Raw genomic sequence first — 141766 nt, forward strand, 5'->3', positions numbered from 1 at the left:
GCCTTAGGTGCTCAGAGTCAGCAATACAGGATAATGGCCACAAGGGGGCGCAATTGCCTTAGGTGCTCAGAGACAGCAATACAGGATAATGGCCACAAGGGGGCGCAATTGTCTTAGGTGCTCAGAGACAGCAATACAGGATAATGGCCACAAGGGGGCGCAATTGCCTTAGGTGCTCAGAGACAGCAATACAGACTAATAGGCACTAGGGGGCGCGTTGGCGTTGCGGGCCGAGGGACAGCAATACAGGCTAATGGCCACAAGGGGGCGCAATTGTCTTAGGTGCTCAGAGACAGCAATACAGGATAATGGCCACAAGAGGGCGCAATTGCCTTAGGTGCTCAGAGACAGCAATACAGGATAATGGCCACAAGGGGGCGCAATTGCCTTAGGTGCTCAGAGACAGCAATACAGGATAATGGCCACAAGGGGGTGCAATTGCCTTAGGTGCTCAGAGACAGCAATACGGGATAATGGCCACAAGAGGGCGCAATTGCCTTAGGTGCTCAGAGACAGCAATACAGGATAATGGCCACAAGGGGGCGCAATTGCCTTAGGTGCTCAGAGACAGCAATACAGACTAATAGGCACGAGGGGGCGCGATGGAGTTCCGGACCGAGGGACAGCAATACAGGCTAACGGCCACAAGGGGACGCAATTGCCTTAGGTGCGCAGAGACAGCAATACAGGATAATGGCCACAAGGGGGCGCAATTGCCTTAGGTGCTCAGAGACAGCAATACAGGATAATGGGCACAAGGGGGCGCGTTGGCGTTGCGGGACTGAGGGACAGCAATACAGGCTAATGGCCACAAGGGGGCGCAATTGTCTTAGGTGCTCAGAGACAGCAATACAGGATAATGGCCACAAGAGGGCGCAATTGCCTTAGGTGCTCAGAGACAGCAATACAGGATAATGGCCACAAGGGGGCGCAATTGCCTTAGGTGCTCAGAGACAGCAATACGGACTAATAGGCACAAGGGGGCGCGTTGGCGTTGCGGGCCGAGGGACAGCAATACAGGCTAATGGCCACAAGGGGGCGCAATTGCCTTAGGTGCGCAGAGACAGCAATACAGGATACTGGCCACAAGGGGGCGCAATTGCCTTAGGTGCTCAGAGACAGCAATACAGACTAATGGGCACTAGGGGGCGCGTTGGCGTTGCGGGCCGAGGGACAGCAATACAGGCTAACGGCCACAAGGGGGCGCAATTGACTTAGGTGCGCAGAGACAGCAATACAGGATAATGGCCACAAGGGGGCGCAATTGCCTGAGGTGCTCAGAGACAGCAATACAGGATAATGGGCACAAGGGGGCGCGTTGGCGTTGCGGGCCGAGGGACAGCAATACAGGCTAATGGCCACAAGGGGGCGCAATTGCCTTAGGTGCTCAGAGACAGCAATACAGGATAATGGCCACAAGGGGGCGCAATTGCCTTAGGTGCTCAGAGACAGCAATACAGGATAATGGGCACAAGGGGGTGCGTTGGCGTTGCGGGCGGAGGGACAGCAATACAGGCTAACGGCCACAAGGGGGCGCAATTGCCTTAGGTGCGCAGAGACAGCAATACAGGATAATGGCCACAAGGGGGCGCAATTGCCTTAGGTGCTCAGAGACAGCAATACAGGATAATGGGCACAAGGGGGCGCAATTGTCTTAGGTGCTCAGAGACAGCAATACAGACTAATAGGCACTAGGGGGCGCGTTGGCGTTGCCGGCTGAGGGACAGCAATAGAGGCTAATGGCCACAAGGGGGCGCAATTGCCTTAGGTGCTCAGAGACAGCAATACAGACTAATAGGCACTAGGGGGCGCGTTGGCGTTGCGGGCCGAGGGACAGCAATACAGGCTAACGGCCACAAGGGGGCGCAATTGTCTAAGGTGCGCAGAGACAGCAATACAGACTAATAGGCACTAGGGGGCGCGATGGAGTTCCGGACCGAGGGACAGCAATACAGGCTAATGGCCACAAGGGGGCGCAATTGTCTTAGATGCTCAGAGACAGCAATACCGGATAATGGGCACAAGGGGGCGGACTTGCCTTAGGTGCTCCGAGACAGCAATACGGACTAATAGGCACTAGGGGGCGCGTTGGCTTTGCGGGCCGAGGGACAGCAATACAGGCTAATGGCCACAAGGGGGCGCAATTGCCTTAGGTGCTCAGAGTCAGCAATACAGGATAATGGCCACAAGGGGGCGCAATTGCCTTAGGTGCTCAGAGACAGCAATACAGGATAATGGCCACAAGGGGGCGCAATTGCCTTAGGTGCTCAGAGACAGCAATACAGGATAATGGGCACAAGGGGGCGCAATTGCCTTAGGTGCTCAGAGACAGCAATACAGGATAATGGCCACAAGGGGGCGCAATTGCCTTAGGTGCTCAGAGACAGCAATACAGACTAACGGGTAGGGGGGGGCGAAATGGTGCTGGGGGCTCAGTGATAGCAATCCAGACTAATAGGCACTAGGGGGCGGATTGGCGTTGCGGGCTGAGGGACAGCAATACAGTCTAAAGGGCACAAGGGGGCGGAATTGTCTTAGTGGCTCAGAGACAGCAATACAGACTAATAGGCACTAGGGGGCGCAATCGTGTTGCGCGCCGAGAAAGACCAATACAGCCTCATGGGCACAAGAGGGCGCAATGGTGTTGGGGGCTCAGAGACAGCAATCCAGGCTGCCCGACACTCACTAAGGGGTGTAGAATAGTGATAGAAATGTAGCCGTGTTAGTCTGGGGTAGCTGAAGCAAAACGCAGGACAATGTAGCACTTTAAAGACTAACAAGATGGTTTATTAGATGATGAGCTTTCGCGGGCCAGACCCACTTCCTCAGAGGTCTGGCCCAGGAAAGCTCATCACCTCATAAACCATCTTGATAGTCTTTAAAGTGCTACATTGTCCTGCATTTTGCTAAGGGGTGTAGAGAGGTGAAAATGGGTTAAGAGGTGTCTATATAGCTAGCACTAAGGGAACGAGCGGCAGGAGTGTGAAATGGAGGCGGAACGGTCCGTGGCTCTGAAACACTCTGACATTTGAGGGCCAAGGCTGTGGCCGTTGGCGAGGGAGTTTGTGGAAGAGAAGCCCGGTGGCATGCCATGCCATGTCCTGGCACTAGGGCTCAATGGCAGGCCTTGCACCGGTAGTTTTCTGCTGTATTTAATGCCGCCTGGCCGTGTGTGACCAAGGGCGGAATTTTGGGCGGGTAGGGGAGGCAGCAGCCGTGCGCTCCGGGAGGCGGCTTGCTCTTCATCCCGTACCCGCACGCTACGGGAGCGAGGGGAACGTAAGCAAGGAACGCAAGTGCTATCCCCTCGCTCCCTTAGCGTCTGGGCACGGGAGGAAAAGCAACCTGCGTCCGTCCCGCCGCCGCCCCCCCCGCCCGCCCGCCCGAAATCCCACCCTTGGCTAAATCCCTTAGCTAAATGACCATAAAAAAACCCAGGGACAAACGGCTTTCAGTGACACCGATGTAACTGCTCCAAATCAGAGGAGCTAGTTCAGATTCACACCAGTGTCTGAGGACAAAAAGTCAAGTTGAAAGGACTCCTGCGCTTTGATACGCGAGAACTGGCTCTTCCCTGCAGAGGAAGGCGTGGCTAGAGCACGAGACCTTCACGTGACCGAGAGAGGCGCGAGCAAAGGAGCCAATCAAAGAGAGGCGTCTGAAAGCAGCCAATCAGAGCCTCGCCGGGACATATAAAAGGAGCTGCAGCAGAGGTGAGCGCTATTTGCCGGTGGGGACTCCGAAGGTGAGGCTGCCGTCTGTGATGAGACTTGAGCGCTGCCGTTTTCGTTCCGCTGCTTCGTGAGTATTCCCCTCCCGTTGGGCCTGGAGTCTCCCCTTCGGCTGGGACCCTGCCCTGCATCCCTCACCCGCTCGGCCTAAAAACCCGTGCGCCTGGGGCCTGACTCTGCCTTGGGTGCCGTCCCACATGGGGGCGGCCGGGCCCGCGGCGTCCGGCCGCTTTTCCCCGGGGGCTGCGGGGCGGCCGGGCCCGCGGCGTCCGGCCGCTTTTCCCCGGGGGCTGCGGGGCGGCCGGGCCCGCGGCGTCCGGCCGCTTTTCCCCGGGGGCTGCGGGGCGGCCGGGCCCGCGGCGTCCGGCCGCTTTTCCCCGGGGGCTGCGGGGCGGCCGGGCCCGCGGCGTCCGGCCGCTTTTCCCCGGGGGCTGCGGGGCGGCCGGGCCCGCGGCGTCGGGCCGCTTTTCCCCGGGGGCTGCGGGGCGGCCGGGCCCGCGGCGTCGGGCCGCTTTTCCCCGGGGGCTGCGGGGCGGCCGGGCCCGCGGCGTCGGGCCGCTTTTCCCCGGGGGCTGCGGGGCGGCCGGGCCCGCGGCGTCGGGCCGCCTTTCCCCGGGGGCTGCGGGGCGGCCGGGCCCGCGGCGTCGGGCCGCCTTTCCCCGGGGGCTGCGGGGCGGCCGGGCCCGCGGCGTCGGGCCGCCTTTCCCCGGGGGCTGCGGGGCGGCCGGGCCCGCGGCGTCGGGCCGCCTTTCCCCGGGGGCTGCGGGGCGGCCGGGCCCGCGGCGTCGGGCCGCCTTTCCCCGGGGGCTGCGGGGCGGCCGGGCCCGCGGCGTCGGGCCGCCTTTCCCCGGGGGCTGCGGGGCGGCCGGGCCCGCGGCGTCGGGCCGCCTTTCCCCGGGGGCTGCGGGGCGGCCGGGCCCGCGGCGTCGGGCCGCCTTTCCCCGGGGGCTGCGGGGCGGCCGGGCCCGCGGCGTCGGGCCGCCTTTCCCCGGGGGCTGCGGGGCGGCCGGGCCCGCGGCGTCGGGCCGCCTTTCCCCGGGGGCTGCGGGGCGGCCGGGCCCGCGGCGTCGGGCCGCCTTTCCCCGGGGGCTGCGGGGCGGCCGGGCCCGCGGCGTCGGGCTGCTTTTCCCCGGGGGCTGCGGGGCCTCCTGAGCGCAAGGGTCGGAGGTGAGGGCGGATCCTATGTACGTTGCTCTTCACGGTACTGCTCTCTCTCTCTCTCTCCCCTCAGGGTGCTAGGTCCGGCGCTCATTGACTGGCGGGAGTGGAGCGGGGACTTTGCAACTGTACTACATTACAGCTAGGAAGCTCTGGACTTTAGTTTAAGGGGTGGTTGCTGTGCTTAGGGGGCACTAGGAGCAGCAACGTGCACTACGGGAGACTTCCCCTCTTTCGCTCTGTGCTGACTATTAACCAGGGTGGCCACCTCTTTTTTCCTCCTTCCTGCCCCACAATATCACTCTCTGCCTCTGTCTAGTGTGTGTTAGGCAACCTAACATTTTCTCCTTGACTCTCTGCTTGCTGACCTGTGCCTGGTATATTAGAAGTGTATGTCTCTCCTCATCCTCTCGCCTTTATCTCTATGCCTCATCTGTTGTATTCAGGAGACTTTGTTCAGTTTAGCTGCCGCTTCCTGCCTATGGAAGCTCTCCTGTCCCTTTGTGCAATCTACCTGCTCCTCCTTCTCCCTTCCGCTCTTGGCTCTCTTCCACCCTAGTGCCCTGTGAAAACTATAACAGCTCTTTTTCCCCCCTTTCACCTCTGCTGGCTTCGTTTCCCCATTAGCTTTATAAGTGCCCCTTTGTCTTCAGTCATTTGCCCCTACTGCCCATTGTGTAGCAAAGCCTTCCATTTCTCCATCTGGTGCCCCTAAAGCCTGTTCCTCGGGATAGCCACCCTTCCTCCCACTCCTGCCTCGGGGGGCGTCCATGAGGCGCATTACCGTCCTTTTCTCCACTTTCCTTTCAGCTGTACTTAGTCCTGGTGTTGAGGTAGTTTGAGCCCCTGTCTCCTCTCAGTTTTTAATGGCCCTTGTGGGCTATAGTTGCCTCTGCTCCCCTTTCACTGTCTGCTGTCCTTCCTGCCCTTTTTGCAAGAGAGCTGCCCCTTTCTTGCCCCCCCGTAGCGGCTATGAAATAAGGGCGTCCTTTTCCCGCTTGTTCTTCATTATTGAGCCTATCCTCCCTCGGTCCCCTTTCATCCTCTGCGTGCCCTGGTGGGCGTTAAAATGTGGGTTTTGCCTCCTTCTCGCCTCCTCAGTCCGCTGCCCCTACAGCCCGTTGACTCTGAGGAGGGGACAGGGCAGCTTTACTGCATAACGACGCCCCCTATGGCGTGGAGAGGGTAAACGGGGGTGAGGGGCGGGTCTCTGCACAGTGGACACTAGGAGCGGTAATGTAGTAGGAGGGCTCTTTGCCCTCTTGAACTCTCTGCTGCCCCTAGCGTCCATTAGCTTGTAAAGGGGGGGAAACGGGACAATGGGCCTCACCCCCTGTGCTGTCCCCTAGTGGCCGTTGGGAGGTATAACATGTCTTCCTTCCCTCTTTTGCTCTGAGTGAGGGTTGGTTATGGAGGCTAGGCCGCCCCTGTTTTCTGCCCTGAGTTGTGCCTCTTAGCCTTTCGATCTGCCTTTCCCGCCTTTTGACCCTCTTGCCCCTTTCCTCGACCTTTCCCTGTTGTCCTAGTGCCCGTTGTACTTGAACTGCCTTCTTTTTCCCCTTCTCCCTCTCTGCTCCCCATTGTGCGTGTTACGGCCACCCTCCTCAATTTGCTCCCTCTATTGCTGTTGTGTGGTATACAAGTGCTTTTGCTCGGAGCTGACTATTAACCGGGGTGGCCTACTCTTTTTTCCTCCTCCCCGCCCCGCTATTTCACACTCTGCCTCTGCCTAGTGCGTGTTAGGCAACCTAACCTTTTCTCCTTGACTGTCTGCTCTCCTGTGCCTCTTACGTTAGAAATGTGTCTCTCTCCTCCTCCCCCCCCTTTACCTCTATGCCTCATCTGTTGTATCCAGGAGACCTTGTTCAGTTTAGCTGCCGCTTCCTCCCTATAGAAGCTCTCCTTCCCCTTTGTGTGCTTTGTGCAATCTACCTGCTCCTCCTTCTCCCTTCCGCTCTTGGCTCTCTTCCACCCTAGTGCCCTGTGTAAACAATAACAGCTCTCTTCCCCCCTTTCACCTCTGCTGTGTTCGTTTCCCCATTAGCTTTATAAGTGCCCCTTTGTCTTCAGTCATTTGCCCCTACTGCCCATTGTGTAGTAAAGCCTTCCATTTTGCCATCTGGTGCCCCTAAAGCCTGTTCCTCAGGATAGCCACCCTTCCTTCCACTCCTGCCTCGGGGGCGTCCATGAGGCGCATAACCGTCCTTTTCTCCACTTTGCTTTCAGCTGTACTTAGTCGTGGTGTTGAGGTAGTTGGAGCCCCTGTCTCCTCTCAGTTTTTAATGGCCCTTGTGGGCTATAGTTGCCTCTGCTCCCCTTTCACTGTCTGCTGTCCTTCCTGCCCTTTTTGCAAGAGAGCTGCCCCTTTCTTGCCCCCGGTAGCGGCTATGAAATAAGGGCGTCCTTTTCCCGCTTGTTCTTCATTATTGAGCCTATCCTCCCTCGGTCCCCTTTCATCCTCTGCGTGCCCTGGTGGGCGTTAAAATGTGGGTTTTGCCTCCTTCTCGCCTCCTCAGTCCGCTGCCCCTACAGCCCGTTGACTCTGAGGAGGGGACAGGGCAGCTTTACTGCATAAGGACGCCCCCTATGGCGTGGAGAGGGTAAACGGGGGTGAGGGGCGGGTCCCTGCACAGTGACACTAGAAGGGGTAATGTAGTAAGGAGGGCTCTTTGCCCTCTTGAGCACTCTGCTGCCCCTAGCGTCCATTAGGTTGTAAAAGGAGGGCGTGGGGGGAAGGAACAATGGCCCTCAGCCCCTGTGCTGCCCCCTAGTGGCCGTTGGGAGGTAGAACATGTCTTCCCTCCCTCTTTTGCCATTTGTGAGGGTTGGTTATGGAGGCTAGGCGCCCCTGTTTTCTGCCCTGAGTTGTGCCTCTTAGCCTTTCGATCTGCCTTTCCCGCCTTTTGGCCCTCTTCTCCCTTTCCTCCTCCTCTCCCTGTTGTCCTAGTGCCCGTTGTACTTGGACTGCTTTCGTTCCCCTTCTCTCCTCCCCATTGTGCGTTACCTCCCCCTTCCTCAGTCTACCTGTAGTGTTGTTTTGTGGTATAGAAGTATCTACGCTCTGTGCTGGCTATTAACCGGGGTGGCCGCCTTTCCCTCTCTCCCACCATTTCACTCTCCATCTGCCTACTGCATGTTAGGTAATCTAGGCCTCCTCTCCTGTGCTTCAAAAGTTACGTGTGTCTTCTTCTCCTCCTCCCCCCCCCCCCCTTTCTATGCCTCCTCTGTTGTGTTCAGGAGACTTGGTTTAGTTCAGCCACCACTTTATTCCTGCTTTGAATTCTCTGCTGCCTCTCGTATTGCTTAGACTGTATAAGCGGTCCACCTCCGTCTCCTGCTGCTTCCCCCCAGTGGCCAATGTGAAGAATAGCCTTCTGGGGCTCTGCTCCCCATTGTGTCGGTTATGCAGGATAGGCACGCTTGTTCCTTCCCCTTCTTTTCTGCCCTCAGTGGTGCTCTTTAAGCTTTTTCTACCATCTTAGCCCAAGTGCTTATTGCGCAGTGTAGCTGACGCTTTTAATTTTACCGCTTGTGCCTAGTGTAATTGTGCTTAGTGTCCCCTTGCCCATATACCTTATAGCAGTGGTCTCCAACCTTTTTACACCCGAGATCGCTTTTTAAATCTCCAAACAGGCGAAGATCTACCAGCCTGCCCCTTCCTTGAAGCCCCGCCCTCTCTATTCCCCTCCTGTCCATCACTTGCTATCCCCAGCCCTTACTTACAGACTCTGATAAACAGTTTATTTTTAAATTATGCGATGTTTAAAATTAAAATCATGTGTTTATAGTTATGAAATAAATGTTTTTTATTCATGCTATTTAAATCTAAAATGAAGCATTTATAATTATACATTTTGTGGGGACAGAGTTCTGCGGCGGGGGGCAGGGAAGAGGACAGGGTTCTGCAGCAGGGGACAGAGTGCCAGTGGGGAAAGGTTTCTGCAGCTGGGGACAGGGTGTCAGTGGGGACAGGAATAGAGACAGATTTCTGTAGCTGGGAACAGGGGAGTGGGAACAGAATTCTGTGGCTGGGGAGCGGGGTGCCAGTGGAGGCAGAGAGTCCCCTGCTTCTGCCTCCTCTCAGGATTCCACCCCAGAGGGAAAGCAGCGTGTGCCTGCCCCGGGGCTGAACTCCTCTCTTCTCCCCCCCCCCGCCCGCCCGTGCAGGGAAACCCAGTGCGTGCCTGCCCCGGGGCTGACTCACCCCTCCTGTGTGGTGCAGGGAGCCAATGCTCCCTCCCGCAGTACACCCGGCAGAGCAGCTAGCGCTACTTCGGGAATCGCTGGAAGTGGTGCTAAGCTGCAGGACTTCTGTCCATCCCCGGGAAGCCTACACTACCTCCATTTTCACTTTAGGTAGGTAGTGGGGCTTCTCGGGGGTGGGAGGGAAATGGGGGCGGGGCGGACAGGATGCCTCGCTATCGACTGGTCGTGGCCTCACGATTGACCAGTCGATCACGATCGACCTGTTGGTGACCACAGCCTTATAGTGATTTTGTCTGTTTTAAGCTAGTTTTTTTCCTTCATCAGACTTCCTCTAATTGGTCAACATGATGCCTGATGATGGAATTGGCACACAAGCGCTGTGGATGAGAACAAAAGAATTACGGTAAGGCTTCCCTTTCCCTAGTGTTACCATTCCTTCCATGTGTGCTCTTTAGCAGGTATAAATGCCCCTTGAACATGAAAGCATCTGCTACCTATAGCTTCTGTGGCTGACAATATACGCACCCTTTCCTCTCCTTTGATTCTCTTACCCTATTTTCCATTGTGGAATATAACGGCTTCTTTCCCATTATGTGTTTTTGTTGGTCCTCACGCTCTTCCTCAGTGTAGCTGCCGCTTATTTGATTGACGGTCCTCTGCTGTTTGCTCCCCTTAGGAAGAATAAAGATCCCTTACCCACTTTTCTCTTGAAACCTCCTAGTCCCCATTACTTGTACTCAGATTTGCTACCCTTTCCCTCCTTTTCTCTCCCTGGTGTGTTCCGTATTCAATGTTAGGCAGATGATCCTTTCCCTCTCGGCTAATCCCTCATACCCCTCAATGGAGCCAATACCCCCTTCTCACCTTCTATACTTTGATCTGAGCTAGGGCGCATACCTTCCATTTAGATTCCCGCTATGACCTTTTAGGCCATTGAACTCACCCATAAATCCCTCCTGGGTCCTCGCCTGTCGGGCGCTTGCTTGCCTGTTTGGCTCGTCGCGGCTGTCTGTATTGCCCTTTCTTCAGCATGGCCTCCCCTAATTCCCCTGGGACCTTCTGCCTCCTGCAGTGGGTTTTACGCAGTAGAGCTGCCCTTTTTCCCCCCCTCAGTGTCAACGGGCAGTAGGGGCCGCGGACTGGGAGGGGGGGGGGAAAGGGCAGCTCTACTGCACGAGACCCAGTGTGGGATAGAGAAGGCGAAAGGGGAGTTTAGGGGCCAGGTGTGCTGCCTGACGGGGCAATAGAGGCGGCGGCAGTGTCCCATATTGCCTGACGGCCACTAGGCGCAGCAGTCTAGAGAGGGAGCCGCTTGGCGCCCCTTCGTCCCTGTTCTTGTCCCAGTCCCCTTTTGGGCTTCCCCACGCCCCTGTCCTCTGCTGCTCCGAGTGCCCGTTACGCCGTACAGGCTCCCCTTTGCCCGCTTCCCGTCTCGGCTCCAAGCTGGTGTTCCTTGGGCGGGGCCCGGGCCTCCTCTTGGCTGCCCTGCATCCATGCTCCTCCTAAGGGGTTGCTGTACGGTGTCGGTGCCCTTCCCTCTCCTGAGTCTCCTTAATGCTTCCTCCTTTCATACGGTAGAGCTGCCCCTTAGACGCTCTCTCCCTCTTCAGCACTGCTGCCTCGTTTTCCCCTGTGTGCATTATAGCTGCCCGAGTGGGCCTTGGTCTCTAGTGCCCCTTGTACAGGTGTGGGCCGTTTGGTCGCCGTCTGCTGCCCCTCTCCTGCTCTCCTCCCGCTATGGCCCTTTAGGCCGCTGACCTCACTCGTCCATCCCTCCTGGGTCCTCGCCTGTCCCCCCGCTGTTTGGGAGGCGATCCGCCGGGCCTCGCTGGCCCTTCCCCCCCCACTCGCTTCTGCCGCGCCCTAGTGGCCATTCTAAGGTATAGCGCTCCCCCTTCTCCTAGTCTCCTCCTAGTCAGGTGCCGCGTAGGTAAGAGACGGCCCTTTTCTCTTTGACACGCTTCTTCTGTCTGCAGTGCCCACGAGCTCCTAGAGCTGCACTGTCCCTGATTTTCAGCGTCTGTGGCCACCAGGGCAGCGTGTAGCACGCACTCCTTTTAGTCCTTTTCTGCCCCTTCCCTCTCTCCTTCCGCTCTGGCCCCAAGTGCCCAGCACATAGGTGGGCCTCCTTGCCCCCTTAGCCGCACAAACACCTCCTCTCCTCCCGCTATGTCCTTTTACGCCCTGGACCTCACCGGTGCCTCCTTGAGCCTCGGCTCTTCCTAGCATCTTGTGAGGCCGAGGAAGTGTCCTCTGCTGAGCCCTGGTGACCTTTCTGCAGTTTAACCTCCCCCGCTTTTTCCTATTGCGCGCCTCCCTCCCCCGGGCCGGTGCCCGTGATGCGGGTCGGACGCTTGCTTGCCCGTTTGGCTCGTCCCGGCTGTCTGTATTGCCCCTTCTTCAGCATGGCCGCCCCTAATTCCCCTGGGACCTTCTGCCTCCTGCAGTGGGTTTTACACGGTAGAGCTGCCCTTTTTCCCCTCCTCAGAGTCAACGGGCAGTAGGGGCCGCGGACTGGGAGGGGGGGGAAAAAGGGCAGATCTACTGCACGAGACCCAGTGTGGGATAGAGAAGGCGAAAGGGGAGTTTAAGGGCCAGGTGTGCTGCCTGACGGGGCAATAGAGGCGGCGGCAGTGTCCCATATTGCCTGACGGCCACTAGGCGCAGCAGTCTAGAGAGGGAGCCGCTTGGCGCCCCTTCGTCCCTGTTCTTGTCCCAGTCCCCTTTTGGGCTTCCCCACGCCCCTGTCCTCTGCTGCTCCGAGTGCCCGTTACGCCGTACAGGCTCCCCTTTGCCCGCTTCCCGTCTCGGCTCCAAGCTGGTGTTCCTTGGGCGGGGCCCGGGCCTCCTCTTGGCTGCCCTGCATCCATGCTCCTCCTAAGGGGTTGCTGTACGGTGTCGGTGCCCTTCCCTCTCCTGAGTCTCCTTAATGCTTCCTCCTTTCATACGGTAGAGCTGCCCCTTAGACGCTCTCTCCCTCTTCAGCACTGCTGCCTCGTTTTCCCCTGTGTGCATTATAGCTGCCCGAGTGGGCCTTGGTCTCTAGTGCCCCTTGTACAGGTGTGGGCCGTTTGGTCGCCGTCTGCTGCCCCTCTCCTGCTCTCCTCCCGCTATGGCCCTTTAGGCCGTTGACCTCACTCGTCCATCCCTCCTGGGTCCTCGCCTGTCCCCCCGCTGTTTGGGAGGCGATCCGCCGGGCCTCTCTGGCCCTTCCCCCCGCCCACTCCTGCCGCGCCCTAGTGGCCATTCTAAGGTATAGCGCTCCCCCTTCTCCTAGTCTCCTCCTAGTCAAGGTGCCTTTTGGTAACTGGGTTTGGTTCTTTAAAGGATTTGAAACTACAGACAGAGGAATACTCTTTTTAGGGTCAAACAAAGACTTTTTTATTTTTTCTATTTAAATCAATTTACTATTCTTGATTTTTTTTAAGACAATATAATATACAAAGAAAAAGTAAAAAAAAATAGTACAGTTAAAAAAAGCAAGAAATAAAAACTTCTCTTCCAGAGATGCCCTCCTGATTTACTTTTAAACAATTTATGGAGTTAACAAATATATAATATTTATGTTAAGAAAGATAGAAGCATTGCTTAGGTTCAGGAGATATTCTTTTGTTTATGTTTTTTCTGTCTTTGTGTTTTTCGTTGGAACTCACCACTGGTGTTCGTTCTTTTTTGGAGTTTATTTGTTCCCCTTTCGGAGCTTATGTACGGCAGCGAGATTCAGCGCCGGGGAGGGAGCTTTGGTTGATCAGACTTAGGATTTTGGATTCGCAACCCGTCCACTCTTGGTCTGTTTCAGCTAACTTTATATATCTTGTTTGGGTATTTTGGTACTCCTCCACTCGCTTGACAATTGCTGACATTAGATTTTTGTTGTCTTATTCTGGTTTTACAAAAACTTTCGTCTGCTCCTTTTGGGGTAATTAGCACTTTTGTTGCATACCTCTGTCTGAGTTATTTACTTCTTTAAAAGCGGCGGGGTTATTGTTGGTCATCTAATCAAATTTTGTTTTCATTTTTATCTCCTGTATCTCAGAATGCTGACTTGCTTTGACACTTACAATTAAACTAGTGCTCATTTGACATATTCTGGGTAGGCTTTAACACATCCTTTTGAGTCAAATGAGACACTTTAATTACAATAACTTTATTTCCCTCTGTGCTTGTGGATTTGCTATTTGCTCGTTTTCTATTTGTTTTATTTTCATAAATTTTATAGTTTGTTTTTGGGAAAAATTTTTACACATATAGAATATTCTTATTACAATTATTAATATTATTATTGTACAAATAATCTAAAACTCTTTTTTTGATATCAACATGGATAAAAAGTTTTAAACACTTGCTTTTTGTCGTCTTGTACTTTTTATACTTAATTGTTTTATCTAAATTATGTAATACGTTTACTATTGTTATGGGTGATTCGTTTACGTGTTTTACAGTTTGATTCTTGATTGCTAGCTTAATACATTTTCTAACTTTTAACAAAATGTTCTAATTTCGTTTCTTTACGTCTAGATTTATAACTTCTATTTTTTGTAAGTTTAGTTTTTGTATTGTGAAATGCTCTACTGGTAATATTACTTGGGTGTCTTGGAAAGTTTGTTTTGTTATGGCTTTCATTTCTTTTGTTAAAAATCGGATCTACGACACTATATTTTGTTCAGTAGTCTTATTGCTTTTTTTAGTGCAGTTGTAACTCATTTGTGTTAAGTTTTATAGTTTGTTTACATTACGAAAAGGTACGGTGACATTCATTTTAACTGGTATAACATAACATTTATTATGCATTATTTTTTTGCTTAACAATTGCTAAATTGAGTCACTACAGTGACAAACAATTAAATGGGTTTGGTTAGAGCTTATGTATTCTTTACATTTATTTGGTAACTAATTAATTTTACTCGTTAATGTGGACACAACTTTTTGTCTATTAAACAATGCTGGTTTACACATCTTGAACTTTTCTGAACTATTACATTAATGCTTAGGTGTAGAAACTATTCTTTTTCTTTATACTTCACTTGTTTCTTTATATCTTTCTTGTTGGTATAATTATTGCTTCTTATCTTATATTAATTCTATGGGATGTTATTTCATGACTGATTTGTGCTGTATCTGGTATTTTGACTAATGGTGCTTTTTTACTTATCCCTCTCTCATCTTTCTTAATTTTTTGCAATAATTTTTTTCTAAAACTACTACTACTACTACTACTGTACAAACTTATGCAATTTAGATTATTTAAATACATAGATATATTGTTACTTTATTCTTGTTTTATCGGCATTTGTATTAGATATGTTTACAGCTGTATTTACTTAATGTAATAATTTTGCCGTTTCAGCTTTTTCATGGTGACTATTATTTTTCTACTTAATGAATTAATTGCTAACAAATCTGGTTTTACATCCTCCTCCCATTGCTTTAATAATTTTTTTGGTTGCTTATATATCTTCTTTTCTTTTTTCGTGACTTTCATGTTGTGCAATTTATACTATGTTCTATTCTTTCTTTCTTTTTTATATGCTGGTTGCAATCTTATTATTACTCTTCCTGTTTTTGTTGGTTGTAAATTTGAGGGGGGTATTACAACTGTTAATGTTGGAAGGGTTGCATTACTATCTGATGTAGCTAAGGCTGTGGTTCCAGATAGTGGAATTGTTAACAAATGTGGTTTGGATCTATGGGTTGTGTGTTTCTGTTGGGTTGCTAATATTAAGCTATACGCCATATAATGGTGTTATGCTAAAGCTAAATAAACTTTGGTTTGGGGCTTGTATGCTTATCATTGTATGGGGGAGAGAGGGGGGAGTGTGCGCTTTCATATGATTTGTTTACTTAATTGTTCATGTTAGCTTTAATACTATACAAGCGGGACATATTCTAACTGGTATCATTTTGTTGAATTATAACTAGAGTTTGATTTACAGGCAGTCCCCGGGTTACGTACAAGATGGGGACTGTAGGTTTGTTCTTAAGTTGAATTTGTATGTAAGTCGGAACTGGTACATACTGTAGGGGGAAACTCTAGCCAAACATTTCTCCAGAGCTCAGTTTTATTCTCCCACACCTCACTTCCCTCAGTCCTTTATTCTCAAGCTGAGGTGTCTGCTGAGAAAAGCCGCTCCGCGTCTCCCTGGTCCGCTGGGGGGAAGCAGCGAGTGCGGGGTTGCCTCACCCCGTTTGTAAGTAGGGATCCGATGTAAGTCGGATCCATGTAACCCGGGGACTGCCTGTACTTCTTCTTTCCTAGTGGGGGTGGTATAGTTTATTTTACACACTTGCCACTGGGCTGGTTTGTTAGCTAATTTAGTTTGGGTGGTGGTGGTGTTTTTGACTTGGGTCTAGTTTTGTTGTAATGGATCATACTTACTATTTAAGCTGGTCTATCTTGCACTGTTAACGTGATTTTTAGTGATGATGAACAACTTGTAATATATAATCTTGTGGAACTGTTAATTTCATTCTTTACTACTTAGCTAATTATGGTGTGCTAATCTTTTTCTTGTTTTTGTTGTGATTACATAGGTGAATGGTAACTTTTTTGGTCTTTCTAATGCTACTCTTTTCTCTTTATTTTTCGTTGGCTATACAATCTATATTTTTTCTCTTTGCTTTATAGGAGGGCTTTTTTTAGTTTGGTTGCTGCTTGGGTTTTATATCTGGCTGTCGGCTTGTATGTTCATTTACATTTAATAAAACTGTATCTAATACTAGGTGTTAACCTTTAAAGGTGCTATTTTTAGTTGCTGTTTTAAGGTATCAGTTTTCTTTTCTGCTACTTTGTTGGATTGAGGATGGTATGGGAAATTTAAATGCTATGTTATGCCTTTTTCTATGGACTATTGTTCTAATTTTTTACTTCTAAATGGTGGGCTTCTATCTGATTGTATTATTTGTGGGCGTCTTTAAGCTGCTATTATTTTTTCTAAGGCTTTTAGTATGTGTTTTGCTTTTGGTTTTTTAAAAAGGAATTACTATAGTACTCTGATTTCTTAACTCTACCACAACTACTCGCTTTGGGTATTGTTTAGCACTCGGTAATGGTCTTATTATAAATCTGTTTGCTAATGGTTTCCTGGTTTATGATATTCTGGGTTATATGCTTTATTAGGCATATTTTAGCTGATTTATACGTTTAGTATTGTGACAAATTTTACAGGCTTTTATGTATTTTTTCATGTTCTTTTATTTTAATTCTTGATTCTCTTCCTGTATATATTGCTTTATCTATTCTCTTTCTTTTTGTGTCTTCAAAGTGGCTTGTGTATTCATGTAAGTATTTTATGAATGGATTTACTTCTTCTTTTTCTTTGTTTTTTTCTACTAACACTTTAAATTCTTGCAATTCTTTATCTAGTTGTTTGTGGTTAGTGTTGTATCTTTCTTTATGGCTAGGGATATGTTTTACTGATGTACCACTTACGTGATTTCTGATGATGGTCTATATTTCTCTCCACCCTGCATGTGTTTCAATGTCTGTGTTCTTTTTTAACAGTCTTTTTATACCATACATACTATCTATGCTTAATTTTTATGGTGACTTTCTTGTGTATGTTGTAATCTTATTCTAACTTTTTCTACTTCTGCTTCTTTTCTTTTAACACAATAAAGAACTTGTTTTCACATTTGGTACAGTAATATCTTGCTTTTGTTTTTCCCCCTTTCATGCTTTTATCTGTTAATATCTAGGGTGTTTCTGTTATTCTTGGTGTAGCTTTTGGGGCTTTAGGGCATTACATTTTTTCTTAGTTTAACATTTGACTAACTAGCTCGCTATAATACAGTTTTTCTTAAGTATTTGTCTGGCTTTCAAAGTTTGGTGGTATTATTTTTATGGTAAGCTATGCTAAAGCTGACACTTTTGGAGTGTGTAAAGTAAGACTTACACTTGTCATTAAAAAAGTACTTATCTTTTATTTTATTAAACTTATAATAGTTTTCTATATTCACTATAATGTTTTGGGGGTTTGTTAAATTGCAAAATCAATTTATCTACTTTTTCTTGTTTTTCTCTTTGTGTTACCCACTCTTCATTCTAGTTAATTTGTAATTCTCTTGGGGGTTTCTTAGGGTCTTACTTTTTTAATAGAGTGGGGTGTTACAAATTTTGGTTTAATTCTATTAAGGCTGCTTGGGCTTTTTCATTGTAGATAATTAAATCTTTCTTTCTTTCTTTTTAATAATTTCAATAAGGGTTTTATTTTATGTCTTAACTGTTGAATACTTGCTTCATTATAATTTACTATGCTTAAAACTTCTTGTAGCTGTTTGTGGGTTTTCGGAGGGTTATTTAACTACTTACTTACACCATTGGGGTAAGTTGTACTTATTGTTTTATTTTCTATCACTTGAATTCTTAGAAGGGAGTATTTACTTTGGGCTATAGTTACTTTTCTTTCGTTTATTTGCTATCTTTGAGTGGTTAAGTGTTCTATAGCTTCTTGTGTCTTGTCTCTTCTTAAAAGGTCATCTACATAGTATACTATTCGGGGATCTTGTTCTTAACTTTGTTGACTAAGGGTATACTTTATGGCATCTGTTGCTAATGTGCTGGTGAATTTTTATAACCTTGGGGGTAATGCGTTCCACCTATAGTATTTTCTTCTAATTGAAAAATTTAAGGTTCTTTTTTATAGGTATACTATAAAACATATCGTTTAAATCTATTAGTGCTCTTTATTTTAATTCTTCTTTTTCTTTTAAATATTGTTCTATAGTTGGTTTGTTTTGGGGGGGGGGGGTGGTAAAGGCAACTGGTTGTATTGCTTCATTTATTTTTCTATAATCTCTTTTCTCTTTTTTTCTTTTTTTTTTTTTGGTATTCTTTATGCTGGACTTTTATATTGGGTGTGTAATACTTGTTTAATTTATTAGTAACTCTTTTAATGACTGATTAATGGGTTCTTTTCTTTCTGCTTTTGTTGGTATACTATTCACCTTTTGTGACATGTAATTTTTCATTGGATATTTGTATTGATAATACTGTTTTTAAATTCTGTCGTATTGTTGGATTCTGTATTATTATATTTATGCTTAGTATATTCTTTTCTTTTAGTACTACTGTGGTTTTTGTTACATTCTGTTTTTGTTTTACTTTTATTACTTCTGGTTGATACATTTTATCTTCATTTAGTCTTGACGTTCATATTTTACGTTTTCTTTTTTAATGTGGTACTTTTGCTTCATTTATTATGGTTATTTGGGCTTTTGTATCTAATAACTATTTAAATTGTTCATAATTCTTGGTGTTCTAATTTAATACTTCAGCACTTATATAAATTCTATTATCTTTTTTTCTTGGATTGTTTCGGGGCTTCTGCTACTCGTTTTTTGATTTAGAGAATTTTTGTCTATTCCTGCTATCTTTTTTTTTTCTATTGCTGCTTGTTTCTGTTCTTGGGGCGTTATCTTTTTAAAATCTGGTTTACTGTATCTATTTCTTAACAGAAAACTAAATATGGCTTTTTCTTCTGTGTTTGGGTCTTTCCCCTTCTTCGGGGTTTGGAAATTTTCGCACGTTTTACGCGTGTCTCTCGGGGGATCGTATGTTGGTGCTGAGGTATGTTTGCGTACTACTTTTAAATCATTTATAGTTTCTAATATTCCCCAAACACTAGTCTTTGTTAGGGCTGTTGGCTACAATTTTAGGCTTTGGTTTCTTTCGTTCTCTTCTACTCTTTGCTATACTGTTTGTGGTGTTACTTTGTCTTCTTGTTATCAGACCTGGATCTTGTATATATTTAAATTGGTGAGGATCAGCTCTCTGTGCTGCTGTTAACTGTTTTTGGCTTTTTTCAACTAGTGCTAAAGTACACGGACCCCTTTAGTTGGATCTCATTTGTCGGCAGTTAAATATTTTCTTTTCTTTTTTTTAGCATATTTTATAAGGTCTTCTAGTACTTGTTAGTTGTTTGACTTGGCAATTTTAATATTTCTGGGCTACTTCTATTTCGGTACGGATCTGTCGCGTATCGGCTGTTCTTTCTAATATGTTTTGCAGTTTTTTCTAATTTGTTTCTTTAGATGGGGTTTTTTGTGTTACGTCTGGTAATAGTATTTTGCAATCTTTTAACTTTTATTTTGCTAGATCATTATTAGCTATTAAACATCTTAACTTTGAACATGTTACATGTAGGGTTATAGGTATGATTTTTTTCCCCTATTGCTAGAAGTGCTCTTATTTTGAGCATGTTTTTCTTCCCTTTCATCTTTATTACGATAGAACTAGTGGTTGAGAGGTTTTATACCTTCTGTTTTGTTTAACTTATCAAAAGGGCATCTTCTGCTCTTGTCAAATCCTGTTCGTGACGCCATTTTGGTAACTGGGTTTGGTTCTTTAAAGGATTTGAAACTACAGACAGAGGAATACTTTTTTTTTTTTAGGGTCAAACAGATTTTTTCTATTTACTTTATAATTAATTTTCTATTGAAATCAATTTACTATTTTTGATTTTTTAAGGCCATATAATATACAAAGAAAGTAGAAAAATAGTACAGTTAAAAAAAAAAAAAAAACCCCAAGAAATACTAACTTCTCTTACAGATATACACTCCTGATTTACTTTTAAACAATTTATGGAGTTAACAAATATATAATCTTTATGTTAAGAAAGATAGAAGCTTTGCTTAGATTCAGGAGATATTCTTTTCTTTGTTTTTTCTTTCCTTAGATTTTTTGTTGCAACTTACGACTGGTGTTCGTTCTTTTTTTAGAGTTTATTTGTTCCCCTTTCGGAGCTTATGTACGGCAGCGAGATTCAGCGCCAAAGAGGGAGCTTTAGTTGATTAAATTTAGTTTTTTAGATTCGCAACCCGTCCACTCTTAGTCTGTTTCAGCTAACTTGTTTTAGTATTTTTAGTACTCCTCCACTCGCTTGACAATTGCTGACATTAGATTTTTGTTGTCTTATTCTGCTTTTACAAAAACTTTCGTCTGCTCCTTTTGAGGTAATTAGCACATTTGTTGCATACTGCTGTCTGAGTTACTTACTCGTTTAAAAGCGGCGGGGTTATTGTTGGTCATCTAATCAAATTTTGTTTTCATTTTTATCTCCTGTATCTCACAATGCTGCCTCTCTTTGACAGTTACAATTAAACTAGTGCTCATTTGACATATTCCAAGTAAGCTTCAACACATCCTTTTCACAGTAGGCAAAAGAGACGGCCCTTTTCTCTTTGACACGCTTCTTCTGTCTGCAGTGCCCGCGAGCTCCTAGAGCTGCCCTGTCCCTGCTTTTCAGCGTCTGTGTCCACCAGGGCAGCATAGCACGCACTCCTTTTAGTCCTTTTCTGCCCCGGGTGCCCCTTCGCACTCTCTCCTTCCGCTCTGGCCCCAAGTGCCCAGCATATAGGTGGGCCTCTTTGCCCCCTTAGCCGCATAAACACCTCCTCTCCTCCCGCTATGGCCTTTTAGGCCCTGGACCTCACCCGTCCCTCCTTGAGCCTCGGCTCTCCCTAGCGTCTTGTGAGGCCGAGGAAGTGTCCTCTGCTGAGCCCTGGTGACCATTCCGCAGTTTGGCCTCCCCTTTTTCCTATTGCGCGCCCCCCCCCCCCCCCCTCCGGGGCCGGTACCCGTGATGCGGGTCGGGCGCTTGCTTGCCCGCTCGGCGCGTCCCGGCTGTCTGTATTGCCCCCTTCTTCAGCGTGGCCGCCCCTAATTCCCCTGGGACCTTCTGCCTCCTGCAGTGGCCTTTACGCGGTAGAGCTGCCCTTTTTCCCCTCCTCAGAGTCAACGGGCAGTAGGGGCCGCGGACTGGGAGGGGGGGGGGAAAGGGCAGCTCTACTGCACGAGACCCAGTGTGGGATAGAGAAGGCGAAAGGGGAGTTTAGGGGCCAGGTGTGCTGCATGACGGGGCAATAGAGGCGGCGGCGGCAGTGTCCGTGTTGCCTGACGGCCACTAGGGAGCCGCTTGGCGCCCTCTAGTCCCTTTTCTGGACCCAGTCCCCTTTTGGCTTCCCCATGCCCCTGTCCTCTGCTGCTCCGAGTGCCCGTTACGCCGTACAGGCTCCCCTTTGCCCGCTTCCCTTCTCGGCTCCAAGCTGCTGTTCCTTGGGCGTGGCCCGGGCCTCCTCTTGGCTGCCCTGCATCCATGCTCCTCCTAAGGGGTGCTGTACGGTGTCGGTGCCCTTCCCTCTCCTGAGTCTCCTTAATGCTTCCTCCTTTCATACGGTAGGGCTGCCCCTTAGACACTCTCTCCCTCTTCAGTACTGCTGCCTGGCTTTCCCCTCAGGCCCTGTGTGCATTATAGCTGCCCGCGTGGGCCTTGCCTGTCGCCTTGGCCCCTAGTGCCCGTTGTACAGGTGTGGCCGTTGGGTTGCCCTCTGCTGCCCCTTAGGCTGGGCAGCGGCCCCTTTCCTGCTCTCCTCCCGCTATGGCCCTTTAGACCGTTGACCTCACCCGTCCATCCCTCCTGGCTCCTCGCCTGTCCCCGCTGTTTGGGAGGCGAACCACCGGGCCTCGCTGGCCCTTCCCCCCCACTCGCTTCTGCCGCGCCCTAGTGGCCATTCTAAGGTATAGCGCCCCCCTTCTCCCGTGTCCCCTTTCCCCCAGTTGCCACCAGGGCAGGATAGCACGCACTCCTTTTAGTACTTTTCTTACCTAGGTGCCCGTTCCCTCTCTCCTTCCACTCTGGCCCCTAGTGCCCGGCATAGAGGTCTGCTTAGTAGGCAGCAGGGTAGCACCATCATGCCATTTTTGAAGGGTTTTTTTTTTTTGGTCTCTCGTGCTCTTTTCCCCTGTACTTTTCTTCCTTCCTTTTCTCCCTACTCTAATGGGTCATGATAGTGTGTCAGGTGCCCTTCCTTCTCCTCAGTCTCCTAAGGGTTAAGTTCTTAGCACATGTTTTCAGCCCAGTGCCCCATTACTAGATTTTAAAGGGAGCAGCCAGATAACTGCTGCGTCCACAGGGGGTTGTGTACGTAGGAGCCGATGTGAGGTGTGAAATGAAAGCTTATGTTCTAATGATTCTGTGTGTGTGGTTCATGTACTTTTATGATGTCTATATGTTGAATTATGGATATGGACTTTGTGCTGATACTGGCCTGAAGTGCCTTTTTATAGGGACGGATGTCCAGTCAATGACTCTGGTAATTAGCAATGGCTCTCAAGGTGCCCAATACACACTTGCAGAATGTGTCTGGGACCGTCAAGCCAGCCAATATCATAGCTTGTGACATGAGACTAAGGGATAGGTCACTTGGCCATGTCACCTGCTCCAGCTTGGAAGATACCAGGGGAGAATATAAAACGCCATGAGGTGGACTGCATCTTGCCTTCAAATCTGCTACTGATTCCAGATGCAGCCTTGCCAGGAACAGCGAGACTGGAAGACTTGTTGGCCCATCCTGACATAGGATGTAAACCAGAGACTTTTAAGATAGCAGTTTGTGACATGTCTGCCTGGAGCCTGCATTGAGAATTTGGTGATTCAATGCATGTAATGTATTCTCCTTAACAACCTTACTCTCGTGCTTTTCTTTCTTTTATTAATAAACCTTTAGGTTTTAGATTCTGAAGGATTGGCTCAGCGTGATCTTGTGGGTAAGATCCGAAGTATAAACTGACCGGGGATTTGTGGATGGTTCTTTGGGACTGGAAAGACCTGTTTGGGGTAGGTGAGATTTGGTTCTATCACCCCCTCACCTGTGTGCAGACTTGGGGCTGATTGTGGCGCACGGAGAGTTGGGGTGTCAGAGGGGTTTTGCTCTTGAGGTTTCCTGCTGTGGTTGGATTGGCAGCTGAAGTGCTCTGCCTGACTGGTATATGACCTGTTTGCAAATAGTCTCCAGTCTGGGGCTGTAATGAGCCGCCCTGGGTTTTGAGCAATTCGCCCTCAGTGGATGCCCTCAGCAGTGCCCAGACCCGGCCTGGTCCATCACGCCCATTGAGTATTTTAGGAACCGCTTTATCCTCTGCAGTCTAGTCCCAAATGTGACCGTTTGCATTCCGTAATAGGTCTTAAGTAATGTTGCCATTGGCTTTTGCTTGTTGCCTGAGGAGGAGACAAAGGCCGTATGTTCCTTCAGAATACCCAGTGTAACACGTGAAAGCAAGGCCAGTTTTTTAAGTCTGTCTTCATATAGGTACTGTTGTATAGATTTTCTGCCTTGTTGTTTGTCTGCACTCTTTCTAGTTTGTGATCGTCTTCAATGAAACGTAGTTCCAGAAACTGGATGCCATATTGAAATGGACGCCTGATTGCTGAGGACTGGAATAGAAGAATTATGGTAAGTCTCCCACTATTCACTGCGTACGTCTTCTGCCATTAGTGCTTTTTAGGAGATATAGCTGCCCCCTTCTGCTACTCCCGGTTCCCCGATAAAAGATATAACCTCCTCTTTTCCCTATTGATTGTAATGTGTCCTAATGCCAACAGGAGCTGGAGCTGTCCCCCTACTCCTTGTGCCCGTTTTTGAATATGGCCTCTCCCTCTCTCTTTTCATTGTGGGATCCTTCCTCTTCAGTAGGAAGCCTTGCCATCTAACATTTCGCTGTTGGTTCTGTTTCCACATACACACACACACACACAGCTGTTCTGGACTTAGCATCTTGACTCACAAAGGTACTTAGACACAAACTCAGGAGTTGAAGTGTGAATCTGAATTCAGGTGTCTAAATTCCAGTTTTACTCTGCCACTGAACCTTATAGGCACCTAAGTTGACTTGGCGCCTGAGCTTTCAGAGTAGATGTTCCCCGCAAGCCTATCTTTCTGATTCCTCACAGATGATAGATCACCTCACTAGCACTCCAGATGCCTATTGCCCATCAAAACCCCAATGGAAAACAGGAGTTCACCTGCCAATTGCACATGTGGGGGCCCATCTGAAAAGTTGGTTCCTAGGCCGTTTTGCATTCATAATCTGGGCAGCGAAGACTGTATCACCATCGGCTTTACAAGCCAGGGGTCAGTGCTCTCCCCAAACTGAGAGTTTAAGGTTCAGTTCTCCCCTTTGCCTGGTTCTCAGGCTAGTGTCATTCTGAGGCGGTGTCTACACTAAAATTAAGTTCAATGGCTGTGGACATACCCAGTCACTGTGTCGGTGCAGTACATCCTCACTAGCAGTGCTAGCATTGATGCAGAGCGCAGTGCACCGTGTGACAAAGGACATTTGTCCCAGGTTTTGTCACCGTGCCTGTGACCTGCACAGCACAGGCAGATACATGACCCTGGTCGCCCTGGCAACCACAATCCAAGGGCCCTCACCAGCCTTGTTAATGTTAGTGAGTGTGATATGTTCTTACTGTTTTCCTTTAATCCTAGATAATGGGCCCAGGACCCAAGGATCATCACGCCAGCTTGAGGCGGCATCGTCCTCCTGTATACGCATCATAACTTTTTTAGACAAAAGTTGCCATTGAATTGTCTGGCTTTTTTTGTTTGGTTTACTTAGCTTGTTAGGAATAACTACCTGTATTACTGATAAGAAGTTTAATTGGCGATGGGCGGAGTTGCTGTGTAACCTTCATAGTAGATTGGCTTATGTGCTCATTTGGTCTTGCTGCTAGAACCTATGGAATTGCTTGCCCTCCGTCCGCCGCGCCCCTCCTCCCCGATATAATGTATTGTAATGTTTTGCTTAACCAGTGTGTTCCAGCTTAACCCCTGGTTCTCGCTCGACCAGTGCTGTGTGTAATAAATCCTCCGACTTGTTTTCACCACATCCAGAGTGTTGAGACCTTATTCCTAACAAGTAGCTACATCTACTTGAGCTGTGCCGGAAAGGTGCCCTCGAGCCCAGATCCCACACTCCTGCACCCTCCTTCCTGCCCAGACTCCATATGTACACTCCAACTCCTGCCCAGACCCTCCACACTCCTGCAACGGTCCCTATTTCCAGACTCTGCAGCCCCATCCCGCTCCTGCACCCTTCTTCCTGCCCATAACCCTGCACCACCACACTCTAGCACCCTCTCACGCCCAGACCCCACACCTTCCCCCCCCCCCAGCCTGCTCCTGAACCCTCTCTCCTGCCCGCATTCTATGTTCCTGGCTCGCGCCCCCTCCCCCCCGCCAGACCTTGCTCTGGCAGCACACGGAGCCCCCCTCATTTTTGATCCCATCTTAGACACTAGCAGGGCCCCACAACTTCCACTAGCCCCAGCCTAAGGCAGACTTTTGAAAAACATGGTCAAAAAGTATTGCTTGTTTGCCATTGATATCGGGGTGGGAGTAAACTGCATCATGAGAGGTCTAAGGCAGGTTCCAATAACCCCTGTGACAATGTGCAAGTCTCATAAGGTTTTGCAAGTCTTTCCTACAATTGCTTGCAGCTAGGGTGTGTGGCTGGCTTGGGGGGGGGGGGAGAAGAAGTCATGTTCCCACCAAGATTTTTCCATCCCTGAGCAGAGTGAGTTTTGTCTTGTGTGCCAATATTGAGGTCACATGTGCTTGTTCAGACCTGTGCCACCCTCCTCATTAATGTATATCTTAGTATATATTTTAAATTGTTATATAAGCAGGAATACTCCAACAAGGGATAGTTAAAAATGGGGGGGGGGGGAGAGGGGGCTAAAGTTGTTGAGCAAGAAAAAGGACACCAAGAGTTAAATTAAAAAAAAAAATATTAAAAAAGTATGGCCCCTTTAAGAAATGCTTTTGAGGCTTTTTGGCCCTAACAGGTTGCTTGTCTTCCTGTGCTGGGACAGGACAGCTCCCCTGTGGAACCAGGTAAGCCCCTGGGGTTTTTGTCTCCTGGCCAGAAAATACCAGACACTTTAGGTATTTTAAAATACCTAAGTCCGGTGTTGTCTGATTTTTTTGCCAGACGGGTGAAAATACCAGGTGGTCAGGTTCAATACCAGACACCTGGCAACCCTACACCATTTCGCCAACACCACCCCCATCTGAGCCCTGCCGCCATCCTGACCTTGCTCCTCTGCCCAGCAGCTTCCTGCTATGGGCTCCTGTGTGGGATACACTTGCCTTCTCCGTTGGAGCTTTCCCAGCGGCGTGGGGTCCATGCGGCCTGACCTGTGTGCAGCTAGGCAGCCACCATGGGGCTCTGGCACCAGCTCCAGCCTTGGAGAAGTGCTGAAGCTGGGGCAGGGCCGCATGATGGGAAACTGCCCTGTATGCCAAGTCCGGAGCTCAGGTGGTGGCTTGGCTGTTCCTGGGGCTGCAGTGTTGTTTTTAGCAGTTCAAATTAATCAGGATGCTATAGTTCCTGTCTCCTGGCCCCGCTTAAAGCCGCAGGCACCCTGACTAAGCCTTGTGGCAGGAAGCAATACAGCCTAATAGACACACAGGGGTGCAAGGGTGTTGAGGCTGTCATGTTACTGGATTTTAAGGGGATCAGACAGGTCACTGCTGCATCCATGGGGGGGGGGGGGGGGAGACGGACGGGACGGGACGTGTTTGCCCCCAAAGCCTGTACAAAGGGGGCCCAATGAGGTGTCAAATTAAAGTTTATGTTCTATTAATTCTGTATGTTCATTTACTTGTATGATATCTGTATGTGGAATTTTAAATATGTATTCTGTGCTTCTACTGGAAGATTGTCTGAGACAGATCAAAGGCCCAGGAAAGTTCAGTCAGTAACCATGCTAATTAGCAAGGCTCTCAGAGAGGCCAATACACGTGTGAAGAATGTGTCTGGGACCTGCAAACCAGCCAATAGCATGACTGCTGACTTGGAACACAAGGATAGGTCACTGAGCCATGTGACCTGCTCCAGCTTTGAAGACACCAGGGATGGATATAAAAGGCACGCTCCATCTTCCCTTGAATTCCGCCCCGATCTCCGATGCAGCCTTGTGAGGAATACTGAACCGGGAAGAATCTTTCACCCATAGGATGTACACCGGAGACTTTTAAGATAGCAGTTAGCAGAGATGTTACAAAGAGCCTGCACCGAGAACTCAGTGATTCGGCGCATGTAATGTATCCTCCTTAACAACCTTGCACTCATGCTTTTTTCTTTTAATAATAAACTTTTAGATTCTAAAGGATTGGCTCAGCGTGATCTTGTGGACAAGATCCAAAGAGCAACTGACTGGGAATTTGTGGCTGGTTCTTTGGGACAGGAAAAAGGGGTTCTATAATCCCTCACCTGGGTGTTAAGCCTGGGGCTGATTGTGGCATAGAGAGAGCTGGAGTGCATGAGCCGTTTTTCTCATGAGGCTTCCCGCTGGTGGGATTGGCAGCTGAAGCGCTGGGTGTTCAAGGGTTTGTGGCCTATTTGGGAAGGGTCTCCAGCCAGGGACTGTAAGGAGCCCTGAGGATCTGGCCCGGTCTAGAACAGGCTCAGAGTCAGCAATACAGGCTCATGAGCGCTAGGGGACCTAATGGTGTTGCGTGCTGACAGCAATACAGGCTAATGGTGTAAGGGGCTCAGATAGCAATACAGCCGACTAGGCACAAAGGTATTGGAGGCTGACACGGCAATACAACCTAAGGAGCACTCGGGGACCCGATGGCGATACAGGCTTATGGGCAAAAGGGGACGCACTGGTGTTGGGGGCTTAGAGACAGCAGTACAGACTAATGGGCACGCATTTCCGTAATAGTGTTGGGGGCTCAGTCAGCATTACTGCTTCACGGGCATGATGGTTTTTGGGGACTCTCACGGAGCAATAAAGCCTAGTGCGCACAAGGGTGCACAATAGTGCTGGAACCTGAAACCGCAATACAGCATAATGGGTGCAACGGTGTTAGGTGATGAGAGCCAGCAAAGCATCCGAATACCCACGAGGGGGCAAAATGCTGTTAGGGGTTCAGACAGCAATACAGACTATGGGACACTGGAGGGGGGCGAAATGGTGCTGGGGCCTCAGTGGTAGCAATGCTGTCTAATGGGCACATGAGGGGCAGTGTTTTTAGGTGCTCAGAGACAGCAATACTGTCTAATGGGCACAAGGGGGCGCAATGGTATTAGTTGATCAGAGACCGCAATACAGCCACATAGGCAGAAGAGGGCGTAATGGTGGTGTGACCACAGAGACAGCAATACAGGAAAATGTGCACAAGAGGGCGCAATGGTGGTAGGTGATCAGAGCGAGCAATACCGTCTAATGGGCACAAGGGGGCGCAATGGTGTTAGCTGATCAGAGACAGTAATGCAACCTCATGGGCAGAAGAGGGCGTAATGGTGTTCTGGGCACGAACAGATAAGTAATAGGGGGCGGAATGCTGTTGCGGGCTGAGAGAGACCAATACAGCCTCATGGGCACAAGGGGGCGCAGGGGTGTTGGGGAGGCTCAGACAGCAATACTGTCTAATGGGCACAAGAGGGTGCAATGGTGTTAGCTGACCAGAGAGCAATACCGCCTAATGGGGCGCAATGCTTCTGGAGACAGCAATACGTTCTAATGGACACAAGGGGGCGCAATGGTCTTAGGTGACCGGAGAGAGCAATACAGCCTCATGGGTAGAAGAGGGCGTAATGGTGTTGGGGGCTCTGAGGCAGCAATACAGGCTAATAGGCACTAGGGGTTGCGAGCTGCGAGAGACCAATACGTCCTAGTACTAGCCACAAGGGGGCAAAATGCTGTTAGGGGCTCAGAGACAGCAATACAGACTAACGGGCACGAGGGAGGAGGCGAAATGGTGCTGCGGGCTCAGTGATAGCAATACAGAGACAGCAATACTGTCTAATGGGCACAAGAGGGTGCAGTGTTTTTAGGTGCTCAGAGAGCAATACTTTCTCATTGGCACAAGGGGGAGTAATGGTGTTGGTGGCTGAGAAACAGCAACACTGTGTAACGGGCGCTAGGGGGCGACTCAGAGACAGCAAAAGAAGGACATGAGCACAAGGGGGCGCCGTAGTGTTATGCGGTCAGACGGCAGTGGAGGCTGATACACACGGAGGGCTGCAAGAGTGCTGCGGGCTCAGTGATAGCAATACAGACTAACGGGCACGGGGGGAGCGAAATGGTGCTGGAGGCTCAGTGAGAGCAATACAGACTAATAGGCGCTAGGGGGCGCATTGGCGTTGCGGGCCGAGGGACAGCAATACAGTCTAAAGGGCACAAGGGGGCGGAATTCTCTTAGGTGCTCAGAGACAGCAATACAGACTAATAGGCACTAGGGGGCGCGTTGGCGTTGCGGGCCGAGGGACAGCAATACAGGCTAACGGCCACAAGGGGGCGCAATTGCCTTAGGTGCTCAGAGACAGCAATACGGGATAATGGCCACAAGAGGGCGCAATTGCCTTAGGTGCTCAGAGACAGCAATACAGGATAATGGCCACAAGGGGGCGCAATTGCCTTAGGTGCTCAGAGACAGCAATACAGGCTAATGGCCACAAGGGGGCGCAATTGTCTAAGGTGCGCAGAGACAGCAATACAGACTAATAGGCACTAGGGGGCGCGATGGAGTTCCGGACCGAGGGACAGCAATACAGGCTAACGGCCACAAGGGGGCGCAATTGCCTTAGGTGCGCAGAGGCAGCAATACAGGATAATGGCCACAAGGGGGCGCAATTGCCTTAGGTGCTCAGAGACAGCAATACAGGATAATGGGCACAAGGGGGCGCGTTGGCGTTGGGGACTGAGGGACAGCAATACAGGCTAATGGCCACAAGGGGGCGCAATTGTCTTAGGTGCTCAGAGACAGCAATACAGGATAATGGCCACAAGAGGGCGCAATTGCCTTAGGTGCTCAGAGACAGCAATACAGGATAATGGCCACAAGGGGGCGCAATTGCCTTAGGTGCTCAGAGACAGCAATACAGACTAATAGGCACAAGGGGGCGCGTTGGCGTTGCGGGCCGAGGGACAGCAATACAGGCTAATGGCCACAAGGGGGCGCAATTGCCTTAGGTGCGCAGAGACAGCAATACAGGATAATGGCCACAAGGGGGCGCAATTGCCTTAGGTGCTCAGAGACAGCAATACAGACTAATAGGCACTAGGGGGCGCGTTGGCGTTGCGGGCCGAGGGACAGCAATACAGGCTAACGGCCACAAGGGGGCGCAATTGACTTAGGTGCGCAGAGACAGCAATACAGGATAATGGCCACAAGGGGGCGCAATTGCCTTAGGTGCTCAGAGACAGCAATACAGGATAATGGGCACAAGGGGGCGCGTTGGCGTTGCGGGCCGAGGGACAGCAATACAGGCTAACGGCCACAAGGGGGCGCAATTGCCTTAGGTGCTCAGAGACAGCAATACAGGATAATGGCCACAAGGGGGCGCAATTGCCTTAGGTGCTCAGAGACAGCAATACAGGATAATGGGCACAAGGGGGTGCGTTGGCGTTGCGGGCGGAGGGACAGCAATACAGGCTAACGGCCACAAGGGGGCGCAATTGCCTTAGGTGCGCAGAGACAGCAATACAGGATAATGGCCACAAGGGGGCGCAATTGCCTTAGGTGCTCAGAGACAGCAATACAGGATAATGGGCACAAGGGGGCGCAATTGTCTTAGGTGCTCAGAGACAGCAATACAGACTAATAGGCACTAGGGGGCGCGTTGGCGTTGCCGGCTGAGGGACAGCAATAGAGGCTAATGGCCACAAGGGGGCGCAATTGCCTTAGGTGCTCAGAGACAGCAATACAGACTAATAGGCACTAGGGGGCGCGTTGGCGTTGCGGGCCGAGGGACAGCAATACAGGCTAACGGCCACAAGGGGGCGCAATTGTCTAAGGTGCGCAGAGACAGCAATACAGGATAATGGCCACAAGGGGGCGCAATTGCCTTAGGTGCTCAGAGACAGCAATACAGGATAATGGCCACAAGGGGGCGCAATTGTCTTAGGTGCTCAGAGACAGCAATACAGGATAATGGCCACAAGGGGGCGCAATTGCCTTAGGTGCTCAGAGACAGCAATACAGACTAATAGGCACTAGGGGGCGCGTTGGCGTTGCGGGCCGAGGGACAGCAATACAGGCTAACGGCCACAAGGGGGCGCAATTGACTTAGGTGCGCAGAGACAGCAATACAGGATAATGGCCACAAGGGGGCGCAATTGCCTTAGGTGCTCAGAGACAGCAATACAGGATAATGGGCACAAGGGGGCGCGTTGGCGTTGGGGACTGAGGGACAGCAATACAGGCTAATGGCCACAAGGGGGCGCAATTGTCTTAGGTGCTCAGAGACAGCAATACAGGATAATGGCCACAAGAGGGCGCAATTGCCTTAGGTGCTCAGAGACAGCAATACAGGATAATGGCCACAAGGGGGCGCAATTGCCTTAGGTGCTCAGAGACAGCAATACAGACTAACGGGTAGGGGGGGGCGAAATGGTGCTGGGGGCTCAGTGATAGCAATCCAGACTAATAGGCACTAGGGGGCGGATTGGCGTTGCGGGCTGAGGGACAGCAATACAGTCTAAAGGGCACAAGGGGGCGGAATTGTCTTAGTGGCTCAGAGACAGCAATACAGACTAATAGGCACTAGGGGGCGCAATCGTGTTGCGCGCCGAGAAAGACCAATACAGCCTCATGGGCACAAGAGGGCGCAATGGTGTTGGGGGCTCAGAGACAGCAATCCAGGCTGCCCGACACTCACTAAGGGGTGTAGAATAGTGATAGAAATGTAGCCGTGTTAGTCTGGGGTAGCTGAAGCAAAACGCAGGACAATGTAGCACTTTAAAGACTAACAAGATGGTTTATTAGATGATGAGCTTTCGCGGGCCAGACCCACTTCCTCAGAGGTCTGGCCCACGAAAGCTCATCACCTCATAAACCATCTTGATAGTCTTTAAAGTGCTACATTGTCCTGCATTTTGCTAAGGGGTGTAGAGAGGTGAAAATGGGTTAAGAGGTGTCTATATAGCTAGCACTAAGGGAACGAGCGGCAGGAGTGTGAAATGGAGGCGGAACGGTCCGTGGCTCTGAAACACTCTGACATTTGAGGGCCAAGGCTGTGGCCGTTGGCGAGGGAGTTTGTGGAAGAGAAGCCCGGTGGCATGCCATGCCATGTCCTGGCACTAGGGCTCAATGGCAGGCCTTGCACCGGTAGTTTTCTGCTGTATTTAATGCCGCCTGGCCGTGTGTGACCAAGGGCGGAATTTTGGGCGGGTAGGGGAGGCAGCAGCCGTGCGCTCCGGGAGGCGGCTTGCTCTTCATCCCGTACCCGCACGCTACGGGAGCGAGGGGAACGTAAGCAAGGAACGCAAGTGCTATCCCCTCGCTCCCTTAGCGTCTGGGCACGGGAGGAAAAGCAACCTGCGTCCGTCCCGCCGCCGCCCCCGCCCGCCCGCCCGAAATTCCACCCTTGGCTAAATCCCTTAGCTAAATGACCATAAAAAAACCCAGGGACAAACGGCTTTCAGTGACACCGATGTAACTGCTCCAAATCAGAGGAGCTAGTTCAGATTCACACCAGTGTCTGAGGACAAAAAGTCAAGTTGAAAGGACTCCTGCGCTTTGATACGCGAGAACTGGCTCTTCCCTGCAGAGGAAGGCGTGGCTAGAGCACGAGACCTTCACGTGACCGAGAGAGGCGCGAGCAAAGGAGCCAATCAAAGAGAGGCGTCTGAAAGCAGCCAATCAGAGCCTCGCCGGGACATATAAAAGGAGCTGCAGCAGAGGTGAGCGCTATTTGCCGGTGGGGACTCCGAAAGTGAGGCTGGCGTCTGTGATGAGACTTGAGCGCTGCCGTTTTCGTTCCGCTGCTTCGTGAGTATTCCCCTCCCGTTGGGCCTGGAGTCTCCCCTTCGGCTGGGACCCTGCCCTGCATCCCTCACCCGCTCGGCCTAAAAACCCGTGCGCCTGGGGCCTGACTCTGCCTTGGGTGCCGTCCCACATGGGGGCGGCCGGGCCCGCGGCGTCCGGCCGCTTTTCCCCGGGGGCTGCGGGGCGGCCGGGCCCGCGGCGTCCGGCCGCTTTTCCCCGGGGGCTGCGGGGCGGCCGGGCCCGCGGCGTCCGGCCGCTTTTCCCCGGGGGCTGCGGGGCGGCCGGGCCCGCGGCGTCCGGCCGCTTTTCCCCGGGGGCTGCGGGGCGGCCGGGCCCGCGGCGTCCGGCCGCTTTTCCCCGGGGGCTGCGGGGCGGCCGGGCCCGCGGCGTCCGGCCGCTTTTCCCCGGGGGCTGCGGGGCGGCCGGGCCCGCGGCGTCCGGCCGCTTTTCCCCGGGGGCTGCGGGGCGGCCGGGCCCGCGGCGTCGGGCCGCCTTTCCCCGGGGGCTGCGGGGCCTCCTGAGCGCAAGGGTCGGAGGTGAGGGCGGATCCTATGTACGTTGCTCTTCACGGTACTGCTCTCTCTCTCTCTCTCCCCTCAGGGTGCTAGGTCCGGCGCTCATTGACTGGCGGGAGTGGAGCGGGGACTTTGCAACTGTACTACATTACAGCTAGGAAGCTCTGGACTTTAGTTTAAGGGGTGGTTGCTGTGCTTAGGGGGCACTAGGAGCAGCAACGTGCACTACGGGAGACTTCCCCTCTTTCGCTCTGTGCTGACTATTAACCAGGGTGGCCACCTCTTTTTTCCTCCTTCCTGCCCCACAATATCACTCTCTGCCTCTGTCTAGTGTGTGTTAGGCAACCTAACATTTTCTCCTTGACTCTCTGCTTGCTGACCTGTGCCTGGTATATTAGAAGTGTATGTCTCTCCTCATCCTCTCGCCTTTATCTCTATGCCTCATCTGTTGTATTCAGGAGACTTTGTTCAGTTTAGCTGCCGCTTCCTGCCTATGGAAGCTCTCCTGTCCCTTTGTGCAATCTACCTGCTCCTCCTTCTCCCTTCCGCTCTTGGCTCTCTTCCACCCTAGTGCCCTGTGAAAACTATAACAGCTCTTTTTCCCCCCTTTCACCTCTGCTGGCTTCGTTTCCCCATTAGCTTTATAAGTGCCCCTTTGTCTTCAGTCATTTGCCCCTACTGCCCATTGTGTAGCAAAGCCTTCCATTTCTCCATCTGGTGCCCCTAAAGCCTGTTCCTCGGGATAGCCACCCTTCCTCCCACTCCTGCCTCGGGGGGCGTCCATGAGGCGCATTACCGTCCTTTTCTCCACTTTCCTTTCAGCTGTACTTAGTCCTGGTGTTGAGGTAGTTTGAGCCCCTGTCTCCTCTCAGTTTTTAATGGCCCTTGTGGGCTATAGTTGCCTCTGCTCCCCTTTCACTGTCTGCTGTCCTTCCTGCCCTTTTTGCAAGAGAGCTGCCCCTTTCTTGCCCCCCCGTAGCGGCTATGAAATAAGGGCGTCCTTTTCCCGCTTGTTCTTCATTATTGAGCCTATCCTCCCTCGGTCCCCTTTCATCCTCTGCGTGCCCTGGTGGGCGTTAAAATGTGGGTTTTGCCTCCTTCTCGCCTCCTCAGTCCGCTGCCCCTACAGCCCGTTGACTCTGAGGAGGGGACAGGGCAGCTTTACTGCATAACGACGCCCCCTATGGCGTGGAGAGGGTAAACGGGGGTGAGGGGCGGGTCTCTGCACAGTGGACACTAGGAGCGGTAATGTAGTAGGAGGGCTCTTTGCCCTCTTGAACTCTCTGCTGCCCCTAGCGTCCATTAGCTTGTAAAGGGGGGGGAAACGGGACAATGGGCCTCACCCCCTGTGCTGTCCCCTAGTGGCCGTTGGGAGGTATAACATGTCTTCCTTCCCTCTTTTGCCCTGAGTGAGGGTTGGTTATGGAGGCTAGGCCGCCCCTGTTTTCTGCCCTGAGTTGTGCCTCTTAGCCTTTCGATCTGCCTTTCCCGCCTTTTGACCCTCTTGCCCCTTTCCTCGACCTTTCCCTGTTGTCCTAGTGCCCGTTGTACTTGAACTGCCTTCTTTTTCCCCTTCTCCCTCTCTGCTCCCCATTGTGCGTGTTACGGCCACCCTCCTCAATTTGCTCCCTCTATTGCTGTTGTGTGGTATACAAGTGCTTTTGCTCGGAGCTGACTATTAACCGGGGTGGCCTACTCTTTTTTCCTCCTCCCCGCCCCGCTATTTCACACTCTGCCTCTGCCTAGTGCGTGTTAGGCAACCTAACCTTTTCTCCTTGACTGTCTGCTCTCCTGTGCCTCTTACGTTAGAAATGTGTCTCTCTCCTCCTCCCCCCCCTTTACCTCTATGCCTCATCTGTTGTATCCAGGAGACCTTGTTCAGTTTAGCTGCCGCTTCCTCCCTATAGAAGCTCTCCTTCCCCTTTGTGTGCTTTGTGCAATCTACCTGCTCCTCCTTCTCCCTTCCGCTCTTGGCTCTCTTCCACCCTAGTGCCCTGTGTAAACAATAACAGCTCTCTTCCCCCCTTTCACCTCTGCTGTGTTCGTTTCCCCATTAGCTTTATAAGTGCCCCTTTGTCTTCAGTCATTTGCCCCTACTGCCCATTGTGTAGTAAAGCCTTCCATTTTGCCATCTGGTGCCCCTAAAGCCTGTTCCTCAGGATAGCCACCCTTCCTTCCACTCCTGCCTCGGGGGGCGTCCATGAGGCGCATAACCGTCCTTTTCTCCACTTTGCTTTCAGCTGTACTTAGTCGTGGTGTTGAGGTAGTTGGAGCCCCTGTCTCCTCTCAGTTTTTAATGGCCCTTGTGGGCTATAGTTGCCTCTGCTCCCCTTTCACTGTCTGCTGTCCTTCCTGCCCTTTTTGCAAGAGAGCTGCCCCTTTCTTGCCCCCGGTAGCGGCTATGAAATAAGGGCGTCCTTTTCCCGCTTGTTCTTCATTATTGAGCCTATCCTCCCTCGGTCCCCTTTCATCCTCTGCGTGCCCTGGTGGGCGTTAAAATGTGGGTTTTGCCTCCTTCTCGCCTCCTCAGTCCGCTGCCCCTACAGCCCGTTGACTCTGAGGAGGGGACAGGGCAGCTTTACTGCATAAGGACGCCCCCTATGGCGTGGAGAGGGTAAACGGGGGTGAGGGGCGGGTCCCTGCACAGTGACACTAGAAGGGGTAATGTAGTAAGGAGGGCTCTTTGCCCTCTTGAGCACTCTGCTGCCCCTAGCGTCCATTAGGTTGTAAAAGGAGGGCGTGGGGGGAAGGAACAATGGCCCTCAGCCCCTGTGCTGCCCCCTAGTGGCCGTTGGGAGGTAGAACATGTCTTCCCTCCCTCTTTTGCCATTTGTGAGGGTTGGTTATGGAGGCTAGGCGCCCCTGTTTTCTGCCCTGAGTTGTGCCTCTTAGCCTTTCGATCTGCCTTTCCCGCCTTTTGGCCCTCTTCTCCCTTTCCTCCTCCTCTCCCTGTTGTCCTAGTGCCCGTTGTACTTGGACTGCTTTCGTTCCCCTTCTCTCCTCCCCATTGTGCGTTACCTCCCCCTTCCTCAGTCTACCTGTAGTGTTGTTTTGTGGTATAGAAGTATCTACGCTCTGTGCTGGCTATTAACCGGGGTGGCCGCCTTTCCCTCTCTCCCACCATTTCACTCTCCATCTGCCTACTGCATGTTAGGTAATCTAGGCCTCCTCTCCTGTGCTTCAAAAGTTACGTGTGTCTTCTTCTCCTCCTCCCCCCCCCCCCCTTTCTATGCCTCCTCTGTTGTGTTCAGGAGACTTGGTTTAGTTCAGCCACCACTTTATTCCTGCTTTGAATTCTCTGCTGCCTCTCGTATTGCTTAGACTGTATAAGCGGTCCACCTCCGTCTCCTGCTGCTTCCCCCCAGTGGCCAATGTGAAGAATAGCCTTCTGGGGCTCTGCTCCCCATTGTGTCGGTTATGCAGGATAGGCACGCTTGTTCCTTCCCCTTCTTTTCTGCCCTCAGTGGTGCTCTTTAAGCTTTTTCTACCATCTTAGCCCAAGTGCTTATTGCGCAGTGTAGCTGACGCTTTTAATTTTACCGCTTGTGCCTAGTGTAATTGTGCTTAGTGTCCCCTTGCCCATATACCTTATAGCAGTGGTCTCCAACCTTTTTACACCCGAGATGGCTTTTTAAATCTCCAAACAGGCGAAGATCTACCAGCCTGCCCCTTCTTTGAAGCCCCGCCCTCTCTATTCCCCTCCTGTCCATCACTTGCTATCCCCAGCCCTTACTTACAGACTCTGATAAACAGTTTATTTTTAAATTATGCGATGTTTAAAATTAAAATCATGTGTTTATAGTTATGAAATAAATGTTTTTTATTCATGCTATTTAAATCTAAAATGAAGCATTTATAATTATACATTTTGTGGGGACAGAGTTCTGCGGCGGGGGGCAGGGAAGAGGACAGGGTTCTGCAGCAGGGGACAGAGTGCCAGTGGGGAAAGGTTTCTGCAGCTGGGGACAGGGTGTCAGTGGGGACAGGAATAGAGACAGATTTCTGTAGCTGGGAACAGGGGAGTGGGAACAGAATTCTGTGGCTGGGGAGCGGGGTGCCAGTGGAGGCAGAGAGTCCCCTGCTTCTGCCTCCTCTCAGGATTCCACCCCAGAGGGAAAGCAGCGTGTGCCTGCCCCGGGGCTGAACTCCTCTCTTCTCCCCCCCCCGCCCGCCCGTGCAGGGAAACCCAGTGCGTGCCTGCCCCGGGGCTGACTCACCCCTCCTGTGTGGTGCAGGGAGCCAATGCTCCCTCCCGCAGTACACCCGGCAGAGCAGCTAGCGCTACTTCGGGAATCGCTGGAAGTGGTGCTAAGCTGCAGGACTTCTGTCCATCCCCGGGAAGCCTACACTACCTCCATTTTCACTTTAGGTAGGTAGTGGGGCTTCTCGGGGGTGGGAGGGAAATGGGGGCGGGGCGGACAGGATGCCTCGCTATCGACTGGTCGTGGCCTCACGATTGACCAGTCGATCACGATCGACCTGTTGGTGACCACAGCCTTATAGTGATTTTGTCTGTTTTAAGCTAGTTTTTTTCCTTCATCAGACTTCCTCTAATTGGTCAACATGATGCCTGATGATGGAATTGGCACACAAGCGCTGTGGATGAGAACAAAAGAATTACGGTAAGGCTTCCCTTTCCCTAGTGTTACCATTCCTTCCATGTGTGCTCTTTAGCAGGTATAAATGCCCCTTGAACATGAAAGCATCTGCTACCTATAGCTTCTGTGGCTGACAATATACGCACCCTTTCCTCTCCTTTGATTCTCTTACCCTATTTTCCATTGTGGAATATAACGGCTTCTTTCCCATTATGTGTTTTTGTTGGTCCTCACGCTCTTCCTCAGTGTAGCTGCCGCTTATTTGATTGACGGTCCTCTGCTGTTTGCTCCCCTTAGGAAGAATAAAGATCCCTTACCCACTTTTCTCTTGAAACCTCCTAGTCCCCATTACTTGTACTCAGATTTGCTACCCTTTCCCTCCTTTTCTCTCCCTGGTGTGTTCCGTATTCAATGTTAGGCAGATGATCCTTTCCCTCTCGGCTAATCCCTCATACCCCTCAATGGAGCCAATACCCCCTTCTCACCTTCTATACTTTGATCTGAGCTAGGGCGCATACCTTCCATTTAGATTCCCGCTATGACCTTTTAGGCCATTGAACTCACCCATAAATCCCTCCTGGGTCCTCGCCTGTCGGGCGCTTGCTTGCCTGTTTGGCTCGTCGCGGCTGTCTGTATTGCCCTTTCTTCAGCATGGCCTCCCCTAATTCCCCTGGGACCTTCTGCCTCCTGCAGTGGGTTTTACGCAGTAGAGCTGCCCTTTTTCCCCCCCTCAGTGTCAACGGGCAGTAGGGGCCGCGGACTGGGAGGGGGGGGGGAAAGGGCAGCTCTACTGCACGAGACCCAGTGTGGGATAGAGAAGGCGAAAGGGGAGTTTAGGGGCCAGGTGTGCTGCCTGACGGGGCAATAGAGGCGGCGGCAGTGTCCCATATTGCCTGACGGCCACTAGGCGCAGCAGTCTAGAGAGGGAGCCGCTTGGCGCCCCTTCGTCCCTTTTCTTGTCCCAGTCCCCTTTTGGGCTTCCCCACGCCCCTGTCCTCTGCTGCTCCGAGTGCCCGTTACGCCGTACAGGCTCCCCTTTGCCCGCTTCCCGTCTCGGCTCCAAGCTGGTGTTCCTTGGGCGGGGCCCGGGCCTCCTCTTGGCTGCCCTGCATCCATGCTCCTCCTAAGGGGTTGCTGTACGGTGTCGGTGCCCTTCCCTCTCCTGAGTCTCCTTAATGCTTCCTCCTTTCATACGGTAGAGCTGCCCCTTAGACGCTCTCTCCCTCTTCAGCACTGCTGCCTCGTTTTCCCCTGTGTGCATTATAGCTGCCCGAGTGGGCCTTGGTCTCTAGTGCCCCTTGTACAGGTGTGGGCCGTTTGGTCGCCGTCTGCTGCCCCTCTCCTGCTCTCCTCCCGCTATGGCCCTTTAGGCCGCTGACCTCACTCGTCCATCCCTCCTGGGTCCTCGCCTGTCCCCCCGCTGTTTGGGAGGCGATCCGCCGGGCCTCGCTGGCCCTTCCCCCCCCACTCGCTTCTGCCGCGCCCTAGTGGCCATTCTAAGGTATAGCGCTCCCCCTTCTCCTAGTCTCCTCCTAGTCAGGTGCCGCGTAGGTAAGAGACGGCCCTTTTCTCTTTGACACGCTTCTTCTGTCTGCAGTGCCCACGAGCTCCTAGAGCTGCACTGTCCCTGATTTTCAGCGTCTGTGGCCACCAGGGCAGCGTGTAGCACGCACTCCTTTTAGTCCTTTTCTGCCCCTTCCCTCTCTCCTTCCGCTCTGGCCCCAAGTGCCCAGCACATAGGTGGGCCTCCTTGCCCCCTTAGCCGCACAAACACCTCCTCTCCTCCCGCTATGTCCTTTTACGCCCTGGACCTCACCGGTGCCTCCTTGAGCCTCGGCTCTTCCTAGCATCTTGTGAGGCCGAGGAAGTGTCCTCTGCTGAGCCCTGGTGACCTTTCTGCAGTTTAACCTCCCCCGCTTTTTCCTATTGCGCGCCTCCCTCCCCCGGGCCGGTGCCCGTGATGCGGGTCGGACGCTTGCTTGCCCGTTTGGCTCGTCCCGGCTGTCTGTATTGCCCCTTCTTCAGCATGGCCGCCCCTAATTCCCCTGGGACCTTCTGCCTCCTGCAGTGGGTTTTACACGGTAGAGCTGCCCTTTTTCCCCTCCTCAGAGTCAACGGGCAGTAGGGGCAGCGGACTGGGAGGGGGGGGAAAAAGGGCAGATCTACTGCACGAGACCCAGTGTGGGATAGAGAAGGCGAAAGGGGAGTTTAAGGGCCAGGTGTGCTGCCTGACGGGGCAATAGAGGCGGCGGCAGTGTCCCATATTGCCTGACGGCCACTAGGCGCAGCAGTCTAGAGAGGGAGCCGCTTGGCGCCCCTTCGTCCCTGTTCTTGTCCCAGTCCCCTTTTGGGCTTCCCCACGCCCCTGTCCTCTGCTGCTCCGAGTGCCCGTTACGCCGTACAGGCTCCCCTTTGCCCGCTTCCCGTCTCGGCTCCAAGCTGGTGTTCCTTGGGCGGGGCCCGGGCCTCCTCTTGGCTGCCCTGCATCCATGCTCCTCCTAAGGGGTTGCTGTACGGTGTCGGTGCCCTTCCCTCTCCTGAGTCTCCTTAATGCTTCCTCCTTTCATACGGTAGAGCTGCCCCTTAGACGCTCTCTCCCTCTTCAGCACTGCTGCCTCGTTTTCCCCTGTGTGCATTATAGCTGCCCGAGTGGGCCTTGGTCTCTAGTGCCCCTTGTACAGGTGTGGGCCGTTTGGTCGCCCTCTGCTGCCCCTCTCCTGCTCTCCTCCCGCTATGGCCCTTTAGGCCCTGGACCTCACCCGTCCCTCCTCGAGCCTCGGCTCTCCCTAGCGTCTTGTGAGGCCGAGGAAGTGTCCTCCGCTGAGCCCTGGTGACCGTTCTGCAGTTTAGCCTCCCCCCTCTTTGTCCTATTGCGCGCCTCCCTCCCCCGGGCCGGTGCCCGTGATGCGGGTCGGACGCTTGCTTGCCCGTTTGGCTCGTCCCGGCTGTCTGTATTGCCCTTTCTTCAGCATGGCCTCCCCTAATTCCCCTAGGACCTTCTGCCTCGTGCAGTGGGTTTTACGCGGTAGAGCTGCCCTTTTTCCCCCCCTCAGTGTCAACGGGCAGTAGGGGCCGCGGACTGGGAGAGGGGGGGGAAAAAGGGCAGCTCTACTGCACGAGACCCAGTGTGGGATAGAGAAGGCGAAAGGGGAGTTTAGGGGCCAGGTGTGCTGCCTGACGGGGCAATAGAGGCGGCGGCAGTGTCCCATATTGCCTGACGGCCACTAGGCGCAGCAGTTTAGAGAGGGAGCCGCTTGGCGCCCCTTCGTCCCTGTTCTTGTCCCAGTCCCCTTTTGGGCTTCCCCACGCCCCTGTCCTCTGCTGCTCCGAGTGCCCGTTACGCCGTACAGGCTCCCCTTTGCCCGCTTCCCGTCTCGGCTCCAAGCTGGTGTTCCTTGGGCGGGGCCCGGGCCTCCTCTTGGCTGCCCTGCATCCATGCTCCTCCTAAGGGGTTGCTGTACGGTGTCGGTGCCCTTCCCTCTCCTGAGTCTCCTTAATGCTTCCTCCTTTCATACGGTAGAGCTGCCCCTTAGACGCTCTCTCCCTCTTCAGCACTGCTGCCTCGTTTTCCCCTGTGTGCATTATAGCTGCCCGAGTGGGCCTTGGTCTCTAGTGCCCCTTGTACAGGTGTGGGCCGTTTGGTCGCCGTCTGCTGCCCCTCTCCTGCTCTCCTCCCGCTATGGCCCTTTAGGCCGTTGACCTCACTCGTCCATCCCTCCTGGGTCCTCGCCTGTCCCCCCGCTGTTTGGGAGGCGATCCGCCGGGCCTCTCTGGCCCTTCCCCCCGCCCACTCCTGCCGCGCCCTAGTGGCCATTCTAAGGTATAGCGCTCCCCCTTCTCCTAGTCTCCTCCTAGTCAAGGTGCCTTTTGGTAACTGGGTTTGGTTCTTTAAAGGATTTGAAACTACAGACAGAGGAATACTCTTTTTAGGGTCAAACAAAGACTTTTTTATTTTTTCTATTTATATCAATTTACTATTCTTGATTTTTTTTAAGACAATATAATATACAAAGAAAAAGTAAAAAAAAATAGTACAGTTAAAAAAAGCAAGAAATAAAAACTTCTCTTCCAGAGATGCCCTCCTGATTTACTTTTAAACAATTTATGGAGTTAACAAATATATAATATTTATGTTAAGAAAGATAGAAGCATTGCTTAGGTTCAGGAGATATTCTTTTGTTTATGTTTTTTCTGTCTTTGTGTTTTTCGTTGGAACTCACCACTGGTGTTCGTTCTTTTTGGAGTTTATTTGTTCCCCTTTCGGAGCTTATGTACGGCAGCGAGATTCAGCGCCGGGGAGGGAGCTTTGGTTGATCAGACTTAGGATTTTGGATTCGCAACCCGTCCACTCTTGGTCTGTTTCAGCTAACTTTATATATCTTGTTTGGGTATTTTGGTACTCCTCCACTCGCTTGACAATTGCTGACATTAGATTTTTGTTGTCTTATTCTGGTTTTACAAAAACTTTCGTCTGCTCCTTTTGGGGTAATTAGCACTTTTGTTGCATACCTCTGTCTGAGTTATTTACTTCTTTAAAAGCGGCGGGGTTATTGTTGGTCATCTAATCAAATTTTGTTTTCATTTTTATCTCCTGTATCTCAGAATGCTGACTTGCTTTGACACTTACAATTAAACTAGTGCTCATTTGACATATTCTGGGTAGGCTTTAACACATCCTTTTGAGTCAAATGAGACACTTTAATTACAATAACTTTATTTCCCTCTGTGCTTGTGGATTTGCTATTTGCTCGTTTTCTGTTTGTTTTATTTTCATAAATTTTATAGTTTGTTTTTGGGAAAATTTTTTACACATATAGAATATTCTTATTACAATTATTAATATTATTATTGTACAAATAATCTAAAACTCTTTTTTTGATATCAACATGGATAAAAAGTTTTAAACACTTGCTTTTTGTCGTCTTGTACTTTTTATACTTAATTGTTTTATCTAAATTATGTAATACGTTTACTATTGTTATGGGTGATTCGTTTACGTGTTTTACAGTTTGATTCTTGATTGCTAGCTTAATACATTTTCTAACTTTTAACAAAATGTTCTAATTTCGTTTCTTTACGTCTAGATTTATAACTTCTATTTTTTGTAAGTTTAGTTTTTGTATTGTGAAATGCTCTACTGGTAATATTACTTGGGTGTCTTGGAAAGTTTGTTTTGTTATGGCTTTCATTTCTTTTGTTAAAAATCGGATCTACGACACTATATTTTGTTCAGTAGTCTTATTGCTTTTTTTAGTGCAGTTGTAACTCATTTGTGTTAAGTTTTATAGTTTGTTTACATTACGAAAAGGTACGGTGACATTCATTTTAACTGGTATAACATAACATTTATTATGCATTATTTTTTTGCTTAACAATTGCTAAATTGAGTCACTACAGTGACAAACAATTAAATGGGTTTGGTTAGAGCTTATGTATTCTTTACATTTATTTGGTAACTAATTAATTTTACTCGTTAATGTGGACACAACTTTTTGTCTATTAAACAATGCTGGTTTACACATCTTGAACTTTTCTGAACTATTACATTAATGCTTAGGTGTAGAAACTATTCTTTTTCTTTATACTTCACTTGTTTCTTTATATCTTTCTTGTTGGTATAATTATTGCTTCTTATCTTATATTAATTCTATGGGATGTTATTTCATGACTGATTTGTGCTGTATCTGGTATTTTGACTAATGGTGCTTTTTTACTTATCCCTCTCTCATCTTTCTTAATTTTTTGCAATAATTTTTTTCTAAAACTACTACTACTACTACTACTGTACAAACTTATGCAATTTAGATTATTTAAATACATAGATATATTGTTACTTTATTCTTGTTTTATCGGCATTTGTATTAGATATGTTTACAGCTGTATTTACTTAATGTAATAATTTTGCCGTTTCAGCTTTTTCATGGTGACTATTATTTTTCTACTTAATGAATTAATTGCTAACAAATCTGGTTTTACATCCTCCTCCCATTGCTTTAATAATTTTTTTGGTTGCTTATATATCTTCTTTTCTTTTTTCGTGACTTTCATGTTGTGCAATTTATACTATGTTCTATTCTTTCTTTCTTTTTTATATGCTGGTTGCAATCTTATTATTACTCTTCCTGTTTTTGTTGGTTGTAAATTTGAGGGGGGTATTACAACTGTTAATGTTGGAAGGGTTGCATTACTATCTGATGTAGCTAAGGCTGTGGTTCCAGATAGTGGAATTGTTAACAAATGTGGTTTGGATCTATGGGTTGTGTGTTTCTGTTGGGTTGCTAATATTAAGCTATACGCCATATAATGGTGTTATGCTAAAGCTAAATAAACTTTGGTTTGGGGCTTGTATGCTTATCATTGTATGGGGGGGAGAGGGGGGAGTGTGCGCTTTCATATGATTTGTTTACTTAATTGTTCATGTTAGCTTTAATACTATACAAGCGGGACATATTCTAACTGGTATCATTTTGTTGAATTATAACTAGAGTTTGATTTACAGGCAGTCCCCGGGTTACGTACAAGATGGGGACTGTAGGTTTGTTCTTAAGTTGAATTTGTATGTAAGTCGGAACTGGTACATACTGTAGGGGGAAACTCTAGCCAAACATTTCTCCAGAGCTCAGTTTTATTCTCCCACACCTCACTTCCCTCAGTCCTTTATTCTCAAGCTGAGGTGTCTGCTGAGAAAAGCCGCTCCGCGTCTCCCTGGTCCGCTGGGGGGAAGCAGCGAGTGCGGGGTTGCCTCACCCCGTTTGTAAGTAGGGATCCGATGTAAGTCGGATCCATGTAACCCGGGGACTGCCTGTACTTCTTCTTTCCTAGTGGGGGTGGTATAGTTTATTTTACACACTTGCCACTGGGCTGGTTTGTTAGCTAATTTAGTTTGGGTGGTGGTGGTGTTTTTGACTTGGGTCTAGTTTTGTTGTAATGGATCATACTTACTATTTAAGCTGGTCTATCTTGCACTGTTAACGTGATTTTTAGTGATGATGAACAACTTGTAATATATAATCTTGTGGAACTGTTAATTTCATTCTTTACTACTTAGCTAATTATGGTGTGCTAATCTTTTTCTTGTTTTTGTTGTGATTACATAGGTGAATGGTAACTTTTTTGGTCTTTCTAATGCTACTCTTTTCTCTTTATTTTTCGTTGGCTATACAATCTATATTTTTTCTCTTTGCTTTATAGGAGGGCTTTTTTTAGTTTGGTTGCTGCTTGGGTTTTATATCTGGCTGTCGGCTTGTATGTTCATTTACATTTAATAAAACTGTATCTAATACTAGGTGTTAACCTTTAAAGGTGCTATTTTTAGTTGCTGTTTTAAGGTATCAGTTTTCTTTTCTGCTACTTTGTTGGATTGAGGATGGTATGGGAAATTTAAATGCTATGTTATGCCTTTTTCTATGGACTATTGTTCTAATTTTTTACTTCTAAATGGTGGGCTTCTATCTGATTGTATTATTTGTGGGCGTCTTTAAGCTGCTATTATTTTTTCTAAGGCTTTTAGTATGTGTTTTGCTTTTGGTTTTTTAAAAAGGAATTACTATAGTACTCTGATTTCTTAACTCTACCACAACTACTCGCTTTGGGTATTGTTTAGCACTCGGTAATGGTCTTATTATAAATCTGTTTGCTAATGGTTTCCTGGTTTATGATATTCTGGGTTATATGCTTTATTAGGCATATTTTAGCTGATTTATACGTTTAGTATTGTGGCAAATTTTACAGGCTTTTATGTATTTTTTCATGTTCTTTTATTTTAATTCTTGATTCTCTTCTGTATATTGCTTTATCTATTCTCTTTCTTTTTGTGTCTTCAAAGTGGCTTGTGTATTCATGTAAGTATTTTATGAATGGATTTACTTCTTCTTTTTCTTTGTTTTTTTTCTACTAACACTTTAAATTCTTGCAATTCTTTATCTAGTTGTTTGTGGTTAGTGTTGTATCTTTCTTTATGGCTAGGGATATGTTTTACTGATGTACCACTTACGTGATTTCTGATGATGGTCTATATTTCTCTCCACCCTGCATGTGTTTCAATGTCTGTGTTCTTTTTTAACAGTCTTTTTATACCATACATACTATCTATGCTTAATTTTTATGGTGACTTTCTTGTGTATGTTGTAATCTTATTCTAACTTTTTCTACTTCTGCTTCTTTTCTTTTAACACAATAAAGAACTTGTTTTCACATTTGGTACAGTAATATCTTGCTTTTGTTTTTCCCCCTTTCATGCTTTTATCTGTTAATATCTAGGGTGTTTCTGTTATTCTTGGTGTAGCTTTTGGGGCTTTAGGGCATTACATTTTTTCTTAGTTTAACATTTGACTAACTAGCTCGCTATAATACAGTTTTTCTTAAGTATTTGTCTGGCTTTCAAAGTTTGGTGGTATTATTTTTATGGTAAGCTATGCTAAAGCTGACACTTTTGGAGTGTGTAAAGTAAGACTTACACTTGTCATTAAAAAAGTACTTATCTTTTATTTTATTAAACTTATAATAGTTTTCTATATTCACTATAATGTTTTGGGGGTTTGTTAAATTGCAAAATCAATTTATCTACTTTTTCTTGTTTTTCTCTTTGTGTTACCCACTCTTCATTCTAGTTAATTTGTAATTCTCTTGGGGGTTTCTTAGGGTCTTACTTTTTTAATAGAGTGGGGTGTTACAAATTTTGGTTTAATTCTATTAAGGCTGCTTGGGCTTTTTCATTGTAGATAATTAAATCTTTCTTTCTTTCTTTTTAATAATTTCAATAAGGGTTTTATTTTATGTCTTAACTGTTGAATACTTGCTTCATTATAATTTACTATGCTTAAAACTTCTTGTAGCTGTTTGTGGGTTTTCGGAGGGTTATTTAACTACTTACTTACACCATTGGGGTAAGTTGTACTTATTGTTTTATTTTCTATCACTTGAATTCTTAGAAGGGAGTATTTACTTTGGGCTATAGTTACTTTTCTTTCGTTTATTTGCTATCTTTGAGTGGTTAAGTGTTCTATAGCTTCTTGTGTCTTGTCTCTTCTTAAAAGGTCATCTACATAGTATACTATTCGGGGATCTTGTTCTTAACTTTGTTGACTAAGGGTATACTTTATGGCATCTGTTGCTAATGTGCTGGTGAATTTTTATAACCTTGGGGGTAATGCGTTCCACCTATAGTATTTTCTTCTAATTGAAAAATTTAAGGTTCTTTTTTATAGGTATACTATAAAACATATCGTTTAAATCTATTAGTGCTCTTTATTTTAATTCTTCTTTTTCTTTTAAATATTGTTCTATAGTTGGTTTGTTTTAGGGGGGGGTGGTGGTAAAGGCAACTGGTTGTATTGCTTCATTTATTTTTCTATAATCTCTTTTCTCTTTTTTTCTTTTTTTTTTTTTGGTATTCTTTATGCTGGACTTTTATATTGGGTGTGTAATACTTGTTTAATTTATTAGTAACTCTTTTAATGACTGATTAATGGGTTCTTTTCTTTCTGCTTTTGTTGGTATACTATTCACCTTTTGTGACATGTAATTTTTCATTGGATATTTGTATTGATAATACTGTTTTTAAATTCTGTCGTATTGTTGGATTCTGTATTATTATATTTATGCTTAGTATATTCTTTTCTTTTAGTACTACTGTGGTTTTTGTTACATTCTGTTTTTGTTTTACTTTTATTACTTCTGGTTGATACATTTTATCTTCATTTAGTCTTGACGTTCATATTTTACGTTTTCTTTTTTAATGTGGTACTTTTGCTTCATTTATTATGGTTATTTGGGCTTTTGTATCTAATAACTATTTAAATTGTTCATAATTCTTGGTGTTCTAATTTAATACTTCAGCACTTATATAAATTCTATTATCTTTTTTTCTTGGATTGTTTCGGGGCTTCTGCTACTCGTTTTTTGATTTAGAGAATTTTTGTCTATTCCTGCTATCTTTTTTTTTCTATTGCTGCTTGTTTCTGTTCTTGGGGCGTTATCTTTTTAAAATCTGGTTTACTGTATCTATTTCTTAACAGAAAACTAAATATGGCTTTTTCTTCTGTGTTTGGGTCTTTCCCCTTCTTCGGGGTTTGGAAATTTTCGCACGTTTTACGCGTGTCTCTCGGGGGATCGTATGTTGGTGCTGAGGTATGTTTGCGTACTACTTTTAAATCATTTATAGTTTCTAATATTCCCCAAACACTAGTCTTTGTTAGGGCTGTTGGCTACAATTTTAGGCTTTGGTTTCTTTCGTTCTCTTCTACTCTTTGCTATACTGTTTGTGGTGTTACTTTGTCTTCTTGTTATCAGACCTGGATCTTGTATATATTTAAATTGGTGAGGATCAGCTCTCTGTGCTGCTGTTAACTGTTTTTGGCTTTTTTCAACTAGTGCTAAAGTACACGGACCCCTTTAGTTGGATCTCATTTGTCGGCAGTTAAATATTTTCTTTTCTTTTTTTTAGCATATTTTATAAGGTCTTCTAGTACTTGTTAGTTGTTTGACTTGGCAATTTTAATATTTCTGGGCTACTTCTATTTCGGTACGGATCTGTCGCGTATCGGCTGTTCTTTCTAATATGTTTTGCAGTTTTTTCTAATTTGTTTCTTTAGATGGGGTTTTTTGTGTTACGTCTGGTAATAGTATTTTGCAATCTTTTAACTTTTATTTTGCTAGATCATTATTAGCTATTAAACATCTTAACTTTGAACATGTTACATGTAGGGTTATAGGTATGATTTTTTTCCCCTATTGCTAGAAGTGCTCTTATTTTGAGCATGTTTTTCTTCCCTTTCATCTTTATTACGATAGAACTAGTGGTTGAGAGGTTTTATACCTTCTGTTTTGTTTAACTTATCAAAAGGGCATCTTCTGCTCTTGTCAAATCCTGTTCGTGACGCCATTTTGGTAACTGGGTTTGGTTCTTTAAAGGATTTGAAACTACAGACAGAGGAATACTTTTTTTTTTTTAGGGTCAAACAGATTTTTTCTATTTACTTTATAATTAATTTTCTATTGAAATCAATTTACTATTTTTGATTTTTTAAGACCATATAATATACAAAGAAAGTAGAAAAATAGTACAGTTAAAAAAAAAAAAAAAACCCCAAGAAATACTAACTTCTCTTACAGATATACACTCCTGATTTACTTTTAAACAATTTATGGAGTTAACAAATATATAATCTTTATGTTAAGAAAGATAGAAGCTTTGCTTAGATTCAGGAGATATTCTTTTCTTTGTTTTTTCTTTCCTTAGATTTTTTGTTGCAACTTACGACTGGTGTTCGTTCTTTTTTTAGAGTTTATTTGTTCCCCTTTCGGAGCTTATGTACGGCAGCGAGATTCAGCGCCAAAGAGGGAGCTTTAGTTGATTAAATTTAGTTTTTTAGATTCGCAACCCGTCCACTCTTAGTCTGTTTCAGCTAACTTGTTTTAGTATTTTTAGTACTCCTCCACTCGCTTGACAATTGCTGACATTAGATTTTTGTTGTCTTATTCTGCTTTTACAAAAACTTTCGTCTGCTCCTTTTGAGGTAATTAGCACATTTGTTGCATACTGCTGTCTGAGTTACTTACTCGTTTAAAAGCGGCGGGGTTATTGTTGGTCATCTAATCAAATTTTGTTTTCATTTTTATCTCCTGTATCTCACAATGCTGCCTCTCTTTGACAGTTACAATTAAACTAGTGCTCATTTGACATATTCCAAGTAAGCTTCAACACATCCTTTTCACAGTAGGCAAAAGAGACGGCCCTTTTCTCTTTGACACGCTTCTTCTGTCTGCAGTGCCCGCGAGCTCCTAGAGCTGCCCTGTCCCTGCTTTTCAGCGTCTGTGTCCACCAGGGCAGCATAGCACGCACTCCTTTTAGTCCTTTTCTGCCCCGGGTGCCCCTTCGCACTCTCTCCTTCCGCTCTGGCCCCAAGTGCCCAGCATATAGGTGGGCCTCTTTGCCCCCTTAGCCGCATAAACACCTCCTCTCCTCCCGCTATGGCCTTTTAGGCCCTGGACCTCACCCGTCCCTCCTTGAGCCTCGGCTCTCCCTAGCGTCTTGTGAGGCCGAGGAAGTGTCCTCTGCTGAGCCCTGGTGACCATTCCGCAGTTTGGCCTCCCCTTTTTCCTATTGCGCGCCCCCCCCCCCCCCCCTCCGGGGCCGGTACCCGTGATGCGGGTCGGGCGCTTGCTTGCCCGCTCGGCGCGTCCCGGCTGTCTGTATTGCCCCCTTCTTCAGCGTGGCCGCCCCTAATTCCCCTGGGACCTTCTGCCTCCTGCAGTGGCCTTTACGCGGTAGAGCTGCCCTTTTTCCCCTCCTCAGAGTCAACGGGCAGTAGGGGCCGCGGACTGGGAGGGGGGGGGGAAAGGGCAGCTCTACTGCACGAGACCCAGTGTGGGATAGAGAAGGCGAAAGGGGAGTTTAGGGGCCAGGTGTGCTGCATGACGGGGCAATAGAGGCGGCGGCGGCAGTGTCCGTGTTGCCTGACGGCCACTAGGGAGCCGCTTGGCGCCCTCTAGTCCCTTTTCTGGACCCAGTCCCCTTTTGGCTTCCCCATGCCCCTGTCCTCTGCTGCTCCGAGTGCCCGTTACGCCGTACAGGCTCCCCTTTGCCCGCTTCCCTTCTCGGCTCCAAGCTGCTGTTCCTTGGGCGTGGCCCGGGCCTCCTCTTGGCTGCCCTGCATCCATGCTCCTCCTAAGGGGTGCTGTACGGTGTCGGTGCCCTTCCCTCTCCTGAGTCTCCTTAATGCTTCCTCCTTTCATACGGTAGGGCTGCCCCTTAGACACTCTCTCCCTCTTCAGTACTGCTGCCTGGCTTTCCCCTCAGGCCCTGTGTGCATTATAGCTGCCCGCGTGGGCCTTGCCTGTCGCCTTGGCCCCTAGTGCCCGTTGTACAGGTGTGGCCGTTGGGTTGCCCTCTGCTGCCCCTTAGGCTGGGCAGCGGCCCCTTTCCTGCTCTCCTCCCGCTATGGCCCTTTAGACCGTTGACCTCACCCGTCCATCCCTCCTGGCTCCTCGCCTGTCCCCGCTGTTTGGGAGGCGAACCACCGGGCCTCGCTGGCCCTTCCCCCCCACTCGCTTCTGCCGCGCCCTAGTGGCCATTCTAAGGTATAGCGCCCCCCTTCTCCCGTGTCCCCTTTCCCCCAGTTGCCACCAGGGCAGGATAGCACGCACTCCTTTTAGTACTTTTCTTACCTAGGTGCCCGTTCCCTCTCTCCTTCCACTCTGGCCCCTAGTGCCCGGCATAGAGGTCTGCTTAGTAGGCAGCAGGGTAGCACCATCATGCCATTTTTGAAGGGTTTTTTTTTTTTGGTCTCTCGTGCTCTTTTCCCCTGTACTTTTCTTCCTTCCTTTTCTCCCTACTCTAATGGGTCATGATAGTGTGTCAGGTGCCCTTCCTTCTCCTCAGTCTCCTAAGGGTTAAGTTCTTAGCACATGTTTTCAGCCCAGTGCCCCATTACTAGATTTTAAAGGGAGCAGCCAGATAACTGCTGCGTCCACAGGGGGTTGTGTACGTAGGAGCCGATGTGAGGTGTGAAATGAAAGCTTATGTTCTAATGATTCTGTGTGTGTGGTTCATGTACTTTTATGATGTCTATATGTTGAATTATGGATATGGACTTTGTGCTGATACTGGCCTGAAGTGCCTTTTTATAGGGACGGATGTCCAGTCAATGACTCTGGTAATTAGCAATGGCTCTCAAGGTGCCCAATACACACTTGCAGAATGTGTCTGGGACCGTCAAGCCAGCCAATATCATAGCTTGTGACATGAGACTAAGGGATAGGTCACTTGGCCATGTCACCTGCTCCAGCTTGGAAGATACCAGGGGAGAATATAAAACGCCATGAGGTGGACTGCATCTTGCCTTCAAATCTGCTACTGATTCCAGATGCAGCCTTGCCAGGAACAGCGAGACTGGAAGACTTGTTGGCCCATCCTGACATAGGATGTAAACCAGAGACTTTTAAGATAGCAGTTTGTGACATGTCTGCCTGGAGCCTGCATTGAGAATTTGGTGATTCAATGCATGTAATGTATTCTCCTTAACAACCTTACTCTCGTGCTTTTCTTTCTTTTATTAATAAACCTTTAGGTTTTAGATTCTGAAGGATTGGCTCAGCGTGATCTTGTGGGTAAGATCCGAAGTATAAACTGACCGGGGATTTGTGGATGGTTCTTTGGGACTGGAAAGACCTGTTTGGGGTAGGTGAGATTTGGTTCTATCACCCCCTCACCTGTGTGCAGACTTGGGGCTGATTGTGGCGCACGGAGAGTTGGGGTGTCAGAGGGGTTTTGCTCTTGAGGTTTCCTGCTGTGGTTGGATTGGCAGCTGAAGTGCTCTGCCTGACTGGTATATGACCTGTTTGCAAATAGTCTCCAGTCTGGGGCTGTAATGAGCCGCCCTGGGTTTTGAGCAATTCGCCCTCAGTGGATGCCCTCAGCAGTGCCCAGACCCGGCCTGGTCCATCACGCCCATTGAGTATTTTAGGAACCGCTTTATCCTCTGCAGTCTAGTCCCAAATGTGACCGTTTGCATTCCGTAATAGGTCTTAAGTAATGTTGCCATTGGCTTTTGCTTGTTGCCTGAGGAGGAGACAAAGGCCGTATGTTCCTTCAGAATACCCAGTGTAACACGTGAAAGCAAGGCCAGTTTTTTAAGTCTGTCTTCATATAGGTACTGTTGTATAGATTTTCTGCCTTGTTGTTTGTCTGCACTCTTTCTAGTTTGTGATCGTCTTCAATGAAACGTAGTTCCAGAAACTGGATGCCATATTGAAATGGACGCCTGATTGCTGAGGACTGGAATAGAAGAATTATGGTAAGTCTCCCACTATTCACTGCGTACGTCTTCTGCCATTAGTGCTTTTTAGGAGATATAGCTGCCCCCTTCTGCTACTCCCGGTTCCCCGATAAAAGATATAACCTCCTCTTTTCCCTATTGATTGTAATGTGTCCTAATGCCAACAGGAGCTGGAGCTGTCCCCCTACTCCTTGTGCCCGTTTTTGAATATGGCCTCTCCCTCTCTCTTTTCATTGTGGGATCCTTCCTCTTCAGTAGGAAGCCTTGCCATCTAACATTTCGCTGTTGGTTCTGTTTCCACATACACACACACACACACAGCTGTTCTGGACTTAGCATCTTGACTCACAAAGGTACTTAGACACAAACTCAGGAGTTGAAGTGTGAATCTGAATTCAGGTGTCTAAATTCCAGTTTTACTCTGCCACTGAACCTTATAGGCACCTAAGTTGACTTGGCGCCTGAGCTTTCAGAGTAGATGTTCCCCGCAAGCCTATCTTTCTGATTCCTCACAGATGATAGATCACCTCACTAGCACTCCAGATGCCTATTGCCCATCAAAACCCCAATGGAAAACAGGAGTTCACCTGCCAATTGCACATGTGGGGGCCCATCTGAAAAGTTGGTTCCTAGGCCGTTTTGCATTCATAATCTGGGCAGCGAAGACTGTATCACCATCGGCTTTACAAGCCAGGGGTCAGTGCTCTCCCCAAACTGAGAGTTTAAGGTTCAGTTCTCCCCTTTGCCTGGTTCTCAGGCTAGTGTCATTCTGAGGCGGTGTCTACACTAAAATTAAGTTCAATGGCTGTGGACATACCCAGTCACTGTGTCGGTGCAGTACATCCTCACTAGCAGTGCTAGCATTGATGCAGAGCGCAGTGCACCGTGTGACAAAGGACATTTGTCCCAGGTTTTGTCACCGTGCCTGTGACCTGCACAGCACAGGCAGATACATGACCCTGGTCGCCCTGGCAACCACAATCCAAGGGCCCTCACCAGCCTTGTTAATGTTAGTGAGTGTGATATGTTCTTACTGTTTTCCTTTAATCCTAGATAATGGGCCCAGGACCCAAGGATCATCACGCCAGCTTGAGGCGGCATCGTCCTCCTGTATACGCATCATAACTTTTTTAGACAAAAGTTGCCATTGAATTGTCTGGCTTTTTTTGTTTGGTTTACTTAGCTTGTTAGGAATAACTACCTGTATTACTGATAAGAAGTTTAATTGGCGATGGGCGGAGTTGCTGTGTAACCTTCATAGTAGATTGGCTTATGTGCTCATTTGGTCTTGCTGCTAGAACCTATGGAATTGCTTGCCCTCCGTCCGCCGCGCCCCTCCTCCCCGATATAATGTATTGTAATGTTTTGCTTAACCAGTGTGTTCCAGCTTAACCCCTGGTTCTCGCTCGACCAGTGCTGTGTGTAATAAATCCTCCGACTTGTTTTCACCACATCCAGAGTGTTGAGACCTTATTCCTAACAAGTAGCTACATCTACTTGAGCTGTGCCGGAAAGGTGCCCTCGAGCCCAGATCCCACACTCCTGCACCCTCCTTCCTGCCCAGACTCCATATGTACACTCCAACTCCTGCCCAGACCCTCCACACTCCTGCAACGGTCCCTATTTCCAGACTCTGCAGCCCCATCCCGCTCCTGCACCCTTCTTCCTGCCCATAACCCTGCACCACCACACTCTAGCACCCTCTCACGCCCAGACCCCACACCTTCCCCCCCCCCCAGCCTGCTCCTGAACCCTCTCTCCTGCCCGCATTCTATGTTCCTGGCTCGCGCCCCCTCCCCCCCGCCAGACCTTGCTCTGGCAGCACACGGAGCCCCCCTCATTTTTGATCCCATCTTAGACACTAGCAGGGCCCCACAACTTCCACTAGCCCCAGCCTAAGGCAGACTTTTGAAAAACATGGTCAAAAAGTATTGCTTGTTTGCCATTGATATCGGGGTGGGAGTAAACTGCATCATGAGAGGTCTAAGGCAGGTTCCAATAACCCCTGTGACAATGTGCAAGTCTCATAAGGTTTTGCAAGTCTTTCCTACAATTGCTTGCAGCTAGGGTGTGTGGCTGGCTTGGGGGGGGGGGGAGAAGAAGTCATGTTCCCACCAAGATTTTTCCATCCCTGAGCAGAGTGAGTTTTGTCTTGTGTGCCAATATTGAGGTCACATGTGCTTGTTCAGACCTGTGCCACCCTCCTCATTAATGTATATCTTAGTATATATTTTAAATTGTTATATAAGCAGGAATACTCCAACAAGGGATAGTTAAAAATGGGGGGGGGGGGAGAGGGGGCTAAAGTTGTTGAGCAAGAAAAAGGACACCAAGAGTTAAATTAAAAAAAAAAATATTAAAAAAGTATGGCCCCTTTAAGAAATGCTTTTGAGGCTTTTTGGCCCTAACAGGTTGCTTGTCTTCCTGTGCTGGGACAGGACAGCTCCCCTGTGGAACCAGGTAAGCCCCTGGGGTTTTTGTCTCCTGGCCAGAAAATACCAGACACTTTAGGTATTTTAAAATACCTAAGTCCGGTGTTGTCTGATTTTTTTGCCAGACGGGTGAAAATACCAGGTGGTCAGGTTCAATACCAGACACCTGGCAACCCTACACCATTTCGCCAACACCACCCCCATCTGAGCCCTGCCGCCATCCTGACCTTGCTCCTCTGCCCAGCAGCTTCCTGCTATGGGCTCCTGTGTGGGATACACTTGCCTTCTCCGTTGGAGCTTTCCCAGCGGCGTGGGGTCCATGCGGCCTGACCTGTGTGCAGCTAGGCAGCCACCATGGGGCTCTGGCACCAGCTCCAGCCTTGGAGAAGTGCTGAAGCTGGGGCAGGGCCGCATGATGGGAAACTGCCCTGTATGCCAAGTCCGGAGCTCAGGTGGTGGCTTGGCTGTTCCTGGGGCTGCAGTGTTGTTTTTAGCAGTTCAAATTAATCAGGATGCTATAGTTCCTGTCTCCTGGCCCCGCTTAAAGCCGCAGGCACCCTGACTAAGCCTTGTGGCAGGAAGCAATACAGCCTAATAGACACACAGGGGTGCAAGGGTGTTGAGGCTGTCATGTTACTGGATTTTAAGGGGATCAGACAGGTCACTGCTGCATCCATGGGGGGGGGGGGGGGGAGACGGACGGGACGGGACGTGTTTGCCCCCAAAGCCTGTACAAAGGGGGCCCAATGAGGTGTCAAATTAAAGTTTATGTTCTATTAATTCTGTATGTTCATTTACTTGTATGATATCTGTATGTGGAATTTTAAATATGTATTCTGTGCTTCTACTGGAAGATTGTCTGAGACAGATCAAAGGCCCAGGAAAGTTCAGTCAGTAACCATGCTAATTAGCAAGGCTCTCAGAGAGGCCAATACACGTGTGAAGAATGTGTCTGGGACCTGCAAACCAGCCAATAGCATGACTGCTGACTTGGAACACAAGGATAGGTCACTGAGCCATGTGACCTGCTCCAGCTTTGAAGACACCAGGGATGGATATAAAAGGCACGCTCCATCTTCCCTTGAATTCCGCCCCGATCTCCGATGCAGCCTTGTGAGGAATACTGAACCGGGAAGAATCTTTCACCCATAGGATGTACACCGGAGACTTTTAAGATAGCAGTTAGCAGAGATGTTACAAAGAGCCTGCACCGAGAACTCAGTGATTCGGCGCATGTAATGTATCCTCCTTAACAACCTTGCACTCATGCTTTTTTCTTTTAATAATAAACTTTTAGATTCTAAAGGATTGGCTCAGCGTGATCTTGTGGACAAGATCCAAAGAGCAACTGACTGGGAATTTGTGGCTGGTTCTTTGGGACAGGAAAAAGGGGTTCTATAATCCCTCACCTGGGTGTTAAGCCTGGGGCTGATTGTGGCATAGAGAGAGCTGGAGTGCATGAGCCGTTTTTCTCATGAGGCTTCCCGCTGGTGGGATTGGCAGCTGAAGCGCTGGGTGTTCAAGGGTTTGTGGCCTATTTGGGAAGGGTCTCCAGCCAGGGACTGTAAGGAGCCCTGAGGATCTGGCCCGGTCTAGAACAGGCTCAGAGTCAGCAATACAGGCTCATGAGCGCTAGGGGACCTAATGGTGTTGCGTGCTGACAGCAATACAGGCTAATGGTGTAAGGGGCTCAGATAGCAATACAGCCGACTAGGCACAAAGGTATTGGAGGCTGACACGGCAATACAACCTAAGGAGCACTCGGGGACCCGATGGCGATACAGGCTTATGGGCAAAAGGGGACGCACTGGTGTTGGGGGCTTAGAGACAGCAGTACAGACTAATGGGCACGCATTTCCGTAATAGTGTTGGGGGCTCAGTCAGCATTACTGCTTCACGGGCATGATGGTTTTTGGGGACTCTCACGGAGCAATAAAGCCTAGTGCGCACAAGGGGGCACAATAGTGCTGGAACCTGAAACCGCAATACAGCATAATGGGTGCAACGGTGTTAGGTGATGAGAGCCAGCAAAGCATCCGAATACCCACGAGGGGGCAAAATGCTGTTAGGGGTTCAGACAGCAATACAGACTATGGGACACTGGAGGGGGGCGAAATGGTGCTGGGGCCTCAGTGGTAGCAATGCTGTCTAATGGGCACATGAGGGGCAGTGTTTTTAGGTGCTCAGAGACAGCAATACTGTCTAATGGGCACAAGGGGGCGCAATGGTATTAGTTGATCAGAGACCGCAATACAGCCACATAGGCAGAAGAGGGCGTAATGGTGGTGTGACCACAGAGACAGCAATACAGGAAAATGTGCACAAGAGGGCGCAATGGTGGTAGGTGATCAGAGCGAGCAATACCGTCTAATGGGCACAAGGGGGCGCAATGGTGTTAGCTGATCAGAGACAGTAATGCAACCTCATGGGCAGAAGAGGGCGTAATGGTGTTCTGGGCACGAACAGATAAGTAATAGGGGGCGGAATGCTGTTGCGGGCTGAGAGAGACCAATACAGCCTCATGGGCACAAGGGGGCGCAGGGGTGTTGGGGAGGCTCAGACAGCAATACTGTCTAATGGGCACAAGAGGGTGCAATGGTGTTAGCTGACCAGAGAGCAATACCGCCTAATGGGGCGCAATGCTTCTGGAGACAGCAATACGTTCTAATGGACACAAGGGGGCGCAATGGTCTTAGGTGACCGGAGAGAGCAATACAGCCTCATGGGTAGAAGAGGGCGTAATGGTGTTGGGGGCTCTGAGGCAGCAATACAGGCTAATAGGCACTAGGGGTTGCGAGCTGCGAGAGACCAATACGTCCTAGTACTAGCCACAAGGGGGCAAAATGCTGTTAGGGGCTCAGAGACAGCAATACAGACTAACGGGCACGAGGGAGGAGGCGAAATGGTGCTGCGGGCTCAGTGATAGCAATACAGAGACAGCAATACTGTCTAATGGGCACAAGAGGGTGCAGTGTTTTTAGGTGCTCAGAGAGCAATACTTTCTCATTGGCACAAGGGGGAGTAATGGTGTTGGTGGCTGAGAAACAGCAACACTGTGTAACGGGCGCTAGGGGGCGACTCAGAGACAGCAAAAGAAGGACATGAGCACAAGGGGGCGCCGTAGTGTTATGCGGTCAGACGGCAGTGGAGGCTGATACACACGGAGGGCTGCAAGAGTGCTGCGGGCTCAGTGATAGCAATACAGACTAACGGGCACGGGGGGAGCGAAATGGTGCTGGAGGCTCAGTGAGAGCAATACAGACTAATAGGCGCTAGGGGGCGCATTGGCGTTGCGGGCCGAGGGACAGCAATACAGTCTAAAGGGCACAAGGGGGCGGAATTCTCTTAGGTGCTCAGAGACAGCAATACAGACTAATAGGCACTAGGGGGCGCGTTGGCGTTGCGGGCCGAGGGACAGCAATACAGGCTAACGGCCACAAGGGGGCGCAATTGCCTTAGGTGCTCAGAGACAGCAATACGGGATAATGGCCACAAGAGGGCGCAATTGCCTTAGGTGCTCAGAGACAGCAATACAGGATAATGGCCACAAGGGGGCGCAATTGCCTTAGGTGCTCAGAGACAGCAATACAGGCTAATGGCCACAAGGGGGCGCAATTGTCTAAGGTGCGCAGAGACAGCAATACAGACTAATAGGCACTAGGGGGCGCGATGGAGTTCCGGACCGAGGGACAGCAATACAGGCTAACGGCCACAAGGGGGCGCAATTGCCTTAGGTGCGCAGAGGCAGCAATACAGGATAATGGCCACAAGGGGGCGCAATTGCCTTAGGTGCTCAGAGACAGCAATACAGGATAATGGGCACAAGGGGGCGCGTTGGCGTTGGGGACTGAGGGACAGCAATACAGGCTAATGGCCACAAGGGGGCGCAATTGTCTTAGGTGCTCAGAGACAGCAATACAGGATAATGGCCACAAGAGGGCGCAATTGCCTTAGGTGCTCAGAGACAGCAATACAGGATAATGGCCACAAGGGGGCGCAATTGCCTTAGGTGCTCAGAGACAGCAATACAGACTAATAGGCACAAGGGGGCGCGTTGGCGTTGCGGGCCGAGGGACAGCAATACAGGCTAATGGCCACAAGGGGGCGCAATTGCCTTAGGTGCGCAGAGACAGCAATACAGGATAATGGCCACAAGGGGGCGCAATTGCCTTAGGTGCTCAGAGACAGCAATACAGACTAATAGGCACTAGGGGGCGCGTTGGCGTTGCGGGCCGAGGGACAGCAATACAGGCTAACGGCCACAAGGGGGCGCAATTGACTTAGGTGCGCAGAGACAGCAATACAGGATAATGGCCACAAGGGGGCGCAATTGCCTTAGGTGCTCAGAGACAGCAATACAGGATAATGGGCACAAGGGGGCGCGTTGGCGTTGCGGGCCGAGGGACAGCAATACAGGCTAACGGCCACAAGGGGGCGCAATTGCCTTAGGTGCTCAGAGACAGCAATACAGGATAATGGCCACAAGGGGGCGCAATTGCCTTAGGTGCTCAGAGACAGCAATACAGGATAATGGGCACAAGGGGGTGCGTTGGCGTTGCGGGCGGAGGGACAGCAATACAGGCTAACGGCCACAAGGGGGCGCAATTGCCTTAGGTGCGCAGAGACAGCAATACAGGATAATGGCCACAAGGGGGCGCAATTGCCTTAGGTGCTCAGAGACAGCAATACAGGATAATGGGCACAAGGGGGCGCAATTGTCTTAGGTGCTCAGAGACAGCAATACAGACTAATAGGCACTAGGGGGCGCGTTGGCGTTGCCGGCTGAGGGACAGCAATAGAGGCTAATGGCCACAAGGGGGCGCAATTGCCTTAGGTGCTCAGAGACAGCAATACAGACTAATAGGCACTAGGGGGCGCGTTGGCGTTGCGGGCCGAGGGACAGCAATACAGGCTAACGGCCACAAGGGGGCGCAATTGTCTAAGGTGCGCAGAGACAGCAATACAGGATAATGGCCACAAGGGGGCGCAATTGCCTTAGGTGCTCAGAGACAGCAATACAGGATAATGGCCACAAGGGGGCGCAATTGTCTTAGGTGCTCAGAGACAGCAATACAGGATAATGGCCACAAGGGGGCGCAATTGCCTTAGGTGCTCAGAGACAGCAATACAGACTAATAGGCACTAGGGGGCGCGTTGGCGTTGCGGGCCGAGGGACAGCAATACAGGCTAACGGCCACAAGGGGGCGCAATTGACTTAGGTGCGCAGAGACAGCAATACAGGATAATGGCCACAAGGGGGCGCAATTGCCTTAGGTGCTCAGAGACAGCAATACAGGATAATGGGCACAAGGGGGCGCGTTGGCGTTGGGGACTGAGGGACAGCAATACAGGCTAATGGCCACAAGGGGGCGCAATTGTCTTAGGTGCTCAGAGACAGCAATACAGGATAATGGCCACAAGAGGGCGCAATTGCCTTAGGTGCTCAGAGACAGCAATACAGGATAATGGCCACAAGGGGGCGCAATTGCCTTAGGTGCTCAGAGACAGCAATACAGACTAACGGGTAGGGGGGGGCGAAATGGTGCTGGGGGCTCAGTGATAGCAATCCAGACTAATAGGCACTAGGGGGCGGATTGGCGTTGCGGGCTGAGGGACAGCAATACAGTCTAAAGGGCACAAGGGGGCGGAATTGTCTTAGTGGCTCAGAGACAGCAATACAGACTAATAGGCACTAGGGGGCGCAATCGTGTTGCGCGCCGAGAAAGACCAATACAGCCTCATGGGCACAAGAGGGCGCAATGGTGTTGGGGGCTCAGAGACAGCAATCCAGGCTGCCCGACACTCACTAAGGGGTGTAGAATAGTGATAGAAATGTAGCCGTGTTAGTCTGGGGTAGCTGAAGCAAAACGCAGGACAATGTAGCACTTTAAAGACTAACAAGATGGTTTATTAGATGATGAGCTTTCGCGGGCCAGACCCACTTCCTCAGAGGTCTGGCCCACGAAAGCTCATCACCTCATAAACCATCTTGATAGTCTTTAAAGTGCTACATTGTCCTGCATTTTGCTAAGGGGTGTAGAGAGGTGAAAATGGGTTAAGAGGTGTCTATATAGCTAGCACTAAGGGAACGAGCGGCAGGAGTGTGAAATGGAGGCGGAACGGTCCGTGGCTCTGAAACACTCTGACATTTGAGGGCCAAGGCTGTGGCCGTTGGCGAGGGAGTTTGTGGAAGAGAAGCCCGGTGGCATGCCATGCCATGTCCTGGCACTAGGGCTCAATGGCAGGCCTTGCACCGGTAGTTTTCTGCTGTATTTAATGCCGCCTGGCCGTGTGTGACCAAGGGCGGAATTTTGGGCGGGTAGGGGAGGCAGCAGCCGTGCGCTCCGGGAGGCGGCTTGCTCTTCATCCCGTACCCGCACGCTACGGGAGCGAGGGGAACGTAAGCAAGGAACGCAAGTGCTATCCCCTCGCTCCCTTAGCGTCTGGGCACGGGAGGAAAAGCAACCTGCGTCCGTCCCGCCGCCGCCCCCGCCCGCCCGCCCGAAATTCCACCCTTGGCTAAATCCCTTAGCTAAATGACCATAAAAAAACCCAGGGACAAACGGCTTTCAGTGACACCGATGTAACTGCTCCAAATCAGAGGAGCTAGTTCAGATTCACACCAGTGTCTGAGGACAAAAAGTCAAGTTGAAAGGACTCCTGCGCTTTGATACGCGAGAACTGGCTCTTCCCTGCAGAGGAAGGCGTGGCTAGAGCACGAGACCTTCACGTGACCGAGAGAGGCGCGAGCAAAGGAGCCAATCAAAGAGAGGCGTCTGAAAGCAGCCAATCAGAGCCTCGCCGGGACATATAAAAGGAGCTGCAGCAGAGGTGAGCGCTATTTGCCGGTGGGGACTCCGAAAGTGAGGCTGGCGTCTGTGATGAGACTTGAGCGCTGCCGTTTTCGTTCCGCTGCTTCGTGAGTATTCCCCTCCCGTTGGGCCTGGAGTCTCCCCTTCGGCTGGGACCCTGCCCTGCATCCCTCACCCGCTCGGCCTAAAAACCCGTGCGCCTGGGGCCTGACTCTGCCTTGGGTGCCGTCCCACATGGGGGCGGCCGGGCCCGCGGCGTCCGGCCGCTTTTCCCCGGGGGCTGCGGGGCGGCCGGGCCCGCGGCGTCCGGCCGCTTTTCCCCGGGGGCTGCGGGGCGGCCGGGCCCGCGGCGTCCGGCCGCTTTTCCCCGGGGGCTGCGGGGCGGCCGGGCCCGCGGCGTCCGGCCGCTTTTCCCCGGGGGCTGCGGGGCGGCCGGGCCCGCGGCGTCCGGCCGCTTTTCCCCGGGGGCTGCGGGGCGGCCGGGCCCGCGGCGTCCGGCCGCTTTTCCCCGGGGGCTGCGGGGCGGCCGGGCCCGCGGCGTCCGGCCGCTTTTCCCCGGGGGCTGCGGGGCGGCCGGGCCCGCGGCGTCGGGCCGCCTTTCCCCGGGGGCTGCGGGGCCTCCTGAGCGCAAGGGTCGGAGGTGAGGGCGGATCCTATGTACGTTGCTCTTCACGGTACTGCTCTCTCTCTCTCTCTCCCCTCAGGGTGCTAGGTCCGGCGCTCATTGACTGGCGGGAGTGGAGCGGGGACTTTGCAACTGTACTACATTACAGCTAGGAAGCTCTGGACTTTAGTTTAAGGGGTGGTTGCTGTGCTTAGGGGGCACTAGGAGCAGCAACGTGCACTACGGGAGACTTCCCCTCTTTCGCTCTGTGCTGACTATTAACCAGGGTGGCCACCTCTTTTTTCCTCCTTCCTGCCCCACAATATCACTCTCTGCCTCTGTCTAGTGTGTGTTAGGCAACCTAACATTTTCTCCTTGACTCTCTGCTTGCTGACCTGTGCCTGGTATATTAGAAGTGTATGTCTCTCCTCATCCTCTCGCCTTTATCTCTATGCCTCATCTGTTGTATTCAGGAGACTTTGTTCAGTTTAGCTGCCGCTTCCTGCCTATGGAAGCTCTCCTGTCCCTTTGTGCAATCTACCTGCTCCTCCTTCTCCCTTCCGCTCTTGGCTCTCTTCCACCCTAGTGCCCTGTGAAAACTATAACAGCTCTTTTTCCCCCCTTTCACCTCTGCTGGCTTCGTTTCCCCATTAGCTTTATAAGTGCCCCTTTGTCTTCAGTCATTTGCCCCTACTGCCCATTGTGTAGCAAAGCCTTCCATTTCTCCATCTGGTGCCCCTAAAGCCTGTTCCTCGGGATAGCCACCCTTCCTCCCACTCCTGCCTCGGGGGGCGTCCATGAGGCGCATTACCGTCCTTTTCTCCACTTTCCTTTCAGCTGTACTTAGTCCTGGTGTTGAGGTAGTTTGAGCCCCTGTCTCCTCTCAGTTTTTAATGGCCCTTGTGGGCTATAGTTGCCTCTGCTCCCCTTTCACTGTCTGCTGTCCTTCCTGCCCTTTTTGCAAGAGAGCTGCCCCTTTCTTGCCCCCCCGTAGCGGCTATGAAATAAGGGCGTCCTTTTCCCGCTTGTTCTTCATTATTGAGCCTATCCTCCCTCGGTCCCCTTTCATCCTCTGCGTGCCCTGGTGGGCGTTAAAATGTGGGTTTTGCCTCCTTCTCGCCTCCTCAGTCCGCTGCCCCTACAGCCCGTTGACTCTGAGGAGGGGACAGGGCAGCTTTACTGCATAACGACGCCCCCTATGGCGTGGAGAGGGTAAACGGGGGTGAGGGGCGGGTCTCTGCACAGTGGACACTAGGAGCGGTAATGTAGTAGGAGGGCTCTTTGCCCTCTTGAACTCTCTGCTGCCCCTAGCGTCCATTAGCTTGTAAAGGGGGGGGAAACGGGACAATGGGCCTCACCCCCTGTGCTGTCCCCTAGTGGCCGTTGGGAGGTATAACATGTCTTCCTTCCCTCTTTTGCCCTGAGTGAGGGTTGGTTATGGAGGCTAGGCCGCCCCTGTTTTCTGCCCTGAGTTGTGCCTCTTAGCCTTTCGATCTGCCTTTCCCGCCTTTTGACCCTCTTGCCCCTTTCCTCGACCTTTCCCTGTTGTCCTAGTGCCCGTTGTACTTGAACTGCCTTCTTTTTCCCCTTCTCCCTCTCTGCTCCCCATTGTGCGTGTTACGGCCACCCTCCTCAATTTGCTCCCTCTATTGCTGTTGTGTGGTATACAAGTGCTTTTGCTCGGAGCTGACTATTAACCGGGGTGGCCTACTCTTTTTTCCTCCTCCCCGCCCCGCTATTTCACACTCTGCCTCTGCCTAGTGCGTGTTAGGCAACCTAACCTTTTCTCCTTGACTGTCTGCTCTCCTGTGCCTCTTACGTTAGAAATGTGTCTCTCTCCTCCTCCCCCCCCTTTACCTCTATGCCTCATCTGTTGTATCCAGGAGACCTTGTTCAGTTTAGCTGCCGCTTCCTCCCTATAGAAGCTCTCCTTCCCCTTTGTGTGCTTTGTGCAATCTACCTGCTCCTCCTTCTCCCTTCCGCTCTTGGCTCTCTTCCACCCTAGTGCCCTGTGTAAACAATAACAGCTCTCTTCCCCCCTTTCACCTCTGCTGTGTTCGTTTCCCCATTAGCTTTATAAGTGCCCCTTTGTCTTCAGTCATTTGCCCCTACTGCCCATTGTGTAGTAAAGCCTTCCATTTTGCCATCTGGTGCCCCTAAAGCCTGTTCCTCAGGATAGCCACCCTTCCTTCCACTCCTGCCTCGGGGGGCGTCCATGAGGCGCATAACCGTCCTTTTCTCCACTTTGCTTTCAGCTGTACTTAGTCGTGGTGTTGAGGTAGTTGGAGCCCCTGTCTCCTCTCAGTTTTTAATGGCCCTTGTGGGCTATAGTTGCCTCTGCTCCCCTTTCACTGTCTGCTGTCCTTCCTGCCCTTTTTGCAAGAGAGCTGCCCCTTTCTTGCCCCCGGTAGCGGCTATGAAATAAGGGCGTCCTTTTCCCGCTTGTTCTTCATTATTGAGCCTATCCTCCCTCGGTCCCCTTTCATCCTCTGCGTGCCCTGGTGGGCGTTAAAATGTGGGTTTTGCCTCCTTCTCGCCTCCTCAGTCCGCTGCCCCTACAGCCCGTTGACTCTGAGGAGGGGACAGGGCAGCTTTACTGCATAAGGACGCCCCCTATGGCGTGGAGAGGGTAAACGGGGGTGAGGGGCGGGTCCCTGCACAGTGACACTAGAAGGGGTAATGTAGTAAGGAGGGCTCTTTGCCCTCTTGAGCACTCTGCTGCCCCTAGCGTCCATTAGGTTGTAAAAGGAGGGCGTGGGGGGAAGGAACAATGGCCCTCAGCCCCTGTGCTGCCCCCTAGTGGCCGTTGGGAGGTAGAACATGTCTTCCCTCCCTCTTTTGCCATTTGTGAGGGTTGGTTATGGAGGCTAGGCGCCCCTGTTTTCTGCCCTGAGTTGTGCCTCTTAGCCTTTCGATCTGCCTTTCCCGCCTTTTGGCCCTCTTCTCCCTTTCCTCCTCCTCTCCCTGTTGTCCTAGTGCCCGTTGTACTTGGACTGCTTTCGTTCCCCTTCTCTCCTCCCCATTGTGCGTTACCTCCCCCTTCCTCAGTCTACCTGTAGTGTTGTTTTGTGGTATAGAAGTATCTACGCTCTGTGCTGGCTATTAACCGGGGTGGCCGCCTTTCCCTCTCTCCCACCATTTCACTCTCCATCTGCCTACTGCATGTTAGGTAATCTAGGCCTCCTCTCCTGTGCTTCAAAAGTTACGTGTGTCTTCTTCTCCTCCTCCCCCCCCCCCCCTTTCTATGCCTCCTCTGTTGTGTTCAGGAGACTTGGTTTAGTTCAGCCACCACTTTATTCCTGCTTTGAATTCTCTGCTGCCTCTCGTATTGCTTAGACTGTATAAGCGGTCCACCTCCGTCTCCTGCTGCTTCCCCCCAGTGGCCAATGTGAAGAATAGCCTTCTGGGGCTCTGCTCCCCATTGTGTCGGTTATGCAGGATAGGCACGCTTGTTCCTTCCCCTTCTTTTCTGCCCTCAGTGGTGCTCTTTAAGCTTTTTCTACCATCTTAGCCCAAGTGCTTATTGCGCAGTGTAGCTGACGCTTTTAATTTTACCGCTTGTGCCTAGTGTAATTGTGCTTAGTGTCCCCTTGCCCATATACCTTATAGCAGTGGTCTCCAACCTTTTTACACCCGAGATGGCTTTTTAAATCTCCAAACAGGCGAAGATCTACCAGCCTGCCCCTTCTTTGAAGCCCCGCCCTCTCTATTCCCCTCCTGTCCATCACTTGCTATCCCCAGCCCTTACTTACAGACTCTGATAAACAGTTTATTTTTAAATTATGCGATGTTTAAAATTAAAATCATGTGTTTATAGTTATGAAATAAATGTTTTTTATTCATGCTATTTAAATCTAAAATGAAGCATTTATAATTATACATTTTGTGGGGACAGAGTTCTGCGGCGGGGGGCAGGGAAGAGGACAGGGTTCTGCAGCAGGGGACAGAGTGCCAGTGGGGAAAGGTTTCTGCAGCTGGGGACAGGGTGTCAGTGGGGACAGGAATAGAGACAGATTTCTGTAGCTGGGAACAGGGGAGTGGGAACAGAATTCTGTGGCTGGGGAGCGGGGTGCCAGTGGAGGCAGAGAGTCCCCTGCTTCTGCCTCCTCTCAGGATTCCACCCCAGAGGGAAAGCAGCGTGTGCCTGCCCCGGGGCTGAACTCCTCTCTTCTCCCCCCCCCGCCCGCCCGTGCAGGGAAACCCAGTGCGTGCCTGCCCCGGGGCTGACTCACCCCTCCTGTGTGGTGCAGGGAGCCAATGCTCCCTCCCGCAGTACACCCGGCAGAGCAGCTAGCGCTACTTCGGGAATCGCTGGAAGTGGTGCTAAGCTGCAGGACTTCTGTCCATCCCCGGGAAGCCTACACTACCTCCATTTTCACTTTAGGTAGGTAGTGGGGCTTCTCGGGGGTGGGAGGGAAATGGGGGCGGGGCGGACAGGATGCCTCGCTATCGACTGGTCGTGGCCTCACGATTGACCAGTCGATCACGATCGACCTGTTGGTGACCACAGCCTTATAGTGATTTTGTCTGTTTTAAGCTAGTTTTTTTCCTTCATCAGACTTCCTCTAATTGGTCAACATGATGCCTGATGATGGAATTGGCACACAAGCGCTGTGGATGAGAACAAAAGAATTACGGTAAGGCTTCCCTTTCCCTAGTGTTACCATTCCTTCCATGTGTGCTCTTTAGCAGGTATAAATGCCCCTTGAACATGAAAGCATCTGCTACCTATAGCTTCTGTGGCTGACAATATACGCACCCTTTCCTCTCCTTTGATTCTCTTACCCTATTTTCCATTGTGGAATATAACGGCTTCTTTCCCATTATGTGTTTTTGTTGGTCCTCACGCTCTTCCTCAGTGTAGCTGCCGCTTATTTGATTGACGGTCCTCTGCTGTTTGCTCCCCTTAGGAAGAATAAAGATCCCTTACCCACTTTTCTCTTGAAACCTCCTAGTCCCCATTACTTGTACTCAGATTTGCTACCCTTTCCCTCCTTTTCTCTCCCTGGTGTGTTCCGTATTCAATGTTAGGCAGATGATCCTTTCCCTCTCGGCTAATCCCTCATACCCCTCAATGGAGCCAATACCCCCTTCTCACCTTCTATACTTTGATCTGAGCTAGGGCGCATACCTTCCATTTAGATTCCCGCTATGACCTTTTAGGCCATTGAACTCACCCATAAATCCCTCCTGGGTCCTCGCCTGTCGGGCGCTTGCTTGCCTGTTTGGCTCGTCGCGGCTGTCTGTATTGCCCTTTCTTCAGCATGGCCTCCCCTAATTCCCCTGGGACCTTCTGCCTCCTGCAGTGGGTTTTACGCAGTAGAGCTGCCCTTTTTCCCCCCCTCAGTGTCAACGGGCAGTAGGGGCCGCGGACTGGGAGGGGGGGGGGAAAGGGCAGCTCTACTGCACGAGACCCAGTGTGGGATAGAGAAGGCGAAAGGGGAGTTTAGGGGCCAGGTGTGCTGCCTGACGGGGCAATAGAGGCGGCGGCAGTGTCCCATATTGCCTGACGGCCACTAGGCGCAGCAGTCTAGAGAGGGAGCCGCTTGGCGCCCCTTCGTCCCTTTTCTTGTCCCAGTCCCCTTTTGGGCTTCCCCACGCCCCTGTCCTCTGCTGCTCCGAGTGCCCGTTACGCCGTACAGGCTCCCCTTTGCCCGCTTCCCGTCTCGGCTCCAAGCTGGTGTTCCTTGGGCGGGGCCCGGGCCTCCTCTTGGCTGCCCTGCATCCATGCTCCTCCTAAGGGGTTGCTGTACGGTGTCGGTGCCCTTCCCTCTCCTGAGTCTCCTTAATGCTTCCTCCTTTCATACGGTAGAGCTGCCCCTTAGACGCTCTCTCCCTCTTCAGCACTGCTGCCTCGTTTTCCCCTGTGTGCATTATAGCTGCCCGAGTGGGCCTTGGTCTCTAGTGCCCCTTGTACAGGTGTGGGCCGTTTGGTCGCCGTCTGCTGCCCCTCTCCTGCTCTCCTCCCGCTATGGCCCTTTAGGCCGCTGACCTCACTCGTCCATCCCTCCTGGGTCCTCGCCTGTCCCCCCGCTGTTTGGGAGGCGATCCGCCGGGCCTCGCTGGCCCTTCCCCCCCCACTCGCTTCTGCCGCGCCCTAGTGGCCATTCTAAGGTATAGCGCTCCCCCTTCTCCTAGTCTCCTCCTAGTCAGGTGCCGCGTAGGTAAGAGACGGCCCTTTTCTCTTTGACACGCTTCTTCTGTCTGCAGTGCCCACGAGCTCCTAGAGCTGCACTGTCCCTGATTTTCAGCGTCTGTGGCCACCAGGGCAGCGTGTAGCACGCACTCCTTTTAGTCCTTTTCTGCCCCTTCCCTCTCTCCTTCCGCTCTGGCCCCAAGTGCCCAGCACATAGGTGGGCCTCCTTGCCCCCTTAGCCGCACAAACACCTCCTCTCCTCCCGCTATGTCCTTTTACGCCCTGGACCTCACCGGTGCCTCCTTGAGCCTCGGCTCTTCCTAGCATCTTGTGAGGCCGAGGAAGTGTCCTCTGCTGAGCCCTGGTGACCTTTCTGCAGTTTAACCTCCCCCGCTTTTTCCTATTGCGCGCCTCCCTCCCCCGGGCCGGTGCCCGTGATGCGGGTCGGACGCTTGCTTGCCCGTTTGGCTCGTCCCGGCTGTCTGTATTGCCCCTTCTTCAGCATGGCCGCCCCTAATTCCCCTGGGACCTTCTGCCTCCTGCAGTGGGTTTTACACGGTAGAGCTGCCCTTTTTCCCCTCCTCAGAGTCAACGGGCAGTAGGGGCAGCGGACTGGGAGGGGGGGGAAAAAGGGCAGATCTACTGCACGAGACCCAGTGTGGGATAGAGAAGGCGAAAGGGGAGTTTAAGGGCCAGGTGTGCTGCCTGACGGGGCAATAGAGGCGGCGGCAGTGTCCCATATTGCCTGACGGCCACTAGGCGCAGCAGTCTAGAGAGGGAGCCGCTTGGCGCCCCTTCGTCCCTGTTCTTGTCCCAGTCCCCTTTTGGGCTTCCCCACGCCCCTGTCCTCTGCTGCTCCGAGTGCCCGTTACGCCGTACAGGCTCCCCTTTGCCCGCTTCCCGTCTCGGCTCCAAGCTGGTGTTCCTTGGGCGGGGCCCGGGCCTCCTCTTGGCTGCCCTGCATCCATGCTCCTCCTAAGGGGTTGCTGTACGGTGTCGGTGCCCTTCCCTCTCCTGAGTCTCCTTAATGCTTCCTCCTTTCATACGGTAGAGCTGCCCCTTAGACGCTCTCTCCCTCTTCAGCACTGCTGCCTCGTTTTCCCCTGTGTGCATTATAGCTGCCCGAGTGGGCCTTGGTCTCTAGTGCCCCTTGTACAGGTGTGGGCCGTTTGGTCGCCCTCTGCTGCCCCTCTCCTGCTCTCCTCCCGCTATGGCCCTTTAGGCCCTGGACCTCACCCGTCCCTCCTCGAGCCTCGGCTCTCCCTAGCGTCTTGTGAGGCCGAGGAAGTGTCCTCCGCTGAGCCCTGGTGACCGTTCTGCAGTTTAGCCTCCCCCCTCTTTGTCCTATTGCGCGCCTCCCTCCCCCGGGCCGGTGCCCGTGATGCGGGTCGGACGCTTGCTTGCCCGTTTGGCTCGTCCCGGCTGTCTGTATTGCCCTTTCTTCAGCATGGCCTCCCCTAATTCCCCTAGGACCTTCTGCCTCGTGCAGTGGGTTTTACGCGGTAGAGCTGCCCTTTTCCCCCCCCTCAGTGTCAACGGGCAGTAGGGGCCGCGGACTGGGAGAGGGGGGGGAAAAAGGGCAGCTCTACTGCACGAGACCCAGTGTGGGATAGAGAAGGCGAAAGGGGAGTTTAGGGGCCAGGTGTGCTGCCTGACGGGGCAATAGAGGCGGCGGCAGTGTCCCATATTGCCTGACGGCCACTAGGCGCAGCAGTTTAGAGAGGGAGCCGCTTGGCGCCCCTTCGTCCCTGTTCTTGTCCCAGTCCCCTTTTGGGCTTCCCCACGCCCCTGTCCTCTGCTGCTCCGAGTGCCCGTTACGCCGTACAGGCTCCCCTTTGCCCGCTTCCCGTCTCGGCTCCAAGCTGGTGTTCCTTGGGCGGGGCCCGGGCCTCCTCTTGGCTGCCCTGCATCCATGCTCCTCCTAAGGGGTTGCTGTACGGTGTCGGTGCCCTTCCCTCTCCTGAGTCTCCTTAATGCTTCCTCCTTTCATACGGTAGAGCTGCCCCTTAGACGCTCTCTCCCTCTTCAGCACTGCTGCCTCGTTTTCCCCTGTGTGCATTATAGCTGCCCGAGTGGGCCTTGGTCTCTAGTGCCCCTTGTACAGGTGTGGGCCGTTTGGTCGCCGTCTGCTGCCCCTCTCCTGCTCTCCTCCCGCTATGGCCCTTTAGGCCGTTGACCTCACTCGTCCATCCCTCCTGGGTCCTCGCCTGTCCCCCCGCTGTTTGGGAGGCGATCCGCCGGGCCTCTCTGGCCCTTCCCCCCGCCCACTCCTGCCGCGCCCTAGTGGCCATTCTAAGGTATAGCGCTCCCCCTTCTCCTAGTCTCCTCCTAGTCAAGGTGCCTTTTGGTAACTGGGTTTGGTTCTTTAAAGGATTTGAAACTACAGACAGAGGAATACTCTTTTTAGGGTCAAACAAAGACTTTTTTATTTTTTCTATTTATATCAATTTACTATTCTTGATTTTTTTTAAGACAATATAATATACAAAGAAAAAGTAAAAAAAAATAGTACAGTTAAAAAAAGCAAGAAATAAAAACTTCTCTTCCAGAGATGCCCTCCTGATTTACTTTTAAACAATTTATGGAGTTAACAAATATATAATATTTATGTTAAGAAAGATAGAAGCATTGCTTAGGTTCAGGAGATATTCTTTTGTTTATGTTTTTTCTGTCTTTGTGTTTTTCGTTGGAACTCACCACTGGTGTTCGTTCTTTTTTGGAGTTTATTTGTTCCCCTTTCGGAGCTTATGTACGGCAGCGAGATTCAGCGCCGGGGAGGGAGCTTTGGTTGATCAGACTTAGGATTTTGGATTCGCAACCCGTCCACTCTTGGTCTGTTTCAGCTAACTTTATATATCTTGTTTGGGTATTTTGGTACTCCTCCACTCGCTTGACAATTGCTGACATTAGATTTTTGTTGTCTTATTCTGGTTTTACAAAAACTTTCGTCTGCTCCTTTTGGGGTAATTAGCACTTTTGTTGCATACCTCTGTCTGAGTTATTTACTTCTTTAAAAGCGGCGGGGTTATTGTTGGTCATCTAATCAAATTTTGTTTTCATTTTTATCTCCTGTATCTCAGAATGCTGACTTGCTTTGACACTTACAATTAAACTAGTGCTCATTTGACATATTCTGGGTAGGCTTTAACACATCCTTTTGAGTCAAATGAGACACTTTAATTACAATAACTTTATTTCCCTCTGTGCTTGTGGATTTGCTATTTGCTCGTTTTCTGTTTGTTTTATTTTCATAAATTTTATAGTTTGTTTTTGGGAAAATTTTTTACACATATAGAATATTCTTATTACAATTATTAATATTATTATTGTACAAATAATCTAAAACTCTTTTTTTGATATCAACATGGATAAAAAGTTTTAAACACTTGCTTTTTGTCGTCTTGTACTTTTTATACTTAATTGTTTTATCTAAATTATGTAATACGTTTACTATTGTTATGGGTGATTCGTTTACGTGTTTTACAGTTTGATTCTTGATTGCTAGCTTAATACATTTTCTAACTTTTAACAAAATGTTCTAATTTCGTTTCTTTACGTCTAGATTTATAACTTCTATTTTTTGTAAGTTTAGTTTTTGTATTGTGAAATGCTCTACTGGTAATATTACTTGGGTGTCTTGGAAAGTTTGTTTTGTTATGGCTTTCATTTCTTTTGTTAAAAATCGGATCTACGACACTATATTTTGTTCAGTAGTCTTATTGCTTTTTTTAGTGCAGTTGTAACTCATTTGTGTTAAGTTTTATAGTTTGTTTACATTACGAAAAGGTACGGTGACATTCATTTTAACTGGTATAACATAACATTTATTATGCATTATTTTTTTGCTTAACAATTGCTAAATTGAGTCACTACAGTGACAAACAATTAAATGGGTTTGGTTAGAGCTTATGTATTCTTTACATTTATTTGGTAACTAATTAATTTTACTCGTTAATGTGGACACAACTTTTTGTCTATTAAACAATGCTGGTTTACACATCTTGAACTTTTCTGAACTATTACATTAATGCTTAGGTGTAGAAACTATTCTTTTTCTTTATACTTCACTTGTTTCTTTATATCTTTCTTGTTGGTATAATTATTGCTTCTTATCTTATATTAATTCTATGGGATGTTATTTCATGACTGATTTGTGCTGTATCTGGTATTTTGACTAATGGTGCTTTTTTACTTATCCCTCTCTCATCTTTCTTAATTTTTTGCAATAATTTTTTTCTAAAACTACTACTACTACTACTACTGTACAAACTTATGCAATTTAGATTATTTAAATACATAGATATATTGTTACTTTATTCTTGTTTTATCGGCATTTGTATTAGATATGTTTACAGCTGTATTTACTTAATGTAATAATTTTGCCGTTTCAGCTTTTTCATGGTGACTATTATTTTTCTACTTAATGAATTAATTGCTAACAAATCTGGTTTTACATCCTCCTCCCATTGCTTTAATAATTTTTTTGGTTGCTTATATATCTTCTTTTCTTTTTTCGTGACTTTCATGTTGTGCAATTTATACTATGTTCTATTCTTTCTTTCTTTTTTATATGCTGGTTGCAATCTTATTATTACTCTTCCTGTTTTTGTTGGTTGTAAATTTGAGGGGGGTATTACAACTGTTAATGTTGGAAGGGTTGCATTACTATCTGATGTAGCTAAGGCTGTGGTTCCAGATAGTGGAATTGTTAACAAATGTGGTTTGGATCTATGGGTTGTGTGTTTCTGTTGGGTTGCTAATATTAAGCTATACGCCATATAATGGTGTTATGCTAAAGCTAAATAAACTTTGGTTTGGGGCTTGTATGCTTATCATTGTATGGGGGGGAGAGGGGGGAGTGTGCGCTTTCATATGATTTGTTTACTTAATTGTTCATGTTAGCTTTAATACTATACAAGCGGGACATATTCTAACTGGTATCATTTTGTTGAATTATAACTAGAGTTTGATTTACAGGCAGTCCCCGGGTTACGTACAAGATGGGGACTGTAGGTTTGTTCTTAAGTTGAATTTGTATGTAAGTCGGAACTGGTACATACTGTAGGGGGAAACTCTAGCCAAACATTTCTCCAGAGCTCAGTTTTATTCTCCCACACCTCACTTCCCTCAGTCCTTTATTCTCAAGCTGAGGTGTCTGCTGAGAAAAGCCGCTCCGCGTCTCCCTGGTCCGCTGGGGGGAAGCAGCGAGTGCGGGGTTGCCTCACCCCGTTTGTAAGTAGGGATCCGATGTAAGTCGGATCCATGTAACCCGGGGACTGCCTGTACTTCTTCTTTCCTAGTGGGGGTGGTATAGTTTATTTTACACACTTGCCACTGGGCTGGTTTGTTAGCTAATTTAGTTTGGGTGGTGGTGGTGTTTTTGACTTGGGTCTAGTTTTGTTGTAATGGATCATACTTACTATTTAAGCTGGTCTATCTTGCACTGTTAACGTGATTTTTAGTGATGATGAACAACTTGTAATATATAATCTTGTGGAACTGTTAATTTCATTCTTTACTACTTAGCTAATTATGGTGTGCTAATCTTTTTCTTGTTTTTGTTGTGATTACATAGGTGAATGGTAACTTTTTTGGTCTTTCTAATGCTACTCTTTTCTCTTTATTTTTCGTTGGCTATACAATCTATATTTTTTCTCTTTGCTTTATAGGAGGGCTTTTTTTAGTTTGGTTGCTGCTTGGGTTTTATATCTGGCTGTCGGCTTGTATGTTCATTTACATTTAATAAAACTGTATCTAATACTAGGTGTTAACCTTTAAAGGTGCTATTTTTAGTTGCTGTTTTAAGGTATCAGTTTTCTTTTCTGCTACTTTGTTGGATTGAGGATGGTATGGGAAATTTAAATGCTATGTTATGCCTTTTTCTATGGACTATTGTTCTAATTTTTTACTTCTAAATGGTGGGCTTCTATCTGATTGTATTATTTGTGGGCGTCTTTAAGCTGCTATTATTTTTTCTAAGGCTTTTAGTATGTGTTTTGCTTTTGGTTTTTTAAAAAGGAATTACTATAGTACTCTGATTTCTTAACTCTACCACAACTACTCGCTTTGGGTATTGTTTAGCACTCGGTAATGGTCTTATTATAAATCTGTTTGCTAATGGTTTCCTGGTTTATGATATTCTGGGTTATATGCTTTATTAGGCATATTTTAGCTGATTTATACGTTTAGTATTGTGGCAAATTTTACAGGCTTTTATGTATTTTTTCATGTTCTTTTATTTTAATTCTTGATTCTCTTCTGTATATTGCTTTATCTATTCTCTTTCTTTTTGTGTCTTCAAAGTGGCTTGTGTATTCATGTAAGTATTTTATGAATGGATTTACTTCTTCTTTTTCTTTGTTTTTTTTCTACTAACACTTTAAATTCTTGCAATTCTTTATCTAGTTGTTTGTGGTTAGTGTTGTATCTTTCTTTATGGCTAGGGATATGTTTTACTGATGTACCACTTACGTGATTTCTGATGATGGTCTATATTTCTCTCCACCCTGCATGTGTTTCAATGTCTGTGTTCTTTTTTAACAGTCTTTTTATACCATACATACTATCTATGCTTAATTTTTATGGTGACTTTCTTGTGTATGTTGTAATCTTATTCTAACTTTTTCTACTTCTGCTTCTTTTCTTTTAACACAATAAAGAACTTGTTTTCACATTTGGTACAGTAATATCTTGCTTTTGTTTTTCCCCCTTTCATGCTTTTATCTGTTAATATCTAGGGTGTTTCTGTTATTCTTGGTGTAGCTTTTGGGGCTTTAGGGCATTACATTTTTTCTTAGTTTAACATTTGACTAACTAGCTCGCTATAATACAGTTTTTCTTAAGTATTTGTCTGGCTTTCAAAGTTTGGTGGTATTATTTTTATGGTAAGCTATGCTAAAGCTGACACTTTTGGAGTGTGTAAAGTAAGACTTACACTTGTCATTAAAAAAGTACTTATCTTTTATTTTATTAAACTTATAATAGTTTTCTATATTCACTATAATGTTTTGGGGGTTTGTTAAATTGCAAAATCAATTTATCTACTTTTTCTTGTTTTTCTCTTTGTGTTACCCACTCTTCATTCTAGTTAATTTGTAATTCTCTTGGGGGTTTCTTAGGGTCTTACTTTTTTAATAGAGTGGGGTGTTACAAATTTTGGTTTAATTCTATTAAGGCTGCTTGGGCTTTTTCATTGTAGATAATTAAATCTTTCTTTCTTTCTTTTTAATAATTTCAATAAGGGTTTTATTTTATGTCTTAACTGTTGAATACTTGCTTCATTATAATTTACTATGCTTAAAACTTCTTGTAGCTGTTTGTGGGTTTTCGGAGGGTTATTTAACTACTTACTTACACCATTGGGGTAAGTTGTACTTATTGTTTTATTTTCTATCACTTGAATTCTTAGAAGGGAGTATTTACTTTGGGCTATAGTTACTTTTCTTTCGTTTATTTGCTATCTTTGAGTGGTTAAGTGTTCTATAGCTTCTTGTGTCTTGTCTCTTCTTAAAAGGTCATCTACATAGTATACTATTCGGGGATCTTGTTCTTAACTTTGTTGACTAAGGGTATACTTTATGGCATCTGTTGCTAATGTGCTGGTGAATTTTTATAACCTTGGGGGTAATGCGTTCCACCTATAGTATTTTCTTCTAATTGAAAAATTTAAGGTTCTTTTTTATAGGTATACTATAAAACATATCGTTTAAATCTATTAGTGCTCTTTATTTTAATTCTTCTTTTTCTTTTAAATATTGTTCTATAGTTGGTTTGTTTTAGGGGGGGGTGGTGGTAAAGGCAACTGGTTGTATTGCTTCATTTATTTTTCTATAATCTCTTTTCTCTTTTTTTCTTTTTTTTTTTTTGGTATTCTTTATGCTGGACTTTTATATTGGGTGTGTAATACTTGTTTAATTTATTAGTAACTCTTTTAATGACTGATTAATGGGTTCTTTTCTTTCTGCTTTTGTTGGTATACTATTCACCTTTTGTGACATGTAATTTTTCATTGGATATTTGTATTGATAATACTGTTTTTAAATTCTGTCGTATTGTTGGATTCTGTATTATTATATTTATGCTTAGTATATTCTTTTCTTTTAGTACTACTGTGGTTTTTGTTACATTCTGTTTTTGTTTTACTTTTATTACTTCTGGTTGATACATTTTATCTTCATTTAGTCTTGACGTTCATATTTTACGTTTTCTTTTTTAATGTGGTACTTTTGCTTCATTTATTATGGTTATTTGGGCTTTTGTATCTAATAACTATTTAAATTGTTCATAATTCTTGGTGTTCTAATTTAATACTTCAGCACTTATATAAATTCTATTATCTTTTTTTCTTGGATTGTTTCGGGGCTTCTGCTACTCGTTTTTTGATTTAGAGAATTTTTGTCTATTCCTGCTATCTTTTTTTTTCTATTGCTGCTTGTTTCTGTTCTTGGGGCGTTATCTTTTTAAAATCTGGTTTACTGTATCTATTTCTTAACAGAAAACTAAATATGGCTTTTTCTTCTGTGTTTGGGTCTTTCCCCTTCTTCGGGGTTTGGAAATTTTCGCACGTTTTACGCGTGTCTCTCGGGGGATCGTATGTTGGTGCTGAGGTATGTTTGCGTACTACTTTTAAATCATTTATAGTTTCTAATATTCCCCAAACACTAGTCTTTGTTAGGGCTGTTGGCTACAATTTTAGGCTTTGGTTTCTTTCGTTCTCTTCTACTCTTTGCTATACTGTTTGTGGTGTTACTTTGTCTTCTTGTTATCAGACCTGGATCTTGTATATATTTAAATTGGTGAGGATCAGCTCTCTGTGCTGCTGTTAACTGTTTTTGGCTTTTTTCAACTAGTGCTAAAGTACACGGACCCCTTTAGTTGGATCTCATTTGTCGGCAGTTAAATATTTTCTTTTCTTTTTTTTAGCATATTTTATAAGGTCTTCTAGTACTTGTTAGTTGTTTGACTTGGCAATTTTAATATTTCTGGGCTACTTCTATTTCGGTACGGATCTGTCGCGTATCGGCTGTTCTTTCTAATATGTTTTGCAGTTTTTTCTAATTTGTTTCTTTAGATGGGGTTTTTTGTGTTACGTCTGGTAATAGTATTTTGCAATCTTTTAACTTTTATTTTGCTAGATCATTATTAGCTATTAAACATCTTAACTTTGAACATGTTACATGTAGGGTTATAGGTATGATTTTTTTCCCCTATTGCTAGAAGTGCTCTTATTTTGAGCATGTTTTTCTTCCCTTTCATCTTTATTACGATAGAACTAGTGGTTGAGAGGTTTTATACCTTCTGTTTTGTTTAACTTATCAAAAGGGCATCTTCTGCTCTTGTCAAATCCTGTTCGTGACGCCATTTTGGTAACTGGGTTTGGTTCTTTAAAGGATTTGAAACTACAGACAGAGGAATACTTTTTTTTTTTTAGGGTCAAACAGATTTTTTCTATTTACTTTATAATTAATTTTCTATTGAAATCAATTTACTATTTTTGATTTTTTAAGACCATATAATATACAAAGAAAGTAGAAAAATAGTACAGTTAAAAAAAAAAAAAAAACCCCAAGAAATACTAACTTCTCTTACAGATATACACTCCTGATTTACTTTTAAACAATTTATGGAGTTAACAAATATATAATCTTTATGTTAAGAAAGATAGAAGCTTTGCTTAGATTCAGGAGATATTCTTTTCTTTGTTTTTTCTTTCCTTAGATTTTTTGTTGCAACTTACGACTGGTGTTCGTTCTTTTTTTAGAGTTTATTTGTTCCCCTTTCGGAGCTTATGTACGGCAGCGAGATTCAGCGCCAAAGAGGGAGCTTTAGTTGATTAAATTTAGTTTTTTAGATTCGCAACCCGTCCACTCTTAGTCTGTTTCAGCTAACTTGTTTTAGTATTTTTAGTACTCCTCCACTCGCTTGACAATTGCTGACATTAGATTTTTGTTGTCTTATTCTGCTTTTACAAAAACTTTCGTCTGCTCCTTTTGAGGTAATTAGCACATTTGTTGCATACTGCTGTCTGAGTTACTTACTCGTTTAAAAGCGGCGGGGTTATTGTTGGTCATCTAATCAAATTTTGTTTTCATTTTTATCTCCTGTATCTCACAATGCTGCCTCTCTTTGACAGTTACAATTAAACTAGTGCTCATTTGACATATTCCAAGTAAGCTTCAACACATCCTTTTCACAGTAGGCAAAAGAGACGGCCCTTTTCTCTTTGACACGCTTCTTCTGTCTGCAGTGCCCGCGAGCTCCTAGAGCTGCCCTGTCCCTGCTTTTCAGCGTCTGTGTCCACCAGGGCAGCATAGCACGCACTCCTTTTAGTCCTTTTCTGCCCCGGGTGCCCCTTCGCACTCTCTCCTTCCGCTCTGGCCCCAAGTGCCCAGCATATAGGTGGGCCTCTTTGCCCCCTTAGCCGCATAAACACCTCCTCTCCTCCCGCTATGGCCTTTTAGGCCCTGGACCTCACCCGTCCCTCCTTGAGCCTCGGCTCTCCCTAGCGTCTTGTGAGGCCGAGGAAGTGTCCTCTGCTGAGCCCTGGTGACCATTCCGCAGTTTGGCCTCCCCTTTTTCCTATTGCGCGCCCCCCCCCCCCCCCTCCGGGGCCGGTACCCGTGATGCGGGTCGGGCGCTTGCTTGCCCGCTCGGCGCGTCCCGGCTGTCTGTATTGCCCCCTTCTTCAGCGTGGCCGCCCCTAATTCCCCTGGGACCTTCTGCCTCCTGCAGTGGCCTTTACGCGGTAGAGCTGCCCTTTTCCCCTCCTCAGAGTCAACGGGCAGTAGGGGCCGCGGACTGGGAGGGGGGGGGGAAAGGGCAGCTCTACTGCACGAGACCCAGTGTGGGATAGAGAAGGCGAAAGGGGAGTTTAGGGGCCAGGTGTGCTGCATGACGGGGCAATAGAGGCGGCGGCGGCAGTGTCCGTGTTGCCTGACGGCCACTAGGGAGCCGCTTGGCGCCCTCTAGTCCCTTTTCTGGACCCAGTCCCCTTTTGGCTTCCCCATGCCCCTGTCCTCTGCTGCTCCGAGTGCCCGTTACGCCGTACAGGCTCCCCTTTGCCCGCTTCCCTTCTCGGCTCCAAGCTGCTGTTCCTTGGGCGTGGCCCGGGCCTCCTCTTGGCTGCCCTGCATCCATGCTCCTCCTAAGGGGTGCTGTACGGTGTCGGTGCCCTTCCCTCTCCTGAGTCTCCTTAATGCTTCCTCCTTTCATACGGTAGGGCTGCCCCTTAGACACTCTCTCCCTCTTCAGTACTGCTGCCTGGCTTTCCCCTCAGGCCCTGTGTGCATTATAGCTGCCCGCGTGGGCCTTGCCTGTCGCCTTGGCCCCTAGTGCCCGTTGTACAGGTGTGGCCGTTGGGTTGCCCTCTGCTGCCCCTTAGGCTGGGCAGCGGCCCCTTTCCTGCTCTCCTCCCGCTATGGCCCTTTAGACCGTTGACCTCACCCGTCCATCCCTCCTGGCTCCTCGCCTGTCCCCGCTGTTTGGGAGGCGAACCACCGGGCCTCGCTGGCCCTTCCCCCCCACTCGCTTCTGCCGCGCCCTAGTGGCCATTCTAAGGTATAGCGCCCCCCTTCTCCCGTGTCCCCTTTCCCCCAGTTGCCACCAGGGCAGGATAGCACGCACTCCTTTTAGTACTTTTCTTACCTAGGTGCCCGTTCCCTCTCTCCTTCCACTCTGGCCCCTAGTGCCCGGCATAGAGGTCTGCTTAGTAGGCAGCAGGGTAGCACCATCATGCCATTTTTGAAGGGTTTTTTTTTTTTGGTCTCTCGTGCTCTTTTCCCCTGTACTTTTCTTCCTTCCTTTTCTCCCTACTCTAATGGGTCATGATAGTGTGTCAGGTGCCCTTCCTTCTCCTCAGTCTCCTAAGGGTTAAGTTCTTAGCACATGTTTTCAGCCCAGTGCCCCATTACTAGATTTTAAAGGGAGCAGCCAGATAACTGCTGCGTCCACAGGGGGTTGTGTACGTAGGAGCCGATGTGAGGTGTGAAATGAAAGCTTATGTTCTAATGATTCTGTGTGTGTGGTTCATGTACTTTTATGATGTCTATATGTTGAATTATGGATATGGACTTTGTGCTGATACTGGCCTGAAGTGCCTTTTTATAGGGACGGATGTCCAGTCAATGACTCTGGTAATTAGCAATGGCTCTCAAGGTGCCCAATACACACTTGCAGAATGTGTCTGGGACCGTCAAGCCAGCCAATATCATAGCTTGTGACATGAGACTAAGGGATAGGTCACTTGGCCATGTCACCTGCTCCAGCTTGGAAGATACCAGGGGAGAATATAAAACGCCATGAGGTGGACTGCATCTTGCCTTCAAATCTGCTACTGATTCCAGATGCAGCCTTGCCAGGAACAGCGAGACTGGAAGACTTGTTGGCCCATCCTGACATAGGATGTAAACCAGAGACTTTTAAGATAGCAGTTTGTGACATGTCTGCCTGGAGCCTGCATTGAGAATTTGGTGATTCAATGCATGTAATGTATTCTCCTTAACAACCTTACTCTCGTGCTTTTCTTTCTTTTATTAATAAACCTTTAGGTTTTAGATTCTGAAGGATTGGCTCAGCGTGATCTTGTGGGTAAGATCCGAAGTATAAACTGACCGGGGATTTGTGGATGGTTCTTTGGGACTGGAAAGACCTGTTTGGGGTAGGTGAGATTTGGTTCTATAACCCCCTCACCTGTGTGCAGACTTGGGGCTGATTGTGGCGCACGGAGAGTTGGGGTGTCAGAGGGGTTTTGCTCTTGAGGTTTCCTGCTGTGGTTGGATTGGCAGCTGAAGTGCTCTGCCTGACTGGTATATGACCTGTTTGCAAATAGTCTCCAGTCTGGGGCTGTAATGAGCCGCCCTGGGTTTTGAGCAATTCGCCCTCAGTGGATGCCCTCAGCAGTGCCCAGACCCGGCCTGGTCCATCACGCCCATTGAGTATTTTAGGAACCGCTTTATCCTCTGCAGTCTAGTCCCAAATGTGACCGTTTGCATTCCGTAATAGGTCTTAAGTAATGTTGCCATTGGCTTTTGCTTGTTGCCTGAGGAGGAGACAAAGGCCGTATGTTCCTTCAGAATACCCAGTGTAACACGTGAAAGCAAGGCCAGTTTTTTAAGTCTGTCTTCATATAGGTACTGTTGTATAGATTTTCTGCCTTGTTGTTTGTCTGCACTCTTTCTAGTTTGTGATCGTCTTCAATGAAACGTAGTTCCAGAAACTGGATGCCATATTGAAATGGACGCCTGATTGCTGAGGACTGGAATAGAAGAATTATGGTAAGTCTCCCACTATTCACTGCGTACGTCTTCTGCCATTAGTGCTTTTTAGGAGATATAGCTGCCCCCTTCTGCTACTCCCGGTTCCCCGATAAAAGATATAACCTCCTCTTTTCCCTATTGATTGTAATGTGTCCTAATGCCAACAGGAGCTGGAGCTGTCCCCCTACTCCTTGTGCCCGTTTTTGAATATGGCCTCTCCCTCTCTCTTTTCATTGTGGGATCCTTCCTCTTCAGTAGGAAGCCTTGCCATCTAACATTTCGCTGTTGGTTCTGTTTCCACATACACACACACACACACACACACAGCTGTTCTGGACTTAGCATCTTGACTCACAAAGGTACTTAGACACAAACTCAGGAGTTGAAGTGTGAATCTGAATTCAGGTGTCTAAATTCCAGTTTTACTCTGCCACTGAACCTTATAGGCACCTAAGTTGACTTGGCGCCTGAGCTTTCAGAGTAGATGTTCCCCGCAAGCCTATCTTTCTGATTCCTCACAGATGATAGATCACCTCACTAGCACTCCAGATGCCTATTGCCCATCAAAACCCCAATGGAAAACAGGAGTTCACCTGCCAATTGCACATGTGGGGGCCCATCTGAAAAGTTGGTTCCTAGGCCGTTTTGCATTCATAATCTGGGCAGCGAAGACTGTATCACCATCGGCTTTACAAGCCAGGGGTCAGTGCTCTCCCCAAACTGAGAGTTTAAGGTTCAGTTCTCCCCTTTGCCTGGTTCTCAGGCTAGTGTCATTCTGAGGCGGTGTCTACACTAAAATTAAGTTCAATGGCTGTGGACATACCCAGTCACTGTGTCGGTGCAGTACATCCTCACTAGCAGTGCTAGCATTGATGCAGAGCGCAGTGCACCGTGTGACAAAGGACATTTGTCCCAGGTTTTGTCACCGTGCCTGTGACCTGCACAGCACAGGCAGATACATGACCCTGGTCGCCCTGGCAACCACAATCCAAGGGCCCTCACCAGCCTTGTTAATGTTAGTGAGTGTGATATGTTCTTACTGTTTTCCTTTAATCCTAGATAATGGGCCCAGGACCCAAGGATCATCACGCCAGCTTGAGGCGGCATCGTCCTCCTGTATACGCATCATAACTTTTTTAGACAAAAGTTGCCATTGAATTGTCTGGCTTTTTTTGTTTGGTTTACTTAGCTTGTTAGGAATAACTACCTGTATTACTGATAAGAAGTTTAATTGGCGATGGGCGGAGTTGCTGTGTAACCTTCATAGTAGATTGGCTTATGTGCTCATTTGGTCTTGCTGCTAGAACCTATGGAATTGCTTGCCCTCCGTCCGCCGCGCCCCTCCTCCCCGATATAATGTATTGTAATGTTTTGCTTAACCAGTGTGTTCCAGCTTAACCCCTGGTTCTCGCTCGACCAGTGCTGTGTGTAATAAATCCTCCGACTTGTTTTCACCACATCCAGAGTGTTGAGACCTTATTCCTAACAAGTAGCTACATCTACTTGAGCTGTGCCGGAAAGGTGCCCTCGAGCCCAGATCCCACACTCCTGCACCCTCCTTCCTGCCCAGACTCCATATGTACACTCCAACTCCTGCCCAGACCCTCCACACTCCTGCAACGGTCCCTATTTCCAGACTCTGCAGCCCCATCCCGCTCCTGCACCCTTCTTCCTGCCCATAACCCTGCACCACCACACTCTAGCACCCTCTCACGCCCAGACCCCACACCTTCCCCCCCCCCCCCCCAGCCTGCTCCTGAACCCTCTCTCCTGCCCGCATTCTATGTTCCTGGCTCGCGCCCCCTCCCCCCCGCCAGACCTTGCTCTGGCAGCACACGGAGCCCCCCTCATTTTTGATCCCATCTTAGACACTAGCAGGGCCCCACAACTTCCACTAGCCCCAGCCTAAGGCAGACTTTTGAAAAACATGGTCAAAAAGTATTGCTTGTTTGCCATTGATATCGGGGTGGGAGTAAACTGCATCATGAGAGGTCTAAGGCAGGTTCCAATAACCCCTGTGACAATGTGCAAGTCTCATAAGGTTTTGCAAGTCTTTCCTACAATTGCTTGCAGCTAGGGTGTGTGGCTGGCTGGGGGGGGGGGGGGGGGGGGAGAAGTCATGTTCCCACCAAGATTTTTCCATCCCTGAGCAGAGTGAGTTTTGTCTTGTGTGCCAATATTGAGGTCACATGTGCTTGTTCAGACCTGTGCCACCCTCCTCATTAATGTATATCTTAGTATATATTTTAAATTGTTATATAAGCAGGAATACTCCAACAAGGGATAGTTAAAAATGGGGGGGGGGGGGGAGAGGGGGCTAAAGTTGTTGAGCAAGAAAAAGGACACCAAGAGTTAAATTAAAAAAAAAAATATTAAAAAAGTATGGCCCCTTTAAGAAATGCTTTTGAGGCTTTTTGGCCCTAACAGGTTGCTTGTCTTCCTGTGCTGGGACAGGACAGCTCCCCTGTGGAACCAGGTAAGCCCCTGGGGTTTTTGTCTCCTGGCCAGAAAATACCAGACACTTTAGGTATTTTAAAATACCTAAGTCCGGTGTTGTCTGATTTTTTTGCCAGACGGGTGAAAATACCAGGTGGTCAGGTTCAATACCAGACACCTGGCAACCCTACACCATTTCGCCAACACCACCCCCATCTGAGCCCTGCCGCCATCCTGACCTTGCTCCTCTGCCCAGCAGCTTCCTGCTATGGGCTCCTGTGTGGGATACACTTGCCTTCTCCGTTGGAGCTTTCCCAGCGGCGTGGGGTCCATGCGGCCTGACCTGTGTGCAGCTAGGCAGCCACCATGGGGCTCTGGCACCAGCTCCAGCCTTGGAGAAGTGCTGAAGCTGGGGCAGGGCCGCATGATGGGAAACTGCCTTGTATGCCAAGTCCGGAGCTCAGGTGGTGGCTTGGCTGTTCCTGGGGCTGCAGTGTTGTTTTTAGCAGTTCAAATTAATCAGGATGCTATAGTTCCTGTCTCCTGGCCCCGCTTAAAGCCGCAGGCACCCTGACTAAGCCTTGTGGCAGGAAGCAATACAGCCTAATAGACACACAGGGGTGCAAGGGTGTTGAGGCTGTCATGTTACTGGATTTTAAGGGGATCAGACAGGTCACTGCTGCATCCATGGGGGGGGGGGGGGGGGAGACGGACGGGACGGGACGTGTTTGCCCCCAAAGCCTGTACAAAGGGGGCCCAATGAGGTGTCAAATTAAAGTTTATGTTCTATTAATTCTGTATGTTCATTTACTTGTATGATATCTGTATGTGGAATTTTAAATATGTATTCTGTGCTTCTACTGGAAGATTGTCTGAGACAGATCAAAGGCCCAGGAAAGTTCAGTCAGTAACCATGCTAATTAGCAAGGCTCTCAGAGAGGCCAATACACGCGTGAAGAATGTGTCTGGGACCTGCAAACCAGCCAATAGCATGACTGCTGACTTGGAACACAAGGATAGGTCACTGAGCCATGTGACCTGCTCCAGCTTTGAAGACACCAGGGATGGATATAAAAGGCACGCTCCATCTTCCCTTGAATTCCGCCCCGATCTCCGATGCAGCCTTGTGAGGAATACTGAACCGGGAAGAATCTTTCACCCATAGGATGTACACCGGAGACTTTTAAGATAGCAGTTAGCAGAGATGTTACAAAGAGCCTGCACCGAGAACTCAGTGATTCGGCGCATGTAATGTATCCTCCTTAACAACCTTGCACTCATGCTTTTTTCTTTTAATAATAAACTTTTAGATTCTAAAGGATTGGCTCAGCGTGATCTTGTGGACAAGATCCAAAGAGCAACTGACTGGGAATTTGTGGCTGGTTCTTTGGGACAGGAAAAAGGGGTTCTATAATCCCTCACCTGGGTGTTAAGCCTGGGGCTGATTGTGGCATAGAGAGAGCTGGAGTGCATGAGCCGTTTTTCTCATGAGGCTTCCCGCTGGTGGGATTGGCAGCTGAAGCGCTGGGTGTTCAAGGGTTTGTGGCCTATTTGGGAAGGGTCTCCAGCCAGGGACTGTAAGGAGCCCTGAGGATCTGGCCCGGTCTAGAACAGGCTCAGAGTCAGCAATACAGGCTCATGAGCGCTAGGGGACCTAATGGTGTTGCGTGCTGACAGCAATACAGGCTAATGGTGTAAGGGGCTCAGATAGCAATACAGCCGACTAGGCACAAAGGTATTGGAGGCTGACACGGCAATACAACCTAAGGAGCACTCGGGGACCCGATGGCGATACAGGCTTATGGGCAAAAGGGGACGCACTGGTGTTGGGGGCTTAGAGACAGCAGTACAGACTAATGGGCACGCATTTCCGTAATAGTGTTGGGGGCTCAGTCAGCATTACTGCTTCACGGGCATGATGGTTTTTGGGGACTCTCACGGAGCAATAAAGCCTAGTGCGCACAAGGGGGCACAATAGTGCTGGAACCTGAAACCGCAATACAGCATAATGGGTGCAACGGTGTTAGGTGATGAGAGCCAGCAAAGCATCCGAATACCCACGAGGGGGCAAAATGCTGTTAGGGGTTCAGACAGCAATACAGACTATGGGACACTGGAGGGGGGCGAAATGGTGCTGGGGCCTCAGTGGTAGCAATGCTGTCTAATGGGCACACGAGGGGCAGTGTTTTTAGGTGCTCAGAGACAGCAATACTGTCTAATGGGCACAAGGGGGCGCAATGGTATTAGTTGATCAGAGACCGCAATACAGCCACATAGGCAGAAGAGGGCGTAATGGTGGTGTGACCACAGAGACAGCAATACAGGAAAATGTGCACAAGAGGGCGCAATGGTGGTAGGTGATCAGAGCGAGCAATACCGTCTAATGGGCACAAGGGGGGAGTAATGGTGTTGGGGGCTGACACACAGCAATACAATGTCATGAGCACGAGGGGGCGCATTAGTGTTACGTGGTCAGACAGCAATGGAGGCTGATTCACGCTGGGGGGGGGGGCTGCAATAGTGCTGCGGGCTCAGTGATAGCAATACAGACTAATGGGCACAAGGGGGCGCAATGGTGTTAGCTGATCAGAGACAGTAATGCAACCTCATGGGCAGAAGAGGGCGTAATGGTGTTCTGGGCACGAACAGATAAGTAATAGGGGGCGGAATGCTGTTGCGGGCTGAGAGAGACCAATACAGCCTCATGGGCACAAGGGGGCGCAGGGGTGTTGGGGAGGCTCAGACGGCAATACTGTCTAATGGGCACAAGAGGGTGCAATGGTGTTAGCTGACCAGAGAGCAATACCGCCTAATGGGGCGCAATGCTTCTGGAGACAGCAATACGTTCTAATGGACACAAGGGGGCGCAATGGTCTTAGGTGACCGGAGAGAGCAATACAGCCTCATGGGTAGAAGAGGGCGTAATGGTGTTGGGGGCTCTGAGGCAGCAATACAGGCTAATAGGCACTAGGGGTTGCGAGCTGCAAGAGACCAATACGTCCTAGTACTAGCCACAAGGGGGCAAAATGCTGTTAGGGGCTCAGAGACAGCAATACAGACTAACGGGCACGAGGGAGGAGGCGAAATGGTGCTGCGGGCTCAGTGATAGCAATACAGAGACAGCAATACTGTCTAATGGGCACAAGAGGGTGCAGTGTTTTTAGGTGCTCAGAGAGCAATACTTTCTCATTGGCACAAGGGGGAGTAATGGTGTTGGTGGCTGAGAAACAGCAACACTGTGTAACGGGCGCTAGGGGGCGACTCAGACAGCAAAAGAAGGACATGAGCACAAGGGGGCGCCGTAGTGTTATGCGGTCAGACGGCAGTGGAGGCTGATACACACGGAGGGCTGCAAGAGTGCTGCGGGCTCAGTGATAGCAATACAGACTAACGGGCACGGGGGGAGCGAAATGGTGCTGGAGGCTCAGTGAGAGCAATACAGACTAATAGGCGCTAGGGGGCGCATTGGCGTTGCGGGCCGAGGGACAGCAATACAGTCTAAAGGGCACAAGGGGGCGGAATTCTCTTAGGTGCTCAGAGACAGCAATACAGACTAATAGGCACTAGGGGGCGCGTTGGCGTTGCGGGCCGAGGGACAGCAATACAGGCTAACGGCCACAAGGGGGTGCAATTGCCTTAGGTGCTCAGAGACAGCAATACGGGATAATGGCCACAAGAGGGCGCAATTGCCTTAGGTGCTCAGAGACAGCAATACAGGATAATGGCCACAAGGGGGCGCAATTGCCTTAGGTGCTCAGAGACAGCAATACAGACTAATAGGCACGAGGGGGCGCGATGGAGTTCCGGACCGAGGGACAGCAATACAGGCTAACGGCCACAAGGGGACGCAATTGCCTTAGGTGCGCAGAGACAGCAATACAGGATAATGGCCACAAGGGGGCGCAATTGCCTTAGGTGCTCAGAGACAGCAATACAGGATAATGGGCACAAGGGGGCGCGTTGGCGTTGGGGACTGAGGGACAGCAATACAGGCTAATGGCCACAAGGGGGCGCAATTGTCTTAGGTGCTCAGAGACAGCAATACAGGATAATGGCCACAAGAGGGCGCAATTGCCTTAGGTGCTCAGAGACAGCAATACAGGATAATGGCCACAAGGGGGCGCAATTGCCTTAGGTGCTCAGAGACAGCAATACGGACTAATAGGCACAAGGGGGCGCGTTGGCGTTGCGGGCCGAGGGACAGCAATACAGGCTAATGGCCACAAGGGGGCGCAATTGCCTTAGGTGCGCAGAGACAGCAATACAGGATACTGGCCACAAGGGGGCGCAATTGCCTTAGGTGCTCAGAGACAGCAATACAGACTAATGGGCACTAGGGGGCGCGTTGGCGTTGCGGGCCGAGGGACAGCAATACAGGCTAACGGCCACAAGGGGGCGCAATTGACTTAGGTGCGCAGAGACAGCAATACAGGATAATGGCCACAAGGGGGCGCAATTGCCTGAGGTGCTCAGAGACAGCAATACAGGATAATGGGCACAAGGGGGCGCGTTGGCGTTGCGGGCCGAGGGACAGCAATACAGGCTAATGGCCACAAGGGGGCGCAATTGCCTTAGGTGCTCAGAGACAGCAATACAGGATAATGGCCACAAGGGGGCGCAATTGCCTTAGGTGCTCAGAGACAGCAATACAGGATAATGGGCACAAGGGGGTGCGTTGGCGTTGCGGGCGGAGGGACAGCAATACAGGCTAACGGCCACAAGGGGGCGCAATTGCCTTAGGTGCGCAGAGACAGCAATACAGGATAATGGCCACAAGGGGGCGCAATTGCCTTAGGTGCTCAGAGACAGCAATACAGGATAATGGGCACAAGGGGGCGCAATTGTCTTAGGTGCTCAGAGACAGCAATACAGACTAATAGGCACTAGGGGGCGCGTTGGCGTTGCCGGCTGAGGGACAGCAATAGAGGCTAATGGCCACAAGGGGGCGCAATTGCCTTAGGTGCTCAGAGACAGCAATACAGACTAATAGGCACTAGGGGGCGCGTTGGCGTTGCGGGCCGAGGGACAGCAATACAGGCTAACGGCCACAAGGGGGCGCAATTGTCTAAGGTGCGCAGAGACAGCAATACAGACTAATAGGCACTAGGGGGCGCGATGGAGTTCCGGACCGAGGGACAGCAATACAGGCTAATGGCCACAAGGGGGCGCAATTGTCTTAGATGCTCAGAGACAGCAATACCGGATAATGGGCACAAGGGGGCGGACTTGCCTTAGGTGCTCCGAGACAGCAATACGGACTAATAGGCACTAGGGGGCGCGTTGGCTTTGCGGGCCGAGGGACAGCAATACAGGCTAATGGCCACAAGGGGGCGCAATTGCCTTAGGTGCTCAGAGTCAGCAATACAGGATAATGGCCACAAGGGGGCGCAATTGCCTTAGGTGCTCAGAGACAGCAATACAGGATAATGGCCACAAGGGGGCGCAATTGCCTTAGGTGCTCAGAGACAGCAATACAGGATAATGGGCACAAGGGGGCGCAATTGCCTTAGGTGCTCAGAGACAGCAATACAGGATAATGGCCACAAGGGGGCGCAATTGCCTTAGGTGCTCAGAGACAGCAATACAGACTAACGGGTAGGGGGGGGCGAAATGGTGCTGGGGGCTCAGTGATAGCAATCCAGACTAATAGGCACTAGGGGGCGGATTGGCGTTGCGGGCTGAGGGACAGCAATACAGTCTAAAGGGCACAAGGGGGCGGAATTGTCTTAGTGGCTCAGAGACAGCAATACAGACTAATAGGCACTAGGGGGCGCAATCGTGTTGCGCGCCGAGAAAGACCAATACAGCCTCATGGGCACAAGAGGGCGCAATGGTGTTGGGGGCTCAGAGACAGCAATCCAGGCTGCCCGACACTCACTAAGGGGTGTAGAATAGTGATAGAAATGTAGCCGTGTTAGTCTGGGGTAGCTGAAGCAAAACGCAGGACAATGTAGCACTTTAAAGACTAACAAGATGGTTTATTAGATGATGAGCTTTCGCGGGCCAGACCCACTTCCTCAGAGGTCTGGCCCAGGAAAGCTCATCACCTCATAAACCATCTTGATAGTCTTTAAAGTGCTACATTGTCCTGCATTTTGCTAAGGGGTGTAGAGAGGTGAAAATGGGTTAAGAGGTGTCTATATAGCTAGCACTAAGGGAACGAGCGGCAGGAGTGTGAAATGGAGGCGGAACGGTCCGTGGCTCTGAAACACTCTGACATTTGAGGGCCAAGGCTGTGGCCGTTGGCGAGGGAGTTTGTGGAAGAGAAGCCCGGTGGCATGCCATGCCATGTCCTGGCACTAGGGCTCAATGGCAGGCCTTGCACCGGTAGTTTTCTGCTGTATTTAATGCCGCCTGGCCGTGTGTGACCAAGGGCGGAATTTTGGGCGGGTAGGGGAGGCAGCAGCCGTGCGCTCCGGGAGGCGGCTTGCTCTTCATCCCGTACCCGCACGCTACGGGAGCGAGGGGAACGTAAGCAAGGAACGCAAGTGCTATCCCCTCGCTCCCTTAGCGTCTGGGCACGGGAGGAAAAGCAACCTGCGTCCGTCCCGCCGCCGCCCCCGCCCGCCCGCCCGAAATTCCACCCTTGGCTAAATCCCTTAGCTAAATGACCATAAAAAAACCCAGGGACAAACGGCTTTCAGTGACACCGATGTAACTGCTCCAAATCAGAGGAGCTAGTTCAGATTCACACCAGTGTCTGAGGACAAAAAGTCAAGTTGAAAGGACTCCTGCGCTTTGATACGCGAGAACTGGCTCTTCCCTGCAGAGGAAGGCGTGGCTAGAGCACGAGACCTTCACGTGACCGAGAGAGGCGCGAGCAAAGGAGCCAATCAAAGAGAGGCGTCTGAAAGCAGCCAATCAGAGCCTCGCCGGGACATATAAAAGGAGCTGCAGCAGAGGTGAGCGCTATTTGCCGGTGGGGACTCCGAAGGTGAGGCTGCCGTCTGTGATGAGACTTGAGCGCTGCCGTTTTCGTTCCGCTGCTTCGTGAGTATTCCCCTCCCGTTGGGCCTGGAGTCTCCCCTTCGGCTGGGACCCTGCCCTGCATCCCTCACCCGCTCGGCCTAAAAACCCGTGCGCCTGGGGCCTGACTCTGCCTTGGGTGCCGTCCCACATGGGGGCGGCCGGGCCCGCGGCGTCCGGCCGCTTTTCCCCGGGGGCTGCGGGGCGGCCGGGCCCGCGGCGTCCGGCCGCTTTTCCCCGGGGGCTGCGGGGCGGCCGGGCCCGCGGCGTCCGGCCGCTTTTCCCCGGGGGCTGCGGGGCGGCCGGGCCCGCGGCGTCGGGCCGCTTTTCCCCGGGGGCTGCGGGGCGGCCGGGCCCGCGGCGTCGGGCCGCTTTTCCCCGGGGGCTGCGGGGCGGCCGGGCCCGCGGCGTCGGGCCGCTTTTCCCCGGGGGCTGCGGGGCGGCCGGGCCCGCGGCGTCGGGCCGCTTTTCCCCGGGGGCTGCGGGGCGGCCGGGCCCGCGGCGTCGGGCCGCCTTTCCCCGGGGGCTGCGGGGCGGCCGGGCCCGCGGCGTCGGGCCGCCTTTCCCCGGGGGCTGCGGGGCGGCCGGGCCCGCGGCGTCGGGCCGCCTTTCCCCGGGGGCTGCGGGGCGGCCGGGCCCGCGGCGTCGGGCCGCCTTTCCCCGGGGGCTGCGGGGCGGCCGGGCCCGCGGCGTCGGGCCGCCTTTCCCCGGGGGCTGCGGGGCGGCCGGGCCCGCGGCGTCGGGCCGCCTTTCCCCGGGGGCTGCGGGGCGGCCGGGCCCGCGGCGTCGGGCCGCCTTTCCCCGGGGGCTGCGGGGCGGCCGGGCCCGCGGCGTCGGGCCGCCTTTCCCCGGGGGCTGCGGGGCGGCCGGGCCCGCGGCGTCGGGCCGCCTTTCCCCGGGGGCTGCGGGGCGGCCGGGCCCGCGGCGTCGGGCCGCCTTTCCCCGGGGGCTGCGGGGCGGCCGGGCCCGCGGCGTCGGGCTGCTTTTCCCCGGGGGCTGCGGGGCCTCCTGAGCGCAAGGGTCGGAGGTGAGGGCGGATCCTATGTACGTTGCTCTTCACGGTACTGCTCTCTCTCTCTCTCTCCCCTCAGGGTGCTAGGTCCGGCGCTCATTGACTGGCGGGAGTGGAGCGGGGACTTTGCAACTGTACTACATTACAGCTAGGAAGCTCTGGACTTTAGTTTAAGGGGTGGTTGCTGTGCTTAGGGGGCACTAGGAGCAGCAACGTGCACTACGGGAGACTTCCCCTCTTTCGCTCTGTGCTGACTATTAACCAGGGTGGCCACCTCTTTTTTCCTCCTTCCTGCCCCACAATATCACTCTCTGCCTCTGTCTAGTGTGTGTTAGGCAACCTAACATTTTCTCCTTGACTCTCTGCTTGCTGACCTGTGCCTGGTATATTAGAAGTGTATGTCTCTCCTCATCCTCTCGCCTTTATCTCTATGCCTCATCTGTTGTATTCAGGAGACTTTGTTCAGTTTAGCTGCCGCTTCCTGCCTATGGAAGCTCTCCTGTCCCTTTGTGCAATCTACCTGCTCCTCCTTCTCCCTTCCGCTCTTGGCTCTCTTCCACCCTAGTGCCCTGTGAAAACTATAACAGCTCTTTTTCCCCCCTTTCACCTCTGCTGGCTTCGTTTCCCCATTAGCTTTATAAGTGCCCCTTTGTCTTCAGTCATTTGCCCCTACTGCCCATTGTGTAGCAAAGCCTTCCATTTCTCCATCTGGTGCCCCTAAAGCCTGTTCCTCGGGATAGCCACCCTTCCTCCCACTCCTGCCTCGGGGGGCGTCCATGAGGCGCATTACCGTCCTTTTCTCCACTTTCCTTTCAGCTGTACTTAGTCCTGGTGTTGAGGTAGTTTGAGCCCCTGTCTCCTCTCAGTTTTTAATGGCCCTTGTGGGCTATAGTTGCCTCTGCTCCCCTTTCACTGTCTGCTGTCCTTCCTGCCCTTTTTGCAAGAGAGCTGCCCCTTTCTTGCCCCCCCGTAGCGGCTATGAAATAAGGGCGTCCTTTTCCCGCTTGTTCTTCATTATTGAGCCTATCCTCCCTCGGTCCCCTTTCATCCTCTGCGTGCCCTGGTGGGCGTTAAAATGTGGGTTTTGCCTCCTTCTCGCCTCCTCAGTCCGCTGCCCCTACAGCCCGTTGACTCTGAGGAGGGGACAGGGCAGCTTTACTGCATAACGACGCCCCCTATGGCGTGGAGAGGGTAAACGGGGGTGAGGGGCGGGTCTCTGCACAGTGGACACTAGGAGCGGTAATGTAGTAGGAGGGCTCTTTGCCCTCTTGAACTCTCTGCTGCCCCTAGCGTCCATTAGCTTGTAAAGGGGGGGGAAACGGGACAATGGGCCTCACCCCCTGTGCTGTCCCCTAGTGGCCGTTGGGAGGTATAACATGTCTTCCTTCCCTCTTTTGCCCTGAGTGAGGGTTGGTTATGGAGGCTAGGCCGCCCCTGTTTTCTGCCCTGAGTTGTGCCTCTTAGCCTTTCGATCTGCCTTTCCCGCCTTTTGACCCTCTTGCCCCTTTCCTCGACCTTTCCCTGTTGTCCTAGTGCCCGTTGTACTTGAACTGCCTTCTTTTTCCCCTTCTCCCTCTCTGCTCCCCATTGTGCGTGTTACGGCCACCCTCCTCAATTTGCTCCCTCTATTGCTGTTGTGTGGTATACAAGTGCTTTTGCTCGGAGCTGACTATTAACCGGGGTGGCCTACTCTTTTTTCCTCCTCCCCGCCCCGCTATTTCACACTCTGCCTCTGCCTAGTGCGTGTTAGGCAACCTAACCTTTTCTCCTTGACTGTCTGCTCTCCTGTGCCTCTTACGTTAGAAATGTGTCTCTCTCCTCCTCCCCCCCCTTTACCTCTATGCCTCATCTGTTGTATCCAGGAGACCTTGTTCAGTTTAGCTGCCGCTTCCTCCCTATAGAAGCTCTCCTTCCCCTTTGTGTGCTTTGTGCAATCTACCTGCTCCTCCTTCTCCCTTCCGCTCTTGGCTCTCTTCCACCCTAGTGCCCTGTGTAAACAATAACAGCTCTCTTCCCCCCTTTCACCTCTGCTGTGTTCGTTTCCCCATTAGCTTTATAAGTGCCCCTTTGTCTTCAGTCATTTGCCCCTACTGCCCATTGTGTAGTAAAGCCTTCCATTTTGCCATCTGGTGCCCCTAAAGCCTGTTCCTCAGGATAGCCACCCTTCCTTCCACTCCTGCCTCGGGGGGCGTCCATGAGGCGCATAACCGTCCTTTTCTCCACTTTGCTTTCAGCTGTACTTAGTCGTGGTGTTGAGGTAGTTGGAGCCCCTGTCTCCTCTCAGTTTTTAATGGCCCTTGTGGGCTATAGTTGCCTCTGCTCCCCTTTCACTGTCTGCTGTCCTTCCTGCCCTTTTTGCAAGAGAGCTGCCCCTTTCTTGCCCCCGGTAGCGGCTATGAAATAAGGGCGTCCTTTTCCCGCTTGTTCTTCATTATTGAGCCTATCCTCCCTCGGTCCCCTTTCATCCTCTGCGTGCCCTGGTGGGCGTTAAAATGTGGGTTTTGCCTCCTTCTCGCCTCCTCAGTCCGCTGCCCCTACAGCCCGTTGACTCTGAGGAGGGGACAGGGCAGCTTTACTGCATAAGGACGCCCCCTATGGCGTGGAGAGGGTAAACGGGGGTGAGGGGCGGGTCCCTGCACAGTGACACTAGAAGGGGTAATGTAGTAAGGAGGGCTCTTTGCCCTCTTGAGCACTCTGCTGCCCCTAGCGTCCATTAGGTTGTAAAAGGAGGGCGTGGGGGGAAGGAACAATGGCCCTCAGCCCCTGTGCTGCCCCCTAGTGGCCGTTGGGAGGTAGAACATGTCTTCCCTCCCTCTTTTGCCATTTGTGAGGGTTGGTTATGGAGGCTAGGCGCCCCTGTTTTCTGCCCTGAGTTGTGCCTCTTAGCCTTTCGATCTGCCTTTCCCGCCTTTTGGCCCTCTTCTCCCTTTCCTCCTCCTCTCCCTGTTGTCCTAGTGCCCGTTGTACTTGGACTGCTTTCGTTCCCCTTCTCTCCTCCCCATTGTGCGTTACCTCCCCCTTCCTCAGTCTACCTGTAGTGTTGTTTTGTGGTATAGAAGTATCTACGCTCTGTGCTGGCTATTAACCGGGGTGGCCGCCTTTCCCTCTCTCCCACCATTTCACTCTCCATCTGCCTACTGCATGTTAGGTAATCTAGGCCTCCTCTCCTGTGCTTCAAAAGTTACGTGTGTCTTCTTCTCCTCCTCCCCCCCCCCCCCTTTCTATGCCTCCTCTGTTGTGTTCAGGAGACTTGGTTTAGTTCAGCCACCACTTTATTCCTGCTTTGAATTCTCTGCTGCCTCTCGTATTGCTTAGACTGTATAAGCGGTCCACCTCCGTCTCCTGCTGCTTCCCCCCAGTGGCCAATGTGAAGAATAGCCTTCTGGGGCTCTGCTCCCCATTGTGTCGGTTATGCAGGATAGGCACGCTTGTTCCTTCCCCTTCTTTTCTGCCCTCAGTGGTGCTCTTTAAGCTTTTTCTACCATCTTAGCCCAAGTGCTTATTGCGCAGTGTAGCTGACGCTTTTAATTTTACCGCTTGTGCCTAGTGTAATTGTGCTTAGTGTCCCCTTGCCCATATACCTTATAGCAGTGGTCTCCAACCTTTTTACACCCGAGATCGCTTTTTAAATCTCCAAACAGGCGAAGATCTACCAGCCTGCCCCTTCCTTGAAGCCCCGCCCTCTCTATTCCCCTCCTGTCCATCACTTGCTATCCCCAGCCCTTACTTACAGACTCTGATAAACAGTTTATTTTTAAATTATGCGATGTTTAAAATTAAAATCATGTGTTTATAGTTATGAAATAAATGTTTTTTATTCATGCTATTTAAATCTAAAATGAAGCATTTATAATTATACATTTTGTGGGGACAGAGTTCTGCGGCGGGGGGCAGGGAAGAGGACAGGGTTCTGCAGCAGGGGACAGAGTGCCAGTGGGGAAAGGTTTCTGCAGCTGGGGACAGGGTGTCAGTGGGGACAGGAATAGAGACAGATTTCTGTAGCTGGGAACAGGGGAGTGGGAACAGAATTCTGTGGCTGGGGAGCGGGGTGCCAGTGGAGGCAGAGAGTCCCCTGCTTCTGCCTCCTCTCAGGATTCCACCCCAGAGGGAAAGCAGCGTGTGCCTGCCCCGGGGCTGAACTCCTCTCTTCTCCCCCCCCCCGCCCGCCCGTGCAGGGAAACCCAGTGCGTGCCTGCCCCGGGGCTGACTCACCCCTCCTGTGTGGTGCAGGGAGCCAATGCTCCCTCCCGCAGTACACCCGGCAGAGCAGCTAGCGCTACTTCGGGAATCGCTGGAAGTGGTGCTAAGCTGCAGGACTTCTGTCCATCCCCGGGAAGCCTACACTACCTCCATTTTCACTTTAGGTAGGTAGTGGGGCTTCTCGGGGGTGGGAGGGAAATGGGGGCGGGGCGGACAGGATGCCTCGCTATCGACTGGTCGTGGCCTCACGATTGACCAGTCGATCACGATCGACCTGTTGGTGACCACAGCCTTATAGTGATTTTGTCTGTTTTAAGCTAGTTTTTTTCCTTCATCAGACTTCCTCTAATTGGTCAACATGATGCCTGATGATGGAATTGGCACACAAGCGCTGTGGATGAGAACAAAAGAATTACGGTAAGGCTTCCCTTTCCCTAGTGTTACCATTCCTTCCATGTGTGCTCTTTAGCAGGTATAAATGCCCCTTGAACATGAAAGCATCTGCTACCTATAGCTTCTGTGGCTGACAATATACGCACCCTTTCCTCTCCTTTGATTCTCTTACCCTATTTTCCATTGTGGAATATAACGGCTTCTTTCCCATTATGTGTTTTTGTTGGTCCTCACGCTCTTCCTCAGTGTAGCTGCCGCTTATTTGATTGACGGTCCTCTGCTGTTTGCTCCCCTTAGGAAGAATAAAGATCCCTTACCCACTTTTCTCTTGAAACCTCCTAGTCCCCATTACTTGTACTCAGATTTGCTACCCTTTCCCTCCTTTTCTCTCCCTGGTGTGTTCCGTATTCAATGTTAGGCAGATGATCCTTTCCCTCTCGGCTAATCCCTCATACCCCTCAATGGAGCCAATACCCCCTTCTCACCTTCTATACTTTGATCTGAGCTAGGGCGCATACCTTCCATTTAGATTCCCGCTATGACCTTTTAGGCCATTGAACTCACCCATAAATCCCTCCTGGGTCCTCGCCTGTCGGGCGCTTGCTTGCCTGTTTGGCTCGTCGCGGCTGTCTGTATTGCCCTTTCTTCAGCATGGCCTCCCCTAATTCCCCTGGGACCTTCTGCCTCCTGCAGTGGGTTTTACGCAGTAGAGCTGCCCTTTTTCCTCCCCTCAGTGTCAACGGGCAGTAGGGGCCGCGGACTGGGAGGGGGGGGGGAAAGGGCAGCTCTACTGCACGAGACCCAGTGTGGGATAGAGAAGGCGAAAGGGGAGTTTAGGGGCCAGGTGTGCTGCCTGACGGGGCAATAGAGGCGGCGGCAGTGTCCCATATTGCCTGACGGCCACTAGGCGCAGCAGTCTAGAGAGGGAGCCGCTTGGCGCCCCTTCGTCCCTTTTCTTGTCCCAGTCCCCTTTTGGGCTTCCCCACGCCCCTGTCCTCTGCTGCTCCGAGTGCCCGTTACGCCGTACAGGCTCCCCTTTGCCCGCTTCCCGTCTCGGCTCCAAGCTGGTGTTCCTTGGGCGGGGCCCGGGCCTCCTCTTGGCTGCCCTGCATCCATGCTCCTCCTAAGGGGTTGCTGTACGGTGTCGGTGCCCTTCCCTCTCCTGAGTCTCCTTAATGCTTCCTCCTTTCATACGGTAGAGCTGCCCCTTAGACGCTCTCTCCCTCTTCAGCACTGCTGCCTCGTTTTCCCCTGTGTGCATTATAGCTGCCCGAGTGGGCCTTGGTCTCTAGTGCCCCTTGTACAGGTGTGGGCCGTTTGGTCGCCCTCTGCTGCCCCTCTCCTGCTCTCCTCCCGCTATGGCCCTTTAGGCCCTGGACCTCACCCGTCCCTCCTCGAGCCTCGGCTCTCCCTAGCGTCTTGAGGCCGAGGAAGTGTCCTCCGCTGAGCCCTGGTGACCGTTCTGCAGTTTAGCCTCCCCCCTCTTTGTCCTATTGCGCGCCTCCCTCCCCGGGCCGGTGCCCGTGATGCGGGTCGGACGCTTGCTTGCCCGTTTGGCTCGTCCCGGCTGTCTGTATTGCCCTTTCTTCAGCATGGCCTCCCCTAATTCCCCTAGGACCTTCTGCCTCGTGCAGTGGGTTTTACGCGGTAGAGCTGCCCTTTTTCCCCCCCTCAGTGTCAACGGGCAGTAGGGGCCGCGGACTGGGAGAGGGGGGGGGAAAAAGGGCAGCTCTACTGCACGAGACCCAGTGTGGGATAGAGAAGGCGAAAGGGGAGTTTAGGGGCCAGGTGTGCTGCCTGACGGGGCAATAGAGGCGGCGGCAGTGTCCCATATTGCCTGACGGCCACTAGGCGCAGCAGTTTAGAGAGGGAGCCGCTTGGCGCCCCTTCGTCCCTGTTCTTGTCCCAGTCCCCTTTTGGGCTTCCCCACGCCCCTGTCCTCTGCTGCTCCGAGTGCCCGTTACGCCGTACAGGCTCCCCTTTGCCCGCTTCCCGTCTCGGCTCCAAGCTGGTGTTCCTTGGGCGGGGCCCGGGCCTCCTCTTGGCTGCCCTGCATCCATGCTCCTCCTAAGGGGTTGCTGTATGGTGTCGGTGCCCTTCCCTCTCCTGAGTCTCCTTAATGCTTCCTCCTTTCATACGGTAGAGCTGCCCCTTAGACGCGCTCTCCCTCTTCAGCACTGCTGCCTCGTTTTCCCCTGTGTGCATTATAGCTGCCCGAGTGGGCCTTGGTCTCTAGTGCCCCTTGTACAGGTGTGGGCCGTTTGGTCGCCGTCTGCTGCCCCTCTCCTGCTCTCCTCCCGCTATGGCCCTTTAGGCCGTTGACCTCACTCGTCCATCCCTCCTGGGTCCTCGCCTGTCCCCCCGCTGTTTGGGAGGCGATCCGCCGGGCCTCTCTGGCCCTTCCCCCCGCCCACTCCTGCCGCGCCCTAGTGGCCATTCTAAGGTATAGCGCTCCCCCTTCTCCTAGTCTCCTCCTAGTCAAGGTGCCTTTTGGTAACTGGGTTTGGTTCTTTAAAGGATTTGAAACTACAGACAGAGGAATACGCTTTTTAGGGTCAAACAAAGACTTTTTTATTTTTTCTATTTAAATCAATTTACTATTCTTGATTTTTTTTAAGACAATATAATATACAAAGAAAAAGTAAAAAAAAATAGTACAGTTAAAAAAAGCAAGAAATAAAAACTTCTCTTCCAGAGATGCCCTCCTGATTTACTTTTAAACAATTTATGGAGTTAACAAATATATAATATTTATGTTAAGAAAGATAGAAGCATTGCTTAGGTTCAGGAGATATTCTTTTGTTTGTTTTTTCTGTCTTTGTGTTTTTCGTTGGAACTCACCACTGGTGTTCGTTCTTTTTTGGAGTTTATTTGTTCCCCTTTCGGAGCTTATGTACGGCAGCGAGATTCAGCGCCGGGGAGGGAGCTTTGGTTGATCAGACTTAGGATTTTGGATTCGCAACCCGTCCACTCTTGGTCTGTTTCAGCTAACTTTATATATCTTGTTTGGGTATTTTGGTACTCCTCCACTCGCTTGACAATTGCTGACATTAGATTTTTGTTGTCTTATTCTGGTTTTACAAAAACTTTCGTCTGCTCCTTTTGGGGTAATTAGCACTTTTGTTGCATACCTCTGTCTGAGTTATTTACTTCTTTAAAAGCGGCGGGGTTATTGTTGGTCATCTAATCAAATTTTGTTTTCATTTTTATCTCCTGTATCTCAGAATGCTGACTTGCTTTGACACTTACAATTAAACTAGTGCTCATTTGACATATTCTGGGTAGGCTTTAACACATCCTTTTGAGTCAAATGAGACACTTTAATTACAATAACTTTATTTCCCTCTGTGCTTGTGGATTTGCTATTTGCTCGTTTTCTATTTGTTTTATTTTCATAAATTTTATAGTTTGTTTTTGGGAAAAATTTTTACACATATAGAATATTCTTATTACAATTATTAATATTATTATTGTACAAATAATCTAAAACTCTTTTTTTGATATCAACATGGATAAAAAGTTTTAAACACTTGCTTTTTGTCGTCTTGTACTTTTTATACTTAATTGTTTTATCTAAATTATGTAATACGTTTACTATTGTTATGGGTGATTCGTTTACGTGTTTTACAGTTTGATTCTTGATTGCTAGCTTAATACATTTTCTAACTTTTAACAAAATGTTCTAATTTCGTTTCTTTACGTCTAGATTTATAACTTCTATTTTTTGTAAGTTTAGTTTTTGTATTGTGAAATGCTCTACTGGTAATATTACTTGGGTGTCTTGGAAAGTTTGTTTTGTTATGGCTTTCATTTCTTTTGTTAAAAATCGGATCTACGACACTATATTTTGTTCAGTAGTCTTATTGCTTTTTTTAGTGCAGTTGTAACTCATTTGTGTTAAGTTTTATAGTTTGTTTACATTACGAAAAGGTACGGTGACATTCATTTTAACTGGTATAACATAACATTTATTATGCATTATTTTTTTGCTTAACAATTGCTAAATTGAGTCACTACAGTGACAAACAATTAAATGGGTTTGGTTAGAGCTTATGTATTCTTTACATTTATTTGGTAACTAATTAATTTTACTCGTTAATGTGGACACAACTTTTTGTCTATTAAACAATGCTGGTTTACACATCTTGAACTTTTCTGAACTATTACATTAATGCTTAGGTGTAGAAACTATTCTTTTTCTTTATACTTCACTTGTTTCTTTATATCTTTCTTGTTGGTATAATTATTGCTTCTTATCTTATATTAATTCTATGGGATGTTATTTCATGACTGATTTGTGCTGTATCTGGTATTTTGACGAATGGTGCTTTTTTACTTATCCCTCTCTCATCTTTCTTAATTTTTTGCAATAATTTTTTTCTAAAACTACTACTACTACTACTACTGTACAAACTTATGCAATTTAGATTATTTAAATACATAGATATATTGTTACTTTATTCTTGTTTTATCGGCATTTGTATTAGATATGTTTACAGCTGTATTTACTTAATGTAATAATTTTGCCGTTTCAGCTTTTTCATGGTGACTATTATTTTTCTACTTAATGAATTAATTGCTAACAAATCTGGTTTTACATCCTCCTCCCATTGCTTTAATAATTTTTTTGGTTGCTTATATATCTTCTTTTCTTTTTTCGTGACTTTCATGTTGTGCAATTTATACTATGTTCTATTCTTTCTTTCTTTTTTATATGCTGGTTGCAATCTTATTATTACTCTTCCTGTTTTTGTTGGTTGTAAATTTGAGGGGGGTATTACAACTGTTAATGTTGGAAGGGTTGCATTACTATCTGATGTAGCTAAGGCTGTGGTTCCAGATAGTGGAATTGTTAACAAATGTGGTTTGGATCTATGGGTTGTGTGTTTCTGTTGGGTTGCTAATATTAAGCTATACGCCATATAATGGTGTTATGCTAAAGCTAAATAAACTTTGGTTTGGGGCTTGTATGCTTATCATTGTATGGGGGGGAGAGGGGGGAGTGTGCGCTTTCATATGATTTGTTTACTTAATTGTTCATGTTAGCTTTAATACTATACAAGCGGGACATATTCTAACTGGTATCATTTTGTTGAATTATAACTAGAGTTTGATTTACAGGCAGTCCCCGGGTTACGTACAAGATGGGGACTGTAGGTTTGTTCTTAAGTTGAATTTGTATGTAAGTCGGAACTGGTACATACTGTAGGGGGAAACTCTAGCCAAACATTTCTCCAGAGCTCAGTTTTATTCTCCCACACCTCACTTCCCTCAGTCCTTTATTCTCAAGCTGAGGTGTCTGCTGAGAAAAGCCGCTCCGCGTCTCCCTGGTCCGCTGGGGGGAAGCAGCGAGTGCGGGGTTGCCTCACCCCGTTTGTAAGTAGGGATCCGATGTAAGTCGGATCCATGTAACCCGGGGACTGCCTGTACTTCTTCTTTCCTAGTGGGGGTGGTATAGTTTATTTTACACACTTGCCACTGGGCTGGTTTGTTAGCTAATTTAGTTTGGGTGGTGGTGGTGTTTTTGACTTGGGTCTAGTTTTGTTGTAATGGATCATACTTACTATTTAAGCTGGTCTATCTTGCACTGTTAACGTGATTTTTAGTGATGATGAACAACTTGTAATATATAATCTTGTGGAACTGTTAATTTCATTCTTTACTACTTAGCTAATTATGGTGTGCTAATCTTTTTCTTGTTTTTGTTGTGATTACATAGGTGAATGGTAACTTTTTTGGTCTTTCTAATGCTACTCTTTTCTCTTTATTTTTCGTTGGCTATACAATCTATATTTTTTCTCTTTGCTTTATAGGAGGGCTTTTTTTAGTTTGGTTGCTGCTTGGGTTTTATATCTGGCTGTCGGCTTGTATGTTCATTTACATTTAATAAAACTGTATCTAATACTAGGTGTTAACCTTTAAAGGTGCTATTTTTAGTTGCTGTTTTAAGGTATCAGTTTTCTTTTCTGCTACTTTGTTGGATTGAGGATGGTATGGGAAATTTAAATGCTATGTTATGCCTTTTTCTATGGACTATTCTTCTAATTTTTTACTTCTAAATGGTGGGCTTCTATCTGATTGTATTATTTGTGGGCGTCTTTAAGCTGCTATTATTTTTTCTAAGGCTTTTAGTATGTGTTTTGCTTTTGGTTTTTTAAAAAGGAATTACTATAGTACTCTGATTTCTTAACTCTACCACAACTACTCGCTTTGGGTATTGTTTAGCACTCGGTAATGGTCTTATTATAAATCTGTTTGCTAATGGTTTCCTGGTTTATGATATTCTGGGTTATATGCTTTATTAGGCATATTTTAGCTGATTTATACGTTTAGTATTGTGACAAATTTTACAGGCTTTTATGTATTTTTTCATGTTCTTTTATTTTAATTCTTGATTCTCTTCCTGTATATTGCTTTATCTATTCTCTTTCTTTTTGTGTCTTCAAAGTGGCTTGTGTATTCATGTAAGTATTTTATGAATGGATTTACTTCTTCTTTTTCTTTGTTTTTTTCTACTAACACTTTAAATTCTTGCAATTCTTTATCTAGTTGTTTGTGGTTAGTGTTGTATCTTTCTTTATGGCTAGGGATATGTTTTACTGATGTACCACTTACGTGATTTCTGATGATGGTCTATATTTCTCTCCACCCTGCATGTGTTTCAATGTCTGTGTTCTTTTTTAACAGTCTTTTTATACCATACATACTATCTATGCTTAATTTTTATGGTGACTTTCTTGTGTATGTTGTAATCTTATTCTAACTTTTTCTACTTCTGCTTCTTTTCTTTTAACACAATAAAGAACTTGTTTTCACATTTGGTACAGTAATATCTTGCTTTTGTTTTTCCCCCTTTCATGCTTTTATCTGTTAATATCTAGGGTGTTTCTGTTATTCTTGGTGTAGCTTTTGGGGCTTTAGGGCATTACATTTTTTCTTAGTTTAACATTTGACTAACTAGCTCGCTATAATACAGTTTTTCTTAAGTATTTGTCTGGCTTTCAAAGTTTGGTGGTATTATTTTTATGGTAAGCTATGCTAAAGCTGACACTTTTGGAGTGTGTAAAGTAAGACTTACACTTGTCATTAAAAAAGTACTTATCTTTTATTTTATTAAACTTATAATAGTTTTCTATATTCACTATAATGTTTTGGGGGTTTGTTAAATTGCAAAATCAATTTATCTACTTTTTCTTGTTTTTCTCTTTGTGTTACCCACTCTTCATTCTAGTTAATTTGTAATTCTCTTGGGGGTTTCTTAGGGTCTTACTTTTTTAATAGAGTGGGGTGTTACAAATTTTGGTTTAATTCTATTAAGGCTGCTTGGGCTTTTTCATTGTAGATAATTAAATCTTTCTTTCTTTCTTTTTAATAATTTCAATAAGGGTTTTATTTTATGTCTTAACTGTTGAATACTTGCTTCATTATAATTTACTATGCTTAAAACTTCTTGTAGCTGTTTGTGGGTTTTCGGAGGGTTATTTAACTACTTACTTACACCATTGGGGTAAGTTGTACTTATTGTTTTATTTTCTATCACTTGAATTCTTAGAAGGGAGTATTTACTTTGGGCTATAGTTACTTTTCTTTCGTTTATTTGCTATCTTTGAGTGGTTAAGTGTTCTATAGCTTCTTGTGTCTTGTCTCTTCTTAAAAGGTCATCTACATAGTATACTATTCGGGGATCTTGTTCTTAACTTTGTTGACTAAGGGTATACTTTATGGCATCTGTTGCTAATGTGCTGGTGAATTTTTATAACCTTGGGGGTAATGCGTTCCACCTATAGTATTTTCTTCTAATTGAAAAATTTAAGGTTCTTTTTTATAGGTATACTATAAAACATATCGTTTAAATCTATTAGTGCTCTTTATTTTAATTCTTCTTTTTCTTTTAAATATTGTTCTATAGTTGGTTTGTTTTAGGGGGGGGTGGTGGTAAAGGCAACTGGTTGTATTGCTTCATTTATTTTTCTATAATCTCTTTTCTCTTTTTTTCTTTTTTTTTTTTGGTATTCTTTATGCTGGACTTTTATATTGGGTGTGTAATACTTGTTTAATTTATTAGTAACTCTTTTAATGACTGATTAATGGGTTCTTTTCTTTCTGCTTTTGTTGGTATACTATTCACCTTTTGTGACATGTAATTTTTCATTGGATATTTGTATTGATAATACTGTTTTTAAATTCTGTCGTATTGTTGGATTCTGTATTATTATATTTATGCTTAGTATATTCTTTTCTTTTAGTACTACTGTGGTTTTTGTTACATTCTGTTTTTGTTTTACTTTTATTACTTCTGGTTGATACATTTTATCTTCATTTAGTCTTGACGTTCATATTTTACGTTTTCTTTTTTAATGTGGTACTTTTGCTTCATTTATTATGGTTATTTGGGCTTTTGTATCTAATAACTATTTAAATTGTTCATAATTCTTGGTGTTCTAATTTAATACTTCAGCACTTATATAAATTCTATTATCTTTTTTTCTTGGATTGTTTCGGGGCTTCTGCTACTCGTTTTTTGATTTAGAGAATTTTTGTCTATTCCTGCTATCTTTTTTTTTTCTATTGCTGCTTGTTTCTGTTCTTGGGGCGTTATCTTTTTAAAATCTGGTTTACTGTATCTATTTCTTAACAGAAAACTAAATATGGCTTTTTCTTCTGTGTTTGGGTCTTTCCCCTTCTTCGGGGTTTGGAAATTTTCGCACGTTTTACGCGTGTCTCTCGGGGGATCGTATGTTGGTGCTGAGGTATGTTTGCGTACTACTTTTAAATCATTTATAGTTTCTAATATTCCCCAAACACTAGTCTTTGTTAGGGCTGTTGGCTACAATTTTAGGCTTTGGTTTCTTTCGTTCTCTTCTACTCTTTGCTATACTGTTTGTGGTGTTACTTTGTCTTCTTGTTATCAGACCTGGATCTTGTATATATTTAAATTGGTGAGGATCAGCTCTCTGTGCTGCTGTTAACTGTTTTTGGCTTTTTTCAACTAGTGCTAAAGTACACGGACCCCTTTAGTTGGATCTCATTTGTCGGCAGTTAAATATTTTCTTTTCTTTTTTTTAGCATATTTTATAAGGTCTTCTAGTACTTGTTAGTTGTTTGACTTGGCAATTTTAATATTTCTGGGCTACTTCTATTTCGGTACGGATCTGTCGCGTATCGGCTGTTCTTTCTAATATGTTTTGCAGTTTTTTCTAATTTGTTTCTTTAGATGGGGTTTTTTGTGTTACGTCTGGTAATAGTATTTTGCAATCTTTTAACTTTTATTTTGCTAGATCATTATTAGCTATTAAACATCTTAACTTTGAACATGTTACATGTAGGGTTATAGGTATGATTTTTTTCCCCTATTGCTAGAAGTGCTCTTATTTTGAGCATGTTTTTCTTCCCTTTCATCTTTATTACGATAGAACTAGTGGTTGAGAGGTTTTATACCTTCTGTTTTGTTTAACTTATCAAAAGGGCATCTTCTGCTCTTGTCAAATCCTGTTCGTGACGCCATTTTGGTAACTGGGTTTGGTTCTTTAAAGGATTTGAAACTACAGACAGAGGAATACTTTTTTTTTTTTTAGGGTCAAACAGATTTTTTCTATTTACTTTATAATTAATTTTCTATTGAAATCAATTTACTATTTTTGATTTTTTAAGGCCATATAATATACAAAGAAAGTAGAAAAATAGTACAGTTAAAAAAAAAAAAAAAACCCCAAGAAATACTAACTTCTCTTACAGATATACACTCCTGATTTACTTTTAAACAATTTATGGAGTTAACAAATATATAATCTTTATGTTAAGAAAGATAGAAGCTTTGCTTAGATTCAGGAGATATTCTTTTCTTTGTTTTTTCTTTCCTTAGATTTTTTGTTGCAACTTACGACTGGTGTTCGTTCTTTTTTTAGAGTTTATTTGTTCCCCTTTCGGAGCTTATGTACGGCAGCGAGATTCAGCGCCAAAGAGGGAGCTTTAGTTGATTAAATTTAGTTTTTTAGATTCGCAACCCGTCCACTCTTAGTCTGTTTCAGCTAACTTGTTTTAGTATTTTTAGTACTCCTCCACTCGCTTGACAATTGCTGACATTAGATTTTTGTTGTCTTATTCTGCTTTTACAAAAACTTTCGTCTGCTCCTTTTGAGGTAATTAGCACATTTGTTGCATACTGCTGTCTGAGTTACTTACTCGTTTAAAAGCGGCGGGGTTATTGTTGGTCATCTAATCAAATTTTGTTTTCATTTTTATCTCCTGTATCTCACAATGCTGCCTCTCTTTGACAGTTACAATTAAACTAGTGCTCATTTGACATATTCCAAGTAAGCTTCAACACATCCTTTTCACAGTAGGCAAAAGAGACGGCCCTTTTCTCTTTGACACGCTTCTTCTGTCTGCAGTGCCCGCGAGCTCCTAGAGCTGCCCTGTCCCTGCTTTTCAGCGTCTGTGTCCACCAGGGCAGCATAGCACGCACTCCTTTTAGTCCTTTTCTGCCCCGGGTGCCCCTTCGCACTCTCTCCTTCCGCTCTGGCCCCAAGTGCCCAGCATATAGGTGGGCCTCTTTGCCCCCTTAGCCGCACAAACACCTCCTCTCCTCCCGCTATGGCCTTTTAGGCCCTGGACCTCACCCGTCCCTCCTTGAGCCTCGGCTCTCCCTAGCGTCTTGTGAGGCCGAGGAAGTGTCCTCTGCTGAGCCCTGGTGACCATTCCGCAGTTTGGCCTCCCCTTTTTCCTATTGCGCGCCCCCCCCCCCCCCCTCCGGGGCCGGTACCCGTGATGCGGGTCGGGCGCTTGCTTGCCCGCTCGGCGCGTCCCGGCTGTCTGTATTGCCCCCTTCTTCAGCGTGGCCGCCCCTAATTCCCCTGGGACCTTCTGCCTCCTGCAGTGGCCTTTACGCGGTAGAGCTGCCCTTTTTCCCCTCCTCAGAGTCAACGGGCAGTAGGGGCCGCGGACTGGGGGGGGGGGGGGGAAAGGGCAGCTCTACTGCACGAGACCCAGTGTGGGATAGAGAAGGCGAAAGGGGAGTTTAGGGGCCAGGTGTGCTGCATGACGGGGCAATAGAGGCGGCGGCGGCGGCAGTGTCCGTGTTGCCTGACGGCCACTAGGGAGCCGCTTGGCGCCCTCTAGTCCCTTTTCTGGACCCAGTCCCCTTTTGGCTTCCCCATGCCCCTGTCCTCTGCTGCTCCGAGTGCCCGTTACGCCGTACAGGCTCCCCTTTGCCCGCTTCCCTTCTCGGCTCCAAGCTGCTGTTCCTTGGGCGTGGCCCGGGCCTCCTCTTGGCTGCCCTGCATCCATGCTCCTCCTAAGGGGTGCTGTACGGTGTCGGTGCCCTTCCCTCTCCTGAGTCTCCTTAATGCTTCCTCCTTTCATACGGTAGGGCTGCCCCTTAGACACTCTCTCCCTCTTCAGTACTGCTGCCTGGCTTTCCCCTCAGGCCCTGTGTGCATTATAGCTGCCCGCGTGGGCCTTGCCTGTCGCCTTGGCCCCTAGTGCCCGTTGTACAGGTGTGGCCGTTGGGTTGCCCTCTGCTGCCCCTTAGGCTGGGCAGCGGCCCCTTTCCTGCTCTCCTCCCGCTATGGCCCTTTAGACCGTTGACCTCACCCGTCCATCCCTCCTGGCTCCTCGCCTGTCCCCGCTGTTTGGGAGGCGAACCACCGGGCCTCGCTGGCCCTTCCCCCCCACTCGCTTCTGCCGCGCCCTAGTGGCCATTCTAAGGTATAGCGCCCCCCTTCTCCCGTGTCCCCTTTCCCCCAGTTGCCACCAGGGCAGGATAGCACGCACTCCTTTTAGTACTTTTCTTACCTAGGTGCCCGTTCCCTCTCTCCTTCCACTCTGGCCCCTAGTGCCCGGCATAGAGGTCTGCTTAGTAGGCAGCAGGGTAGCACCATCATGCCATTTTTGAAGGGTTTTTTTTTTTTTGGTCTCTCGTGCTCTTTTCCCCTGTACTTTTCTTCCTTCCTTTTCTCCCTACTCTAATGGGTCATGATAGTGTGTCAGGTGCCCTTCCTTCTCCTCAGTCTCCTAAGGGTTAAGTTCTTAGCACATGTTTTCAGCCCAGTGCCCCATTACTAGATTTTAAAGGGAGCAGCCAGATAACTGCTGCGTCCACAGGGGGTTGTGTACGTAGGAGCCGATGTGAGGTGTGAAATGAAAGCTTATGTTCTAATGATTCTGTGTGTGTGGTTCATGTACTTTTATGATGTCTATATGTTGAATTATGGATATGGACTTTGTGCTGATACTGGCCTGAAGTGCCTTTTTATAGGGACGGATGTCCAGTCAATGACTCTGGTAATTAGCAATGGCTCTCAAGGTGCCCAATACACACTTGCAGAATGTGTCTGGGACCGTCAAGCCAGCCAATATCATAGCTTGTGACATGAGACTAAGGGATAGGTCACTTGGCCATGTCACCTGCTCCAGCTTGGAAGATACCAGGGGAGAATATAAAACGCCATGAGGTGGACTGCATCTTGCCTTCAAATCTGCTACTGATTCCAGATGCAGCCTTGCCAGGAACAGCGAGACTGGAAGACTTGTTGGCCCATCCTGACATAGGATGTAAACCAGAGACTTTTAAGATAGCAGTTTGTGACATGTCTGCCTGGAGCCTGCATTGAGAATTTGGTGATTCAATGCATGTAATGTATTCTCCTTAACAACCTTACTCTCGTGCTTTTCTTTCTTTTATTAATAAACCTTTAGGTTTTAGATTCTGAAGGATTGGCTCAGCGTGATCTTGTGGGTAAGATCCGAAGTATAAACTGACCGGGGATTTGTGGATGGTTCTTTGGGACTGGAAAGACCTGTTTGGGGTAGGTGAGATTTGGTTCTATCACCCCCTCACCTGTGTGCAGACTTGGGGCTGATTGTGGCGCACGGAGAGTTGGGGTGTCAGAGGGGTTTTGCTCTTGAGGTTTCCTGCTGTGGTTGGATTGGCAGCTGAAGTGCTCTGCCTGACTGGTATATGACCTGTTTGCAAATAGTCTCCAGTCTGGGGCTGTAATGAGCCGCCCTGGGTTTTGAGCAATTCGCCCTCAGTGGATGCCCTCAGCAGTGCCCAGACCCGGCCTGGTCCATCACGCCCATTGAGTATTTTAGGAACCGCTTTATCCTCTGCAGTCTAGTCCCAAATGTGACCGTTTGCATTCCGTAATAGGTCTTAAGTAATGTTGCCATTGGCTTTTGCTTGTTGCCTGAGGAGGAGACAAAGGCCGTATGTTCCTTCAGAATACCCAGTGTAACACGTGAAAGCAAGGCCAGTTTTTTAAGTCTGTCTTCATATAGGTACTGTTGTATAGATTTTCTGCCTTGTTGTTTGTCTGCACTCTTTCTAGTTTGTGATCGTCTTCAATGAAACGTAGTTCCAGAAACTGGATGCCATATTGAAATGGACGCCTGATTGCTGAGGACTGGAATAGAAGAATTATGGTAAGTCTCCCACTATTCACTGCGTACGTCTTCTGCCATTAGTGCTTTTTAGGAGATATAGCTGCCCCCTTCTGCTACTCCCGGTTCCCCGATAAAAGATATAACCTCCTCTTTTCCCTATTGATTGTAATGTGTCCTAATGCCAACAGGAGCTGGAGCTGTCCCCCTACTCCTTGTGCCCGTTTTTGAATATGGCCTCTCCCTCTCTCTTTTCATTGTGGGATCCTTCCTCTTCAGTAGGAAGCCTTGCCATCTAACATTTCGCTGTTGGTTCTGTTTCCACATACACACACACACACACACACACAGCTGTTCTGGACTTAGCATCTTGACTCACAAAGGTACTTAGACACAAACTCAGGAGTTGAAGTGTGAATCTGAATTCAGGTGTCTAAATTCCAGTTTTACTCTGCCACTGAACCTTATAGGCACCTAAGTTGACTTGGCGCCTGAGCTTTCAGAGTAGATGTTCCCCGCAAGCCTATCTTTCTGATTCCTCACAGATGATAGATCACCTCACTAGCACTCCAGATGCCTATTGCCCATCAAAACCCCAATGGAAAACAGGAGTTCACCTGCCAATTGCACATGTGGGGGCCCATCTGAAAAGTTGGTTCCTAGGCCGTTTTGCATTCATAATCTGGGCAGCGAAGACTGTATCACCATCGGCTTTACAAGCCAGGGGTCAGTGCTCTCCCCAAACTGAGAGTTTAAGGTTCAGTTCTCCCCTTTGCCTGGTTCTCAGGCTAGTGTCATTCTGAGGCGGTGTCTACACTAAAATTAAGTTCAATGGCTGTGGACATACCCAGTCACTGTGTCGGTGCAGTACATCCTCACTAGCAGTGCTAGCATTGATGCAGAGCGCAGTGCACCGTGTGACAAAGGACATTTGTCCCAGGTTTTGTCACCGTGCCTGTGACCTGCACAGCACAGGCAGATACATGACCCTGGTCGCCCTGGCAACCACAATCCAAGGGCCCTCACCAGCCTTGTTAATGTTAGTGAGTGTGATATGTTCTTACTGTTTTCCTTTAATCCTAGATAATGGGCCCAGGACCCAAGGATCATCACGCCAGCTTGAGGCGGCATCGTCCTCCTGTATACGCATCATAACTTTTTTAGACAAAAGTTGCCATTGAATTGTCTGGCTTTTTTTGTTTGGTTTACTTAGCTTGTTAGGAATAACTACCTGTATTACTGATAAGAAGTTTAATTGGCGATGGGCGGAGTTGCTGTGTAACCTTCATAGTAGATTGGCTTATGTGCTCATTTGGTCTTGCTGCTAGAACCTATGGAATTGCTTGCCCTCCGTCCGCCGCGCCCCTCCTCCCCGATATAATGTATTGTAATGTTTTGCTTAACCAGTGTGTTCCAGCTTAACCCCTGGTTCTCGCTCGACCAGTGCTGTGTGTAATAAATCCTCCGACTTGTTTTCACCACATCCAGAGTGTTGAGACCTTATTCCTAACAAGTAGCTACATCTACTTGAGCTGTGCCGGAAAGGTGCCCTCGAGCCCAGATCCCACACTCCTGCACCCTCCTTCCTGCCCAGACTCCATATGTACACTCCAACTCCTGCCCAGACCCTCCACACTCCTGCAACGGTCCCTATTTCCAGACTCTGCAGCCCCATCCCGCTCCTGCACCCTTCTTCCTGCCCATAACCCTGCACCACCACACTCTAGCACCCTCTCACGCCCAGACCCCACACCTTCTCCCCCCCCCCCCCCAGCCTGCTCCTGAACCCTCTCTCCTGCCCGCATTCTATGTTCCTGGCTCGCGCCCCCTCCCCCCCGCCAGACCTTGCTCTGGCAGCACACGGAGCCCCCCTCATTTTTGATCCCATCTTAGACACTAGCAGGGCCCCACAACTTCCACTAGCCCCAGCCTAAGGCAGACTTTTGAAAAACATGGTCAAAAAGTATTGCTTGTTTGCCATTGATATCGGGGTGGGAGTAAACTGCATCATGAGAGGTCTAAGGCAGGTTCCAATAACCCCTGTGACAATGTGCAAGTCTCATAAGGTTTTGCAAGTCTTTCCTACAATTGCTTGCAGCTAGGGTGTGTGGCTGGCTGGGGGGGGGGGGGGGAGAAGAAGTCATGTTCCCACCAAGATTTTTCCATCCCTGAGCAGAGTGAGTTTTGTCTTGTGTGCCAATATTGAGGTCACATGTGCTTGTTCAGACCTGTGCCACCCTCCTCATTAATGTATATCTTAGTATATATTTTAAATTGTTATATAAGCAGGAATACTCCAACAAGGGATAGTTAAAAATGGGGGGGGGGGGGGGAGAGGGGGCTAAAGTTGTTGAGCAAGAAAAAGGACACCAAGAGTTAAATTAAAAAAAAAAATATTAAAAAAGTATGGCCCCTTTAAGAAATGCTTTTGAGGCTTTTTGGCCCTAACAGGTTGCTTGTCTTCCTGTGCTGGGACAGGACAGCTCCCCTGTGGAACCAGGTAAGCCCCTGGGGTTTTTGTCTCCTGGCCAGAAAATACCAGACACTTTAGGTATTTTAAAATACCTAAGTCCGGTGTTGTCTGATTTTTTTGCCAGACGGGTGAAAATACCAGGTGGTCAGGTTCAATACCAGACACCTGGCAACCCTACACCATTTCGCCAACACCACCCCCATCTGAGCCCTGCCGCCATCCTGACCTTGCTCCTCTGCCCAGCAGCTTCCTGCTATGGGCTCCTGTGTGGGATACACTTGCCTTCTCCGTTGGAGCTTTCCCAGCGGCGTGGGGTCCATGCGGCCTGACCTGTGTGCAGCTAGGCAGCCACCATGGGGCTCTGGCACCAGCTCCAGCCTTGGAGAAGTGCTGAAGCTGGGGCAGGGCCGCATGATGGGAAACTGCCCTGTATGCCAAGTCCGGAGCTCAGGTGGTGGCTTGGCTGTTCCTGGGGCTGCAGTGTTGTTTTTAGCAGTTCAAATTAATCAGGATGCTATAGTTCCTGTCTCCTGGCCCCGCTTAAAGCCGCAGGCACCCTGACTAAGCCTTGTGGCAGGAAGCAATACAGCCTAATAGACACACAGGGGTGCAAGGGTGTTGAGGCTGTCATGTTACTGGATTTTAAGGGGATCAGACAGGTCACTGCTGCATCCATGGGGGGGGGGGGGGAGACGGACGGGACGGGACGTGTTTGCCCCCAAAGCCTGTACAAAGGGGGCCCAATGAGGTGTCAAATTAAAGTTTATGTTCTATTAATTCTGTATGTTCATTTACTTGTATGATATCTGTATGTGGAATTTTAAATATGTATTCTGTGCTTCTACTGGAAGATTGTCTGAGACAGATCAAAGGCCCAGGAAAGTTCAGTCAGTAACCATGCTAATTAGCAAGGCTCTCAGAGAGGCCAATACACGCGTGAAGAATGTGTCTGGGACCTGCAAACCAGCCGATAGCATGACTGCTGACTTGGAACACAAGGATAGGTCACTGAGCCATGTGACCTGCTCCAGCTTTGAAGACACCAGGGATGGATATAAAAGGCACGCTCCATCTTCCCTTGAATTCCGCCCCGATCTCCGATGCAGCCTTGTGAGGAATACTGAACCGGGAAGAATCTTTCACCCATAGGATGTACACCGGAGACTTTTAAGATAGCAGTTAGCAGAGATGTTACAAAGAGCCTGCACCGAGAACTCAGTGATTCGGCGCATGTAATGTATCCTCCTTAACAACCTTGCACTCATGCTTTTTTCTTTTAATAATAAACTTTTAGATTCTAAAGGATTGGCTCAGCGTGATCTTGTGGACAAGATCCAAAGAGCAACTGACTGGGAATTTGTGGCTGGTTCTTTGGGACAGGAAAAAGGGGTTCTATAATCCCTCACCTGGGTGTTAAGCCTGGGGCTGATTGTGGCATAGAGAGAGCTGGAGTGCATGAGCCGTTTTTCTCATGAGGCTTCCCGCTGGTGGGATTGGCAGCTGAAGTGCTGGGTGTTCAAGGGTTTGTGGCCTATTTGGGAAGGGTCTCCAGCCAGGGACTGTAAGGAGCCCTGAGGATCTGGCCCGGTCTAGAACAGGCTCAGAGTCAGCAATACAGGCTCATGAGCGCTAGGGGACCTAATGGTGTTGCGTGCTGACAGCAATACAGGCTAATGGTGTAAGGGGCTCAGATAGCAATACAGCCGACTAGGCACAAAGGTATTGGAGGCTGACACGGCAATACAACCTAAGGAGCACTCGGGGACCCGATGGCGATACAGGCTTATGGGCAAAAGGGGACGCACTGGTGTTGGGGGCTTAGAGACAGCAGTACAGACTAATGGGCACGCATTTCCGTAATAGTGTTGGGGGCTCAGTCAGCATTACTGCTTCACGGGCATGATGGTTTTTGGGGACTCTCACGGAGCAATAAAGCCTAGTGCGCACAAGGGGGCACAATAGTGCTGGAACCTGAAACCGCAATACAGCATAATGGGTGCAACGGTGTTAGGTGATGAGAGCCAGCAAAGCATCCGAATACCCACGAGGGGGCAAAATGCTGTTAGGGGTTCAGACAGCAATACAGACTATGGGACACTGGAGGGGGGCGAAATGGTGCTGGGGCCTCAGTGGTAGCAATGCTGTCTAATGGGCACATGAGGGGCAGTGTTTTTAGGTGCTCAGAGACAGCAATACTGTCTAATGGGCACAAGGGGGCGCAATGGTATTAGTTGATCAGAGACCGCAATACAGCCACATAGGCAGAAGAGGGCGTAATGGTGGTGTGACCACAGAGACAGCAATACAGGAAAATGTGCACAAGAGGGCGCAATGGTGGTAGGTGATCAGAGCGAGCAATACCGTCTAATGGGCACAAGGGGGGAGTAATGGTGTTGGGGGCTGAGACACAGCAATACAATGTCATGAGCACGAGGGGGCGCATTAGTGTTATGTGGTCAGACAGCAATGGAGGCTGATTCACGCTGGGGGGGGGGGCTGCGGGCTCAGTGATAGCAATACAGACTAATGGGCACAAGGGGGCGCAATGGTGTTAGCTGATCAGAGACAGTAATGCAACCTCATGGGCAGAAGAGGGCGTAATGGTGTTCTGGGCACGAACAGATAAGTAATAGGGGGCGGAATGCTGTTGCGGGCTGAGAGAGACCAATACAGCCTCATGGGCACAAGGGGGCGCAGGGGTGTTGGGGAGGCTCAGACGGCAATACTGTCTAATGGGCACAAGAGGGTGCAATGGTGTTAGCTGACCAGAGAGCAATACCGCCTAATGGGGCGCAATGCTTCTGGAGACAGCAATACGTTCTAATGGACACAAGGGGGCGCAATGGTCTTAGGTGACCGGAGAGAGCAATACAGCCTCATGGGTAGAAGAGGGCGTAATGGTGTTGGGGGCTCTGAGGCAGCAATACAGGCTAATAGGCACTAGGGGTTGCGAGCTGCGAGAGACCAATACGTCCTAGTACTAGCCACAAGGGGGCAAAATGCTGTTAGGGGCTCAGAGACAGCAATACAGACTAACGGGCACGAGGGAGGAGGCGAAATGGTGCTGCGGGCTCAGTGATAGCAATACAGAGACAGCAATACTGTCTAATGGGCACAAGAGGGTGCAGTGTTTTTAGGTGCTCAGAGAGCAATACTTTCTCATTGGCACAAGGGGGAGTAATGGTGTTGGTGGCTGAGAAACAGCAACACTGTGTAACGGGCGCTAGGGGGCGACTCAGAGACAGCAAAAGAAGGACATGAGCACAAGGGGGCGCCGTAGTGTTATGCGGTCAGACGGCAGTGGAGGCTGATACACACGGAGGGCTGCAAGAGTGCTGCGGGCTCAGTGATAGCAATACAGACTAACGGGCACGGGGGGAGCGAAATGGTGCTGGAGGCTCAGTGAGAGCAATACAGACTAATAGGCGCTAGGGGGCGCATTGGCGTTGCGGGCCGAGGGACAGCAATACAGTCTAAAGGGCACAAGGGGGCGGAATTCTCTTAGGTGCTCAGAGACAGCAATACAGACTAATAGGCACTAGGGGGCGCGTTGGCGTTGCGGGCCGAGGGACAGCAATACAGGCTAACGGCCACAAGGGGGCGCAATTGCCTTAGGTGCTCAGAGACAGCAATACGGGATAATGGCCACAAGAGGGCGCAATTGCCTTAGGTGCTCAGAGACAGCAATACAGGATAATGGCCACAAGGGGGCGCAATTGCCTTAGGTGCTCAGAGACAGCAATACAGACTAATAGGCACGAGGGGGCGTGATGGAGTTCCGGACCGAGGGACAGCAATACAGGCTAACGGCCACAAGGGGACGCAATTGCCTTAGGTGCGCAGAGACAGCAATACAGGCTAATGGCCACAAGGGGGCGCAATTGCCTTAGGTGCTCAGAGACAGCAATACAGGCTAATGGCCACAAGGGGGCGCAATTGTCTAAGGTGCGCAGAGACAGCAATACAGACTAATAGGCACTAGGGGGCGCGATGGAGTTCCGGACCGAGGGACAGCAATACAGGCTAACGGCCACAAGGGGGCGCAATTGCCTTAGGTGCGCAGAGACAGCAATACAGGATAATGGCCACAAGGGGGCGCAATTGCCTTAGGTGCTCAGAGACAGCAATACAGGATAATGGGCACAAGGGGGCGCGTTGGCGTTGGGGACTGAGGGACAGCAATACAGGCTAATGGCCACAAGGGGGCGCAATTGTCTTAGGTGCTCAGAGACAGCAATACAGGATAATGGCCACAAGAGGGCGCAATTGCCTTAGGTGCTCAGAGACAGCAATACAGGATAATGGCCACAAGGGGGCGCAATTGCCTTAGGTGCTCAGAGACAGCAATACAGACTAATAGGCACAAGGGGGCGCGTTGGCGTTGCGGGCCGAGGGACAGCAATACAGGCTAATGGCCACAAGGGGGCGCAATTGCCTTAGGTGCGCAGAGACAGCAATACAGGATACTGGCCACAAGGGGGCGCAATTGCCTTAGGTGCTCAGAGACAGCAATACAGACTAATAGGCACTAGGGGGCGCGTTGGCGTTGCGGGCCGAGGGACAGCAATACAGGCTAACGGCCACAAGGGGGCGCAATTGACTTAGGTGCGCAGAGACAGCAATACAGGATAATGGCCACAAGGGGGCGCAATTGCCTTAGGTGCTCAGAGACAGCAATACAGGATAATGGGCACAAGGGGGCGCGTTGGCGTTGCGGGCCGAGGGACAGCAATACAGGCTAATGGCCACAAGGGGGCGCAATTGCCTTAGGTGCTCAGAGACAGCAATACAGGATAATGGCCACAAGGGGGCGCAATTGCCTTAGGTGCGCAGAGACAGCAATACAGGATAATGGGCACAAGGGGGTGCGTTGGCGTTGCGGGCGGAGGGACAGCAATACAGGCTAACGGCCACAAGGGGGCGCAATTGCCTTAGGTGCGCAGAGACAGCAATACAGGATAATGGCCACAAGGGGGCGCAATTGCCTTAGGTGCTCAGAGACAGCAATACAGGATAATGGGCACAAGGGGGCGCAATTGTCTTAGGTGCTCAGAGACAGCAATACAGACTAATAGGCACTAGGGGGCGCGTTGGCGTTGCCGGCTGAGGGACAGCAATAGAGGCTAATGGCCACAAGGGGGCGCAATTGCCTTAGGTGCTCAGAGACAGCAATACAGACTAATAGGCACTAGGGGGCGCGATGGAGTTCCGGACCGAGGGACAGCAATACAGGCTAATGGCCACAAGGGGGCGCAATTGTCTTAGATGCTCAGAGACAGCAATACCGGATAATGGGCACAAGGGGGCGGACTTGCCTTAGGTGCTCCGAGACAGCAATACGGACTAATAGGCACTAGGGGGCGCGTTGGCTTTGCGGGCCGAGGGACAGCAATACAGGCTAATGGCCACAAGGGGGCGCAATTGCCTTAGGTGCTCAGAGTCAGCAATACAGGATAATGGCCACAAGGGGGCGCAATTGCCTTAGGTGCTCAGAGACAGCAATACAGGATAATGGCCACAAGGGGGCGCAATTGTCTTAGGTGCTCAGAGACAGCAATACAGGATAATGGCCACAAGGGGGCGCAATTGCCTTAGGTGCTCAGAGACAGCAATACAGGATAATGGCCACAAGGGGGCGCAATTGCCTTAGGTGCTCAGAGACAGCAATACAGACTAACGGGTAGGGGGGGGCGAAATGGTGCTGGGGGCTCAGTGATAGCAATCCAGACTAATAGGCACTAGGGGGCGGATTGGCGTTGCGGGCTGAGGGACAGCAATACAGTCTAAAGGGCACAAGGGGGCGGAATTGTCTTAGTGGCTCAGAGACAGCAATACAGACTAATAGGCACTAGGGGGCGCAATCGTGTTGCGCGCCGAGAAAGACCAATACAGCCTCATGGGCACAAGAGGGCGCAATGGTGTTGGGGGCTCAGAGACAGCAATCCAGGCTGCCCGACACTCACTAAGGGGTGTAGAATAGTGATAGAAATGTAGCCGTGTTAGTCTGGGGTAGCTGAAGCAAAACGCAGGACAATGTAGCACTTTAAAGACTAACAAGATGGTTTATTAGATGATGAGCTTTCGCGGGCCAGACCCACTTCCTCAGAGGTCTGGCCCAGGAAAGCTCATCACCTCATAAACCATCTTGATAGTCTTTAAAGTGCTACATTGTCCTGCATTTTGCTAAGGGGTGTAGAGAGGTGAAAATGGGTTAAGAGGTGTCTATACAGCTAGCACTAAGGGAACGAGCGGCAGGAGTGTGAAATGGAGGCGGAACGGTCCGTGGCTCTGAAACACTCTGACATTTGAGGGCCAAGGCTGTGGCCGTTGGCGAGGGAGTTTGTGGAAGAGAAGCCCGGTGGCATGCCATGCCATGTCCTGGCACTAGGGCTCAATGGCAGGCCTTGCACCGGTAGTTTTCTGCTGTATTTAATGCCGCCTGGCCGTGTGTGACCAAGGGCGGAATTTTGGGCGGGTAGGGGAGGCAGCAGCCGTGCGCTCCGGGAGGCGGCTTGCTCTTCATCCCGTACCCGCACGCTACGGGAGCGAGGGGAACGTAAGCAAGGAACGCAAGTGCTATCCCCTCGCTCCCTTAGCGTCTGGGCACGGGAGGAAAAGCAACCTGCGTCCGTCCCGCCGCCGCCCCCGCCCGCCCGCCCGCCCGAAATCCCACCCTTGGCTAAATCCCTTAGCTAAATGACCATAAAAAAACCCAGGGACAAACGGCTTTCAGTGACACCGATGTAACTGCTCCAAATCAGAGGAGCTAGTTCAGATTCACACCAGTGTCTGAGGACAAAAAGTCAAGTTGAAAGGACTCCTGCGCTTTGATACGCGAGAACTGGCTCTTCCCTGCAGAGGAAGGCGTGGCTAGAGCACGAGACCTTCACGTGACCGAGAGAGGCGCGAGCAAAGGAGCCAATCAAAGAGAGGCGTCTGAAAGCAGCCAATCAGAGCCTCGCCGGGACATATAAAAGGAGCTGCAGCAGAGGTGAGCGCTATTTGCCGGTGGGGACTCCGAAGGTGAGGCTGGCGTCTGTGATGAGACTTGAGCGCTGCCGTTTTCGTTCCGCTGCTTCGTGAGTATTCCCCTCCCGTTGGGCCTGGAGTCTCCCCTTCGGCTGGGACCCTGCCCTGCATCCCTCACCCGCTCGGCCTAAAAACCCGTGCGCCTGGGGCCTGACTCTGCCTTGGGTGCCGTCCCACATGGGGGCGGCCGGGCCCGCGGCGTCCGGCCGCTTTTCCCCGGGGGCTGCGGGGCGGCCGGGCCCGCGGCGTCCGGCCGCTTTTCCCCGGGGGCTGCGGGGCGGCCGGGCCCGCGGCGTCGGGCCGCTTTTCCCCGGGGGCTGCGGGGCGGCCGGGCCCGCGGCGTCGGGCCGCTTTTCCCCGGGGGCTGCGGGGCGGCCGGGCCCGCGGCGTCGGGCCGCCTTTCCCCGGGGGCTGCGGGGCGGCCGGGCCCGCGGCGTCGGGCCGCCTTTCCCCGGGGGCTGCGGGGCGGCCGGGCCCGCGGCGTCGGGCCGCCTTTCCCCGGGGGCTGCGGGGCGGCCGGGCCCGCGGCGTCGGGCCGCCTTTCCCCGGGGGCTGCGGGGCGGCCGGGCCCGCGGCGTCGGGCCGCCTTTCCCCGGGGGCTGCGGGGCGGCCGGGCCCGCGGCGTCGGGCCGCCTTTCCCCGGGGGCTGCGGGGCGGCCGGGCCCGCGGCGTCGGGCCGCCTTTCCCCGGGGGCTGCGGGGCGGCCGGGCCCGCGGCGTCGGGCCGCCTTTCCCCGGGGGCTGCGGGGCGGCCGGGCCCGCGGCGTCGGGCCGCCTTTCCCCGGGGGCTGCGGGGCGGCCGGGCCCGCGGCGTCGGGCCGCCTTTCCCCGGGGGCTGCGGGGCCTCCTGAGCGCAAGGGTCGGAGGTGAGGGCGGATCCTATGTACGTTGCTCTTCACGGTACTGCTCTCTCTCTCTCTCTCCCCTCAGGGTGCTAGGTCCGGCGCTCATTGACTGGCGGGAGTGGAGCGGGGACTTTGCAACTGTACTACATTACAGCTAGGAAGCTCTGGACTTTAGTTTAAGGGGTGGTTGCTGTGCTTAGGGGGCACTAGGAGCAGCAACGTGCACTACGGGAGACTTCCCCTCTTTCGCTCTGTGCTGACTATTAACCAGGGTGGCCACCTCTTTTTTCCTCCTTCCTGCCCCACAATATCACTCTCTGCCTCTGTCTAGTGTGTGTTAGGCAACCTAACATTTTCTCCTTGACTCTCTGCTTGCTGACCTGTGCCTGGTATATTAGAAGTGTATGTCTCTCCTCATCCTCTCGCCTTTATCTCTATGCCTCATCTGTTGTATTCAGGAGACTTTGTTCAGTTTAGCTGCCGCTTCCTGCCTATGGAAGCTCTCCTGTCCCTTTGTGCAATCTACCTGCTCCTCCTTCTCCCTTCCGCTCTTGGCTCTCTTCCACCCTAGTGCCCTGTGAAAACTATAACAGCTCTTTTTCCCCCCTTTCACCTCTGCTGGCTTCGTTTCCCCATTAGCTTTATAAGTGCCCCTTTGTCTTCAGTCATTTGCCCCTACTGCCCATTGTGTAGCAAAGCCTTCCATTTCTCCATCTGGTGCCCCTAAAGCCTGTTCCTCGGGATAGCCACCCTTCCTCCCACTCCTGCCTCGGGGGGCGTCCATGAGGCGCATTACCGTCCTTTTCTCCACTTTCCTTTCAGCTGTACTTAGTCCTGGTGTTGAGGTAGTTTGAGCCCCTGTCTCCTCTCAGTTTTTAATGGCCCTTGTGGGCTATAGTTGCCTCTGCTCCCCTTTCACTGTCTGCTGTCCTTCCTGCCCTTTTTGCAAGAGAGCTGCCCCTTTCTTGCCCCCCCGTAGCGGCTATGAAATAAGGGCGTCCTTTTCCCGCTTGTTCTTCATTATTGAGCCTATCCTCCCTCGGTCCCCTTTCATCCTCTGCGTGCCCTGGTGGGCGTTAAAATGTGGGTTTTGCCTCCTTCTCGCCTCCTCAGTCCGCTGCCCCTACAGCCCGTTGACTCTGAGGAGGGGACAGGGCAGCTTTACTGCATAACGACGCCCCCTATGGCGTGGAGAGGGTAAACGGGGGTGAGGGGCGGGTCTCTGCACAGTGGACACTAGGAGCGGTAATGTAGTAGGAGGGCTCTTTGCCCTCTTGAACTCTCTGCTGCCCCTAGCGTCCATTAGCTTGTAAAGGGGGGGGAAACGGGACAATGGGCCTCACCCCCTGTGCTGTCCCCTAGTGGCCGTTGGGAGGTATAACATGTCTTCCTTCCCTCTTTTGCCCTGAGTGAGGGTTGGTTATGGAGGCTAGGCCGCCCCTGTTTTCTGCCCTGAGTTGTGCCTCTTAGCCTTTCGATCTGCCTTTCCCGCCTTTTGACCCTCTTGCCCCTTTCCTCGACCTTTCCCTGTTGTCCTAGTGCCCGTTGTACTTGAACTGCCTTCTTTTTCCCCTTCTCCCTCTCTGCTCCCCATTGTGCGTGTTACGGCCACCCTCCTCAATTTGCTCCCTCTATTGCTGTTGTGTGGTATACAAGTGCTTTTGCTCGGAGCTGACTATTAACCGGGGTGGCCTACTCTTTTTTCCTCCTCCCCGCCCCGCTATTTCACACTCTGCCTCTGCCTAGTGCGTGTTAGGCAACCTAACCTTTTCTCCTTGACTGTCTGCTCTCCTGTGCCTCTTACGTTAGAAATGTGTCTCTCTCCTCCTCCCCCCCCTTTACCTCTATGCCTCATCTGTTGTATCCAGGAGACCTTGTTCAGTTTAGCTGCCGCTTCCTCCCTATAGAAGCTCTCCTTCCCCTTTGTGTGCTTTGTGCAATCTACCTGCTCCTCCTTCTCCCTTCCGCTCTTGGCTCTCTTCCACCCTAGTGCCCTGTGTAAACAATAACAGCTCTCTTCCCCCCTTTCACCTCTGCTGTGTTCGTTTCCCCATTAGCTTTATAAGTGCCCCTTTGTCTTCAGTCATTTGCCCCTACTGCCCATTGTGTAGTAAAGCCTTCCATTTTGCCATCTGGTGCCCCTAAAGCCTGTTCCTCAGGATAGCCACCCTTCCTTCCACTCCTGCCTCGGGGGGCGTCCATGAGGCGCATAACCGTCCTTTTCTCCACTTTGCTTTCAGCTGTACTTAGTCGTGGTGTTGAGGTAGTTTGAGCCCCTGTCTCCTCTCAGTTTTTAATGGCCCTTGTGGGCTATAGTTGCCTCTGCTCCCCTTTCACTGTCTGCTGTCCTTCCTGCCCTTTTTGCAAGAGAGCTGCCCCTTTCTTGCCCCCGGTAGCGGCTATGAAATAAGGGCGTCCTTTTCCCGCTTGTTCTTCATTATTGAGCCTATCCTCCCTCGGTCCCCTTTCATCCTCTGCGTGCCCTGGTGGGCGTTAAAATGTGGGTTTTGCCTCCTTCTCGCCTCCTCAGTCCGCTGCCCCTACAGCCCGTTGACTCTGAGGAGGGGACAGGGCAGCTTTACTGCATAAGGACGCCCCCTATGGCGTGGAGAGGGTAAACGGGGGTGAGGGGCGGGTCCCTGCACAGTGACACTAGAAGGGGTAATGTAGTAAGGAGGGCTCTTTGCCCTCTTGAGCACTCTGCTGCCCCTAGCGTCCATTAGGTTGTAAAAGGAGGGCGTGGGGGGAAGGAACAATGGCCCTCAGCCCCTGTGCTGCCCCCTAGTGGCCGTTGGGAGGTAGAACATGTCTTCCCTCCCTCTTTTGCCATTTGTGAGGGTTGGTTATGGAGGCTAGGCGCCCCTGTTTTCTGCCCTGAGTTGTGCCTCTTAGCCTTTCGATCTGCCTTTCCCGCCTTTTGGCCCTCTTCTCCCTTTCCTCCTCCTCTCCCTGTTGTCCTAGTGCCCGTTGTACTTGGACTGCTTTCGTTCCCCTTCTCTCCTCCCCATTGTGCGTTACCTCCCCCTTCCTCAGTCTACCTGTAGTGTTGTTTTGTGGTATAGAAGTATCTACGCTCTGTGCTGGCTATTAACCGGGGTGGCCGCCTTTCCCTCTCTCCCACCATTTCACTCTCCATCTGCCTACTGCATGTTAGGTAATCTAGGCCTCCTCTCCTGTGCTTCAAAAGTTACGTGTGTCTTCTTCTCCTCCTCCCCCCCCCCCCCCCTTTCTATGCCTCCTCTGTTGTGTTCAGGAGACTTGGTTTAGTTCAGCCACCACTTTATTCCTGCTTTGAATTCTCTGCTGCCTCTCGTATTGCTTAGACTGTATAAGCGGTCCACCTCCGTCTCCTGCTGCTTCCCCCCAGTGGCCAATGTGAAGAATAGCCTTCTGGGGCTCTGCTCCCCATTGTGTCGGTTATGCAGGATAGGCACGCTTGTTCCTTCCCCTTCTTTTCTGCCCTCAGTGGTGCTCTTTAAGCTTTTTCTACCATCTTAGCCCAAGTGCTTATTGCGCAGTGTAGCTGACGCTTTTAATTTTACCGCTTGTGCCTAGTGTAATTGTGCTTAGTGTCCCCTTGCCCATATACCTTATAGCAGTGGTCTCCAACCTTTTTACACCCGAGATCGCTTTTTAAATCTCCAAACAGGCGAAGATCTACCAGCCTGCCCCTTCCTTGAAGCCCCGCCCTCTCTATTCCCCTCCTGTCCATCACTTGCTATCCCCAGCCCTTACTTACAGACTCTGATAAACAGTTTATTTTTAAATTATGCGATGTTTAAAATTAAAATCATGTGTTTATAGTTATGAAATAAATGTTTTTTATTCATGCTATTTAAATCTAAAATGAAGCATTTATAATTATACATTTTGTGGGGACAGAGTTCTGCGGCGGGGGGCAGGGAAGAGGACAGGGTTCTGCAGCAGGGGACAGAGTGCCAGTGGGGAAAGGTTTCTGCAGCTGGGGACAGGGTGTCAGTGGGGACAGGAATAGAGACAGATTTCTGTAGCTGGGAACAGGGGAGTGGGAACAGAATTCTGTGGCTGGGGAGCGGGGTGCCAGTGGAGGCAGAGAGTCCCCTGCTTCTGCCTCCTCTCAGGATTCCACCCCAGAGGGAAAGCAGCGTGTGCCTGCCCCGGGGCTGAACTCCTCTCTTCTCCCCCCCCCCGCCCGCCCGTGCAGGGAAACCCAGTGCGTGCCTGCCCCGGGGCTGACTCACCCCTCCTGTGTGGTGCAGGGAGCCAATGCTCCCTCCCGCAGTACACCCGGCAGAGCAGCTAGCGCTACTTCGGGAATCGCTGGAAGTGGTGCTAAGCTGCAGGACTTCTGTCCATCCCCGGGAAGCCTACACTACCTCCATTTTCACTTTAGGTAGGTAGTGGGGCTTCTCGGGGGTGGGAGGGAAATGGGGGCGGGGCGGACAGGATGCCTCGCTATCGACTGGTCGTGGCCTCACGATTGACCAGTCGATCACGATCGACCTGTTGGTGACCACAGCCTTATAGTGATTTTGTCTGTTTTAAGCTAGTTTTTTTCCTTCATCAGACTTCCTCTAATTGGTCAACATGATGCCTGATGATGGAATTGGCACACAAGCGCTGTGGATGAGAACAAAAGAATTACGGTAAGGCTTCCCTTTCCCTAGTGTTACCATTCCTTCCATGTGTGCTCTTTAGCAGGTATAAATGCCCCTTGAACATGAAAGCATCTGCTACCTATAGCTTCTGTGGCTGACAATATACGCACCCTTTCCTCTCCTTTGATTCTCTTACCCTATTTTCCATTGTGGAATATAACGGCTTCTTTCCCATTATGTGTTTTTGTTGGTCCTCACGCTCTTCCTCAGTGTAGCTGCCGCTTATTTGATTGACGGTCCTCTGCTGTTTGCTCCCCTTAGGAAGAATAAAGATCCCTTACCCACTTTTCTCTTGAAACCTCCTAGTCCCCATTACTTGTACTCAGATTTGCTACCCTTTCCCTCCTTTTCTCTCCCTGGTGTGTTCCGTATTCAATGTTAGGCAGATGATCCTTTCCCTCTCGGCTAATCCCTCATACCCCTCAATGGAGCCAATACCCCCTTCTCACCTTCTATACTTTGATCTGAGCTAGGGCGCATACCTTCCATTTAGATTCCCGCTATGACCTTTTAGGCCATTGAACTCACCCATAAATCCCTCCTGGGTCCTCGCCTGTCGGGCGCTTGCTTGCCTGTTTGGCTCGTCGCGGCTGTCTGTATTGCCCTTTCTTCAGCATGGCCTCCCCTAATTCCCCTGGGACCTTCTGCCTCCTGCAGTGGGTTTTACGCGGTAGAGCTGCCCTTTTCCCCCCCTCAGTGTCAGCGGGCAGTAGGGGCCGCGGACTGGGAGGGGGGGGGGAAAGGGCAGCTCTACTGCACGAGACCCAGTGTGGGATAGAGAAGGCGAAAGGGGAGTTTAGGGGCCAGGTGTGCTGCCTGACGGGGCAATAGAGGCGGCGGCAGTGTCCCATATTGCCTGACGGCCACTAGGCGCAGCAGTCTAGAGAGGGAGCCGCTTGGCGCCCCTTCGTCCCTTTTCTTGTCCCAGTCCCCTTTTGGGCTTCCCCACGCCCCTGTCCTCTGCTGCTCCGAGTGCCCGTTACGCCGTACAGGCTCCCCTTTGCCCGCTTCCCGTCTCGGCTCCAAGCTGGTGTTCCTTGGGCGGGGCCCGGGCCTCCTCTTGGCTGCCCTGCATCCATGCTCCTCCTAAGGGGTTGCTGTACGGTGTCGGTGCCCTTCCCTCTCCTGAGTCTCCTTAATGCTTCCTCCTTTCATACGGTAGAGCTGCCCCTTAGACGCTCTCTCCCTCTTCAGCACTGCTGCCTCGTTTTCCCCTGTGTGCATTATAGCTGCCCGAGTGGGCCTTGGTCTCTAGTGCCCCTTGTACAGGTGTGGGCCGTTTGGTCGCCGTCTGCTGCCCCTCTCCTGCTCTCCTCCCGCTATGGCCCTTTAGGCCCTGGACCTCACCCGTCCCTCCTCGAGCCTCGGCTCTCCCTAGCGTCTTGTGAGGCCGAGGAAGTGTCCTCCGCTGAGCCCTGGTGACCGTTCTGCAGTTTAGCCTCCCCCTCTTTGTCCTATTGCGCGCCTCCCTCCCCGGGCCGGTGCCCGTGATGCGGGTCGGACGCTTGCTTGCCCGTTTGGCTCGTCCCGGCTGTCTGTATTGCCCTTTCTTCAGCATGGCCTCCCCTAATTCCCCTAGGACCTTCTGCCTCGTGCAGTGGGTTTTACGCGGTAGAGCTGCCCTTTTTCCCCCCCTCAGTGTCAACGGGCAGTAGGGGCCGCGGACTGGGAGAGGGGGGGGAAAAAAGGGCAGCTCTACTGCACGAGACCCAGTGTGGGATAGAGAAGGCGAAAGGGGAGTTTAGGGGCCAGGTGTGCTGCCTGACGGGGCAATAGAGGCGGCGGCAGTGTCCCATATTGCCTGACGGCCACTAGGCGCAGCAGTTTAGAGAGGGAGCCGCTTGGCGCCCCTTCGTCCCTGTTCTTGTCCCAGTCCCCTTTTGGGCTTCCCCACGCCCCTGTCCTCTGCTGCTCCGAGTGCCCGTTACGCCGTACAGGCTCCCCTTTGCCCGCTTCCCGTCTCGGCTCCAAGCTGGTGTTCCTTGGGCGGGGCCCGGGCCTCCTCTTGGCTGCCCTGCATCCATGCTCCTCCTAAGGGGTTGCTGTACGGTGTCGGTGCCCTTCCCTCTCCTGAGTCTCCTTAATGCTTCCTCCTTTCATACGGTAGAGCTGCCCCTTAGACGCGCTCTCCCTCTTCAGCACTGCTGCCTCGTTTTCCCCTGTGTGCATTATAGCTGCCCGAGTGGGCCTTGGTCTCTAGTGCCCCTTGTACAGGTGTGGGCCGTTTGGTCGCCGTCTGCTGCCCCTCTCCTGCTCTCCTCCCGCTATGGCCCTTTAGGCCGTTGACCTCACTCGTCCATCCCTCCTGGGTCCTCGCCTGTCCCCCCGCTGTTTGGGAGGCGATCCGCCGGGCCTCTCTGGCCCTTCCCCCCGCCCACTCCTGCCGCGCCCTAGTGGCCATTCTAAGGTATAGCGCTCCCCCTTCTCCTAGTCTCCTCCTAGTCAAGGTGCCTTTTGGTAACTGGGTTTGGTTCTTTAAAGGATTTGAAACTACAGACAGAGGAATACTCTTTTTAGGGTCAAACAAAGACTTTTTTATTTTTTCTATTTAAATCAATTTACTATTCTTGATTTTTTTTAAGACAATATAATATACAAAGAAAAAGTAAAAAAAAATAGTACAGTTAAAAAAAGCAAGAAATAAAAACTTCTCTTCCAGAGATGCCCTCCTGATTTACTTTTAAACAATTTATGGAGTTAACAAATATATAATATTTATGTTAAGAAAGATAGAAGCATTGCTTAGGTTCAGGAGATATTCTTTTGTTTATGTTTTTTCTGTCTTTGTGTTTTTCGTTGGAACTCACCACTGGTGTTCGTTCTTTTTTGGAGTTTATTTGTTCCCCTTTCGGAGCTTATGTACGGCAGCGAGATTCAGCGCCGGGGAGGGAGCTTTGGTTGATCAGACTTAGGATTTTGGATTCGCAACCCGTCCACTCTTGGTCTGTTTCAGCTAACTTTATATATCTTGTTTGGGTATTTTGGTACTCCTCCACTCGCTTGACAATTGCTGACATTAGATTTTTGTTGTCTTATTCTGGTTTTACAAAAACTTTCGTCTGCTCCTTTTGGGGTAATTAGCACTTTTGTTGCATACCTCTGTCTGAGTTATTTACTTCTTTAAAAGCGGCGGGGTTATTGTTGGTCATCTAATCAAATTTTGTTTTCATTTTTATCTCCTGTATCTCAGAATGCTGACTTGCTTTGACACTTATAATTAAACTAGTGCTCATTTGACATATTCTGGGTAGGCTTTAACACATCCTTTTGAGTCAAATGAGACACTTTAATTACAATAACTTTATTTCCCTCTGTGCTTGTGGATTTGCTATTTGCTCGTTTTCTATTTGTTTTATTTTCATAAATGTTATAGTTTGTTTTTGGGAAAAATTTTTACACATATAGAATATTCTTATTACAATTATTAATATTATTATTGTACAAATAATCTAAAACTCTTTTTTTGATATCAACATGGATAAAAAGTTTTAAACACTTGCTTTTTGTCGTCTTGTACTTTTTATACTTAATTGTTTTATCTAAATTATGTAATACGTTTACTATTGTTATGGGTGATTCGTTTACGTGTTTTACAGTTTGATTCTTGATTGCTAGCTTAATACATTTTCTAACTTTTAACAAAATGTTCTAATTTCGTTTCTTTACGTCTAGATTTATAACTTCTATTTTTTGTAAGTTTAGTTTTTGTATTGTGAAATGCTCTACTGGTAATATTACTTGGGTGTCTTGGAAAGTTTGTTTTGTTATGGCTTTCATTTCTTTTGTTAAAAATCGGATCTACGACACTATATTTTGTTCAGTAGTCTTATTGCTTTTTTTAGTGCAGTTGTAACTCATTTGTGTTAAGTTTTATAGTTTGTTTACATTACGAAAAGGTACGGTGACATTCATTTTAACTGGTATAACATAACATTTATTATGCATTATTTTTTTGCTTAACAATTGCTAAATTGAGTCACTACAGTGACAAACAATTAAATGGGTTTGGTTAGAGCTTATGTATTCTTTACATTTATTTGGTAACTAATTAATTTTACTCGTTAATGTGGACACAACTTTTTGTCTATTAAACAATGCTGGTTTACACATCTTGAACTTTTCTGAACTATTACATTAATGCTTAGGTGTAGAAACTATTCTTTTTCTTTATACTTCACTTGTTTCTTTATATCTTTCTTGTTGGTATAATTATTGCTTCTTATCTTATATTAATTCTATGGGATGTTATTTCATGACTGATTTGTGCTGTATCTGGTATTTTGACGAATGGTGCTTTTTTACTTATCCCTCTCTCATCTTTCTTAATTTTTTGCAATAATTTTTTTCTAAAACTACTACTACTACTACTACTGTACAAACTTATGCAATTTAGATTATTTAAATACATAGATATATTGTTACTTTATTCTTGTTTTATCGGCATTTGTATTAGATATGTTTACAGCTGTATTTACTTAATGTAATAATTTTGCCGTTTCAGCTTTTTCATGGTGACTATTATTTTTCTACTTAATGAATTAATTGCTAACAAATCTGGTTTTACATCCTCCTCCCATTGCTTTAATAATTTTTTTGGTTGCTTATATATCTTCTTTTCTTTTTTCGTGACTTTCATGTTGTGCAATTTATACTATGTTCTATTCTTTCTTTCTTTTTTATATGCTGGTTGCAATCTTATTATTACTCTTCCTGTTTTTGTTGGTTGTAAATTTGAGGGGGGTATTACAACTGTTAATGTTGGAAGGGTTGCATTACTATCTGATGTAGCTAAGGCTGTGGTTCGGATCTATGGGTTGTGTGTTTCTGTTGGGTTGCTAATATTAAGCTATACGCCATATAATGGTGTTATGCTAAAGCTAAATAAACTTTGGTTTGGGGCTTGTATGCTTATCATTGTATGGGGGGGAGAGGGGGGAGTGTGCGCTTTCATATGATTTGTTTACTTAATTGTTCATGTTAGCTTTAATACTATACAAGCGGGACATATTCTAACTGGTATCATTTTGTTGAATTATAACTAGAGTTTGATTTACAGGCAGTCCCCGGGTTACGTACAAGATGGGGACTGTAGGTTTGTTCTTAAGTTGAATTTGTATGTAAGTCGGAACTGGTACATACTGTAGGGGGAAACTCTAGCCAAACATTTCTCCAGAGCTCAGTTTTATTCTCCCACACCTCACTTCCCTCAGTCCTTTATTCTCAAGCTGAGGTGTCTGCTGAGAAAAGCCGCTCCGCGTCTCCCTGGTCCGCTGGGGGGAAGCAGCGAGTGCGGGGTTGCCTCACCCCGTTTGTAAGTAGGGATCCGATGTAAGTCGGATCCATGTAACCCGGGGACTGCCTGTACTTCTTCTTTCCTAGTGGGGGTGGTATAGTTTATTTTACACACTTGCCACTGGGCTGGTTTGTTAGCTAATTTAGTTTGGGTGGTGGTGGTGTTTTTGACTTGGGTCTAGTTTTGTTGTAATGGATCATACTTACTATTTAAGCTGGTCTATCTTGCACTGTTAACGTGATTTTTAGTGATGATGAACAACTTGTAATATATAATCTTGTGGAACTGTTAATTTCATTCTTTACTACTTAGCTAATTATGGTGTGCTAATCTTTTTCTTGTTTTTGTTGTGATTACATAGGTGAATGGTAACTTTTTTGGTCTTTCTAATGCTACTCTTTTCTCTTTATTTTTCGTTGGCTATACAATCTATATTTTTTCTCTTTGCTTTATAGGAGGGCTTTTTTTAGTTTGGTTGCTGCTTGGGTTTTATATCTGGCTGTCGGTTTGTATGTTCATTTACATTTAATAAAACTGTATCTAATACTAGGTGTTAACCTTTAAAGGTGCTATTTTTAGTTGCTGTTTTAAGGTATCAGTTTTCTTTTCTGCTACTTTGTTGGATTGAGGATGGTATGGGAAATTTAAATGCTATGTTATGCCTTTTTCTATGGACTATTGTTCTAATTTTTTACTTCTAAATGGTGGGCTTCTATCTGATTGTATTATTTGTGGGCGTCTTTAAGCTGCTATTATTTTTTCTAAGGCTTTTAGTATGTGTTTTGCTTTTGGTTTTTTAAAAAGGAATTACTATAGTACTCTGATTTCTTAACTCTACCACAACTACTCGCTTTGGGTATTGTTTAGCACTCGGTAATGGTCTTATTATAAATCTGTTTGCTAATGGTTTCCTGGTTTATGATATTCTGGGTTATATGCTTTATTAGGCATATTTTAGCTGATTTATACGTTTAGTATTGTGACAAATTTTACAGGCTTTTATGTATTTTTTCATGTTCTTTTATTTTAATTCTTGATTCTCTTCCTGTATATTGCTTTATCTATTCTCTTTCTTTTTGTGTCTTCAAAGTGGCTTGTGTATTCATGTAAGTATTTTATGAATGGATTTACTTCTTCTTTTTCTTTGTTTTTTTCTACTAACACTTTAAATTCTTGCAATTCTTTATCTAGTTGTTTGTGGTTAGTGTTGTATCTTTCTTTATGGCTAGGGATATGTTTTACTGATGTACCACTTACGTGATTTCTGATGATGGTCTATATTTCTCTCCACCCTGCATGTGTTTCAATGTCTGTGTTCTTTTTTAACAGTCTTTTTATACCATACATACTATCTATGCTTAATTTTTATGGTGACTTTCTTGTGTATGTTGTAATCTTATTCTAACTTTTTCTACTTCTGCTTCTTTTCTTTTAACACAATAAAGAACTTGTTTTCACATTTGGTACAGTAATATCTTGCTTTTGTTTTTCCCCCTTTCATGCTTTTATCTGTTAATATCTAGGGTGTTTCTGTTATTCTTGGTGTAGCTTTTGGGGCTTTAGGGCATTACATTTTTTCTTAGTTTAACATTTGACTAACTAGCTCGCTATAATACAGTTTTTCTTAAGTATTTGTCTGGCTTTCAAAGTTTGGTGGTATTATTTTTATGGTAAGCTATGCTAAAGCTGACACTTTTGGAGTGTGTAAAGTAAGACTTACACTTGTCATTAAAAAAGTACTTATCTTTTATTTTATTAAACTTATAATAGTTTTCTATATTCACTATAATGTTTTGGGGGTTTGTTAAATTGCAAAATCAATTTATCTACTTTTTCTTGTTTTTCTCTTTGTGTTACCCACTCTTCATTCTAGTTAATTTGTAATTCTCTTGGGGGTTTCTTAGGGTCTTACTTTTTTAATAGCGTGGGGTGTTACAAATTTTGGTTTAATTCTATTAAGGCTGCTTGGGCTTTTTCATTGTAGATAATTAAATCTTTCTTTCTTTCTTTTTAATAATTTCAATAAGGGTTTTATTTTATGTCTTAACTGTTGAATACTTGCTTCATTATAATTTACTAGGCTTAAAACTTCTTGTAGCTGTTTGTGGGTTTTCGGAGGGTTATTTAACTACTTACTTACACCATTGGGGTAAGTTGTACTTATTGTTTTATTTTCTATCACTTGAATTCTTAGAAGGGAGTATTTACTTTGGGCTATAGTTTCTTTTCTTTCGTTTATTTGCTATCTTTGAGTGGTTAAGTGTTCTATAGCTTCTTGTGTCTTGTCTCTTCTTAAAAGGTCATCTACATAGTATACTATTCGGGGATCTTGTTCTTAACTTTGTTGACTAAGGGTATACTTTATGGCATCTGTTGCTAATGTGCTGGTGAATTTTTATAACCTTGGGGGTAATGCGTTCCACCTATAGTATTTTCTTCTAATTGAAAAATTTAAGGTTCTTTTTTATAGGTATACTATAAAACATATCGTTTAAATCTATTAGTGCTCTTTATTTTAATTCTTCTTTTTCTTTTAAATATTGTTCTATAGTTGGTTTGTTTTAGGGGGGGGTGGTGGTAAAGGCAACTGGTTGTATTGCTTCATTTATTTTTCTATAATCTCTTTTCTCTTTTTTTCTTTTTTTTTTTTGGTATTCTTTATGCTGGACTTTTATATTGGGTGTGTAATACTTGTTTAATTTATTAGTAACTCTTTTAATGACTGATTAATGGGTTCTTTTCTTTCTGCTTTTGTTGGTATACTATTCACCTTTTGTGACATGTAATTTTTCATTGGATATTTGTATTGATAATACTGTTTTTAAATTCTGTCGTATTGTTGGATTCTGTATTATTATATTTATGCTTAGTATATTCTTTTCTTTTAGTACTACTGTGGTTTTTGTTACATTCTGTTTTTGTTTTACTTTTATTACTTCTGGTTGATACATTTTATCTTCATTTAGTCTTGACGTTCATATTTTACGTTTTCTTTTTTAATGTGGTACTTTTGCATCTAATAACTATTTAAATTGTTCATAATTCTTGGTGTTCTAATTTAATACTTCAGCACTTATATAAATTCTATTATCTTTTTTTCTTGGATTGTTTCGGGGCTTCTGCTACTCGTTTTTTGATTTAGAGAATTTTTGTCTATTCCTGCTATCTTTTTTTTTTCTATTGCTGCTTGTTTCTGTTCTTGGGGCGTTATCTTTTTAAAATCTGGTTTACTGTATCTATTTCTTAACAGAAAACTAAATATGGCTTTTTCTTCTGTGTTTGGGTCTTTCCCCTTCTTCGGGGTTTGGAAATTTTCGCACGTTTTACGCGTGTCTCTCTGGGGATCGTATGTTGGTGCTGAGGTATGTTTGCGTACTACTTTTAAATCATTTATAGTTTCTAATATTCCCCAAACACTAGTCTTTGTTAGGGCTGTTGGCTACAATTTTAGGCTTTGGTTTCTTTCGTTCTCTTCTACTCTTTGCTATACTGTTTGTGGTGTTACTTTGTCTTCTTGTTATCAGACCTGGATCTTGTATATATTTAAATTGGTGAGGATCAGCTCTCTGTGCTGCTGTTAACTGTTTTTGGCTTTTTTCAACTAGTGCTAAAGTACACGGACCCCTTTAGTTGGATCTCATTTGTCGGCAGTTAAATATTTTCTTTTCTTTTTTTTAGCATATTTTATAAGGTCTTCTAGTACTTGTTAGTTGTTTGACTTGGCAATTTTAATATTTCTGGGCTACTTCTATTTCGGTACGGATCTGTCGCGTATCGGCTGTTCTTTCTAATATGTTTTGCAGTTTTTTCTAATTTGTTTCTTTAGATGGGGTTTTTTGTGTTACGTCTGGTAATAGTATTTTGCAATCTTTTAACTTTTATTTTGCTAGATCATTATTAGCTATTAAACATCTTAACTTTGAACATGTTACATGTAGGGTTATAGGTATGATTTTTTTCCCCTATTGCTAGAAGTGCTCTTATTTTGAGCATGTTTTTCTTCCCTTTCATCTTTATTACGATAGAACTAGTGGTTGAGAGGTTTTATACCTTCTGTTTTGTTTAACTTATCAAAAGGGCATCTTCTGCTCTTGTCAAATCCTGTTCGTGACGCCATTTTGGTAACTGGGTTTGGTTCTTTAAAGGATTTGAAACTACAGACAGAGGAATACTTTTTTTTTTTTTTAGGGTCAAACAGATTTTTTCTATTTACTTTATAATTAATTTTCTATTGAAATCAATTTACTATTTTTGATTTTTTAAGACCATATAATATACAAAGAAAGTAGAAAAATAGTACAGTTAAAAAAAAAAAAAAAAAAAAAACCCCAAGAAATACTAACTTCTCTTACAGATATACACTCCTGATTTACTTTTAAACAATTTATGGAGTTAACAAATATATAATCTTTATGTTAAGAAAGATAGAAGCTTTGCTTAGATTCAGGAGATATTCTTTTCTTTGTTTTTTCTTTCCTTAGATTTTTTGTTGCAACTTACGACTGGTGTTCGTTCTTTTTTTAGAGTTTATTTGTTCCCCTTTCGGAGCTTATGTACGGCAGCGAGATTCAGCGCCAAAGAGGGAGCTTTAGTTGATTAAATTTAGTTTTTTAGATTCGCAACCCGTCCACTCTTAGTCTGTTTCAGCTAACTTGTTTTAGTATTTTTAGTACTCCTCCACTCGCTTGACAATTGCTGACATTAGATTTTTGTTGTCTTATTCTGCTTTTACAAAAACTTTCGTCTGCTCCTTTTGAGGTAATTAGCACATTTGTTGCATACTGCTGTCTGAGTTACTTACTCGTTTAAAAGCGGCGGGGTTATTGTTGGTCATCTAATCAAATTTTGTTTTCATTTTTATCTCCTGTATCTCACAATGCTGCCTCTCTTTGACAGTTACAATTAAACTAGTGCTCATTTGACATATTCCAAGTAAGCTTCAACACATCCTTTTCACAGTAGGCAAAAGAGACGGCCCTTTTCTCTTTGACACGCTTCTTCTGTCTGCAGTGCCCGCGAGCTCCTAGAGCTGCCCTGTCCCTGCTTTTCAGCGTCTGTGTCCACCAGGGCAGCATAGCACGCACTCCTTTTAGTCCTTTTCTGCCCCGGGTGCCCCTTCGCACTCTCTCCTTCCGCTCTGGCCCCAAGTGCCCAGCATATAGGTGGGCCTCTTTGCCCCCTTAGCCGCATAAACACCTCCTCTCCTCCCGCTATGGCCTTTTAGGCCCTGGACCTCACCCGTCCCTCCTTGAGCCTCGGCTCTCCCTAGCGTCTTGTGAGGCCGAGGAAGTGTCCTCTGCTGAGCCCTGGTGACCATTCCGCAGTTTGGCCTCCCCTTTTTCCTATTGCGCGCCCCCCCCCCCCCCTCCGGGGCCGGTACCCGTGATGCGGGTCGGGCGCTTGCTTGCCCGCTCGGCTCGTCCCGGCTGTCTGTATTGCCCCCTTCTTCAGCGTGGCCGCCCCTAATTCCCCTGGGACCTTCTGCCTCCTGCAGTGGCCTTTATGCGGTAGAGCTGCCCTTTTTCCCCTCCTCAGAGTCAACGGGCAGTAGGGGCCGCGGACTGGGAGGGGGGGGGGAAAGGGCAGCTCTACTGCACGAGACCCAGTGTGGGATAGAGAAGGCGAAAGGGGAGTTTAGGGGCCAGGTGTGCTGCATGACGGGGCAATAGAGGCGGCGGCGGCAGTGTCCGTGTTGCCTGACGGCCACTAGGGAGCCGCTTGGCGCCCTCTAGTCCCCTTTCTGGACCCAGTCCCCTTTTGGCTTCCCCATGCCCCTGTCCTCTGCTGCTCCGAGTGCCCGTTACGCCGTAGAGGCTCCCCTTTGCCCGCTTCCCTTCTCGGCTCCAAGCTGCTGTTCCTTGGGCGTGGCCCGGGCCTCCTCTTGGCTGCCCTGCATCCATGCTCCTCCTAAGGGGTTGCTGTACGGTGTCGGTGCCCTTCCCTCTCCTGAGTCTCCTTAATGCTTCCTCCTTTCATACGGTAGGGCTGCCCCTTAGACACTCTCTCCCTCTTCAGTACTGCTGCCTGGCTTTCCCCTCAGGCCCTGTGTGCATTATAGCTGCCCGCGTGGGCCTTGCCTGTCGCCTTGGCCCCTAGTGCCCGTTGTACAGGTGTGGCCGTTGGGTTGCCCTCTGCTGCCCCTTAGGCTGGGCAGCGGCCCCTTTCCTGCTCTCCTCCCGCTATGGCCCTTTAGACCGTTGACCTCACCCGTCCATCCCTCCTGGCTCCTCGCCTGTCCCCGCTGTTTGGGAGGCGAACCACCGGGCCTCGCTGGCCCTTCCCCCCCACTCGCTTCTGCCGCGCCCTAGTGGCCATTCTAAGGTATAGCGCCCCCCCTTCTCCCGTGTCCCCTTTCCCCCAGTTGCCACCAGGGCAGGATAGCACGCACTCCTTTTAGTACTTTTCTTACCTAGGTGCCCGTTCCCTCTCTCCTTCCACTCTGGCCCCTAGTGCCCGGCATAGAGGTCTGCTTAGTAGGCAGCAGGGTAGCACCATCATGCCATTTTTGAAGGGTTTTTTTTTTTTTGGTCTCTCGTGCTCTTTTCCCCTGTACTTTTCTTCCTTCCTTTTCTCCCTACTCTAATGGGTCATGATAGTGTGTCAGGTGCCCTTCCTTCTCCTCAGTCTCCTAAGGGTTAAGTTCTTAGCACATGTTTTCAGCCCAGTGCCCCATTACTAGATTTTAAAGGGAGCAGCCAGATAACTGCTGCGTCCACAGGGGGTTGTGTACGTAGGAGCCGATGTGAGGTGTGAAATGAAAGCTTATGTTCTAATGATTCTGTGTGTGTGGTTCATGTACTTTTATGATGTCTATATGTTGAATTATGGATATGGACTTTGTGCTGATACTGGCCTGAAGTGCCTTTTTATAGGGACGGATGTCCAGTCAATGACTCTGGTAATTAGCAATGGCTCTCAAGGTGCCCAATACACACTTGCAGAATGTGTCTGGGACCGTCAAGCCAGCCAATATCATAGCTTGTGACATGAGACTAAGGGATAGGTCACTTGGCCATGTCACCTGCTCCAGCTTGGAAGATACCAGGGGAGAATATAAAACGCCATGAGGTGGACTGCATCTTGCCTTCAAATCTGCTACTGATTCCAGATGCAGCCTTGCCAGGAACAGCGAGACTGGAAGACTTGTTGGCCCATCCTGACATAGGATGTAAACCAGAGACTTTTAAGATAGCAGTTTGTGACATGTCTGCCTGGAGCCTGCATTGAGAATTTGGTGATTCAATGCATGTAATGTATTCTCCTTAACAACCTTACTCTCGTGCTTTTCTTTCTTTTATTAATAAACCTTTAGGTTTTAGATTCTGAAGGATTGGCTCAGCGTGATCTTGTGGGTAAGATCCGAAGTATAAACTGACCGGGGATTTGTGGATGGTTCTTTGGGACTGGAAAGACCTGTTTGGGGTAGGTGAGATTTGGTTCTATCACCCCCTCACCTGTGTGCAGACTTGGGGCTGATTGTGGCGCACGGAGAGTTGGGGTGTCAGAGGGGTTTTGCTCTTGAGGTTTCCTGCTGTGGTTGGATTGGCAGCTGAAGTGCTCTGCCTGACTGGTATATGACCTGTTTGCAAATAGTCTCCAGTCTGGGGCTGTAATGAGCCGCCCTGGGTTTTGAGCAATTCGCCCTCAGTGGATGCCCTCAGCAGTGCCCAGACCCGGCCTGGTCCATCACGCCCATTGAGTATTTTAGGAACCGCTTTATCCTCTGCAGTCTAGTCCCAAATGTGACCGTTTGCATTCCGTAATAGGTCTTAAGTAATGTTGCCATTGGCTTTTGCTTGTTGCCTGAGGAGGAGACAAAGGCCGTATGTTCCTTCAGAATACCCAGTGTAACACGTGAAAGCAAGGCCAGTTTTTTAAGTCTGTCTTCATATAGGTACTGTTGTATAGATTTTCTGCCTTGTTGTTTGTCTGCACTCTTTCTAGTTTGTGATCGTCTTCAATGAAACGTAGTTCCAGAAACTGGATGCCATATTGAAATGGACGCCTGATTGCTGAGGACTGGAATAGAAGAATTATGGTAAGTCTCCCACTATTCACTGCGTACGCCTTCTGCCATTAGTGCTTTTTAGGAGATATAGCTGCCCCCTTCTGCTACTCCCGGTTCCCCGATAAAAGATATAACCTCCTCTTTTCCCTATTGATTGTAATGTGTCCTAATGCCAACAGGAGCTGGAGCTGTCCCCCTACTCCTTGTGCCCGTTTTTGAATATGGCCTCTCCCTCTCTCTTTTCATTGTGGGATCCTTCCTCTTCAGTAGGAAGCCTTGCCATCTAACATTTCGCTGTTGGTTCTGTTTCCACATACACACACACACACACAGCTGTTCTGGACTTAGCATCTTGACTCACAAAGGTACTTAGACACAAACTCAGGAGTTGAAGTGTGAATCTGAATTCAGGTGTCTAAATTCCAGTTTTACTCTGCCACTGAACCTTATAGGCACCTAAGTTGACTTGGCGCCTGAGCTTTCAGAGTAGATGTTCCCCGCAAGCCTATCTTTCTGATTCCTCACAGATGATAGATCACCTCACTAGCACTCCAGATGCCTATTGCCCATCAAAACCCCAATGGAAAACAGGAGTTCACCTGCCAATTGCACATGTGGGGGCCCATCTGAAAAGTTGGTTCCTAGGCCGTTTTGCATTCATAATCTGGGCAGCGAAGACTGTATCACCATCGGCTTTACAAGCCAGGGGTCAGTGCTCTCCCCAAACTGAGAGTTTAAGGTTCAGTTCTCCCCTTTGCCTGGTTCTCAGGCTAGTGTCATTCTGAGGCGGTGTCTACACTAAAATTAAGTTCAATGGCTGTGGACATACCCAGTCACTGTGTCGGTGCAGTACATCCTCACTAGCAGTGCTAGCATTGATGCAGAGCGCAGTGCACCGTGTGACAAAGGACATTTGTCCCAGGTTTTGTCACCGTGCCTGTGACCTGCACAGCACAGGCAGATACATGACCCTGGTCGCCCTGGCAACCACAATCCAAGGGCCCTCACCAGCCTTGTTAATGTTAGTGAGTGTGATATGTTCTTACTGTTTTCCTTTAATCCTAGATAATGGGCCCAGGACCCAAGGATCATCACGCCAGCTTGAGGCGGCATCGTCCTCCTGTATACGCATCATAACTTTTTTAGACAAAAGTTGCCATTGAATTGTCTGGCTTTTTTTGTTTGGTTTACTTAGCTTGTTAGGAATAACTACCTGTATTACTGATAAGAAGTTTAATTGGCGATGGGCGGAGTTGCTGTGTAACCTTCATAGTAGATTGGCTTATGTGCTCATTTGGTCTTGCTGCTAGAACCTATGGAATTGCTTGCCCTCCGTCCGCCGCGCCCCTCCTCCCCGATATAATGTATTGTAATGTTTTGCTTAACCAGTGTGTTCCAGCTTAACCCCTGGTTCTCGCTCGACCAGTGCTGTGTGTAATAAATCCTCCGACTTGTTTTCACCACATCCAGAGTGTTGAGACCTTATTCCTAACAAGTAGCTACATCTACTTGAGCTGTGCCGGAAAGGTGCCCTCGAGCCCAGATCCCACACTCCTGCACCCTCCTTCCTGCCCAGACTCCATATGTACACTCCAACTCCTGCCCAGACCCTCCACACTCCTGCAACGGTCCCTATTTCCAGACTCTGCAGCCCCATCCCGCTCCTGCACCCTTCTTCCTGCCCATAACCCTGCACCACCACACTCTAGCACCCTCTCACGCCCAGACCCCACACCTTCCCCCCCCCCCCAGCCTGCTCCTGAACCCTCTCTCCTGCCCGCATTCTATGTTCCTGGCTCGCGCCCCCTCCCCCCCGCCAGACCTTGCTCTGGCAGCACACGGAGCCCCCCTCATTTTTGATCCCATCTTAGACACTAGCAGGGCCCCACAACTTCCACTAGCCCCAGCCTAAGGCAGACTTTTGAAAAACATGGTCAAAAAGTATTGCTTGTTTGCCATTGATATCGGGGTGGGAGTAAACTGCATCATGAGAGGTCTAAGGCAGGTTCCAATAACCCCTGTGACAATGTGCAAGTCTCATAAGGTTTTGCAAGTCTTTCCTACAATTGCTTGCAGCTAGGGTGTGTGGCTGGCTGGGGGGGGGGGGGGAGAAGAAGTCATGTTCCCACCAAGATTTTTCCATCCCTGAGCAGAGTGAGTTTTGTCTTGTGTGCCAATATTGAGGTCACATGTGCTTGTTCAGACCTGTGCCACCCTCCTCATTAATGTATATCTTAGTATATATTTTAAATTGTTATATAAGCAGGAATACTCCAACAAGGGATAGTTAAAAATGGGGGGGGGGGGGGAGAGGGGGCTAAAGTTGTTGAGCAAGAAAAAGGACACCAAGAGTTAAATTAAAAAAAAAAATATTAAAAAAGTATGGCCCTTTTAAGAAATGCTTTTGAGGCTTTTTGGCCCTAACAGGTTGCTTGTCTTCCTGTGCTGGGACAGGACAGCTCCCCTGTGGAACCAGGTAAGCCCCTGGGGTTTTTGTCTCCTGGCCAGAAAATACCAGACACTTTAGGTATTTTAAAATACCTAAGTCCGGTGTTGTCTGATTTTTTGCCAGACGGGTGAAAATACCAGGTGGTCAGGTTCAATACCAGACACCTGGCAACCCTACACCATTTCGCCAACACCACCCCCATCTGAGCCCTGCCGCCATCCTGACCTTGCTCCTCTGCCCAGCAGCTTCCTGCTATGGGCTCCTGTGTGGGATACACTTGCCTTCTCCGTTGGAGCTTTCCCAGCGGCGTGGGGTCCATGCGGCCTGACCTGTGTGCAGCTAGGCAGCCACCATGGGGCTCTGGCACCAGCTCCAGCCTTGGAGAAGTGCTGAAGCTGGGGCAGGGCCGCATGATGGGAAACTGCCCTGTATGCCAAGTCCGGAGCTCAGGTGGTGGCTTGGCTGTTCCTGGGGCTGCAGTGTTGTTTTTAGCAGTTCAAATTAATCAGGATGCTATAGTTCCTGTCTCCTGGCCCCGCTTAAAGCCGCAGGCACCCTGACTAAGCCTTGTGGCAGGAAGCAATACAGCCTAATAGACACACAGGGGTGCAAGGGTGTTGAGGCTGTCATGTTACTGGATTTTAAGGGGATCAGACAGGTCACTGCTGCATCCATGGGGGGGGGGGGGGGAGACGGACGGGACGGGACGTGTTTGCCCCCAAAGCCTGTACAAAGGGGGCCCAATGAGGTGTCAAATTAAAGTTTATGTTCTATTAATTCTGTATGTTCATTTACTTGTATGATATCTGTATGTGGAATTTTAAATATGTATTCTGTGCTTCTACTGGAAGATTGTCTGAGA

At 48.9% G+C, this 141766-nt stretch overlaps 5 long non-coding RNA genes across 6 annotated transcripts; all 5 read left to right on the forward strand.

The window, feature by feature from the left end:
- The first annotated feature begins 3739 nt into the window (after positions 1-3739).
- Positions 3740-24762, forward strand: LOC142827906 (uncharacterized). Its single transcript, XR_012902708.2, has 5 exons — positions 3740-3801; positions 9420-9498; positions 22602-22711; positions 23234-23327; positions 24363-24762. It is a non-coding gene; the product is annotated as an uncharacterized LOC142827906 (long non-coding RNA).
- Positions 24763-32604: 7842 nt separating this feature from the next.
- Positions 32605-54000, forward strand: LOC149524706 (uncharacterized). The gene is made up of 5 exons (XR_016349207.1): positions 32605-32660; positions 37716-37794; positions 51840-51949; positions 52472-52565; positions 53601-54000. It is a non-coding gene; the product is annotated as an uncharacterized LOC149524706 (long non-coding RNA).
- A 7837-nt stretch (positions 54001-61837) lies between these two features.
- LOC142827910 (uncharacterized) lies at positions 61838-83243 on the forward strand. The gene is made up of 5 exons (XR_012902713.2): positions 61838-61898; positions 66954-67032; positions 81077-81186; positions 81709-81802; positions 82844-83243. It is a non-coding gene; the product is annotated as an uncharacterized LOC142827910 (long non-coding RNA).
- Positions 83244-91148: 7905 nt separating this feature from the next.
- LOC142827908 (uncharacterized) lies at positions 91149-111654 on the forward strand. Its single transcript, XR_016349208.1, has 5 exons — positions 91149-91210; positions 96737-96815; positions 109488-109597; positions 110120-110213; positions 111255-111654. It is a non-coding gene; the product is annotated as an uncharacterized LOC142827908 (long non-coding RNA).
- A 7975-nt stretch (positions 111655-119629) lies between these two features.
- LOC149524707 (uncharacterized) lies at positions 119630-139920 on the forward strand. 2 transcript variants are annotated; one of them, XR_016349210.1, is made up of 5 exons: positions 119630-119723; positions 125064-125142; positions 137760-137869; positions 138392-138485; positions 139521-139920. It is a non-coding gene; the product is annotated as an uncharacterized LOC149524707 (long non-coding RNA). The 2 variants fall into 2 exon arrangements; XR_016349209.1 differs by having other exon boundaries at positions 137760-138485.
- The last annotated feature ends 1846 nt before the right edge of the window (positions 139921-141766 follow it).

The sequence above is a fragment of the Pelodiscus sinensis genome, chromosome 3 (genome assembly GCF_052426305.1).
Source record: "Pelodiscus sinensis isolate ZL-2025 chromosome 3, ASM5242630v1, whole genome shotgun sequence".
Taxonomy (NCBI): domain Eukaryota; kingdom Metazoa; phylum Chordata; order Testudines; family Trionychidae; genus Pelodiscus; species Pelodiscus sinensis.